This window comes from Haliotis asinina, chromosome 9, assembly GCF_037392515.1.
Source record: "Haliotis asinina isolate JCU_RB_2024 chromosome 9, JCU_Hal_asi_v2, whole genome shotgun sequence".
NCBI lineage: Eukaryota > Metazoa > Mollusca > Gastropoda > Lepetellida > Haliotidae > Haliotis > Haliotis asinina.
The window spans coordinates 1-117,355 of record NC_090288.1 but is presented as its reverse complement, the minus strand read 5'-3'; the positions used below and the strand labels follow the sequence as shown (position 1 = coordinate 117,355).

The 117,355-nt window shown below is 40.9% G+C and overlaps 2 protein-coding genes across 2 annotated transcripts; one reads left to right on the top strand and one right to left on the bottom strand.

The window, feature by feature from the left end:
- Positions 1 to 52,384: 52,384 nt before the first annotated feature.
- On the bottom strand, positions 52,385 to 54,381 carry LOC137296481 (periaxin-like). Its single transcript, XM_067828270.1, has 2 exons — positions 54,351 to 54,381; positions 52,385 to 53,136 (listed from the first exon to the last, which is right to left on the bottom strand). The coding sequence occupies exons 1-2, from the start codon at positions 54,379 to 54,381 to the stop codon at positions 52,385 to 52,387; spliced, it is 783 nt and encodes a 260-aa protein (XP_067684371.1).
- A 348-nt stretch (positions 54,382 to 54,729) lies between these two features.
- LOC137296527 (uncharacterized) lies at positions 54,730 to 109,950 on the top strand. Its single transcript, XM_067828328.1, has 7 exons — positions 54,730 to 55,139; positions 58,383 to 58,505; positions 60,293 to 60,453; positions 62,901 to 63,713; positions 77,211 to 78,704; positions 102,630 to 102,918; positions 105,055 to 109,950. Exons 1-7 carry the CDS (start codon positions 54,866 to 54,868, stop codon positions 106,179 to 106,181), a joined length of 4,281 nt encoding a protein of 1,426 aa, XP_067684429.1. The 5' UTR covers positions 54,730 to 54,865; the 3' UTR covers positions 106,182 to 109,950.
- Positions 109,951 to 117,355: the final 7,405 nt, after the last annotated feature.

The following is a 117,355-nucleotide window of genomic DNA, read 5'->3' as shown; positions in this document are numbered from 1 at the left end:
ATAAGTCCCATATTTTTCCATAGACCACGTCAGTCACAACACTATGAGGGCAGCCAGAAGATGATCGTAAGTCCCATATTTTACCATAGACTACGACAGTCACAACACTATGATGGCAGCCAGAAGATGATCGTAACCTCCATATTTTACCATAGACTACGACAGTCACAACACTATGATGCCAGCCAGAAGATGATCGTAACCTCCATATTTTACCATAGACTACGACAGTCACAACACTATGATGGCAGCCAGGAGATGATCGTAAGTCCCATATTTTACCATAGACCACGACAGTCACAACACTATGATGGCAGCCAGAAGATGATCGTAACCTCCATATTTTACCATAGACTACGACAGTCACAACACTATGATGGCAGCCAGAAGATGATCGTAAGTCCCATATTTTACCATCGACCACGACAGTCACAACACTATGATGGCAGCCAGAAGATGATCGTAAGTCCCATATTTTACCATAGACCACGACAGTCACAACACTATGATGGCAGCCAGAAGATGATCGTAACCTCCATATTTTACCATAGACCACGACAGTCACAACACTATGATGGCAGCCAGAAGATGATCGTAAGTCCCATATTTTACCATCGACTACGACAGTCACAACACTATGATGGCAGCCAGAAGATGATCGTAAGTCCCATATTTTACCATAGACCACGACAGTCACATCACTATGATGGCAGCCAGAAGATGATCGTAAGTCCCATATTTTACCATAGACCACGACAGTCACAACACTATGATGGCAGCCAGAAGATGATCGTAAGTCCCATATTTTACCATAGACTACGACAGTCACAACACTATGATGGCAGCCAGAAGATGATCGTAAGTCCCATATTTTACCATAGACCACGACAGTCACAACACTATGATGGCAGCCAGAAGATGATCGTAAGTCCCATATTTTACCATCGACCACGACAGTCACAACACTATGATGGCAGCCAGAAGATGATCGTAAGTCCCATATTTTACCATCGACTACGACAGTCACAACACTATGATGGCAGCCAGAAGATGATCATAAGTCCCATATTTTACCATAGACCACGACAGTCACAACACTATGATGGCAGCCAGAAGATGATCGCAACCTCCATATGTTACCATAGACCACGACAGTCACAACACAATGATGGCAGCCAGAAGATGATCGTAAGTCCCATATTTTACCATAGACTACGACAGTCACAACACTATGATGGCAGCCAGAAGATGATCGTAACCTCCATATTTTACCATAGACTACGACAGTCACAACACTATGATGGCAGCCAGAAGATGATCGTAAGTCCCATATTTTACCATAGACTACGACAGTCACAACACTATGATGGCAGCCAGAAGATGATCGTAAGTCCCATATTTTACCATAGACCACGACAGTCACAACACTATGATGGCAGCCAGAAGATGATCGTAAGTCCCATATTTTACCATAGACCACGACAGTCACAACACTATGATGTCAGCCAGAAGATGATCGTAAGTCCCATATTTTACCATAGACCACGACAGTCACAACACTATGATGGCAGCCAGAAGATGATCGTAACCTCCATATTTTACCATAGACTACGACAGTCACAACACTATGATGGCAGCCAGAAGATGATCGTAAGTCCCATATTTTACCATAGACCACGACAGTCACAACACTATGATGGCAGCCAGAAGATGATCGTAAGTCCCATATTTTACCATAGACCACGACAGTCACAACACTATGATGGCAGCCAGAAGATGATCGTAAGTCCCATATTTTACCATCGACCACGACAGTCACAACACTATGATGGCAGCCAGAAGATGATCATAAGTCCCATATTTTACCATAGACCACGACAGTCACAACACTATGATGGCAGCCAGAAGATGATCGTAACCTCCATATGTTACCATAGATCACGACAGTCACAACACTATGATGGCAGCCAGAAGATGATCGTAAGTTCCATATTTTACCATAGACTACGACAGTCACAACACTATGATGGCAGCCAGAAGATGATCATAAGTCCCATATTTTACCATAGACTACGACAGTCACAACACTATGATGGCAGCCAGAAGATGATCGTAAGTCCCATATTTTACCATAGACTACGACAGTCACAACACTATGATGGCAACCTGAAGATGATCGTAAGTGCCATATTTTACCATAGACCACGACAGTCACAGCACTATGATGGCAGCCAGAAGATGATCATAAGTCCCATATTTTACCATAGACCACGACAGTCACAACACTATGATGGCAGCCAGAAGATGATCGTAAGTCCCATATTTTACCATAGACTACGACAGTCACAACACTATGATGGCAGCCAGAAGATGATCGTAAGTCCCATATTTTACCATCGACTACGACAGTCACAACACTATGATGGCAGCCAGAAGGTGATCGTAAGTCCCATATTTTACCATAGACCACGACAGTCACAACACTATGATGGCAGCCAGAAGATGATCGTAAGTCCCATATTTTACCATAGACTACGACAGTCACAACACTATGATGGCAGCCAGAAGATGATCGTAAGTCCCATATTTTACCATAGAGCACGACAGTCACAACACTATGATGGCAGCCAGAAGATGATCATAAGTCCCATATTTTTCCATAGACCACGTCAGTCACAACACTATGAGGGCAGCCAGAAGATGATCGTAAGTCCCATATTTTACCATAGACTACGACAGTCACAACACTATGATGGCAGCCAGAAGATGATCGTAACCTCCATATTTTACCATAGACTACGACAGTCACAACACTATGATGCCAGCCAGAAGATGATCGTAACCTCCATATTTTACCATAGACTACGACAGTCACAACACTATGATGGCAGTCAGGAGATGATCGTAACCTCCATATTTTACCATAGACTACGACAGTCACAACACTATGATGGCAGCCAGAAGATGATCGTAAGTCCCATATTTTACCATCGACCACGACAGTCACAACACTATGATGGCAGCCAGAAGATGATCGTAAGTCCCATATTTTACCATAGACCACGACAGTCACAACACTATGATGGCAGCCAGGAGATGATCGTAACCTCCATATTTTACCATAGACCACGACAGTCACAACACTATGATGGCAGCCAGAAGATGATCGTAAGTCCCATATTTTACCATAGACTACGACAGTCACAACACTATGATGGCAGCCAGAAGATGATCGTAAGTCCCATATTTTACCATAGACCACGACAGTCACATCACTATGATGGCAGCCAGAAGATGATCGTAAGTCCCATATTTTACCATAGACCACGACAGTCACAACACTATGATGGCAGCCAGAAGATGATCGTAACCTCCATATTTTACCATAGAGTACGACAGTCACAACACTATGATGGCAGCCAGAAGATGATCGTAAGTCCCATATTTTACCATCGACCACGACAGTCACAACACTATGATGGCAGCCAGAAGATGATCGTAAGTGCCATATTTTACCATCGACCACGACAGTCACAACACTATGATGGCAGCCAGAAGATGATCGTAAGTCCCATATTTTACCATCGACTACGACAGTCACAACACTATGATGGCAGCCAGAAGATGATCATAAGTCCCATATTTTACCATAGACCACGACAGTCACAACACTATGATGGCAGCCAGAAGATGATCGCAACCTCCATATGTTACCATAGACCACGACAGTCACAACACAATGATGGCAGCCAGAAGATGATCGTAAGTCCCATATTTTACCATAGACTACGACAGTCACAACACTATGATGGCAGCCAGAAGATGATCGTAACCTCCATATTTTACCATAGACTACGACAGTCACAACACTATGATGGCAGCCAGAAGATGATCGTAAGTCCCATATTTTACCATAGACTACGACAGTCACAACACTATGATGGCAGCCAGAAGATGATCGTAAGTCCCATATTTTACCATAGACCACGACAGTCACAACACTATGATGGCAGCCAGAAGATGATCGTAAGTCCCATATTTTACCATAGACCACGACAGTCACAACACTATGATGGCAGCCAGAAGATGATCGTAAGTCCCATATTTTACCATCGACTACGACAGTCACAACACTATGATGGCAGCCAGAAGATGATCGTAAGTCCCATATTTTACCATAGACCACGACAGTCACAACACTATGATGGCAGCCAGAAGATGATCGTAAGTCCCATATTTTACCATAGACCACGACAGTCACAACACTATGATGGCAGCCAGAAGATGATCGTAAGTCCCATATTTTACCATAGACCACGACAGTCACAACACTATGATGGCAGCCAGAAGATGATCGTAAGTCCCATATTTTACCATCGACCACGACAGTCACAACACTATGATGGCAGCCAGAAGATGATCATAAGTCCCATATTTTACCATAGACCACGACAGTCACAACACTATGATGGCAGCCAGAAGATGATCGTAACCTCCATATGTTACCATAGACCACGACAGTCACAACACTATGATGGCAGCCAGAAGATGATCGTAAGTCCCATATTTTACCATAGACTACGACAGTCACAACACTATGATGGCAGCCAGAAGATGATCATAAGTCCCATATTTTACCATAGACTACGACAGTCACAACACTATGATGGCAGCCAGAAGATGATCGTAAGTCCCATATTTTACCATAGACCACGACAGTCACAACACTATGATGGCAGCCAGAAGATGATCGTAACCTCCATATTTTACCATAGACTACGACAGTCACAACACTATGATGGCAGCCAGAAGATGATCGTAAGTCCCATATTTTACCATAGACCACGACAGTCACAACACTATGATGGCAGCCAGAAGATGATCGTAAGTCCCATATTTTACCATCGACCACGACAGTCACAACACTATGATGGCAGCCAGAAGATGATCGTAAGTCCCATATTTTACCATAGACCACGACAGTCACAACACTATGATGGCAGCCAGAAGATGATCGTAAGTCCCATATTTTACCATAGACCACGACAGTCACAACACTATGATGGCAGCCAGAAGATGATCGTAAGTCCCATATTTTACCATAGACCACGACAGTCACAACACTATGATGGCAGCCAGAAGATGATCATAAGTCCCATATTTTACCATAGACCACGACAGTCACAACACTATGATGGCAGCCAGAAGATGATCATCAGTCCCATATTTTACCATAGACCACGACAGTCACAACACTATGATGGCAGCCAGAAGATGATCGTAAGTCCCATATTTTACCATAGACTACGACAGTCACAACACTATGATGGCAGCCAGAAGGTGATCGTAAGTCCGATATTTTACCATAGACTACGACAGTCACAACACTATGATGGCAGCCAGAAGATGATCGTAAGTCCCATATTTTACCATAGACTACGACAGTCACAACACTATGATGGCAGCCAGAAGATGATCGTAAGTCCCATATTTTACCATAGACCACGACAGTCACAACACTATGATGGCAGCCAGAAGATGATCGTAAGTCCCATATTTTACCATAGACCACGACAGTCACAGCACTATGATGGCAGCCAGAAGATGATCGTAAGTCCCATATTTTACCATAGACCACGACAGTCACAACACTATGATGGCAGCCAGAAGATGATCATCAGTCCCATATTTTACCATAGACCACGACAGTCACAACACTATGATGGCAGCCAGAAGATGATCGTAAGTCCCATATTTTACCATAGACTACGACAGTCACAACACTATGATGGCAGCCAGAAGATGATCGTAAGTCCCATATTTTACCATAGACCACGACAGTCACAACACTATGATGGCAGCCAGAAGATGATCGTAACCTCCCTATTTTACCATAGACCACGACAGTCACAACACTATGATGGCAGCCAGAAGATGATCGTAAGTCCCATATTTTACCATAGACTACGACAGTCACAACACTATGATGGCAGCCAGAAGATGATCGTAAGTCCCATATTTTACCATAGACCACGACAGTCACAACACTATGATGGCATCCAGGAGATGATCGTAAGTCCCATATTTTACCATAGACCACGACAGTCACAACACTATGATGGCAGCCAGAAGATGATCGTAACCTCCATATTTTACCATAGACTACGACAGTCACAACACTATGATGGCAGCCAGAAGATGATCGTAAGTCCCATATTTTACCATAGACCACGACAGTCACAACACTATGATGGCAGCCAGAAGATGATCGTAAGTCCCATATTTTACCATCGACCACGACAGTCACAACACTATGATGGCAGCCAGAAGATGATCGTAAGTCCCATATTTTACCATCGACTACGACAGTCACAACACTATGATGGCAGCCAGAAGATGATCACAAGTCCCATATTTTACCATAGACCACGACAGTCACAACACTATGATGGCAGCCAGAAGATGATCGTAAGTCCCATATTTTACCATAGACTACGACAGTCACAACACTATGATGGCAGCCAGAAGATGATCGTAAGTCCCATATTTTACCATAGACCACGACAGTCACAACACTATGATGGCAGCCAGAAGATGATCATAAGTCCCATATTTTACCATAGACCACGACAGTCACAACACTATGATGGCAGCCAGAAGATGATCATCAGTCCCATATTTTACCATAGACCACGACAGTCACAACACTATGATGGCAGCCAGAAGATGATCGTAAGTCCCATATTTTACCATAGACTACGACAGTCACAACACTATGATGGCAGCCAGAAGATGATCGTAAGTCCCATATTTTACCATAGACTACGACAGTCACAACACTATGATGGCAGCCAGAAGATGATCGTAAGTCCCATATTTTACCATAGACTACGACAGTCACAACACTATGATGGCAGCCAGAAGATGATCGTAAGTCCCATATTTTACCATAGACCACGACAGTCACAACACTATGATGGCAGCCAGAAGATGATCGTAAGTCCCATATTTTACCATAGACCACGACAGTCACAACACTATGATGGCAGCCAGAAGATGATCGTAAGTCCCATATTTTACCATCGACCACGACAGTCACAACACTATGATGGCAGCCAGAAGATGATCATAAGTCCCATATTTTACCATAGACCACGACAGTCACAACACTATGATGGCAGCCAGAAGATGATCGTAACCTCCATATGTTACCATAGATCACGACAGTCACAACACTATGATGGCAGCCAGAAGATGATCGTAAGTTCCATATTTTACCATAGACTACGACAGTCACAACACTATGATGGCAGCCAGAAGATGATCATAAGTCCCATATTTTACCATAGACTACGACAGTCACAACACTATGATGGCAGCCAGAAGATGATCGTAAGTCCCATATTTTACCATAGACTACGACAGTCACAACACTATGATGGCAACCTGAAGATGATCGTAAGTGCCATATTTTACCATAGACCACGACAGTCACAGCACTATGATGGCAGCCAGAAGATGATCGTAAGTCCTATATTTTACCATAGACCACGACAGTCACAACACTATGATGGCAGCCAGAAGATGATCGTAAGTCCCATATTTTACCATAGACTACGACAGTCACAACACTATGATGGCAGCCAGAAGATGATCGTAAGTCCCATATTTTACCATCGACTACGACAGTCACAACACTATGATGGCAGCCAGAAGGTGATCATAAGTCCCATATTTTACCATAGACCACGACAGTCACAACACTATGATGGCAGCCAGAAGATGATCGTAAGTCCCATATTTTACCATAGACTACGACAGTCACAACACTATGATGGCAGCCAGAAGATGATCGTAAGTCCCATATTTTACCATAGAGCACGACAGTCACAACACTATGATGGCAGCCAGAAGATGATCATAAGTCCCATATTTTTCCATAGACCACGTCAGTCACAACACTATGAGGGCAGCCAGAAGATGATCGTAAGTCCCATATTTTACCATAGACTACGACAGTCACAACACTATGATGGCAGCCAGAAGATGATCGTAACCTCCATATTTTACCATAGACTACGACAGTCACAACACTATGATGCCAGCCAGAAGATGATCGTAACCTCCATATTTTACCATAGACTACGACAGTCACAACACTATGATGGCAGTCAGGAGATGATCGTAACCTCCATATTTTACCATAGACTACGACAGTCACAACACTATGATGGCAGCCAGAAGATGATCGTAAGTCCCATATTTTACCATCGACCACGACAGTCACAACACTATGATGGCAGCCAGAAGATGATCGTAAGTCCCATATTTTACCATAGACCACGACAGTCACAACACTATGATGGCAGCCAGGAGATGATCGTAACCTCCATATTTTACCATAGACCACGACAGTCACAACACTATGATGGCAGCCAGAAGATGATCGTAAGTCCCATATTTTACCATAGACTACGACAGTCACAACACTATGATGGCAGCCAGAAGATGATCGTAAGTCCCATATTTTACCATAGACCACGACAGTCACATCACTATGATGGCAGCCAGAAGATGATCGTAAGTCCCATATTTTACCATAGACCACGACAGTCACAACACTATGATGGCAGCCAGAAGATGATCGTAACCTCCATATTTTACCATAGAGTACGACAGTCACAACACTATGATGGCAGCCAGAAGATGATCGTAAGTCCCATATTTTACCATCGACCACGACAGTCACAACACTATGATGGCAGCCAGAAGATGATCGTAAGTGCCATATTTTACCATCGACCACGACAGTCACAACACTATGATGGCAGCCAGAAGATGATCGTAAGTCCCATATTTTACCATCGACTACGACAGTCACAACACTATGATGGCAGCCAGAAGATGATCATAAGTCCCATATTTTACCATAGACCACGACAGTCACAACACTATGATGGCAGCCAGAAGATGATCGCAACCTCCATATGTTACCATAGACCACGACAGTCACAACACAATGATGGCAGCCAGAAGATGATCGTAAGTCCCATATTTTACCATAGACTACGACAGTCACAACACTATGATGGCAGCCAGAAGATGATCGTAACCTCCATATTTTACCATAGACTACGACAGTCACAACACTATGATGGCAGCCAGAAGATGATCGTAAGTCCCATATTTTACCATAGACTACGACAGTCACAACACTATGATGGCAGCCAGAAGATGATCGTAAGTCCCATATTTTACCATAGACCACGACAGTCACAACACTATGATGGCAGCCAGAAGATGATCGTAAGTCCCATATTTTACCATAGACCACGACAGTCACAACACTATGATGGCAGCCAGAAGATGATCGTAAGTCCCATATTTTACCATCGACTACGACAGTCACAACACTATGATGGCAGCCAGAAGATGATCGTAAGTCCCATATTTTACCATAGACCACGACAGTCACAACACTATGATGGCAGCCAGAAGATGATCGTAAGTCCCATATTTTACCATAGACCACGACAGTCACAACACTATGATGGCAGCCAGAAGATGATCGTAAGTCCCATATTTTACCATAGACCACGACAGTCACAACACTATGATGGCAGCCAGAAGATGATCGTAAGTCCCATATTTTACCATCGACCACGACAGTCACAACACTATGATGGCAGCCAGAAGATGATCATAAGTCCCATATTTTACCATAGACCACGACAGTCACAACACTATGATGGCAGCCAGAAGATGATCGTAACCTCCATATGTTACCATAGACCACGACAGTCACAACACTATGATGGCAGCCATAAGATGATCGTAAGTCCCATATTTTACCATAGACTACGACAGTCACAACACTATGATGGCAGCCAGAAGATGATCATAAGTCCCATATTTTACCATAGACTACGACAGTCACAACACTATGATGGCAGCCAGAAGATGATCGTAAGTCCCATATTTTACCATAGACCACGACAGTCACAACACTATGATGGCAGCCAGAAGATGATCGTAACCTCCATATTTTACCATAGACTACGACAGTCACAACACTATGATGGCAGCCAGAAGATGATCGTAAGTCCCATATTTTACCATAGACCACGACAGTCACAACACTATGATGGCAGCCAGAAGATGATCGTAAGTCCCATATTTTACCATCGACCACGACAGTCACAACACTATGATGGCAGCCAGAAGATGATCGTAAGTCCCATATTTTACCATAGACTACGACAGTCACAACACTATGATGGCAGCCAGAAGATGATCGTAAGTCCCATATTTTACCATAGACCACGACAGTCACAACACTATGATGGCAGCCAGAAGATGATCGTAAGTCCCATATTTTACCATAGACCACGACAGTCACAACACTATGATGGCAGCCAGAAGATGATCATAAGTCCCATATTTTACCATAGACCACGACAGTCACAACACTATGATGGCAGCCAGAAGATGATCATCAGTCCCATATTTTACCATAGACCACGACAGTCACAACACTATGATGGCAGCCAGAAGATGATCGTAACCTCCATATTTTACCATAGACTACGACAGTCACAACACTATGATGGCAGCCAGAAGATGATCGTAAGTCCCATATTTTACCATAGACTACGACAGTCACAACACTATGATGGCAGCCAGAAGATGATCGTAAGTCCCATATTTTACCATAGACTACGACAGTCACAACACTATGATGGCAGCCAGAAGATGATCGTAAGTCCCATATTTTACCATAGACCACGACAGTCACAACACTATGATGGCAGCCAGAAGATGATCGTAAGTCCCATATTTTACCATAGACTACGACAGTCACAACACTATGATGGCAGCCAGAAGATGATCGTAAGTCCCATATTTTACCATAGACCACGACAGTCACAACACTATGATGGCAGCCAGAAGATGATCATCAGTCCCATATTTTACCATAGACCACGACAGTCACAACACTATGATGGCAGCCAGAAGATGATCGTAAGTCCCATATTTTACCATAGACTACGACAGTCACAACACTATGATGGCAGCCAGAAGATGATCGTAAGTCCCATATTTTACCATAGACCACGACAGTCACAACACTATGATGGCAGCCAGAAGATGATCGTAACCTCCCTATTTTACCATAGACCACGACAGTCACAACACTATGATGGCAGCCAGAAGATGATCGTAAGTCCCATATTTTACCATAGACTACGACAGTCACAACACTATGATGGCAGCCAGAAGATGATCGTAAGTCCCATATTTTACCATAGACCACGACAGTCACAACACTATGATGGCATCCAGGAGATGATCGTAAGTCCCATATTTTACCATAGACCACGACAGTCACAACACTATGATGGCAGCCAGAAGATGATCGTAACCTCCATATTTTACCATAGACTACGACAGTCACAACACTATGATGGCAGCCAGAAGATGATCGTAAGTCCCATATTTTACCATAGACCACGACAGTCACAACACTATGATGGCAGCCAGAAGATGATCGTAAGTCCCATATTTTACCATCGACCACGACAGTCACAACACTATGATGGCAGCCAGAAGATGATCGTAAGTCCCATATTTTACCATCGACTACGACAGTCACAACACTATGATGGCAGCCAGAAGATGATCACAAGTCCCATATTTTACCATAGACCACGACAGTCACAACACTATGATGGCAGCCAGAAGATGATCGTAAGTCCCATATTTTACCATAGACTACGACAGTCACAACACTATGATGGCAGCCAGAAGATGATCGTAAGTCCCATATTTTACCATAGACCACGACAGTCACAACACTATGATGGCAGCCAGAAGATGATCATAAGTCCCATATTTTACCATAGACCACGACAGTCACAACACTATGATGGCAGCCAGAAGATGATCATCAGTCCCATATTTTACCATAGACCACGACAGTCACAACACTATGATGGCAGCCAGAAGATGATCGTAAGTCCCATATTTTACCATAGACTACGACAGTCACAACACTATGATGGCAGCCAGAAGATGATCGTAAGTCCCATATTTTACCATAGACTACGACAGTCACAACACTATGATGGCAGCCAGAAGATGATCGTAAGTCCCATATTTTACCATAGACTACGACAGTCACAACACTATGATGGCAGCCAGAAGATGATCGTAAGTCCCATATTTTACCATAGACCACGACAGTCACAACACTATGATGGCAGCCAGAAGATGATCGTAAGTCCCATATTTTACCATAGACCACGACAGTCACAACACTATGATGGCAGCCAGAAGATGATCGTCAGTCCCATATTTTACCATAGACCACGACAGTCACAACACTATGATGGCAGCCAGAAGATGATCATCAGTCCCATATTTTACCATAGACCACGACAGTCACAACACTATGATGGCAGCCAGAAGATGATCGTAAGTCCCATATTTTACCATAGACTACGACAGTCACAACACTATGATGGCAGCCAGAAGATGATCGTAAGTCCCATATTTTACCATAGACCACGACAGTCACAACACTATGATGGCAGCCAGAAGATGATCGTAACCTCCCTATTTTACCATAGACCACGACAGTCACAACACTATGATGGCAGCCAGAAGATGATCGTAAGTCCCATATTTTACCATAGACTACGACAGTCACAACACTATGATGGCAGCCAGAAGATGATCGTAAGTCCCATATTTTACCATAGACCACGACAGTCACAACACTATGATGGCATCCAGGAGATGATCGTAAGTCCCATATTTTACCATAGACCACGACAGTCACAACACTATGATGGCAGCCAGAAGATGATCGAAACCTCCATATTTTACCATAGACTACGACAGTCACAACACTATGATGGCAGCCAGAAGATGATCGTAAGTCCCATATTTTACCATAGACCACGACAGTCACAACACTATGATGGCAGCCAGAAGATGATCGTAAGTCCCATATTTTACCATCGACCACGACAGTCACAACACTATGATGGCAGCCAGAAGATGATCGTAAGTCCCATATTTTACCATCGACTACGACAGTCACAACACTATGATGGCAGCCAGAAGATGATCACAAGTCCCATATTTTACCATAGACCACGACAGTCACAACACTATGATGGCAGCCAGAAGATGATCGTAAGTCCCATATTTTACCATAGACTACGACAGTCACAACACTATGATGGCAGCCAGAAGATGATCGTAAGTCCCATATTTTACCATAGACCACGACAGTCACAACACTATGATGGCAGCCAGGAGATGATCGTAAGTCCCATATTTTACCATAGACCACGACAGTCACAACACTATGATGGCAGCCAGAAGATGATCGTAAGTCCCATATTTTACCATAGACTACGACAGTCACAACACTATGATGGCAGCCAGAAGATGATCGTAAGTCCCATATTTTACCATAGACCACGACAGTCACAACACTATGATGGCAGCCAGGAGATGATCGTAAGTCCCATATTTTACCATAGACCACGACAGTCACAACACTATGATGGCAGCCAGAAGATGATCATAAGTCCCATATTTTACCATAGACCACGACAGTCACAACACTATGAGGGCAGCCAGAAGATGATCGTAAGTCCCATATTTTACCATAGACTACGACAGTCACAACACTATGATGGCAGCCAGAAGATGATCGTAACCTCCATATTTTACCATAGACTACGACAGTCACAACACTATGATGGCAGCCAGAAGATGATCGTAAGTCCCATATTTTACCATAGACTACGACAGTCACAACACTATGATGGCAGCCAGAAGATGATCGTAAGTCCCATATTTTACCATAGACTACGACAGTCACAACACTATGATGGCAGCCAGAAGATGATCGTAAGTCCCATATTTTACCATAGACTACGACAGTCACAACACTATGATGGCAGCCAGAAGATGATCGTAAGTCCCATATTTTACCATAGACCACGACAGTCACAACACTATGATGGCAGCCAGAAGATGATCGTAAGTCCCATATTTTACCATAGACTACGACAGTCACAACACTATGATGGCAGCCAGAAGATGATCGTAAGTCCCATATTTTACCATAGACCACGACAGTCACAACACTATGATGGCAGCCAGAAGATGATCGTAAGTCCCATATTTTACCATCGACCACGACAGTCACAACACTATGATGGCAGCCAGAAGATGATCGTAAGTCCCATATTTTACCATAGACCACGACAGTCACAACACTATGATGGCAGCCAGAAGATGATCGTAACCTCCATATTTTACCATAGACTACGACAGTCACAACACTATGATGGCAGCCAGAAGATGATCGTAACCTCCATATTTTACCATAGACTACGACAGTCACAACACTATGATGGCAGCCAGAAGATGATCGTAAGTCCCATATTTTACCATAGACTACGACAGTCACAACACTATGATGGCAGCCAGAAGATGATCGTAAGTCCCATATTTTACCATAGACCACGACAGTCACAACACTATGATGGCAGCCAGAAGATGATCGTAAGTCCCATATTTTACCATAGACTACGACAGTCACAACACTATGATGGCAGCCAGAAGATGATCGTAAGTCCCATATTTTACCATAGACCACGACAGTCACAACACTATGATGGCAGCGAGGAGATGATCGTAAGTCCCATATTTCACCATAGACCACGACAGTCACAACACTATGATGGCAGCCAGAAGATGATCGTAACCTCCATATTTTACCATAGACTACGACAGTCACAACACTATGATGGCAGCCAGAAGATGATCGTAAGTCCCATATTTTACCATAGACCACGACAGTCACAACACTATGATGGCAGCCAGAAGATGATCGTAAGTCCCATATTTTACCATCGACCACGACAGTCACAACACTATGATGGCAGCCAGAAGATGATCGTAAGTCCCATATTTTACCATAGACCACGACAGTCACAACACTATGATGGCAGCCAGAAGATGATCGTAAGTCCCATATTTTACCATAGACTACGACAGTCACAACACTATGATGGCAGCCAGAAGATGATCGTAAGTCCCATATTTTACCATAGACTACGACAGTCACAACACTATGATGGCAGCCAGAAGATGATCGTAAGTCCCATATTTTACCATAGACCACGACAGTCACAACACTATGATGGCAGCCAGAAGATGATCGTAAGTCCCATATTTTACCATAGACCACGACAGTCACAACACTATGATGGCAGCCAGAAGATGATCGTAAGTCCCATATTTTACCATAGACCACGACAGTCACAACACTATGATGGCAGCCAGAAGATGATCATAAGTCCCATATTTTACCATAGACCACGACAGTCACAACACTATGATGGCAGCCAGAAGATGATCATCAGTCCCATATTTTACCATAGACCACGACAGTCACAACACTATGATGGCAGCCAGAAGATGATCGTAAGTCCCATATTTTACCATAGACTACGACAGTCACAACACTATGATGGCAGCCAGAAGATGATCGTAAGTCCCATATTTTACCATAGACCACGACAGTCACAACACTATGATGGCAGCCAGAAGATGATCGTAACCTCCCTATTTTACCATAGACTACGACAGTCACAACACTATGATGGCAGCCAGAAGATGATCGTAAGTCCCATATTTTACCATAGACCACGACAGTCACAACACTATGATGGCATCCAGGAGATGATCGTAAGTCCCATATTTTACCATAGACCACGACAGTCACAACACTATGATGGCAGCCAGAAGATGATCGTAACCTCCATATTTTACCATAGACTACGACAGTCACAACACTATGATGGCAGCCAGAAGATGATCGTAAGTCCCATATTTTACCATAGACCACGACAGTCACAACACTATGATGGCAGCCAGAAGATGATCGTAAGTCCCATATTTTACCATCGACCACGACAGTCACAACACTATGATGGCAGCCAGAAGATGATCGTAAGTCCCATATTTTACCATAGACCACGACAGTCACAACACTATGATGGCAGCCAGAAGATGATCGTAACCTCCATATTTTACCATAGACTACGACAGTCACAACACTATGATGGCAGCCAGAAGATGATCGTAAGTCCCATATTTTACCATAGACCACGACAGTCACAACACTATGATGGCAGCCAGAAGATGATCGTAAGTCCCATATTTTACCATCGACCACGACAGTCACAACACTATGATGGCAGCCAGAAGATGATCGTAAGTCCCATATTTTACCATAGACTACGACAGTCACAACACTATGATGGCAGCCAGAAGATGATCGTAAGTCCCATATTTTACCATAGACCACGACAGTCACAACACTATGATGGCAGCCAGAAGATGATCGTAAGTCCCATATTTTACCATAGACTACGACAGTCACAACACTATGATGGCAGCCAGAAGATGATCGTAAGTCCCATATTTTACCATAGACCACGACAGTCACAACACTATGATGGCATCCAGGAGATGATCGTAAGTCCCATATTTTACCATAGACCACGACAGTCACAACACTATGATGGCAGCCAGAAGATGATCGTAACCTCCATATTTTACCATAGACTACGACAGTCACAACACTATGATGGCAGCCAGAAGATGATCGTAAGTCCCATATTTTACCATAGACCACGACAGTCACAACACTATGATGGCAGCCAGAAGATGATCGTAAGTCCCATATTTTACCATCGACCACGACAGTCACAACACTATGATGGCAGCCAGAAGATGATCGTAAGTCCCATATTTTACCATCGACTACGACAGTCACAACACTATGATGGCAGCCAGAAGATGATCACAAGTCCCATATTTTACCATAGACCACGACAGTCACAACACTATGATGGCAGCCAGAAGATGATCGTAAGTCCCATATTTTACCATAGACTACGACAGTCACAACACTATGATGGCAGCCAGAAGATGATCGTAAGTCCCATATTTTACCATAGACTACGACAGTCACAACACTATGATGGCAGCCAGAAGATGATCGTAAGTCCCATATTTTACCATAGACCACGACAGTCACAACACTATGATGGCAGCCAGAAGATGATCGTAAGTCCCATATTTTACCATAGACCACGACAGTCACAACACTATGATGGCAGCCAGAAGATGATCCTAAGTCCCATATTTTACCATAGACCACGACAGTCACAACACTATGATGGCAGCCAGAAGATGATCATCAGTCCCATATTTTACCATAGACCACGACAGTCACAACACTATGATGGCAGCCAGAAGATGATCGTAAGTCCCATATTTTACCATAGACTACGACAGTCACAACACTATGATGGCAGCCAGAAGATGATCGTAAGTCCCATATTTTACCATAGACCACGACAGTCACAACACTATGATGGCAGCCAGAAGATGATCGTAACCTCCCTATTTTACCATAGACTACGACAGTCACAACACTATGATGGCAGCCAGAAGATGATCGTAAGTCCCATATTTTACCATAGACCACGACAGTCACAACACTATGATGGCATCCAGGAGATGATCGTAAGTCCCATATTTTACCATAGACCACGACAGTCACAACACTATGATGGCAGCCAGAAGATGATCGTAACCTCCATATTTTACCATAGACTACGACAGTCACAACACTATGATGGCAGCCAGAAGATGATCGTAAGTCCCATATTTTACCATAGACCACGACAGTCACAACACTATGATGGCAGCCAGAAGATGATCGTAAGTCCCATATTTTACCATCGACCACGACAGTCACAACACTATGATGGCAGCCAGAAGATGATCGTAAGTCCCATATTTTACCATAGACCACGACAGTCACAACACTATGATGGCAGCCAGAAGATGATCGTAACCTCCATATTTTACCATAGACTACGACAGTCACAACACTATGATGGCAGCCAGAAGATGATCGTAAGTCCCATATTTTACCATAGACCACGACAGTCACAACACTATGATGGCAGCCAGAAGATGATCGTAAGTCCCATATTTTACCATCGACCACGACAGTCACAACACTATGATGGCAGCCAGAAGATGATCGTAAGTCCCATATTTTACCATAGACTACGACAGTCACAACACTATGATGGCAGCCAGAAGATGATCGTAAGTCCCATATTTTACCATAGACCACGACAGTCACAACACTATGATGGCAGCCAGAAGATGATCGTAAGTCCCATATTTTACCATAGACTACGACAGTCACAACACTATGATGGCAGCCAGAAGATGATCGTAAGTCCCATATTTCACCATAGACCACGACAGTCACAACACTATGATGGCATCCAGGAGATGATCGTAAGTCCCATATTTTACCATAGACCACGACAGTCACAACACTATGATGGCAGCCAGAAGATGATCGTAACCTCCATATTTTACCATAGACTACGACAGTCACAACACTATGATGGCAGCCAGAAGATGATCGTAAGTCCCATATTTTACCATAGACCACGACAGTCACAACACTATGATGGCAGCCAGAAGATGATCGTAAGTCCCATATTTTACCATCGACCACGACAGTCACAACACTATGATGGCAGCCAGAAGATGATCGTAAGTCCCATATTTTACCATCGACTACGACAGTCACAACACTATGATGGCAGCCAGAAGATGATCACAAGTCCCATATTTTACCATAGACCACGACAGTCACAACACTATGATGGCAGCCAGAAGATGATCGTAAGTCCCATATTTTACCATAGACTACGACAGTCACAACACTATGATGGCAGCCAGAAGATGATCGTAAGTCCCATATTTTACCATAGACCACGACAGTCACAACACTATGATGGCAGCCAGGAGATGATCGTAAGTCCCATATTTTACCATAGACTACGACAGTCACAACACTATGATGGCAGCCAGAAGATGATCGTAAGTCCCATATTTTACCATAGACCACGACAGTCACAACACTATGATGGCAGCCAGGAGATGATCGTAAGTCCCATATTTTACCATAGACCACGACAGTCACAACACTATGATGGCAGCCAGAAGATGATCGTAACCTCCATGTTTTACCATAGACTACGACAGTCACAACACTATGATGGCAGCCAGAAGATGATCGTAAGTCCCATATTTTACCATAGACCACGACAGTCACAACACTATGATGGCAGCCAGAAGATGATCGTAAGTCCCATATTTTACCATAGACCACGACAGTCACAACACTATGATGGCAGCCAGAAGATGATCGTAAGTCCCATATTTTACCATAGACTACGACAGTCACAACACTATGATGGCAGCCAGAAGATGATCGTAAGTCCCATATTTTACCATAGACCACGACAGTCACAACACTATGATGGCATCCAGGAGATGATCGTAAGTCCCATATTTTACCATAGACCACGACAGTCACAACACTATGATGGCAGCCAGAAGATGATCGTAACCTCCATATTTTACCATAGACTACGACAGTCACAACACTATGATGGCAGCCAGAAGATGATCGTAAGTCCCATATTTTACCATAGACCACGACAGTCACAACACTATGATGGCAGCCAGAAGATGATCGTAAGTCCCATATTTTACCATCGACCACGACAGTCACAACACTATGATGGCAGCCAGAAGATGATCGTAAGTCCCATATTTTACCATCGACTACGACAGTCACAACACTATGATGGCAGCCAGAAGATGATCACAAGTCCCATATTTTACCATAGACCACGACAGTCACAACACTATGATGGCAGCCAGAAGATGATCGTAAGTCCCATATTTTACCATAGACTACGACAGTCACAACACTATGATGGCAGCCAGAAGATGATCGTAAGTCCCATATTTTACCATAGACCACGACAGTCACAACACTATGATGGCAGCCAGGAGATGATCGTAAGTCCCATATTTTACCATAGACTACGACAGTCACAACACTATGATGGCAGCCAGAAGATGATCGTAAGTCCCATATTTTACCATAGACCACGACAGTCACAACACTATGATGGCAGCCAGGAGATGATCGTAAGTCCCATATTTTACCATAGACCACGACAGTCACAACACTATGATGGCAGCCAGAAGATGATCGTAACCTCCATGTTTTACCATAGACTACGACAGTCACAACACTATGATGGCAGCCAGAAGATGATCGTAAGTCCCATATTTTACCATAGACCACGACAGTCACAACACTATGATGGCAGCCAGAAGATGATCGTAAGTCCCATATTTTACCATAGACCACGACAGTCACAACACTATGATGGCAGCCAGAAGATGATCGTAAGTCCCATATTTTACCATCGACTACGACAGTCACAACACTATGATGGCAGCCAGAAGATGATCATAAGTCCCATATTTTACCATAGACCACGACAGTCACAACACTATGATGGCAGCCAGAAGATGATCGTAAGTCCCATATTTTACCATACACTACGACAGTCACAACACTATGATGGCAGCCAGAAGATGATCGTAAGTCCCATATTTTACCATAGACTACGACAGTCACAACACTATGATGGCAGCCAGAAGATGATGGTAAGTCCCATATTTTACCATAGACTACGACAGTCACAACACTATGATGGCAGCCAGAAGATGATCGTAAGTCCCATATTTTACCATAGACCACGACAGTCACAACACTATGATGGCAGCCAGAAGATGATCGTAAGTCCCATATTTTACCATAGACCACGACAGTCACAACACTATGATGGCAGCCAGAAGATGATCATAAGTCCCATATTTTACCATAGACCACGACAGTCACAACACTATGATGGCAGCCAGAAGATGATCATAAGTCCCATATTTTACCATAGACCACGACAGTCACAACACTATGATGGCAGCCAGAAGATGATCGTAAGTCCCATATTTTACCATAGACTACGACAGTCACAACACTATGATGGCAGCCAGAAGATGATCGTAAGTCCCATATTTTACCATAGACCACGACAGTCACAACACTATGATGGCAGCCAGAAGATGATCGTAACCTCCCTATTTTACCATAGACCACGACAGTCACAACACTATGATGGCAGCCAGAAGATGATCGTAAGTCCCATATTTTACCATAGACTACGACAGTCACAACACTATGATGGCAGCCAGAAGATGATCGTAACCTCCATGTTTTACCATAGACTACGACAGTCACAACACTATGATGGCAGCCAGAAGATGATCGTAAGTCCCATATTTTACCATAGACCACGACAGTCACAACACTATGATGGCAGCCAGAAGATGATCGTAAGTCCCATATTTTACCATAGACCACGACAGTCACAACACTATGATGGCAGCCAGAAGATGATCGTAAGTCCCATATTTTACCATCGACTACGACAGTCACAACACTATGATGGCAGCCAGAAGATGATCATAAGTCCCATATTTTACCATAGACCACGACAGTCACAACACTATGATGGCAGCCAGAAGATGATCGTAAGTCCCATATTTTACCATAGACTACGACAGTCACAACACTATGATGGCAGCCAGAAGATGATCGTAAGTCCCATATTTTACCATAGACTACGACAGTCACAACACTATGATGGCAGCCAGAAGATGATCGTAAGTCCCATATTTTACCATAGACTACGACAGTCACAACACTATGATGGCAGCCAGAAGATGATCGTAAGTCCCATATTTTACCATAGACCACGACAGTCACAACACTATGATGGCAGCCAGAAGATGATCGTAAGTCCCATATTTTACCATAGACCACGACAGTCACAACACTATGATGGCAGCCAGAAGATGATCATAAGTCCCATATTTTACCATAGACCACGACAGTCACAACACTATGATGGCAGCCAGAAGATGATCATAAGTCCCATATTTTACCATAGACCACGACAGTCACAACACTATGATGGCAGCCAGAAGATGATCGTAAGTCCCATATTTTACCATAGACTACGACAGTCACAACACTATGATGGCAGCCAGAAGATGATCGTAAGTCCCATATTTTACCATAGACCACGACAGTCACAACACTATGATGGCAGCCAGAAGATGATCGTAACCTCCCTATTTTACCACAGACCACGACAGTCACAACACTATGATGGCAGCCAGAAGATGATCGTAAGTCCCATATTTTACCATAGACTACGACAGTCACAACACTATGATGTCAGGCAGAAGATGATCGTAAGTCCCATATTTTACCATAGACCACGACAGTCACAACACTATGATGGCAGCCAGGAGATGATCGTAAGTCCCATATTTTACCATAGACCACGACAGTCACAACACCATGATGGCAGCCAGAAGATGATCGTAACCTCCATATTTTACCATAGACTACGACAGTCACAACACTATGATGGCAGCCAGAAGATGATCGTAAGTCCCATATTTTACCATAGACCACGACAGTCACAACACTATGATGGCAGCCAGAAGATGATCGTAAGTCCCATATTTTACCATCGACCACGACAGTCACAACACTATGATGGCAGCCAGAAGATGATCGTAAGTCCCATATTTTACTATCGACTACGACAGTCACAACACTATGATGGCAGCCAGAAGATGATCATAAGTCCCATATTTTACCATAGACCACGACAGTCACAACACTATGATGGCAGCCAGAAGATGATCGTAAGTCCCATATTTTACCATAGACTACGACAGTCACAACACTATGATGGCAGCCAGAAGATGATCGTAAGTCCCATATTTTACCATAGACTACGACAGTCACAACACTATGATGGCAGCCAGAAGATGATCGTAAGTCCCATATTTTACCATAGACTACGACAGTCACAACACTATGATGGCAGCCAGAAGATGATCGTAAGTCCCATATTTTACCATAGACCACGACAGTCACAACACTATGATGGCAGCCAGAAGATGATCGTAAGTCCCATATTTTACCATAGACCACGACAGTCACAACACTATGATGGCAGCCAGAAGATGATCGTAAGTCCCATATTTTACCATAGACCACGACAGTCACAACACTATGATGGCAGCCAGAAGATGATCATAAGTCCCATATTTTACCATAGACCACGACAGTCACAACACTATGATGGCAGCCAGAAGATGATCGTAAGTCCCATATTTTACCATAGACTACGACAGTCACAACACTATGATGGCAGCCAGAAGATGATCGTAAGTCCCATATTTTACCATAGACCACGACAGTCACAACACTATGATGGCAGCCAGAAGATGATCGTAACCTCCCTATTTTACCATCGACCACGACAGTCACAACACTATGATGGCAGCCAGAAGATGATCGTAAGTCCCATATTTTACCATAGACTACGACAGTCACAACACTATGATGGCAGCCAGAAGATGATCGTAAGTCCCATATTTTACCATAGACCACGACAGTCACAACACTATGATGGCAGCCAGGAGATGATCGTAAGTCCCATATTTTACCATAGACCACGACAGTCACAACACTATGATGGCAGCCAGAAGATGATCGTAACCTCCATATTTTACCATAGACTACGACAGTCACAACACTATGATGGCAGCCAGAAGATGATCGTAAGTCCCATATTTTACCATAGACCACGACAGTCACAACACTATGATGGCAGCCAGAAGATGATCGTAAGTCCCATATTTTACCATCGACCACGACAGTCACAACACTATGATGGCAGCCAGAAGATGATCGTAAGTCCCATATTTTACCATCGACTACGACAGTCACAACACTATGATGGCAGCCAGAAGATGATCATAAGTCCCATATTTTACCATAGACCACGACAGTCACAACACTATGATGGCAGCCAGAAGATGATCGTAAGTCCCATATTTTACCATAGACTACGACAGTCACAACACTATGATGGCAGCCAGAAGATGATCGTAAGTCCCATATTTTACCATGGACCACGACAGTCACAACACTATGATGGCAGCCAGGAGATGATCGTAAGTCCCATATTTTACCATAGACCACGACAGTCACAACACTATGATGGCAGCCAGAAGATGATCGTAAGTCCCATATTTTACCATAGACTACGACAGTCACAACACTATGATGGCAGCCAGGAGATGATCGTAAGTCCCATATTTTACCATAGACCACGACAGTCACAACACTATGATGGCAGCCAGAAGATGATCGTAAGTCCCATATTTTACCATAGACCACGACAGTCACAACACTATGATGGCAGCCAGGAGATGATCGTAAGTCCCATATTTTACCATAGACCACGACAGTCACAACACTATGATGGCAGCCAGAAGATGATCGTAAGTCCCATATTTTACCATAGACCACGACAGTCACAACACTATGATGGCAGCCAGGAGATGATCGTAAGTCCCATATTTTACCATAGACCACGACAGTCACAACACTATGATGGCAGCCAGAAGATGATCGTAACCTCCATATTTTACCATAGACTACGACAGTCACAACACTATGATGGCAGCCAGAAGATGATCGTAAGTCCCATATTTTACCATAGACCACGACAGTCACAACACTATGATGGCAGCCAGAAGATGATCGTAAGTCCCATATTTTACCATAGACCACGACAGTCACAACACTATGATGGCAGCCAGGAGATGATCGTAAGTCCCATATTTTACCATAGACCACGACAGTCACAACACTATGATGGCAGCCAGAAGATGATCGTAACCTCCATATTTTACCATAGACCACGACAGTCACAACACTATGATGGCAGGCAGAAGATGATCGTAAGTCCCATATTTTACCATAGACCACGACAGTCACAACACTATGATGGCAGCCAGAAGATGATCGTAAGTCCCATATTTTACCATCGACTACGACAGTCACAACACTATGATGGCAGCCAGAAGATGATCATAAGTCCCATATTTTACCATAGACCACGACAGTCACAACACTATGATGGCAGCCAGAAGATGATCGTAAGTCCCATATTTTACCATAGACTACGACAGTCACAACACTATGATGGCAGCCAGAAGATGATCGTAAGTCCCATATTTTACCATAGACTACGACAGTCACAACACTATGATGGCAGCCAGAAGATGATCGTAAGTCCCATATTTTACCATAGACTACGACAGTCACAACACTATGATGGCAGCCAGAAGATGATCGTAAGTCCCATATTTTACCATAGACTACGACAGTCACAACACTATGATGGCAGCCAGAAGATGATCGTAAGTCCCATATTTTACCATAGACCACGACAGTCACAACACTATGATGGCAGCCAGAAGATGATCGTAAGTCCCATATTTTACCATAGACCACGACAGTCACAACACTATGATGGCAGCCAGAAGATGATCATAAGTCCCATATTTTACCATAGACCACGACAGTCACAACACTATGATGGCAGCCAGAAGATGATCATAAGTCCCATATTTTACCATAGACCACGACAGTCACAACACTATGATGGCAGCCAGAAGATGATCGTAAGTCCCATATTTTACCATCGACTACGACAGTCACAACACTATGATGGCAGCCAGAAGATGATCGTAAGTCCCATATTTTACCATAGACCACGACAGTCACAACACTATGATGGCAGCCAGAAGATGATCGTAACCTCCCTATTTTACCATAGACCACGACAGTCACAACACTATGATGGCAGCCAGAAGATGATCGTAAGTCCCATATTTTACCATAGACTACGACAGTCACAACACTATGATGTCAGGCAGAAGATGATCGTAAGTCCCATATTTTACCATAGACCACGACAGTCACAACACTATGATGGCAGCCAGGAGATGATCGTAAGTCCCATATTTTACCATAGACCACGACAGTCACAACACTATGATGGCAGCCAGAAGATGATCGTAACCTCCATATTTTACCATAGACTACGACAGTCACAACACTATGATGGCAGCCAGAAGATGATCGTAAGTCCCATATTTTACCATAGACCACGACAGTCACAACACTATGATGGCAGCCAGAAGATGATCGTAAGTCCCATATTTTACCATCGACCACGACAGTCACAACACTATGATGGCAGCCAGAAGATGATCGTAAGTCCCATATTTTACTATCGACTACGACAGTCACAACACTATGATGGCAGCCAGAAGATGATCATAAGTCCCATATTTTACCATAGACCACGACAGTCACAACACTATGATGGCAGCCAGAAGATGATCGTAAGTCCCATATTTTACCATAGACTACGACAGTCACAACACTATGATGGCAGCCAGAAGATGATCGTAAGTCCCATATTTTACCATAGACTACGACAGTCACAACACTATGATGGCAGCCAGAAGATGATCGTAAGTCCCATATTTTACCATAGACTACGACAGTCACAACACTATGATGGCAGCCAGAAGATGATCGTAAGTCCCATATTTTACCATAGACCACGACAGTCACAACACTATGATGGCAGCCAGAAGATGATCGTAAGTCCCATATTTTACCATAGACCACGACAGTCACAACACTATGATGGCAGCCAGAAGATGATCGTAAGTCCCATATTTTACCATAGACCACGACAGTCACAACACTATGATGGCAGCCAGAAGATGATCATAAGTCCCATATTTTACCATAGACCACGACAGTCACAACACTATGATGGCAGCCAGAAGATGATCGTAAGTCCCATATTTTACCATAGACTACGACAGTCACAACACTATGATGGCAGCCAGAAGATGATCGTAAGTCCCATATTTTACCATAGACCACGACAGTCACAACACTATGATGGCAGCCAGAAGATGATCGTAACCTCCCTATTTTACCATCGACCACGACAGTCACAACACTATGATGGCAGCCAGAAGATGATCGTAAGTCCCATATTTTACCATAGACTACGACAGTCACAACACTATGATGGCAGCCAGAAGATGATCGTAAGTCCCATATTTTACCATAGACCACGACAGTCACAACACTATGATGGCAGCCAGGAGATGATCGTAAGTCCCATATTTTACCATAGACCACGACAGTCACAACACTATGATGGCAGCCAGAAGATGATCGTAACCTCCATATTTTACCATAGACTACGACAGTCACAACACTATGATGGCAGCCAGAAGATGATCGTAAGTCCCATATTTTACCATAGACCACGACAGTCACAACACTATGATGGCAGCCAGAAGATGATCGTAAGTCCCATATTTTACCATCGACCACGACAGTCACAACACTATGATGGCAGCCAGAAGATGATCGTAAGTCCCATATTTTACCATCGACTACGACAGTCACAACACTATGATGGCAGCCAGAAGATGATCGTAAGTCCCATATTTTACCATAGACCACGACAGTCACAACACTATGATGGCAGCCAGAAGATGATCGTAAGTCCCATATTTTACCATAGACCACGACAGTCACAACACTATGATGGCAGCCAGGAGATGATCGTAAGTCCCATATTTTACCATCGACCACGACAGTCACAACACTATGATGGCAGCCAGAAGATGATCGTAAGTCCCATATTTTACCATAGACTACGACAGTCACAACACTATGATGGCAGCCAGAAGATGATCATAAGTCCCATATTTTACCATAGACCACGACAGTCACAACACTATGATGGCAGCCAGAAGATGATCGTAAGTCCCATATTTTACCATAGACTACGACAGTCACAACACTATGATGGCAGCCAGAAGATGATCGTAAGTCCCATATTTTACCATAGACCACGACAGTCACAACACTATGATGGCAGCCAGAAGATGATCGTAACCTCCCTATTTTACCATAGACCACGACAGTCACAACACTATGATGGCAGCCAGAAGATGATCGTAAGTCCCATATTTTACCATAGACTACGACAGTCACAACACTATGATGGCAGCCAGAAGATGATCGTAAGTCCCATATTTTACCATAGACCACGACAGTCACAACACTATGATGGCAGCCAGGAGATGATCGTAAGTCCCATATTTTACCATAGACCACGACAGTCACAACACTATGATGGCAGCCAGAAGATGATCGTAACCTCCATATTTTACCATAGACTACGACAGTCACAACACTATGATGGCAGCCAGAAGATGATCGTAAGTCCCATATTTTACCACAGACCACGACAGTCACAACACTATGATGGCAGCCAGAAGATGATCGTAAGTCCCATATTTTACCATCGACCACGACAGTCACAACACTATGATGGCAGCCAGAAGATGATCGTAAGTCCCATATTTTACCATCGACTACGATAGTCACAACACTATGATGGCAGCCAGAAGATGATCATAAGTCCCATATTTTACCATAGACCACGACAGTCACAACACTATGATGGCAGCCAGAAGATGATCGTAAGTCCCATATTTTACCATAGACTACGACAGTCACAACACTATGATGGCAGCCAGAAGATGATCGTAAGTCCCATATTTTACCATCGACTACGACAGTCACAACACTATGATGGCAGCCAGAAGATGATCGTAAGTCCCATATTTTACCATAGACTACGACAGTCACAACACTATGATGGCAGCCAGAAGATGATCGTAAGTCCCATATTTTACCATAGACCACGACAGTCACAACACTATGATGGCAGCCAGAAGATGATCGTAAGTCCCATATTTTACCATAGACCACGACAGTCACAACACTATGATGGCAGCCAGAAGATGATCATAAGTCCCATATTTTACCATAGACCACGACAGTCACAACACTATGATGGCAGCCAGAAGATGATCATAAGTCCCATATTTTACCATAGACCACGACAGTCACAACACTATGATGGCAGCCAGAAGATGATCGTAAGTCCCATATTTTACCATAGACCACGACAGTCACAACACTATGATGGCAGCCAGAAGATGATCGTAAGTCCCATATTTTACCATAGACCACGACAGTCACAACACTATGATGGCAGCCAGAAGATGATCGTAACCTCCCTATTTTACCATAGACCACGACAGTCACAACACTATGATGGCAGCCAGAAGATGATCGTAAGTCCCATATTTTACCATAGACTACGACAGTCACAACACTATGATGGCAGCCAGAAGATGATCGTAAGTCCCATATTTTACCATAGACCACGACAGTCACAACACTATGATGGCAGCCAGGAGATGATCGTAAGTCCCATATTTTACCATAGACCACGACAGTCACAACACTATGATGGCAGCCAGAAGATGATCGTAACCTCCATATTTTACCATAGACTACGACAGTCACAACACTATGATGGCAGCCAGAAGATGATCGTAAGTCCCATATTTTACCATAGACCACGACAGTCACAACACTATGATGGCAGCCAGAAGATGATCGTAAGTCCCATATTTTACCATCGACCACGACAGTCACAACACTATGATGGCAGCCAGAAGATGATCGTAAGTCCCATATTTTACCATCGACTACGACAGTCACAACACTATGATGGCAGCCAGAAGATGATCATAAGTCCCATATTTTACCATAGACCACGACAGTCACAACACTATGATGGCAGCCAGAAGATGATCGTAACCTCCATATGTTACCATAGACCACGACAGTCACAACACTATGATGGCAGCCAGAAGATGATCGTAAGTCCCATATTTTACCATAGACTACGACAGTCACAACACTATGATGGCAGCCAGAAGATGATCGTAAGTCCCATATTTTACCATAGACTACGACAGTCACAACACTATGATGGCAGCCAGAAGATGATCGTAAGTCCCATATTTTACCATAGACTACGACAGTCACAACACTATGATGGCAGCCAGAAGATGATCGTAAGTCCCATATTTTACCATAGACCACGACAGTCACAACACTATGATGGCAGCCAGAAGATGATCGTAAGTCCCATATTTTACCATAGACCACGACAGTCACAACACTATGATGGCAGCCAGAAGATGATCGTAAGTCCCATATTTTACCATAGACCACGACAGTCACAACACTATGATGGCAGCCAGAAGATGATCATAAGTCCCATATTTTACCATAGACCACGACAGTCACAACACTATGAGGGCAGCCAGAAGATGATCGTAAGTCCCATATTTTACCATAGACTACGACAGTCACAACACTATGATGGCAGCCAGAAGATGATCGTAACCTCCATATTTTACCATAGACTACGACAGTCACAACACTATGATGGCAGCCAGAAGATGATCGTAAGTCCCATATTTTACCATAGACTACGACAGTCACAACACTATGATGGCAGCCAGAAGATGATCGTAAGTCCCATATTTTACCATAGACCACGACAGTCACAACACTATGATGGCAGCCAGAAGATGATCGTAAGTCCCATATTTAACCATAGACCACGACAGTCACAACACTATGATGGCAGCCAGAAGATGATCGTAACCTCCATATTTTACCATAGACCACGACAGTCACAACACTATGATGGCAGCCAGAAGATGATCGTAAGTCCCATATTTTACCATAGACCACGACAGTCACAACACTATGATGGCAGCCAGAAGATGATCGTAACCTCCATATTTTACCATAGACTACGACAGTCACAACACTATGATGGCAGCCAGAAGATGATCGTAAGTCCCATACTTTTTTATCACTTCATTTGTTTCTGAAAGGTACAAGGTATTACAAGATCATAGACACAGTCAAGTGAATAGTTTGAAATACATGTACATATAATATAATATTTTATATATTTTCATTTGTACATGTGGCGAACATCGAATACAAAAATGAACATTTAGAAGGTTCTTTAAGGTTAAGGAGATGTTTAATTGCATGCCGGTTACACTGTCAATCCAGGTTGTTAACTGTTAACTGTTTGCACTCATTTAATATATGAGTAATCCTCTCTGATTCCATAAGGAAGAACATAATGGGTGTGATATAATATTATAGTTCAATAGGTCTATATTTGTTGTCAGAATTCTCTGGATAATTTCAAATTGTAGCCATGGAAGTTGTATATTAAGTGTTGCCCTAAAAGGTATGTAGTTATAAATCCCATACTTTTACATAGACTCACGACAATCAAATCAGTAGTCAAGTCAAGTTTACTGTATTCAAAGTCTCCGGCCCATTTACAAGTCATTGCATACATATACAAAACTATAACACATAACTCGACCTGAGGACATTTTATCATTTCAATCACAACGTTGTCAGGTCCGGCTGCCCCACCATTTTCTAGATGATTGATGACAGTTTTAATTTCAGCATCAGAAATTGTGTTTCTAAAATCAATGTATCCATACGTTCATATTCCATATTAAGACTGAGATCACGAACATCATCATCAAAAACAATGTTATCGTTCATGAAGAACAGAATCATTTGTGGACACTTTCTTAAGATGAATCCTCCAGTCAGGTCCACAAATATTTGTTTTGGTATTTGTTCGGTTTCTAAAGGAGCGTACATATTTCCAAAATTTAGTGGGATTATGGGCACACTCATTAAGTTTCTAAGATTTTGATTATGCAGTGTACTTTTGTGCATTTCACATGAAGTTTTGTATCTGTTTCCCATTTTACAAAAATGTTTTCTGCTATTCTCTCAGTACGTCTATACCGAAAACGTCTCCCTGCTTTGCGAACAACTCGTCTAGCAGTCTTGCAATCTTTATCTAATGCTGGCTTACTGCTGTTTGTTTGACTTATATGTTTTCTTCATACATTCTGCTGATTCTACTGAAAAAAAGAGAAAGCGTGGACAAATTCTTCTAAAGCACCATTCAGATCAAAATCAAGTTTTGACAGGAGATGCCGGTAATAAGATGCGATATTACTATAAACTGTTTAAATATGTTTTACAAAAAGACTCTTCCAGCTATATCTTACTTTGGGACACACATCTTGACAACCGTCACTCTTATTTATCATATATGGTAGTCAGTTCCAGCGGTAAATGATCAAAGTCCGCCGTTTCACCAGCATTTAACACATGTGAAAATGGGGGAAAATCAGGTGAGCAAACAAAATAATCTTTGACCCTGCACCCCCTGTGACCACTGTATGTATATCCACCTTCTTCGTCTCTGTATACTGTACCATTCACTGTGAACAGTTTGATGGCATAACATACGTTTGAGCCCTTAAACCCCGACAGGTCTTACCACTACCGTTAACAACATTGCCAGGGAACTACGATCTTCCATAGAGTAGTCATCATCATTAACATCTTGGAATGCATCATGCACATCATCGTCGTCATCATCATCATCATCATCATCATCATCGTCGTCGTCGTCATCATCATCATCATCATCATCGTCGTCGTCGTCGTCGTCATCATCATCACCATCATCATCGTCGTCATCATCATCATCATCATCGTCGTCGTCGTCGTCATCATCATCATCATCATCGTCGTCATCATCATCATCATCGTCGTCGTCGTCATCATCATCATCACCATCATCATCGTCGTCGTCGTCGTCGTCGTCATCATCATCATCATCGTCGTCGTCGTCGTCATCATCATCATCATCATCGTCGTCGTCATCATCATCATCGTCGTCGTCGTCATCATCATCGTCGTCGTCGTCGTCATCATCATCATCATCATCGTCGTCGTCTTCGTCGTCGTCGTCATCATCTTCGTCATCATCACTAGACAAAGTCAAATTATTTTCTTTGCCCGTACGTGCGTTGAAGAAATAAGAGCATGACACTCATTCATGCCTTGAAGATTGTCTACAAGATACAGCTCTAATTGTTCAGTTCAGTGATAAGACTTATGTTTATAGTAAGTTGATCCTGTAGGAGGGATGTATGTAAATATCAGGCTGACATCTTTATCGAGAGAAAACAATTCTTTAGCAAGTTTGAGATATATCAGTTGCTTTTTGTATATTTTGGTAAAACTGCGCAGGGATGTTATAAAATCGATATCATCAACCTTTTCTCTAAGGCTATTAATCTTCCAACTCAGAAATGTGAGTTTCCCATTGTCAATGCTAGCCCGTGCATGACGATTATGTTTACTGCCGATGTCAGTCGAACAGTGAATGATAAATGTTCCTGGCCTCGGTCGGGTCCATGCAACGGCGTTGTTTGACGGCGCATGTGGGATATCCTGATTAGTGTGAGTTGCGGAAATTGACCTGGAGTGCGCGGGATGTAACAGCGCATGGACGTTTAAATGGATATCGTTGCAAGTTTTCCATTCTTCAAATAACCAAACTGGCTAGCTCCCGTAAGAGCTTGCAGCTGCTGACCTTGACTTGTGGTCAATCACTGGATATACCATAACCCTTTCCTTCAAAATAGGTCAGGCTATGATTGGGCGTGGTTTGGCAGAATCTGAACGCTTACGTCCAAGCCGGTGGACACAGACAAAGTCAGACTGTTTGAGTTGTAAACGTCAAATGGGTGGAGAACAAAGAGAAAATAGTTTCCTTGCATGTCACAGGTTTCTCCCCTTCTGCTTCCGGAGCGCCATGACTAAAAAAATTGATTCACCATTCACCATTGCCAGACATTCATCAATGACGTCAACTCTCTCCACGACGTCATCAACACCATCGTGTATGATATCACAATGTTGATTTGTTCTGTTGATATCTGGTTTAACCTTAGTCACAGATTTTTCTACTTGGTCACATCTGGAACCGATTGTTCTCACTTCAAGGCACCAATTATAGCAGACAAATCCGACTTGACGTCACGAATTTCCGCTAAAACAGCATCTCTCACTTGCTCAAGAGAAACATGTTCAGGGTTAGTTTTGTATGTAACATTTTTAGAATGTTTGTACACACTAAAACAACACCCACGGGAGGCACGTCACCATCGAGAAAACACATCCGACCTGCAAACGGAGCATGGTGCATGTGCATAGACAAAACTGCAGTGATGTCACATGTTTGACACATATTGATATTCTCTTTGGACAAAAAAATATTCAAGGTTAGTATCTTCTAGCCAACCGATCACGGCGTATGATGAAGTCAGATATATGGACATGAGATGTGAACAAATAAGTATCCTGGAGAGGACATCTGAGCCTGATACGAGTACTGCTGGGAGAAACTCCCGATAAACATCAATCGACACCTTATTGTCCCCCGAACGTGTTCACTGTTTCACTGTTTCAGTGTTCACTGTTCACTGTTCACTGTTTCACTGTTCACTGTTCAATGTTCACTATGAACTTGTACAACTAACGACGTTAATGTCAACCTCGCGAGTAAGTCTTGCCGCGGCTTACAGAAAATCTCGGCGCCGGGGTATGCTACCGACTGCAATAGTCTAAATTTAAGTAAACAGACATCTTGGTGTCCATCGAAACACGATCTCATCTTTATGAAGATGTTTTCGACAATACTTGCCACGGACCGGCCGCACATGCGTGGCGTCGAGAAGACAACACATTCTGCTGACCCATCTAAAAAATCAATTCCAGAGTTTTATGACTGCTCGGACCATTCCTGGCTCACGTCCAGTCAGCCACGTCACCGTTATGGTATGGGGCATATAGCGATATTCCTTTGATAGAGCATGATTTGATAAAGCGAATTCATTCCATATAGGTACCTATGTATGTACGTTGGCATTTGGGCATTAACAAAACATCGTGCACTACCAATGTCGTACACAGAAAATATAGCCGGATTGCCCAATCATCAGTTCGACATTTCAACGAATTCCCGACTCTAGGTCCGAGTCAGTAGGAAGCTTTTGCATATTCCTTTAGTCTGGGTATGTCTTGTTTCTCTGTGTACGCAGGTGTCTGTATCACGAACATCGCTGCTTCTTCACACTTCATGGGTATGTCTTGATATCACACGTCATGGCATTTCTTCTTGTCATCACACTTTACAGCCTACTTCTTGTCATCACATTCATAGCACTGCTTCTTGTCATCACACGTCATAGCATTTCTTCTTGTCATCACACTTTACAGCCTACTTCTTGTCATCACATTCATAGCACTGCTTCTTGTCATCACACGTCATAGCATTTCTTCTTGTCATCACACTTTACAGCACTACTTCTTGTCATTACACTTCATAGCACTTCTTCTTGTCATTACACTTTACAGCACTGCTTCTTGTCATCACACTTCATAGCACTTCTTCTTGTCATTACACTTTACAGCACTGCTTCTTGTCATCACACTTCATAGCACTTCTTCTTGTCATTACACTTTACAGCACTACTTCTTGTCTTCACACTTCATTGCACTACGTCTTGTCATTACACGTCATAGCTAATTCTTGTCATCACCTTTTATCGCTACTTCTTGCTATCACCCTTCATTGCTACGTCTAATTATCACACTTCATTGCTACTTCTGATTGTCCAAGAAATGTAGAAACTGATAACAGTATAGTATGACGAATCTAATGTTATGCCACATGTTGTGTAAATTGTATACCGCAGTAATATGACAAATCGAATGTTACAGCACATGTTGTGTAAACCTTATACCATAGTAATATGACTAATCTAGTGGTATACTACATGTTGTGTAATCTGTATACCAAAGTAATATGACTAATTTAATGTCACACCACATGTTGTGCAACCTGTATACCGCAGTAATGTGACTAATCTAATGTTACAGCACATGTTGTGTAAACTTAATACCTCGGTAATATGACTAATCTAGTGGTATACTACATGTTGTGTAAACTGTATACCACAGTAATATGACTAATTTAATGTTACACCACATGTTGTGCAACCTGTATATCGCAGTAATATGACTAATCTAATGTTACAGCACATGTTGTGCAACCTGTATACCAGAGTAATATGACTAATCTAGTAGTATACTACATGTTGTGTAAACTTTATACCACAGTAATATAACTCATTGAGTGGTATACTACATGTTGCGTAAACCTTATACCATAGTAATATGACCAATCTAATGGTATACTACATGTTGTGTAAACAGTATACCGCAGTAATATGACTAATCCAACGTTGCACCACATGCTGTGCAAACCTTATACCATAGTAACATGACTAATCTAGTGGTATACTACATGTTGTGTAATCTGTATACCACAGTAATATGACTAATTTAATGTCACACCACATGTTGTGCAACCTGTATACCGCAGTAATGTGACTAATCTAATGTTACAGCACATGTTGTGTAAACTTAATACCTCGGTAATATGACTAATCTAGTGGTATACTACATGTTGTGTAAACTGTACACCACAGTAATATGACTAATCTAATGTTACAGCACATGTTGTGCAACCTGTATACCAGAGTAATATGACTAATCTAGTGGTATACTACATGTTGTGCAAACTGTATACCGCAGTAATATGACTAATCTAGTGGTATGCTACATGTTGTGCAACCTGTATACCAGAGTAACATGACTCATTTAATGTTAGACCACATCTTGTGCAACCCGTATATCGCAGTAATATGACTAACCCAGACTTTACACTACATGTTGTGTAAACCTTGTACCATAGTAATATGACTAATCTAGTGGTACACTACATGTTGTGGAAACTGTATGCCGCAGTAATATGACTCATCTAGTCGTATGCTACATGTTGTGTAAACTGTATACCACAGTAATATGACTAATCTAATCTTACACCACATGTTGTGCAACCTGTATACCACAGTAACATGACTAATTTAATGTTAGACCACATGTTGTGCAAGCTGTATACCACAGTAATATGACTAATCTAGTGGTATACTACATGTTGTGTAAACTTTATACCATAGTAATATGACTAATCTAGTGGTATACTACATGTTGTGTAAACTTTATACCGCAGTAATATGACTAATCTAGTGGTATACTACATGTTGTGTAAACCATATACCATAGTAATATGACTGATCTCGAGGTATACTTTATACCTCTGTATACCGCAGTAATATGAGTAATCTAGTGGTAGAGTGTATGTTGTGTAAACCTTATACCATAGTAATGTGACTAATCTAGTGGTATACTACATGTTGTGTAATCTGTATAAAACAGTAATATCACTAATTTAATGATACACCACATGTTGTGCAACCTGTATACCGCAGTAATGTGACTAATCTAATGTTACAGCACATGTTGTGTAAACTTAATACCGCGGTAATATGACTAATCTAGTTGTATACTACATGTTGTGTAAATTGTATATCGCAGTAATATAAATAACCTAATGTTATACCACATGTTGTGTAAACCTTATACCATAGTAATATGACCAATCTAATGGTATACTACATGTTATGTAAACCTTATACCATAGTAATATGACTAATCTAGTGGTATACTACATGTTGTGTAAACTGTATACCACAGTAATATGACTAATCTAGTGGTATACTACATGTTGTGTAAACTGTATACCACAGTAGTATGACTAATTTAATGTTGCACCACATGCTGTGCTACCTGTACATCGCAGTAATATGACTAATCTAATGTTACAGCACATGTTGTGCAACCTGTATACCACAGTAATATGACTAATCTAGTAGTATACTACATGTTGTGTAAACCTTATACCATAGTAATATGACCCATCTAATGGTATAATACATGTTGTGTAAACTGTATGCCGCAATAACATGTCTAATGTAACGTTAAACCACATGTTGTGTAAACCTTATACCATAGTTATATGACTAATCTAGTGGAATACTACATGGTTTGTAAACTGTATACCGCAATAATATGACTAATTTACTGGTACGCTACATGTTGTGTAAACTGTATACCACAGTAGCATGACTGATTTAATGTTACAGCACATGTTGTGGAAACTGTATACCACACCATAATGACTAATTTAATGTTACACCACATGTTGTGCAACCTGTATATCGCAGTAATATGACTAATCTAATGTTACAGCACGTGTTGTGCAACCTGTATACCAGAGTAAAATGGCTAATCTAGTGGTATACTACATGTTGTGTAAACTTTATACCACAGTAATATGACTCATCTAGTTGTATACTACACGTTCCGTGAACCTTATATCATAGTAATATGACCAATCTAATGGTATACTACATGTTGTGTAAACAGTATACCGCAGTAATATGACTAATCTAACGTTACACCACATGCTGTGTAAACCTTGTACCATAGTAATATGACTAATCTAGTGGTATACTACATGTTGTGTAATCTGTATACCAAAGTAATATGACTAATTTAATGTCACACCACATGTTGTGCAACCTGTATACCGCAATGATGTGACTAAACTAATGTTACAGCACATGTTGTGTAAACTTAATACCTCGGTAATATGACTAATCTAGTGGTATACTACATGTTGTGTAAACTGTATACCACAGTAATATGACTAATTTAATGTTACACCACATGTTGTGCAACCTGTATATCGCAGTAATATGACTAATCTAATGTTACAGCAGATGTTGTGCAACCTGTATACCAGAGTAACATGACTCATTTAATGTTAGACCACATGTTGTGCAACCCGTATATCGCAGTAATAGGACTAATCTAACGTTACACCACATGTTGTGTAAACTTTATACCATAGCAATGTGACTAATCTAGTGGTATACTACATGTTGTGTAAACTGTATACCGCAGTAATATGACTAATCTAGTGGTATACTACATGTTGTGTAAACTGTATACCACAGTAATATGACTCATCTAGTCGTATGCTACATGTTGTGTAAACTGTATACCACAGTAATATGACTAATTTAATGTTACACCACATGTCGTGGAACCTGTATATCGCAGTAATATGACTAACCCAGACTTTACACTACATGTTGTGTAAACCTTGTACCATAGTAATATGACTAATCTAGTGGTATACTACATGTTGTGGAAACTGTATGCCGCAGTAATATGACTCATCTAGTCGTATGCTACATGTTGTGTAAACTGTATACCACAGTAATATGACTAATCTAATCTTACACCAGATGTTGTGCAACCTGTATACCACAGTAACATGACTAATTTAATGTTAGACCACATGTTGTGCAACCTGTATACCACAGTAACATGACTAATTTAATGTTAGACCACATGTTGTGTAAACTGTATACCGCAGTAATATGACTAATCTAGTGGTATACTACATGTTGTGTAAACCTTATACCATAGTAATATGACTAATCTAGTGGTATACTACATGTTGTGTAATCTGTATAAAACAGTAATATGACTAATTTAATGTTACACCACATGTTGTGCAACCTGTATACCGCAGTAATATGACTAATCTAATGTTACAGCACATGTTGTGTAAACTTAATACCGCGGTAATATGACTAATCTATGGGTATACTACATGTTGTGTAAATTGTATATCGCAGTAATATGACTAACCTAATGTTATACCACATGTTGTGTAAACCTTACACCATAGTAATATGACCAATCTAGTGGTGTACTACATGTTGTGTAAACTGTATTACACAGTAACATGACTAATTTAATGTTACAGCCCATGTTCTGCAACCTGTATACCACAGGAATATGACTAATCTAGTGGTTTACTACATGTTGTGTAAAAATTATACCATTGTAATATGACCAATCTAATGGTATACTACATGTTGTGTAAATTGTATATCGCAGTAATATGACTAACCTAATGTTATACCATATGTTGTGGAAACCTTACACCATAGAAATATGACTAATCTAGTGGCATACTACATGTTGTGTAATCTATATACCGCAGGAATATGACTAATCTAGTGGTATGCTACATGTTTTGTAAACTGTATACAACAGTAACATGACTAGTTCAATGTTACATCACATGTTGTGCAACCTGTATACCACAGTAGCATGACTAATCTGGTGGTATACTACATGTTGTGTAAAGTGTATACCTCAGTAATATGACTAATCTAGTAGTATGCTACATGTTGTGTAAACTGTATACCACAGTAATATAGATAATATATTGTTATACCATATGTTGTGTAAACCTTATAGTATAGTAATATGACTAATCTAATGGCATACTACATGTTGTGGAAACTGTATACCGCAGTAATATGTCTAATCTAACGTTACACCACATGTTGTGTAAGCCTGATGCCATAGTAACATGACTAATCTAGTGGTATACTACATGTTGTGTAAACTGTATACCGCAGTAATATGACTAATCTAGTGGTATACTACATGTTGTGTAAACTGTATACCACATTAATATGACTCATCTAGTCGTATGCTACATGTTGTGTAAACTGTATACCACAGTAATATGACTAATTTAATGTTACACCACATGTTGTGGAACCTGTATATCGCAGTAATATGACTAACCCAGACTTTACACTACATGTTGTGTAAACCTTGTACCATAGTAATATGACTAATCTAGTGGTATACTACATGTTGTGGAAACTGTATGCCGCAGCAATATGACTCATCTAGTCGTATGCTACATGTTGTGTAAACTGTATACCACAGTAATATGACTAATCTAATCTTACACCACATGTTGTGCAACCTGTGTACCACAGTAACATGACTAATTTAATGTTAGACCACATGTTGTGCAATCTGGATACCACAGTAACATGACTAATCTAGTGGTATACTACATGTTGTGTAAACCTTATACCATAGTAATATGACTAATCTAGTGGTATACTACATGTTGTGTAATCTGTATAAAACAGTAATGTGACTAATTCAATGTTACACCACATGTTGTGCAACGTGTATACCGCAGTAATATGACTAATCTAATGTTACAGCACATGTTGTGTAAACTTAATACCGCGGTAATATGACTAATCTAGTTGTATACTACATGTTGTGTAAATTGTATATCGCAGTAATATAAATAACCTAATGTTATACCACATGTTGTGTAAACCTTATACCATAGTAATATGACCAATCTAATGGTATACTACATGTTATGTAAATCTTATACCATAGTAATATGACTAAACTAGTGGTATACTACATGTTGTGTAAACTGTATACCACAGTAATATGACTAATCTAGTGGTATACTACATGTTGTGTAAACTGTATACCACAGTAGTATGACTAATTTAATGTTGCACCACATGCTGTGCTACCTGTACATCGCAGTAATATGACTAATCTAATGTTACAGCACATGTTGTGCAACCTGTATACCACAGTAATATGACTAATCTAGTAGTATACTAAATGTTGTGTAAACCTTATACCATAGTAATATGACCAATCTAATGGTATAATACATGTTGTGTAAACTGTATGACGCAATAACATGTCTAATGTAACGTTAAACCACATGTTGTGTAAACCTTATACCATAGTAATATGACTAATCTAATGGAATACTACATGGTTTGTAAACTGGCTACCGCAATAATATGACTAATTTACTGGTATGCTACATGTTGTGTAAACTGTATACCACAGTAATATGACTGATTTAATGTTAGAGCACATGTTCTGTGAACCTTAGACCATAGTAATATGACTAATCTAGGGGTATACTACATGTTGTGTGACCTGTATACCACAGTAATATGACTAATCTAGTGGTATACTAAATGTTGTGTAAATTGCATATCAGAGTAATACGACAAAAAATGTGCAATACCACATGTTGTGTAAACCTTTTAAGTTAGTAATATGACCAATCTAGTGGTGTACTAAATGTATACCACAGTAATATGACTAATTTAATGTTACAGCACATGTTGTGTAAACACTATACCATAGTAATATGACCAATCTAATGGTATACTACATGTTGTGTAAACTGTATACGACAGTGATATGACTAATCTATCGTGACACCACATGTTGTGTAAACCTTATACCATAGTAATATGACTAATGCAGTGCTACAGCACATGTTGTGCAACCTGTATATGGCAGTGATAAGACTTATCTAGTGTTACACCACATGTTGTGTAAACCTTATGACATAGTAATATGTCTAATCTAGTGGTATACTACATGTTGTGTATACTTTATACCGCAGTAATATGACTAATCTAGTGGTATACTACATATTGTGTAAACTGTACACTGCAGTAATATGACTAATTTAATGTTACACCACATGTTGTGCAACCTGTTTGTCGCAGTAATATGGCTCATCTAGTGTTACAGCAAATATTGTGGAACCTGTATACCACAGTAATATGACTAATCTAGTAGTATACTACATGTTGTGTAAACTGTGTTCCACAGTAATATGACTAATGTTACACCACATGTTGTGTAACCTGTATATCGCAGTAATAGGACTAATCTAATGCAACAGCAAATATTGTGCAACCTGTATACCACAAAGTAATCTAACTTTACACTACATGTTGTGTGAACCTTTTACCATAGTTATATGACTAATTTAGTGGTATACTACATGTTGTGGAAACTGTATACCGCAGTAATATGACTCATCTAGTCGTATGCTACATGTTGTGTAAACTGTATACCACAGTAATATGACTAATCTAATCTTACACCACATGTTGTGCAACCTGTATACCACAGTAACATGACTAGTTTAATGTTAGACCACATGTTGTGCAAGCTGTATACCACAGTAATATGACTAATCTAGTGGTATACTACATGTTGTGTAAACTTTATACCATAGTAATATGACTAATCTAGTGGTATACTACATGTTGTGTAAACTTTATACCACAGTAATATGAGTAATCTAGTGGTAGAGTGTATGTTGTGTAAACCTTATACCATAGTAATGTGACTAATCTAGTGGTATACTACATGTTGTGTAATCTGTATAAAACAGTAATATCACTAATTTAATGTTACACCACATGTTGTGCAACCTGTATACCGCAGTAATGTGACTAATCTAATGTTACAGCACATGTTGTGTAAACTTAATACCGCGGTAATATGACTAATCTAGTTGTATACTACATGTTGTGTAAATTGTATATCGCAGTAATATAAATAACCTAATGTTATACCACATGTTGTGTAAACCTTATACCATAGTAATATGACCACTCTAATGGTATACTACATGTTATGTAAACCTTATACCATAGTAATATGACTAATCTAGTGGTATACTACATGTTGTGTAAACTGTATACCATAGTAATATGACTAATCTAGTGGTATACTACATGTTGTGTAAACTGTATACCACAGTAGTATGACTAATTTAATGTTGCACCACATGCTGTGCTACCTGTACATCGCAGTAATATGACTAATCTAATGTTACAGCACATGTTGTGCAACCTGTATACCACAGTAATATGACTAATCTAGTAGTATACTACATGTTGTGTAAACCTTATACCATAGTAATATGACCCATCTAATGGTATAATACATGTTGTGTAAACTGTATGCCGCAATAACATGTCTAATGTAACGTTAAACCACATGTTGTGTAAACCTTATACCATAGTAATATGACTAATCTAGTGGAATACTACATGGTTTGTAAACTGTATACCGCAATAATATGACTAATTTACTGGTACGCTACATGTTGTGTAAACTGTATACCACACCATAATGACTGATTTAATGTTACACCACATGTTGTGCAACCTGTATATCGCAGTAATATGACTAATCTAATGTTACAGCACGTGTTGTGCAACCTGTATACCAGAGTAATATGGCTAATCTAGTGGTATACTACATGTTGTGTAAACTTTATACCACAGTAATATGACTCATCTAGTTGTATACTACACGTTCCGTGAACCTTATATCATAGTAATATGACCAATCTAATGGTATACTACATGTTGTGTAAACAGTATACCGCAGTAATATGACTAATCTAACGTTACACCACATGCTGTGCAAACCTTGTACCATAGTAATATGACTAATCTAGTGGTATGCTACATGTTGTGTAATCTGCATACCAAAGTATTATGACTAATTTAATGTCACACCACATGTTGTGCAACCTGTATACCGCAATAATGTGACTAAACTAATGTTACAGCACATGTTGTGTAAACTTAATACCTCGGTAATATGACTAATCTAGTGGTATACTACATGTTGTGTAAACTGTATACCACAGTAATATGACTAATTTAATGTTACACCACATGTTGTGCAACCTGTATATCGCAGTAATATGACTAATCTAATGTTACAGCAGATGTTGTGCAACCTGTATACCAGAGTAACATGACTCATTTAATGTTAGACCACATGTTGTGCAACCCGTATATCGCAGTAATAGGACTAATCTAACGTTACACCACATGTTGTGTAAACTTTATACCATAGCAATGTGACTAATCTAGTGGTATACTACATGTTGTGTAAACTGTATACCGCAGTAATATGACTAATCTAGTGGTATACTACATGTTGTGTAAACTGTATACCACAGTAATATGACTCATCTAGTCGTATGCTACATGTTGTGTAAACTGTATACCACAGTAATATGACTAATTTAATGTTACACCACATGTTGTGGAACCTGTATATCGCAGTAATATGACTAACCCAGACTTTACACTACATGTTGTGTAAACCTTGTACCATAGTAATATGACTAATCTAGTGGTATACTACATGTTGTGGAAACTGTATGCCGCAGTAATATGACTCATCTAGTCGTATGCTACATGTTGTGTAAACTGTATACCACAGTAATATGACTAATCTAATCTTACACCACATGTTGTGCAACCTCTATACCACAGTAACATGACTAATTTAATGTTAGACCACATGTTGTGCAATCTGGATACCACAGTAACATGACTAATCTAGTGGTATACTACATGTTGTGTAAACTTTATACCATAGTAATATGACTAATCTAGTGGTATACTACATGTTGTGTAAACCATATACCATAGTAATATGACTGATCTCGAGGCATACTTTATCTTGTGTAAACTGTATACCGCAGTAATATGAGTAATCTAGTGGTAGAGTGTATGTTGTGTAAACCTTATACCATAGTAATATGACTAATCTAGTGGTATACTACATGTTGTGTAATCTGTATAAAACAGTAATATGACTAATTTAATGTTACACCACATGTTGTGCAACCTGTATACCGCAGTAATATGACTAATCTAATGTTACAGCACATGTTGTGTAAACTTAATACTGCGGTAATATGACTAATCTATGGGTATACTACATGTTGTGTAAATTGTATATCGCAGTAATATGACTAACCTAATGTTATACCACATGTTGTGTAAACCTTATACCATAGTAATATGACCAATCTAGTGGTGTACTACATGTTGTGTAAACTGTATTACACAGTAACATGACTAATTTAATGTTACAGCCCATGTTCTGCAACCTGTATACCACAGGAATATGACTAATCTAGTGGTTTACTACATGTTGTGTAAAAATTATACCATTGTAATATGACCAATCTAATGGTATACTACATGTTGTGTAAATTGTATATCGCAGTAATATGACTAACCTAATGTTATACCATATGTTGTGGAAACCTTACACCATAGAAATATGACTAATCTAGTGGCATACTACATGTTGTGTAATCTATATACCGCAGGAATATGACTAATCTAGTGGTATGCTACATGTTTTGTAAACTGTATACAACAGTAACATGACTAGTTCAATGTTACATCACATGTTGTGCAACCTGTATACCACAGTAGCATGACTAATCTGGTGGTATACTACATGTTGTGTAAAGTGTATACCTCAGTAATATGACTAATCTAGTAGTATGCTACATGTTGTGTAAACTGTATACCACAGTAATATAGATAATATATTGTTATACCACATGTTGTGTAAACCTTATAGTATAGTAATATGACTAATCTAATGGCATACTACATGTTGTGGAAACTGTATACCGCAGTAATATGTCTAATCTAACGTTACACCACATGTTGTGTAAGCCTGATGCCATAGTAACATGACTAATCTAGTGGTATACTACATGTTGTGTAAACTGTATACCGCAGTAATATGACTAATCTAGTGGTATACTACATGTTGTGTAAACTGTATACCACAGTAATATGACTAATCTAGTGGTATACTAAATGTTGTGGAAACTGTATTCCACAGTAATATGACTAATTTAATGTTACACCACATGTTGTGTAACCTGTATTTCGCAGTAATAGGACTAATCTAATGTAACAGCAAATATTGTGCAACCTGTATACCACAGTAATTTGACTAATCTAGTGGTATGCTACATGTTGTGTAAACTGTATACTGCAGTAACATGACTAATTTAATGTTACACCACATGTTGTGCAACCTGTATATCGCAGTAATAAGACCAATCTAATATTACAGAAGATGTTGTGTAAACCCTATACCATAGTAATATGTCTAATCTAGTGGTATACTACATGTTGTGTAAACTGTATACCGCAGTAATATGACTAATTTAATGTTTCACCACATGTTGTGTAACCTGTGTATCACAGTAATATGACTAGTCTAGTAGTATACTACATGTTGTGTAAACATTTTTACCGCAGTAATATGACTAATCTAGTGGTATACTACATGTTGTGTGTACTGTATACCACAGTAATATGACTAATCTAATGTTGCACCACATGTTGTGCAACCTGTATATAGCAGTAGTATGACTAATTTAATGTTACAGCAAACATTGTGCAACCTGAATACCACAGTAATATGACTAATCTGGTGGTATACTACATGTTGTGTAAACTGTATGCCACAGTAATATGACTAATCTAATGTTACACCACATGTTGTGCAACCTGTATGTCACAGTAATAAGACTAATCCAATGTTACAGAAGATGTTGTGTAAACCTTATACCATAGTAATATGTCTAATCTAGTGGTATACTACATGTTGTGTAAACTGTATATCACAGTAATATGACTAATCTATTGTTACAGCACATGTTGTGCAACCTGGATACCACAGTAATATGACTAATCTAGTGGTATACTACATGTTGTGTAAACATTTTTACCGCAGTAATATGACTAATCTAGTGGTATACTACATGTTGTGTAAACTTTATGCCACAGTAATATGACTAATTTAATGTTTCACCACATGTTGTGCAACCTGTATATCGCAGTAATATGACTAATCTAATGTTACAGCACATATTGTGGAAGCTGTATACCACAGTAATATGACTAATCTAGTGGTATACTACATGTTGTGTAAACATTTTTACCGCAGTAATATGACTAATCTAGTGGTATACTACATGTTGTGTACACTCAATGATGCGTTAATAAATTGGTTATTTGGTCGGAGTTTCGGAGTATTATTTCTCGAACTGAACATTGTTTGTCATCGTAGCATGGCTATTCCAGTAATAAGTAAGGAAATGACGAGACAGTGTGTAGTATCAGTAACAGGTGCGTCTTTTTCGAAGGCGAATACCCTTACCCTGACCACATAGCACCAATGAAGGAAGCCAGGGAAACACTCCCATCCAGGTATATGCTTAGGGTTAGGGTTAGGGTTAGGGTTAACCTAACCTAACCCTAACCCTAACCCTAACCCTGACCACATAGCACCAATGAAGGAAGCCAGGGAAACACTCACATTCAGGTATATGCTTACACATTCAGACTGCTCAAAATTTTTACTTTTTCAGCGGTACAATCGACTAAAATTTAGGAAGACAAAACCTCTATTTGATCAATATAACATGTCAACATCCAAAGTCTCAAGTGAGCGGTGATGGTTTTACTTCGCTTTATGTAATACTCCAACAATATGACCTCAAATAGTTTTTCACCCATTGTACTCATGTATTGAATCGGACCTGGGTATTCGGAGAGAGGTTTGTTTGAGAACACAAGTGAGCTATATGAGAAACGGAGTATTATGTACCTTGACATTAGGTGAACAAGAACCACAGGTACGGACCTCTGAATTCGTGTACCTTGACATTAAGGCTAGGATAAACAAGAACAACAAACGTTGATCTCTGACTTCAGGTACCTAAGACCAAGGTGAAAAGGATTCTGTACTTTAGCGAGCGTAAGATCAAGGTGAACTGTAAGGAAAGAACCTACTGTTAACATATTCAGGGAAGGGGTTTGCTAGATAGAACATCGTCCTGACAGTGTGCAGGGAAGGTGGATGCTAGTTAGAACCTACACACGATAGAGTGCAGGGAAGGTGGATGCTAGATAGAACATAGTCCTGACAGTGTGTGGGGAAGGTGGGTACTAGATAGAACATAGTCCTGACAGTGTGCAGAGAAGGTGGATGCTAGATAGAACCTACTCCTGACAGTGTGCAGGGAAGGTGGATTCTAGATAGAACATAGTCCTGACAGTGTGTGGAGAAGGTGTGTGCTAGATAGAACACAATCCTGACAGTGTGCAGGGAAGGTGGATGCTAGATAGAACATAGTTCTGACAGTGTGTGGAGAAGGTGGGTACTAGACAGAACACAATCCTGACAGTGTGCAGGGAAGGTGGATGCTAGATAGAACATACTCACGACAGTGAGCAGGGAAGGTGGATGCTAAATAGAAAATAGTCCTGACAGTGTGCAGGGAAGGTGGATGCTAGATAGAACATACTCACGACAGTGTGCAGGGGAGGTGGATGCTAGACAGAACCTACTCACGACAGTGTGCAGGGGAGGTGGATGCTAGACAGAACATGGTCCTGAAAATGTGCAGGGAAGGTGGATGCTAGACAGAGCCTACTCACGATAGTGTGCAGGGAAGGTGGATTCTAGATAGAACATAGTCCTGACAGTGTGCAGGGAAGGTGGATGCTAGATAGAACATAGTCCTGACAGTGTGCAGGGAAAATGTATGCTAGATAGAACATAGTCCTGAAAATGTGCAGGGAAGGTGGATGCTAGATAGAACATAGTCCTGATGTAACAGAGGTGTTTCTCAACAGTATAAAATGGCGAACACTTGTAAGGGGTTTCCAGGGATTTATTTTGGAGCTGGTGTTTGGGATGTGGAGATCTCCAGTTGGCCGTCAGTCCAGGTAACGAACTAACAAAAAAGGCCCTGAATGATAAAATATACATAAATAAATGCATGTCTTTCATATATACAATACATGTCATGTTATGCATTCAGTATGATGAACACCGTACTATTGTTATATCTGATAAATGTTAATTAATCATGCAGATTTAAAACATGTACTTTGATATTTACTCACATAAATGATAATTATAATTACAAATATATACAATTGCAGTCTAAAAACAATACCTCATCTCGTCTCAGGGACGGAGGCAGACTAGGCCAACAGCTTAATAGTGTATCTCAGTGAACCCCGTAATGTGCTGGTGTTGTGCTGTGCTCATACAGAGAAAAATGTGGACTGACACAGGTGAAAGGCAGTACAAAGCTTTAGATATAACAAGAGGGTGAAATCTATCAAACAATAGAAACCTTGTCAACAGGCCAATGCAGAGATTGGACCTGACACAAATTACTTAACAATAGACCCCAAGCTACCTGCTGCAACTAGCTTACCAGTGAGTCAATGAATCACTGAAATGTTAGTGTTAACACAGACCCCAAGCTACCTGCTGCAACTAGCTTACCAGTGAGTCAATGAATCATTGAAATGTTAATGTTAACACATACCTCTTTAGAAATGATAAAGTTGGTTTATACCTTATAATTAGTTTAAAATGATACAGTTTAACATATTAAAATGACATTTATTTACACACTGCTACACTGACAGTGTGCAGGGAAGGCGGATGCTAGATGGAACCTACTCACGACAGTGTGCAGGGAAGGTGGATGCTAGACAGAACATAGTCCTGACAGTGTGCACACACAGGGAAGGCGTATGCAAGATAGAATGTAGTCCTGAGAGTGTGAACTATACACTGAGGTGGATATCATTTCTGGGGCGTAGATTCACTCCTTGGTAATGTTGATTTACTGAGTCTGTTTTTTTTCTGTTTGAACAGTCAGTTCTCGTAAACGGTGTGAATATAACTAGATTCAACAAAAGAGCCTCGAATGGCTTCATCTTCCTTGTGGGCAAGGTCATACTACAGGGATCAGGACTGCCGAATAAACACAACAAAACATGGCCAGGACATCACCGCCCTCAAGCGTTTGCTTTGTGTGGTAAAGGCATTTGGGGTAGAAATTGTACCTTCCACGGCAACAGTACCCATGGAAACTTCACATTCAACAGCAACAATGTCAATCACACAGTCGTGCATGCCAAAGGTATATTCGGCGTCAACGGAACCTGGGGTAGAAACTGACCTTCCATCAAGATTGACAAACTTTATGGATAACAACTTCTTTACTACGGTAACGGGGCGTTTCGGTACAAACTCTTGCACCGTTGTCAAGCAGGAATGAAACATACAGTGGTGGTAAAGTACTCCCCAACTTCTAAAATGCCACTCTAAGAAGTGTACCTTCTATCGCAGCAGTACACATGGTAACGGCACATTTTATCCCAGTGGAACCTGGGTTGTCAACTGCACTTACTACAGCAATTGCACACATGGCAACGGTACTCATGGTAACAGCACATTTTGCCCTGACGGAATCTGGGGTGTCAACTGTACATAGCATGGCAACCCAACACATGGCAAGGGTACCCATGGCAACGTGACGTGTGGCAGTATCGAGCCTGGGCGATGGCCAGTTCAGCACTTTGATAACGGACTTGATGAAAATCGAGCGAAAGGAAAAGTCTTACTTCTTGCAAACATTTTGCCTCTTTTGAGACATGTTTATCATGTTTAGCTGTACTGAATAATGATGTAACCGGTACCTACACTAATCTATCATATTCTGATAGAGCAGACACACCAACTTTAATCTGACTGTGAAAAAGAGCTTTGACGCAGGCCTTTCTGTGTCAGGACAAAGACAATCACGTGTTGCTGGATATATCTCTTCCGTGAATACATAATGTATGATATCTCTTCCGTGGATACATAATGTATGATATCTCTTCCGTGGATACATAATGTATGATATCTCTTCCGTGAATGCATAATGTATGATATCGCTTCCGTGAATACATAATGTATGATATCTCTTCCGTGAATACATAATGTATGATATCTCTTCCGTGGATACATAATGTATGATATCTCTTCCGTGAATACATAATGTATGACATCTCTTCCGTGAATACATAATGTATGATATCTCTTCCGTGAATACATAATGTATGATATCTCTTCCGTGAATACATAATGTATGATATCTCTTCTGGCAGGATCTCAAGTGACCCTTCTCGCTCCGACCAATACAGCGTTTAGCAAGCTCCCGATGGCATACCGGAACAACCTTGACAACCACGTCAATTTTCTGAAGAGTGCGTACATCTCTTTGTTGGTATTACGCACAATATTTCCGCACAACTGAATACTAAGTGAATGTTTCTTCAACTTGTATTTACCCACGCAAAGGTTCATCTGTATGAAAAGACAAATGGCTAAATGAAACACATTCTTGATGGTATTTTCAGATACAAGGATGTACCATATCCTGAATGGCATCCATGTTCCTAAGTCCCTTCACCGGAACATGGATGTCCTGTTCTAATTGGACAAAACAGGACATCCAGAGTCTGGCCCGCCTGGCCAGAAGGATCATGTGTGACAACAGAGCCCACCAAACTCATTCCTATCTTAATCTTAAACATACCAGTCAGTGTAGCAACTAATTGGACAAAACAGGACATCCAGAGTCTTGACCGCCTGGCCAGAAGGATCATGTGTGACAACAGAGCCCACCAAACTCATTCCTATCTTAATCTTAAACATACCAGTCAGTGTAGCAACTAATTGGACAAAACAGGACATCCAGAGTCTTGACCGCCTGGCCAGAAGGATCATGTGTGACAACAGAGCCCACCAAACTCATTCCTATCTTCATCTTGAACATACCAGTCAGTGTAGCAACTAATTGGACAAAACAGGACATCCAGAGTCTGGCCCGCCTGGCCAGAAGGATCATGTGTGACAACAGAGCCCACCAAACTCGTTCCTATCTTAATCTTAAACATACCAGTCAGTTCGGGGGCTCGGTTTTGATTAATGTGGTGACTCTACATGACAGAATTTAATTGTGTACTTTTTGCGCAATTTTATTTATCACTTATTTTTTTCGGGTAATCCTTTGGTGATGCATGTTAAGACTCATGACGAATAGTATCCTCTTCTACATACAACGCACACATCAGCTTTACCTTCTATCGTTTCTTACCACACATGCATCAGCACTGAACTCTTCTACATTAACGTACAACATACACATGTACATTGGTCCCTTCAGGCACATAAAGTAGCAACTTCAGGAACATTACATAGTGACACCGGTGACACAAGAGCTTCAGGAACATTACATAGTGACACATGAACTTCAGGAGCATTACGTAGTGACACAAGGAATTCAGGAACATTACGTAGTGACACAAGCGCTTCAGGAGCATTACATAGTGGCACATGAGCTTCAGGAGCATTACGTAGTGACACAAGGAATTCAGGAACATTACGTAGTGACACAAAAACATCAGGAACATTAAATAGTGACACAGGTGACACAAGAGCTTCAGGAACATTACATAGTGACACATGAGCTTCAGGAGCATTACATAGTGACACATGAGCTTCAGGAGCATTACGTAGTGACACAAGGAATTCAGGAACATTACGTAGTGACACAAGCGCTTCAGGAGCATTACATAGTGGCACATGAACTTCAGGAGCATTACGTAGTGACACAAGGAATTCAGGAACATTACGTAGTGACACAAGGAATTCAGGAGCATTACATAGTGGCACATGAGCTTCAGGAGCATTACGTAGTGACACAAGGAATTCAGGAACATTACGTAGTGACACAAGCGCTTCAGGAGCATTACATAGTGGCACATGAACTTCAGGAGCATTACGTAGTGACACAAGGAATTCAGGAACATTACGTAGTGACACAAGCGCTTCAGGAGCATTACATAGTGGCACATGAGCTTCAGGAGCATTACGTAGTGACACAAGGAATTCAGGAACATTACGTAGTGACACTGGTGACACAAGAACTTTAGGCCATTATGTAGTGACACTGCTGACACTAGAACGTCAGGCCATTATGGAGGAACGCCGGTGATACAAGAACTTCCGGAACCTTACATAGTGACACAGGTGACACAAGAAGTTCAGGAACATTATATAGTGGCACAATAAGTTCGGGGACATTACATAGCATGGCGGGTGACACAAGAAGTTCAGGAACATTATATATTGACACGGGTGACACAAGAACTTTAGGAACATTACATGGTGACACGGGTGACACGATAAGTTCAGGAACATTACATGGTGACACGGGTGACACAAGAAGTTCAGGAACATTACATAATGACACGGGTGACTCGAGAAGTTCAGGAACATTACATAGTGACACGGGTGACACAAGAACGTCAGGCCATTATGTAGTGACACCGCAGACACAAGAAGTCCAGGCCATTATGTAGGCACACGGGTGACACAAGAACTTCTGAAACATTACATAGTAAGGATATAGATATGGCACGTTGGGCTGTTGTTGAAACTGTTCAATCATGGTGCACAGCACACAAAGTCAGCCGCCTAGCCCGCTCAGCCACTGCGACTTCCACAGCAGGTGCCTGACTCTGAGGGTGCGAGTTCGAATCCCGGATGGGACTAAACCAAAAACAAGTAATAGAATTTGTACTTTACTAAGGAAGTGAAATCCGAAATATGACATGCGTTGCATTTGACCACTTTCTAAATGGCATCGTGTAATCCAAGTAGTACACATGGCAACCCGACGTTTTATATATAACTGCAAACTTAGCAAGCAAAAGTCACTAATTGTTTCATTTCTTATCAATCGGTAAAAAAAAAAACAAATGAAAAAAACCTGAACAACTCACACAATACGTTTTTCGAAGTTATGATATGAACATATATAATATATATATACATATATATATACATACACACATATATATACATATATATATACATACATTGTTAGATTTTAATCCGAGTATGCGGAGCATAAAAACTGTATCTAGAATGTATGAATTGGTTTCGTAGACGTTAACCCATCTATACGGATTGTATTATAAGACCTAACACGAATCTATTAACTGCATTATAAGAATATTTCGACAATATGATTTGCATTGTTAGGTCATGATCCGACTATACAGATTGTTATACAAGGCTGTATACCTACATACTGTACCCGAAGCAGTCCGTCACAGCAAACTGAAGGCACTGTCCTGTGTCACTTTATCCATCGGGAAAATGAAGCCCATTCTAAATTGAGTAGAATAAATATGGCACACTTGTTTATGCAACTTGTCTTACCTATACTACATATCTAGTATGAGTTAATCGATCTTCTCATTCTAGCTCCAGAACACCACACTTGTGACTCATAGGCGGTGTCTGCTCAAAGATATTTCATATATCACGGTATATTTGGGATAACCCCGAAATCGGTGACAGAAATTCAAATAAATGCCATGAAAACCGTGTTGATGTCTGTATGTATACAGACAAGTTCAAGACGCGCTTCACTGACTCCACCAGCTGAATCTGCATTGTTGCAATACCTGGCCGCTAGAGGGCTCTTTATATCTAGGTCACCTCAGGTAGATGTTTACCTGATTATATTGGACGCGAAACACGGGTGCGGAGTTGTGAAAATGAGTGTTTTGGTCGAGAAAGAAGCAGGTCCAACGACACTGCCCTGAATTGGAGATTTTTACAATTACCAACATGAAAGGGATGATGTTGGAAGGTGTGTCGGGTGTGTTCGCTGGGGTGATGTGTTGCATGGTGTCGCTGACATACAGCGCGGACTACTGCTATGTGCAAGCTCCGTCCTGGACATCCAACATATCCCAGGTGAGACTATCCCTCTTCATCAGCCTGAGGGAGAGCCAGAATGGAATGTGTGGAGACATATCACGACACGCTCTGCAGACATACGTGGCAGTCGGCTGGGTCATCGACAAACTCAACAAGGGATTTATTCCTGGAATCAGGTTTGGTAAGCTGCCATTGTTACTTGTGAGCACCAGAAACTATTGTAACAAGGGTTAGTCATGTACGATACAACTCGAAATGTACACATGTTGACGTGCTGAGGGAGGTATTTGTGTTGTCATTAGGAAGTCAAAACCGGCGAGCAGTCATGCATGTCACGCATAGACAACAACACGAGCCATACCACGATGTGATCTGTCTCAAATAACACCAGGCTTCGTTGTGACTCAGGTAACGACCACTCCTTCTAACGCCACCCACCGACATTAAGTCTCTCTGGCCATAGAGACAAGGCAGGTGGAAGGCAGCTCCTGGGGGCGTCCATATACCTTGTTAAGTAGCAGGAAGTTGCCTCAGTTATCACAGATAGCGGGAAGAAGACAACCCTTAGGTCGAGGTGACTCGCTGAAGAGACCACGAGATCAAATTAGAGTATCTGTACAATGGTAACCTGAGGATCAGTAACCATGGCCGTGCCTGGAATTGATGTGATCATACATTCACGCATTCTTTGATCCTACATTGGAAGACAGGTAGCACTCAGTGTTGTACACATAATGGCAAACATGCATCCCGCATCGGACATTCAACATACTTTTAATATTACAGTATACAGGTATCACACGCCCTTAATGTTACAATATACCAGTATAACATATTCTACATTCCACTAACATTACCATGTGCAAGAAACGGACAATCTACAAATCTACATGCATACAACATACAACAAACACGGGTTCTTCATTCTATATGCCTTGACCATTACAATATCTATGCATCACATAATATTCTACACGCTCTTAACATTACACAATGCATGTATCACACAACCTCCATTCCCTTAACAATGCTTTAACGATGTTAAATTACAATATACATACATTACACATTCTTCATGCCTGTAAAATTACGATAAAGAGGTATCTGGTCTTAACGTTATAGCATTCATACATCACGCATTCAACATGCTCTAACACGACAAAATACAGGTATCATGCATTCAACATGCTCTTAATATCACAATATACAGGTATTACACATTGTATATGTCTTTAACATTTCAACATTGAGGAATTAAACAGTCTACATGCATTTAACTTTACAGTATACAGAAATCACACATTCTCCATTCCTTGAGTGTTCAAATATCAGTGTATCACAAACTCTTCATGCTTTTAATATTACAGTATTCATACATCACACACTCTTCATGCCTTTAACATTACAGTATTCATATGTCACGCACTCTTCATGCCTGTAACATTAAAATGTATGCAGGCATCACACACTCTTCATGCTTTTAACATTAAACTGTACACAGACATCACACACTATTCATGCCTTTAAAATCAAACTGTATATAGGCATTACACACTCTTCATTCCTTTAACATTACTGTATTTATATACCACACACTCTTCATGCCTTTAACATTACATCACAACGGCACATCGTATTTTCAATATCAGCTCAATGGGGACCATACAACTCTTGCAGCCCACTAGGCGCACCGTTAATGTGGATTTCCCATCCTTACGAGGTACCCATTCACACCTGGGTGGATTGGGACACTTAATGACAGTGCTTTGTCCGTGTTTACAGCACGTTGCTGTACCCGCAACTAGGCGTTTGCATATATTCCTGAGGCTACCATCTGGTCATATACCAACGGATCCGTGGGTTCTTTTAAGTGCACAGGGTTGTGGACTGCACACTAGGGCTTTCAAAACACCGAAAGACTCTACCCACAAAGTTGACTCCAGGGTTGTTTACACCCGGTCACAGATTCCCGACACCTTCAGGCCGTTAACATTACAATATTCAGTTCAGGAGAGGGCGTTCCTAAGCTGGATAATTTGTGCCCAATCCAATTCATTTTCGAGTAAAATATGATTAAAGCAAACAATATCATGCATTCAAAATGCTTTTAACATTACAATATTCATAGACACTTTAACATGTATACATGCAGAGTTTGGGATTGTGCTTTGCCAGTACTGTGTGTGTTTGTGTAAATATGTGTAGTGTTGGATTTTCTTTATTTGTGTAGTGTTGGATTGTGTTTATCTGTATAGTGTGTATTTGTCTTTGCTTGTGTAGTGTGTGTTTGTGTTTATCTGCGTAGTATGTGTTTATCTGTGCAGTGCTTGTGCCTCATGTGTGTAGTGTTGGATAGTGTTTATCTGTGTAGTGTGTGATTTTGCTTATCTGTGTAGTGTGTGTTTGTGCTTATATGTGTAGTGTTGGATTGTGTTTATCTGTGTAATGTGTGATTATCTGTGTTGTATGTGTTCATCTGTCTAGCTTGTTTGTGCTCATATGTGTAGTGTTGGATTGTGTTTATCTGTGTAGTGTGTTTGTGTTAATATGTTTATGTTTTTCTGTGTAGTGTGAATGTGTTAATGTGTGTAGTGCATGTTTGTGTTTATCTGTGTAGTGTGTTTGTGTTAATATGTGAAGTGTGTGTTTGTGGTTTGTGTTTACCTGTGTAGTGTGTGTTTGTAGTGTTGTTTTGTTTATATGTGTAGTTTTGGACTTTATCTGTGCAGTGTGTTTGTATTTATCCGTGTAGTGTAGGTACATGTTTATCTGTGTAGTGCGTGTTTGTGTTCATCTGTGTAATATGTTTGGGGTCATCTGTGTAGTGTTGGATTGTGTTAACTGTGTACTGTTATATATTGCTGGTTTTTTTCGGAGTAGTATTGAATTTTGTTTTGTACGTATAGTGTGTTGTCGCGGTTAGTATGCATGTTTTCCCTTAGCTGCGTTAAATATGTACCTATAGGATTGTGTTTTGTCACGCTAATGAGGGTTTGTGAATTTGTTTGTACATGCTTGAGATGGTCACTACTGAATGCAGTAGGAAATGTTTCATTGAAGGCGATAGATCTAAAATGAATGCTTCATATATTCTACTATGTTTGTGAGTATGTATTTACCACTTCAGACCAGTCATTCTGTCTGACTGTCTGTCTCTCTCTCTCTTTCACACACACACACACACACACACACACACACACACACACACACACACACACACACACACACACACATGTGCAATATGCCAAACAATGAGTAATTTCTTGCTGCATAGTGGGGCGGCTTGTCAAAGATACGTCTACAAGATTAGTCAAGGCTTTCAGATTTGGTTTAGCTCAAACAGTTTCTGTCAACAAATGCAAAATCCGTGCCTCAGAATTTACATGAAGACGATTTCATTGCAACTATGATTCATCACTTCCAGACGTGAAGCTCTACGACGACTGCCAGAACCCACTATATGTGGTCCAGAACGCTCTGGATGTTGTCAGCCCATCGCTCTCGGGTATTATCAACTGTACCAAGGACGATCCATCTATCCACCTAGGTAAATCTTCTGCTACTTCCAATTCCGATTTGAAGTTAGTCCATACTTAATGACGCTGAAACTGCAGATGTGAAACCAAGCAATAAACTAATGCGATATAATTAACTCTGGCATTCTAGTTTTCAGTATGTATACAAACCACCACAAAAGAATTGCAATACCAAAACTGTCCTCCCTCATCTCCCACTGTTTCCTCACGTCATTCACTATCCTCCTAATCTTTGACTGTTCTCTCAAACATCTCACTACTCTCTTACATCTGTCACTGTTCTCTCACATCTCTCACTATCCCCTTCCACCAGGCACTGCTCTCTCACTATCCCCTTCCATCAGTAAATGCTCTCTCACTATCCCCTTCCATCAGTCACTGCTCTCTCACTATCCCCTTCCATCAGTAACTGCTCTCTCACTATCCCCTTCCATCAGTAACTGCTCTCTCACTATCCCCTTCCATTAGTCACTGCTCTCTCACTATCCCCTTCCATTAGTCACTGCTCTCTCACTATCCCCTTCCATCAGTAACTGCTCTCTCACTATCCCCTTCCATCAGTAAATGCTCTCTCACTATCCCCTTCCATCAGTAAATGCTCTCTCATTATCCCCTTCCATCAGTCACTGCTCTCTCACTATCCTCTTCCATCAGTAACTGCTCTCTCACTATCCCCTTCCATCAGTAACTGCTCTCTCACTATCTTCTTCCATTAGTCACTGCTCTCTCACTATCCCCTTCCATCAGTCACTGCTCTCTCACTATCCCCTTCCATCAGTAACTGCTCTCTCACTATCTTCTTCCATTAGTCACTGCTCTCTCACTATCCCCTTCCACCAGGCACTGCTCTCTCACTATCCCCTTCCATCAGTGAATGCTCTCTCACTATCCCCTTCCATCAGTCACTGCTCTCTCACTATCCACTTCCATCAGTAACTGCTCTCTCACTATCCCCTTCCATCAATAACTGCTCTCTCACTATCTTCTTCCATTAGTCACTGCTCTCTCACTATCCCCTTCCATCAGTCACTGCTCTCTCACTATCCTTTTCAATCAGTGAATGTTCTGTCACATCTCTCACTATTCTCTTACACTCTTCAGTGTTCTCTCACATCTCTCATTATCCTCTTGCATCCTTCACTGTTCCACCCTCTCACACCTCCTACTATCATCTCACATCTCCTACCATCATCTCACATCTCCTACCATCATCTCACATCTCCTACCATCATCTCACATCTCTTACCATCATCTCACATCTCTTACTATCATCTCACATGTCCTACCATCACCTCATATCTCCTACCATCATCTCACATCTCCTACCATTATCTCACATCTCCTACCATCATCTCTTACTATCATGTCACATCTCCTACCAGAGATCGTCACAGTATGGCTGAAATATTGCCGATGTGACTATAGATTATACCTCACTCACTCACTCACCACGTACCCTCCCACATCAATCAAATGCCTTTTACTGCCCTCTTCATAACATCGCCATAAAACTGCCGAAACGGCAGTCATAGCCTCCTCCCCTTTAGATAACATCGTCCACTCATACACATTTCTTTAGGACCATTTTATAAAGAGGTGTGAAAGAAAGCACCTCGCCATATGTTGACAACCGACGTGAAAGAGTTACTAATTTTACGGTGAATATACACCATAGTGTTCTTGGAAAGTAATTTTGCATAAAGTGTGATGGAGGAAATAATACCTGATGCCTTAAGAAGTCCCGTGTCTCTCGCTGCTTATTACCATCTCGCTTCCAAATCGTATTGTATTATGGCAGGAATTATCGGACCCTCTCGAAGTGTTACGGCACTGGCAGCAGCCAAAATTCTCAGTGCTTCCGGAATACCAATGATCAGTCCGTCGGCAACAGCGGCTGATCTCACTCTCAACTACACCAACTTCTACCGTACAGCACTACCGGACACAGTGCAGATCAGGGTGAGTACATCACATCCTGACACCACGTAAAACAAGGTGAGGACAACACAAGCAGATAGTGTAGATCAGAGCGATGACAACACAAGCAGATACAGTGTAGATCAGAGTGAGGACAACAGAAGCAGATACAGTGTAGATCAGAGTGAGGACAACACAAGCAGATACAGTGTAGATCAAAGTGAGGACAACACAATCAGATACAGTGTAGATCAGAGTGAGGACAACACAATCAAATGCAGTGTAGATCAGAGCGATGACAACACAAGCAGATACAGTGTAGATCAGAGTGAGGACAACAGAAGCAGATACAGTGTAGATCAGAGTGAGGACAACACAAGCAGATACAGTGTAGATCAGAGCGATGACAACACAATCAGATACAGTGTAGATCAGAGTGAGGACAACACAATCAAATGCAGTGTAGATCAGAGCGATGACAACACAAGCAGATACAGTGTAGATCAGAGTGAGGACAACACAAGCAGATACAGTGTAGATCAGAGCGATGACAACACAATCAGATACAGTGTAGATCAGAGTGAGGACAACACAATCAAATGCAGTGTAGATCAGAGCGATGACAACACAAGCAGATACAGTGTAGATCAGATTGAGGACAACACAAGCAGATACAGTGTAGATCAAAGTGAGGACAACACAATCAGATACAGTGTAGATCAGAGTGAGGACAACACAATCAAATGCAGTGTAGATCAGAGCGATGACAACACAAGCAGATACAGTGTAGATCAGAGTGAGGACAACACAAGCAGATACAGTGTAGATCAGAGTGAGGACAACAGAAGCAGATACAGTGTAGATCAGAGCGATGACAACACAAGCAGATACAGTGTAGATCAGAGCGATGACAACACATTCAGATACAGTGTAGATCAGATTGAGGACAACAGAAGCAGATACAGTGTAGATCAGATTGAGGACAACAGAAGCAGATACAGTGTAGATCAGAGTGAGGACAACACAAGCAGATAGTGTAGATCAGAGTGATGACAACACAAGCAGATACAGTGAGGATCAGAGTGAGGACAACAGAAGCAGATACAGTGTAGATCAGAGCGATGACAACACAAGCAGATACAGTGTAGATCAGAGCGATGACATCACCAGCAGTTACAGTATAGATGAGAGTGAAAACAACACAAGCAGATACAGTATAGATCAGTTATCAATTATCAATCACTTTATTGTATGAAGGCCAGTGGCCCATATACAAAATATATATGTATAGTATGTAAAACATATACAACATATGACACACGTTACAGTGAATCTCTTTTCAATATGAGCGCATGGTGAAGAAATAGAGCTGTCTCATGTTGTAATAGGAATGCTTTACTTGAAAGTATTGAATAAAGTTTTGTAGCATTCTTGTGTGATCGTAGCCATGACGGGAAATACATCTGCCTTAAATCATTATATACAGGACAAATAAATTAAAAGTGAAATTCATTCTCAACAGTGTTACAGAATGGACAGGGCCTTTGTGATTCTATAATAGGTGAACGTCTTCCTTGATTGATACCTAACTCATTTAGACCAAGTCTCAAGCGTATGAAAGCATTACGAAGGTTTGTATTACGTAGGTTGTACAGATACGACTCAGGTTCATGTAGAGATTTAAACTCACGATAACAGTCATATCTTGAACTTTCATATAGTGATGAATGCCGGTCCTGACTGAAGATATCGATAGCGAGGGTACGAAAAAGTTTGATAAATGCATTGACATCGCCCAGGGTTTGGGATAACTAGACAAATCCAAAGCAGCATCTAAACAAAAGACTACGAATACGGGTTGCCCAAGTGTTTTTACCAATATTATCAAGATGAACAATCATATTGTAGACTTTTTGGAGCAGACGATGTTGTCGCATATTAATTATTTTGCACCTTCCACTTCAAACAGCGAGAGTAAGAAATCATGTACAAAGGGAATCTCCCACATTCAACGTACACCATACTCTTAGGGGTAGACATGCCAACATTTAGATCACAGTGAGGACAACACAAGCAGATAGTGTAGATCAGAGTGAGGACAACACAAGCAGATAGTGTAGATCAGAGTGAGGACAACACACCAGATAGTATAGATCAGAGTAAGGACAGCACAAGCAGATAGTGTAGATGTGTATGTCAGATCAATACCTAACCAGACACAGTTTATGTCAGACTGATACTCACACAACCAGGCACGGATAAGAAATGACTTTATCTACGAAACTACCTGTGTGCTCAACTATTAGATAGAACAAACTTTGTGGATAATGACTTCTTCTATTTGTGAGAGCGACGTTTCGGTACAGATTCTTGTATTGGAAAAGTCACACGAATAAAAGAAGTTATTATCCATAAAGTTTGTTCTAAATTGTACTTTCCAACTTCTAAACTGCCAGCTATTGCTTCAATGATTTTTCTTTTGTTGTCAGCCCATACTGGACATACTCAAAAAGCTTGACTGGACTTACGTGGCTTTGGTGCACAGTAGCGACATTTATGGTCGGTCGGCTGCTTCTTTATTGAAAGAGGAGGGAAGAAAGAATGGGGTTTGTTTCATTAAGTCTGTGGAGGTGTCCGATACTGTGGACAGGCCGGATCTGTTTGCCGAGCTGCGGCAAGTCAAGGAGGCAACAGAAGACAAGCATCTGGCTGTTGTGTACTTCGGCTTGCGAGATGTGGCCAAGGACATCATGACGTACTATGCCGAGTCCAAGATGACAGGTTTCTACTGGCTGATGTCAGATTCTGTGGGAAGAGTGTATGACATTTTTAACGGCAACGATAGAGTGGCATTAGGGACGCTAACACTGTCGCCATCACCTGTTGAATTCAGCGAGTTAAACGTTTTCTGGTCCAACATTAAAGATTCTACACCTCTGTTCAGGGAGTACGGGCGCCAAGCAAACAGCGGCGATTTATTTGCGACCCAGTCAGACTATGTGGCTGCCACAGTCGATGCTACTTACGCATATGCCGTTGCTTTGAAGAATGCCATTTCTCATCTCTGTCAAGGCACCTCTGAGCCTTTGTGTGCCTCAGTAGTAGAGGTAGTCAGGGAAAATCGGTTTGGGAATTTTTTGAAAAAGGTAGATGTCAACTTCACAGTCTTGCCAGACTCTTTTGTCCCGTCCGAGTATGTATCTCAGCGACGTCACTTTTCCTTCAAGAAAGAAACTGGGGACATCCTCCGAGGACCCGAGACTGTGCTATATCACGTTAATGCCGTCACGGCAGGCAATGAGGTAACATGCTCTCATTTTACTCAATATGTCACGCATCAACATGTGTACATATGTAGTCGCCAAGCATCAGCATGCTTACGTATGTACTAAGTATCAACATGATTACGTATATACTCGCCAAGTATCAACATTCGTACATCTGTACTCGCCAAGTATCAACATTACTCATCAAGTATCAATATGCTTACATCTGTACTCACCAAGTATCAAAATGCTTACGTATGTAGTCGCCAAGTATCAATATGTTTATGTATGTAGTCGCCAAGTATCAACACGCTTACATCTGTACTTGCCAAGTATCAACATGCTCACATCTGTACTCACCAAGTGTCAACATGCTTACGTATGCTGTCGCCAAAGCATCAACATCCTTGCGTATGCACTCACCAAGTATCAATATGGTTACATGTGTACTTGCCAAGCATCAAAATGCTTACATATGACGTATCAACATGCTTACATATGAAATCACCAAGTATCAAAATGCGTACATATGAAGTAGCCAAGTATCAACATGCTACGTATGTAGTCACAAAGTATCAACATGCTTACGTATGTAGTCACAAAGTATCAACATGCTTACGTATGTAGTCGCCAAGTATCAACATGCTTACGTATGTAGTCGCCAAGTATCAACATGTTTACGTATGTAGTCGCCAAGTATCAACATTCTTACATGTGTACTCACAAAGTATCAACATTCTTACATGTGTACTCACAAAGTATCAACATGCTTACGTATGTAGTCACAAAGTATTCAACATGCTTACATATGAAATCACCAAGTATCAAAATGCGTACATATGAAGTAGCCAAGTATCAACATGTTTACGTATGTAGTCACAAAGTATCAACATGTTTACGTATGTAGTCGCCAAGTATCAACATGTTTACGTATGTAGTCGCCAAGTATCAACATGTTTACGTATGTAGTCGCCAAGTATCAACATGTTTACGTATGTAGTCGCCAAGTATCAACATGTTTACGTATGTAGTCGCCAAGTATCAACATGTTTACGTATGTAGTCGCCAAGTATCAACATGTTTACGTATGTAGTCGCCAAGTATCAACATGTTTACGTATGTAGTCGCCAAGTATCAACATGCTTACGTATGTAGTCGCCAAGTATCAACATGCTTACGTATGTAGTCGCCAAGTATCAACATGTTTACGTATGTAGTCGCCAAGTATCAACATGTTTACGTATGTAGTCGCCAAGTATCAACATGTTTACGTATGTAGTCGCCAAGTATCAACATGCTTACGTATGTAGTCGCCAAGTATCAACATGTTTACGTATGTAGTCGCCAAGTATCAACATGTTTACGTATGTAGTCGCCAAGTATCAACATGTTTACGTATGTAGTCGCCAAGTATCAACATGTTTACGTATGTAGTCACAAAGTATCAACATGCTTACGTATGTAGTCACAAAGTATCAACATGCTTACGTATGTAGTCGCCAAGTATCAACATGCTTACGTATGTAGTCGCCAAGTATCAACATGCTTACGTATGTAGTCGCCAAGTATCAACATGTTTACGTATGTAGTCGCCAAGTATCAACATGTTTACGTATGTAGTCGCCAAGTATCAACATGTTTACGTATGTAGTCGCCAAGTATCAACATGCTTACGTATGTAGTCGCCAAGTATCAACATGTTTACGTATGTAGTCGCCAAGTATCAACATGTTTACGTATGTAGTCGCCAAGTATCAACATGTTTACGTATGTAGTCGCCAAGTATCAACATGTTTACGTATGTAGTCACAAAGTATCAACATGCTTACGTATGTAGTCACAAAGTATCAACATGCTTACGTATGTAGTCGCCAAGTATCAACATGCTTACGTATGTAGTCGCCAAGTATCAACATGCTTACGTATGTAGTCGCCAAGTATCAACATGTTTACGTATGTAGTCGCCAAGTATCAACATGTTTACGTATGTAGTCGCCAAGTATCAACATGTTTACGTATGTAGTCGCCAAGTATCAACATGCTTACGTATGTAGTCGCCAAGTATCAACATGTTTACGTATGTAGTCGCCAAGTATCAACATGTTTACGTATGTAGTCGCCAAGTATCAACATGTTTACGTATGTAGTCGCCAAGTATCAACATGTTTACGTATGTAGTCGCCAAGTATCAACATGTTTACGTATGTAGTCGCCAAGTATCAACATGTTTACGTATGTAGTCGCCAAGTATCAACATGCTTACGTATGTAGTCGCCAAGTATCAACATGTTTACGTATGTAGTCGCCAAGTATCAACATGTTTACGTATGTAGTCACAAAGTATCAACATGCTTACGTATGTAGTCGCCAAGTATCAACATGTTTACGTATGTAGTCGCAAAGTATCAACATGCTTACGTATGTAGTCGCCAAGTATCAACATGTTTACGTATGTAGTCACCAAGTATCAACATGCGTACGTATGTAGTCGCCAAGTATCAACATGTTTACGTATGTAGTCGCCAAGTATCAACATGTTTACGTATGTAGTCGCCAAGTATCAACATGCTTACGTATGTAGTCGCCAAGTATCAACATGTTTACGTATGTAGTCGCCAAGTATCAACATGTTTACGTATGTAGTCACAAAGTATCAACATGCTTACGTATGTAGTCGCCAAGTATCAACATGCTTACGTATGTAGTCGCCAAGTATCAACATGTTTACGTATGTAGTCACCAAGTATCAACATGCTAACATCTGTACTTGCCAAGTATCAACATGGTAACATCTGTACTTGCCAAGTATCAACATGCTCACATCTGTACTCACCAAGTATCAACATGTGTACGTATGCAGTCACCAAGTATCAACATGCTTACATACGTAGTCACCAAGTATCAACATGCTTACATGTGTACTCACAAAGTATCAGCATGTTAACGTATGTAGTCGCCAAGTATCAACATGTTTACGTATATACTCGCCAAGTATCAACATTCTTACATCTGTACTCGCCAGGTATCAACATGCTTACGTATGTAGTCGCCAAGTATCAACATGTTTACGTATGTAGTCACCAAGTATCAACATGCTAACATCTGTACTTGCCAAGTATCAACATGGTAACATCTGTACTTGCCAAGTATCAACATGCTCACATCTGTACTCACCAAGTATCAACATGTGTACGTATGCAGTCACCAAGTATCAACATGCTTACATACGTAGTCACCAAGTATCAACATGCTTACATGTGTACTCACAAAGTATCAGCATGTTAACGTATGTAGTCGCCAAGTATCAACATGTTTACGTATATACTCGCCAAGTATCAACATTCTTACATCTGTACTCGCCAGGTATCAACATGCACACGTCTGTAGTCACAAAGTATCAACATGTTTACGTGCGTAGTCGCCAAGTCTCAAAATGTTTACGTATGTAGTCACCAAGTATCAACATGTTTACGTATGTAGTCACCAAGTATCAACATGTTTACGTGTGTAGTCACCAAGTATCAACATGTTTACGTATGTAGTCACAAAGTATCAATATGTTTACGTATCTAGTCACCAAATATCAATATGCCTACGTATGTAGTCACCAAGTATCAACATCCTTACATGCCTACTTACAAAGTATCAGCATGTGTACGTATGTAGTCACCAAGTATCAACATGCTTACATGTGTACTCACAAAGTACCAACATGTTTACATATGTAGTCGCCAAGTCTCAAAATGTTTACGTATGTAGTCACCAAGTATCAACATGTTTACGTATGTAGTCGCCAAGTATCAACATGTTTACGTGTGTAGTCACCAAGTATCAACATGTTTACGTATGTAGTCACCAAGTATCAACATGTTTACGTATGTAGTCACCAAGTATCAACATGTTTACGTATGTAGTCGCCAAGTATCAACATGTTTACGTATGTAGTCACAAAGTATCAACATGTTTACGTATGTAGTCACCAAGTATCAACATGTTTACGTGTGTAGTCACAAAGTATCAACATGTTTACGTATGTAGTCACAAAGTATCAACATGTTTACGTGTGTAGTCACCAAGTATCAACATGTGTACGTATGTAGTCACAAAGTATCAATATGTTTACGTATCTAGTCACCAAATATCAATATGCCTACGTATGTAGTCACCAAGTATCAACATGCTTACATGCGTACTCACAGAGTATCAGCATGTGTACGTATGTAGTCACCAAGTATAAACATATTTACGTATGTAGTCACCAAGTATCAACATGCTTACATGTGTACTCACAAAGTATCAGCATGTGTACGTATGTAGTCACCAAGTATCAACATATTTACGTATGTACTCACCAAGTATCAACATATTTACGTATGTACTCACCAAGTATAAACATATTTACGTATGTACTCACCAAGTATAAACATATTTACGTATGTAGTCACCAAGTATCAACATGCTTACATGTGTACTCACAAAGTATCAGCATGTTTACGTATGTAGTCACCAAGTATAAACATATTTACGTATGTACTCACCAAGTATAAACATATTTACATGTGCTCACCAACTATTAACATGCTTAGATACATAGTCGCCAAGTATCAACATGCTTACTCATGTACTCATCAAATATGAAAAAGGTTACATATGTGGTCGTCTTGACACCATTACACATGTGCCCATCTAGGGTCGAGCAAGAGAGAGGCCACTGTGTGAATTAAATCCCCGTCTTAACTTCCCTATTGTAACCATTGTGTGTATATTGTCTTTATATTAACCACTCACTGTATCTGAATGTAACAAAAGTGTAGTTCCTGTATGCGTATTGTACTTTTATATTCCACTTATAGAGTTATCTAACACTATTAAGATCCCTGTAAATGTAATGCTTTATATGCCCCACTTACTGTTCCTGCATCGAGAAAAGTGTAACCCCTGTATATATGGTCTTTCATCATACACGATTGTAACATGCCTCTGGTTGTGCATTGTGACAAAGGCACTGTGTTTTGAAATAAGGGCACTATGGCGGTGTTGTAATATAGACATTATAAAGGTTTTGTAAGATATAGTTCAGAGTGGTGTTGTGATCTAGGCATTATAGTGGTGCTGTGATGTAGGCTTCATAGTGGTATTGTAATATAGGCTTCATAGTGGTGTTGTAATACAGGCTTCATAGTGGTGTTGTAATACAGACTTCATAGTGGTATTGTAAGATAGGCTTCATAGTGGTGTTGTAATACAGTCTTCATAGTGGTATCGTAATATAGGCTTCATAGTAGTGTTGTAATACAGACTTCATAGTGGTATTGTAAAATAGGCTTCATAGCAGTGTTGTAATACAGGCTTCATAGTGGTATTGTAATATAGGCTTCATAGTGGTGTTGAAATACATACTTCATACTGGTATTGTAATGTAGGCTTCATAGTGGTGTTGTAATATAGGCTTCATAGTGGTGTTGTAATACAGGCTTCATAGTGGTGGTGTAATACATACTTCATAGTGGTATTGTAATATAGGCTTCATAGTGGTGTTGTAATACAGCCTTCATACTGCTGTTGTAATACAGACTTCATAGTGGTATTGTAATATAGGCTTCATAGTGGTATTGTAATACAGACTTCAAAGTGGTATTGTAATACAGGCTTAATAGTGGTATTGTAATACAGACTTCATAGTGGTATTGTAATATAGGCTTCATAGTGGTGGTGTAATACAGGCTTGATAGTGGTATTGTAATATAGGCTTCACAGTAGTGTTGTAATACAGGATTCATAGTGGTGGTGTAATACAGACTTCATAGTGGTATTGTAATATAGGCGTCATAGTGGTGTTGTTCCTGCATCGAGAAAAGTGTAACCCCTGTATATATGGTCTTTCATCATACACGATTGTAACATGCCTCTGGTTGTGCATTGTGACAAAGGCACTGTGTTTTGAAATAAGGGCACTATGGCGGTGTTGTAATATAGACATTATAAAGGTTTTGTAAGATATAGTTCAGAGTGGTGTTGTGATCTAGGCATTATAGTGGTGCTGTGATGTAGGCTTCATAGTGGTATTGTAATATAGGCTTCATAGTGGTGTTGTAATACAGGCTTCATAGTGGTGTTGTAATACAGACTTCATAGTGGTATTGTAAGATAGGCTTCATAGTGGTGTTGTAATACAGTCTTCATAGTGGTATCGTAATATAGGCTTCATAGTAGTGTTGTAATACAGACTTCATAGTGGTATTGTAAAATAGGCTTCATAGCAGTGTTGTAATACAGGCTTCATAGTGGTATTGTAATATAGGCTTCATAGTGGTGTTGAAATACATACTTCATACTGGTATTGTAATGTAGGCTTCATAGTGGTGTTGTAATATAGGCTTCATAGTGGTGTTGTAATACAGGCTTCATAGTGGTGGTGTAATACATACTTCATAGTGGTATTGTAATATAGGCTTCATAGTGGTGTTGTAATACAGCCTTCATACTGCTGTTGTAATACAGACTTCATAGTGGTATTGTAATATAGGCTTCATAGTGGTATTGTAATACAGACTTCAAAGTGGTATTGTAATACAGGCTTAATAGTGGTATTGTAATACAGACTTCATAGTGGTATTGTAATATAGGCTTCATAGTGGTGGTGTAATACAGGCTTGATAGTGGTATTGTAATATAGGCTTCACAGTAGTGTTGTAATACAGGATTCATAGTGGTGGTGTAATACAGACTTCATAGTGGTATTGTAATATAGGCGTCATAGTGGTGTTGCAATATTGGCTTCATAGTTGTGGTGTAATACAGACTTCATAGTGGTATTGTAATATAGGCGTCATAGTGGTGTTGTAATATAGACTTCATAGTGGTATTGTAATACAGGCTTCATAGTGGTATTGTAATGTAGGCTTCATAGTGGTGTTGAAATACATACTTCATACTGGTATTGTAATATAGGCTTCATAGTGGTGGTGTAATACAGGCTTCATAGTGGTATTGTAATATAGGCTTCATAGTGGTGGAGTAATACAGACTTAATAGTGGTATTGTAATATAGGCTTCATAGTGGTGTTGTAATACAGACTTCATAGTGGTGTTGTAATACAGGCTTCATAGTGGTGTTGTAATACAGACTTCATAGTGGTATTGTAATATAGGCTTCATAGTGGTATTGTAATATAGGCTTCACAGTGGTTCATTAATATGGGCTTCACAGTGGTGGTGTAATACAGACTTCATAGTGGTATTGTAACATATGCTTCATAGTGGTATTGTAATACATGCTTCATAATGGTATTGTAGCATAGGACGCATAGTGGTGTTGTAATACAGGCTTCATAGTGGTATTGTAACATAGGCTTCATAGTAGTATTGCAATACAGACTTCATAGTGGTATTGTAACATAGGCTTCATAGTAGTGTTGTAATACAGGCTTCATAGTGGTATTGTAATATAGGCCTCATAGTGGTGTTGTAATACAGGCTTTATAGTGGTATTGTAATATAGGCTTCATAGTGGTGGTGTAATACAGACTTCATAATGGTATTGTAATATAGGTTACATAGTGATGTTGTAATACAGGCTTCATAGTGGTAATGTAATATAGGCTTCATAGTAGTGTTGTAATACAGACTTCATAGTGGTATTGTAATACAGGCTTGGTAGTAGTGTTGTAATACAGACTTGATAGTGGTATTGTAATAAAGGCTTCATAGTGGTGGAGTAATACAGACTACATAGTGGTTTTGTAATACAGGCTTCATAGTGGTGGTGTAATACAGTCTTGATAGTGGTATTGTAATATAGGCTTCATAGTGGTGGAGTAATACAGGCTTCATAGTGGTGTTGTAGTATGGGCTTCATAGTGGTGTTGTCATACAGATTTCATAGTGGTATTGTAATATAGGCTTCATAGTGGTGTTGTAATATAGGCTTTATAGTGATGTTGTAATATAGGCTTCAAAGTGGTGTTGTAATGCAAGCTTCATAGTGGCATTGTAATACAGGCTTCATAGTGGTGGTGTAATACAGGATTCATAGTGGTGTTGTGATGTAGGCTTCATAGTGGTATTGTAATACATTCTTCATAGTGGTATTGTAATGTAGGCTTCATAGTGGTGTTGTAATACAGACTTCATAGTGGTATTGTAATATAGGCTTCATAGTTGTGGTGTAATACAGACTTCATAGTGGTATTGTAATATAGGCGTCATAGTGGTGTTGTAATATAGACTTCATAGTGGTTTTGTAATACAGGTTTCATAGTGGTATTGTAATATAGGCTTCATAGTGGTGTTGTGATACAGACTTCATAGTGGTATTGTAATATAGCCTTGATAGTGGTATTGTAATATAGGCTTCATAGTGGTATATTAATATGGGCTTCACAGTGGTGGTGTAATACAGACATCATAGTGGTATTGTAACATATGCTTCATAGTGATATTGTAATACATGCTTAATAATTTTATTGTAATATAGGTTACATAGTGGTGTTGTAATACAGGCTTCATAGTGGTATTGTAATATAGGCGTCATAGTGGTGGTGTAATACAGACTTCATAGTGGTATTGTAGTACAGGCTTTTTAGTGGTATTGTAATACAGGCTTCATAGTGGTATTGTAATATAGGCTTCATAGTGGTGGTGTAATGCAGACTTCATAGTGGTATTGTAATATAGGCTTCATAGTGGTATTGTAATACAGACTTCATAGTGGTATTGTAATATAGGCTTCATAGTGGTACTGTAATACAGGCTTGATAGTGGTATTTTAATATAGGCGTCATAGTGGTGTTGTAATACAGACTTGATAGTGGTATTGTAACACAGGCTTCATAGTGGTGTTGTATTGCATGCTTCATAGTGGCATTGTGATACAGGCTTCATAGTGGTTGTGTAATACAGGCTTGATAGTGGTATTGTATTATAGGCTTCATAGTGGTGTTGTAATGCAGGCTTCATAGTGGTATTGTAATGCAGGCTTCATAGTGGTGGTGTAATACAGGCTTCAAAGTGGTGGAGTAATACAGACTTCATAGTGGTATTGTAACATATGCTTCATAGTGGTATTGTAATACATGCTTCATAATGGTTTTGTAATATAGGTTACATAGTGATGTTGTAATATGGGCTTCATAGTGGTAATGTAATATAGGCTTCATAGTAGTGTTGTAATACAGACTTCATAGTGGTATTGTAATACAGGCTTGATAGTAGTGTTGTAATACAGACTTGATAGTGGTATTGTAATAAAGGCTTCATAGTAGTGTTGTAATACAGACTTCATAGTGGCATTGTAATACAGGCTTCAAAGTGGTGGTGTAATACAGGCTTGATAGTGGTATTGTAATATAGGCTTCATAGTGGTGGAGTAATACAGGCTTCATAGTGGTGTTGTAATATGGGCTTCATAGTGGTGTTGTCATACAGATTTCATAGTGGTATTGTAATATAGGCTTCATAGTGGTGTTGTAATATAGGCTTTATAGTGGTGTTGTAATGTAGGCTTCAAAGTGGTGTTGTAATGCAAGCTTCATAGTGGCATTGTAATACAGGCTTCATAGTGGTGGTGTAATACAGGATTCATAGTGGTGTTGTGATGTAGGCTTCATGGTGTTATTGTAATACATTCTTCATAGTGGTATTGTAATGTAGGCTTCATAGTGGTGTTGTAATACAGACTTCATAGTGGTATTGTAATATAGGCTTCATAGTGGTGGTGTAACACAGACTTCATAGTGGTATTGTAATATAGGCGTCATAGTGGTGTTGTAATATAGACTTCATAGTGGTTTTGTAATACAGGTTTCATAGTGGTATTGTAATATAGGCTTCATAGTGGTGTTGTGATACAGACTTCATAGTGGTATTGTAATATAGCCTTGATAGTGGTATTGTAATATAGGCTTCATAGTGGTATATTAATATGGGCTTCACAGTGGTGGTGTAATACAGACATCATAGTGGTATTGTAACATATGCTTCATAGTGATATTGTAATACATGCTTAATAATTTTATTGTAATATAGGTTACATAGTGGTGTTGTAATACAGGCTTCATAGTGGTATTGTAATATAGGCGTCATAGTGGTGGTGTAATACAGACTTCATAGTGGTATTGTAATACAGGCTTCATAGTGGTATTGTAATACAGGCTTCATAGTGGTATTGTAATATAGGCTTCATAGTGGTGGTGTAATGCAGACTTCATAGTGGTATTGTAATACAGGCTTCATAGTGGTATTGTAATACAGACTTCATAGTGGTATTGTAATATAGGCTTCATAGTGGTGCTGTAATACAGGCTTGATAGTGGTATTTTAATATAGGCGTCATAGTGGTGTTGTAATATAGACTTCATAGTGGTTTTGTAATACAGGCTTCATAGTGGTGTTGTAATGTAGGCTTCATAGTGGTGTTGTAATACAGACTTCATAGTGGCATTGTAATACAGGCTTCATAGTGGTATTGTAATATAGGCTTAATAGTGGTGGAGTAATACAGACTTCATAGTGGTTTTGTAATACAGACTTGATAGTGGTATTGTAACACAGGCTTGATAGTGGTGTTGTATTGCAAGCTTCATAGTGGCATTGTGATACAGGCTTCATAGTGGTTGTGTAATAGAGGCTTGATAGTGGTATTGTAATATAGGCTTCATAGTGGTGGAGTAATACAGAGTTCATAGTGGTATTGTAATATAGGCTTCATAGTGGTGGTGTAATACAGACTTCATATTGGTATTGTAAAATAGGCTTCATCGTGGTGTTGTAATACAGACTTCATAGTGGTATTGTAATATAGGCTTCATAGTGGTATTGTAATATAGGCTTTATAGTGGTATTGTAATATGGGCTTCATAGTGGTGTTGTAATGCAAGCTTCATAGTGGCATTGTAATACAGGCTTCATAGTGGTGGTGTAATACAGACTTCATAGTGGTGTTGTAATATAGGCTTCATAGTGGTATTGTAATACAGACTTCATAGTGGTTTTGTAATACAGGCTTGATAATGGTGTTGTATAGGCTTGATAGTGGTGTTGTATTGCAAGCTTCATAGTGGCATTGTATTACAGGCTTCATAGTGGTTGTGTAATACAGGCTTGATAGTGGTATTGTAATATAGGCTTCATAGTGGTGGTGTAATACAGACTTCATAGTGGTATTGTAATATAGGCGTCATAGTGGTGTTGTAATATAGGCTTCATAGTGGTCTTGTAATACAGGCTTCATAGTGGTGGTGTAATGTAGGCTTCATAGTGGTATTGTAATATAGGCTTCATAGTGGTGTTGTAATACAAGCTTCATAGTGGTATTGTAACACTGGCTTCATAGTGGTGTTGTAATGCAAGCTTCATAGTGGCATTGTAATACAGGCTTCATAGTGGTGGTGTAATACAGACTTCATAGTGGTGTTGTAATATAGGCTTCATAGTGGTATTGTTATACAGACTTCATAGTGGTTTTGTAATACAGGCTTGATAATGGTATTGTATAGGCTTGATAGTGGTGTTGTATTGCAAGCTTCATAGTGGCATTGTATTACAGGCTTCATAGTGGTTGTGTAATACAGGCTTGATAGTGGTATTGTAATATAGGCTTCATAGTGGTGGTGTAATACAGAGTTCATAGTGGTATTGTAATATAGGCGTCATAGTGGTGTTGTAATATAGACTTCATAGTGGTTTTGTAATACAGGCTTCATAGTGGTGGTGTAACACAGGCTTGATAGTGGTATTGTAATATAGGCTTCATAGTGGTGTTGTAATGCAAGCTTCATAGTGGTATTGTAATGCAGGCTTCATAGTGGCGGTGTAATACAGGCTTGATAGTGGTATTGTAATATAGGCTTCATAGTGGTGGAGTAATACAGACTTCATAGTGGTATTGTAACATATGCTTCATAGTGGTATTGTAATACATGCTTCATAATGGTTTTGTAATATAGGTTACATAGTGGTGTTGTAATACAGGCTTCATAGTGGTATTGCAAAATAGACTTCATAGTGGTGGTGTAACACAGGGTTGATAGTGGTATTGTAATATCAGCTTCAGAGTGGTGTTGTAATGCAAGCTTCATAGTGGCATTGTAATACAGGCTTCATAGTGGTGGTGTAATACAGACTTCATAGTGGTATTGTAATATAGGCTTAATAGTGGTATTGTAATACAGACTTCATAGTGGTATTGTAATATAGGTTTCATAGTGGTGTTGTAATACAAGCTTCATAGTGGTATTGTAATATAGGCTTCATAGTGGTATTGTAATATAGGCTTTATAGTGGTATTGTAATATAGGCTTCATAGTGGTGTTGTAATATAGGCTTTATAGTGGTATTGTAATATAGGCTTCATAGTGGTGTTGTAATGTAGGCTTCATAGTGGTTTTGTAATACAGGCTTCATAGTGGTTTTGTAATACAGGCTTCATAGTGGTGTTGTAGTGTAGGCTTCATCGTGGTATTGTAATATAGGCTTCATAGTGTTGTTGTAATACAGACTTCATTGAGGTATTGTAATATAGTCTTCATAGTGGTGGAGTTATATAGACTTCATAGTGGTATTGTAATATAGGCTTCATGGTGGTGGTGTAATACAGGCTTCATAGTGGTATTGTAATATAGGCTTCATAGTGGTGTTGTAATACAGACTTCATAGTGGTATTGTAATATGGGCTTAATAGTGGTGCTGTAATACAGGCTTCATAGTGGTATTGTAATATAGGCTTCATAGTGGTGTTGTAATATAGGCTTCATAGTGGTATTGTAATATAGGCTTCATAGTGGTGGAGTTATACAGACGTCATAGTTGTATTGTAATATAGGCTTGATAGTGGTGGTGTAATGCAGGCTTCATAGTGGTGTTGTAATAAAGGCTTCATAGTGGTATTGTAACATAGGCTTCATAGTGGTGTTGTAATACAAGCTTCATAGTTGTAACTTAGGCATTACAGTGGTGTTGATAGAGTGTCATAACACTGTGTTGGTAAATATGTGGATAAGCTTCATATTCGTGCTGTAAGGTATGGTCGATAGCGGCGCTGTAGCACTGTATTTTAATCTTAAAGCATTTCTGGCAATATACACGTGAGAGTGTAATATTGGTGCTGTCGCAATGACTAAATAGTGGTGCTGTGGTAAAGGTTTAATAGTGGTGCTGTGGTGAAGGTTTAATAGTGGTGCTGTGGTAAAGATGTAATAGTGGTGCTGTGGTGAAGGTGTAATAGTGGTGCTGTGGTGAAGGTTTAGTAGTGGTGCTGTGGTGAAGGTTTAATAGTAGTGCTGTGGGAAAGGTGTAATAGTGGTGCTGTGGTAAAGGTTTAATAGTGGTGCTGTGGTAAAGGTGTAATAGTGATGCTGTGGGAAAGGTGTAATAGTGGTGCTGTGGTAAAGGTTTAATAGTGGTGCTCTGGTGAAGGTGTAATAGTGGCGTTTTAACATAAAATTCCCAGTGGCATAATAATATCAGTCCTATTTCTATACTACACACTATTGTTGTGACATAAATGTACTAATATCTTCATGGTTGTGATTTCAGTTTGTAAACGTCGGGACCTATTCTTCCAGAGGTTTGGAATTGAACCTCACATCTGTTGTAATGAAAGACGGAGATAAAATTATGTCCGGCTCCTCTCTGCCGAGATCAATATGCAAAGGATACTGCAAAGAATGTGTGGAATTTGGGACCATGCCTATGGTGTTTGTGAAGGGAGACGTGTATTTGGTGGGGATATTCTCCATTCATAGTTCCGACCAAGATAACCCCTTCAACTGTGATAAGTTCCGGAGTGTCTCCAGTGATACAATTGCCCTGGAGGCGTTCCTTTATTCTGTTGAGGAGATGAGGAAAACAACAGGCCTCAAATTTGGTGCAGTTGCCTTTGATGACTGTTACAGTTCTGTTAGGCTGACCAGCATCATATCTGAGTACTTCTCCTCCATTGGTGGACCGTCACAGAGATTCGGGCATCTCGTTCCACTGAACCAGACGGTGGCTGTCATAGGTTCCTTGTCCAGTGACTCAACTATTCCTCTAGCTAGATTCTTCAATGGACTAAATATCCCAGTCTTGTCATATGCAGCCTCCAGTCCCGATTTGGACGACAGGGTCAACTTCCCCAACTTCCTGCGGACAGTTCCTAGTGATGTTGAACAAGCTAAGGCCATGGTACAGATCATTATTGAGATGGGCTGGGAGTATGTCAGTTTGCTGTACGTCAGCAATAACTATGGCACAAAAGGAATGTTGGCGTTCCAGCAACACGCTCACGCTGCAGGAATATGCGTCTCCCACCCTAAGAATATCAGTGAGAGTTCAAGTAACGGGGTTGATCGTGAACTTTTAGACGTGCTTGAGGAGCTCTTAATTGAGGACGCCCAGGTTGTTGTGTTCTTTGGTATTGACACTCGTTTCAAGGACTTCATGAAAGCAGTCAACGACCAAGAACAATACGGAAAGTTTGTTGTCGTTGCCAGCGAAGACTGGGGAAACAAACAGTACATCCTGGAAAGTGGTCAGAGAGCGACAAGGGGAGCAATCACGCTGAAGATACAACAGATGCTGGAACCTCCTTTCCCTGGTTTCTCTCAATCTTTGCTGTCTAAAACCCCCGGGAACAACCGCCGAAACCCTTGGTTCAAGGAATTCTGGCAAAGTCAGTTCAGTTGCAACATTCGTGGTGGCTTCAACAACATCAAAGAAAGAGAGTGTTCAGACAGTCATAGTCTTACCAGTGACAATATGAAAAATCATCTCGACAACCAGCGCGTAAAACACGTGCAGTATGCTACATATGCGGCGGGGATAGGTGTGAACAAGGTGAAGGCCACCCTGTGTCGGGATTTCGGGGACGTGTTTCCATGTCGTTTCTACTATGATTCGCTATACAGATCCAGAGTTTGGGAGACAATCCGAGAAGTGAAAAATCCACAGTCACAACTGCAGCCGTTGTTTGACAAGGACGGGAATGGAGCGATTGGGTTCACCATCTACAATGTACAAGCGGAAGTCAGTGGACAGACATATGTTGAGGTAGATAAAGTCAGGAAGCCCAATGCCTTAATATGTTGCAGTTTTAGGCTGTTTTCTAGCTGCGAGCGTAACCTGGATACCCGGGACGGGTGGGTAATGAGTTTGACACGGTTCCCGTCTCAATGCCCAGACCCGTTAGAGTCATGTGGGAGCGGTGGGGGTAGCCATGTGGTTGAAGCGTTGGTTCGTTACGCCGAGAACCTGGATTCGATTTCCTACACGGATACAATGTGTAAAGTCCAATTCTGGTCTCCCTCGACGAGATTTTGATGGACGACTGTTGAAAGCGACGTAAAACCATTCTCACTCACTATGATCACGTGACTAAGAGATTAAAGTGGATAATATGATTCTATCATGGTTCAAATGTTGTATTGTGTTTGAGGATTTCGACAAAATTTACAGTCACTTCTTTTGAATATATTACATGGAAAAGATATTAAAAATCTCGACATTTTAGCCTCCCAGCTGAAGAATATACATATATTGGCATTTCTTCCAATTTGATGTCAGGAATGTACGTAATGCGTGATCATTTCATTATAAGTAAGGGTGGGATACCCCGGTAGAAAATTGTGGACCCGTCCCAGCCCTAACTGTTTGATATATCATAATTCTGCAGTGTAAAATAATGCTCGAATTATATCATATTCTTATGTATTATTGAGTGGTAGTCAGAATTTTGTAGTCAAGACTGTAACTAGACCAGTCCCTCATTTGTATGGCACGGTTCTACTTTCGTTTAATTTACAAGGGGAAATGAAACATTTCAATAGTTGAGCTTTTGCTAGAAAAATTAAAAGCTATACGTAGAAACTGCATAAAGCTGGATGGAGGAAGGATATTTAAAACGGCGGATTCCTGTCTGGCAGTTAGAGTGAGATTTATATCTGGCCCTATACCACTACTGTCATATTGTTATGACGATCATCTGAAACCTAATGAGGCAATGTATCTTGTATGTCTATGTGAGTTGTTTTCTATAATTTCAGGGTTAGGGTTACCCTAACCCTAACCCTAAACATCTGAAACCTAATGAGGCAATGTATCTTGTATGTCTATGTGGGTTGTTTTCTATAATTTCACTGGTCATAATGAATGTATACTCCGTGTAGGTTGTGTGATATAACGTGAGTATACTGGCCAGCTCCGTGTAGGTTGTGTGATGTATTGTGAGTATACTGGCCAGCTCTGTGTAGGTTGTGTGATATATTGTGAGCATACTGGCCAGCTCTGTGCAACTTCATACAATGTGAGTATACTGGTCAGCTCTTTGTAGGTTGTGTGATACAATGTGAGTATACTGGTCAGCTCCGTGTAGGTTGTGTGATATAACGTGAGTATACTGGCCAGCTCTGTGCAACTTCATACAATGTGAGTATACTGGTCAGCTCTTTGTAGGTTGTGTGATATATTGTGAGCATACTGGCCAGCTCTGTGCAACTTCATACAATGTGAGTATACTGGTCAGCTCTTTGTAGGTTGTGTGATACAATGTGAGTATACTGGTCAGCTCCGTGTAGGTTGTGTGATATAACGTGAGTATACTGGCCAGCTCTGTGCAACTTCATACAATGTGAGTATACTGGTCAGCTCTTTGTAGGTTGTGTGATATAATGTGAGCATACTGGTCAGCTGTATGTCGATTGTGTGAGATAACGTGAGTATATTGGTCAGCTCTATGTCGATTGTGTGATATAATGTGTGTATACTGGTCAGCTCTTTGTCGATTGCTTGTGATATAACGTGAGTATACTGGCCAGCTCCGTGTAGGTTGTGTGATGTATTGTGAGTATACTGGCCAGCTCTGTGTAGGTTGTGTGATATATTGTGAGTATACTGGCCAGCTCTGTGCAACTTCATACAATGTGAGTATACTGGTCAGCTCTTTGTAGGTTGTGTGATACAATGTGAGTATACTGGTCAGCTCCGTGTAGGTTGTGTGATATAACGTGAGTATACTGGCCAGCTCTGTGCAACTTCATACAATGTGAGTATACTGGTCAGCTCTTTGTAGGTTGTGTGATATAATGTGAGTATACTGGTCAGCTCCGTGTAGGTTGTGTGATATAACGTGAGTATACTGGCCAGCTCTGTGCAACTTCATACAATGTGAGTATACTGGTCAGCTCTTTGTAGGTTGTGTGATACAAAGTGAGTATACTGGCCAGCTCCGTGTAGGTTGTGTGATATAACGTGAGTATACTGGCCAGCTCTGTGCAACTTCATACAATGTGAGTATACTGGTCAGCTCTTTGTAGGTTGTGTGATACAATGTGAGTATACTGGTCAGCTCTTTGTAGGTTGTGTGATATAATGTGAGCATACTGGTCAGCTGTATGTCGATTGTGTGAGATAACGTGAGTATATTGGTCAGCTCTATGTCGATTGTGTGATATAATGTGTGTATACTGGTCAGCTCTTTGTGGATTGCTTGTGATATAACGTGAGTATACTAGTGAGCTCTATGTCGATTGTGTGATATAATGTGAGTATACTGGTCAGCTCTTTGTCGATTGTGTGATATAATGTGTGTATACTGGTGAGTTCTACGTCGATTGTGTGATATAATGTGAGTATACTGGTCAGCTCTTTGTCGATTGTTTGTGAGATAACGTGAGTATACTAGTGAGCTCTATGTCGATTGTGTGATATAATGTGTGTATACTAGTGAGCTGCATGTCGATTGTGTGATACAATGTGAGTATACTGGTGAGCTGTATGTCGATTGTGTGATATAACGGGAGTATACTGGTCAGCTCTATGTCGATTGTGCGATATAACGTGAGTATACTGGCCAGCTCTGTGCAACTTCATACAATGTGAGTATACTGGTCAGCTCTTTGTAGGTTGTGTGATACAATGTGAGTATACTGGTCAGCTCCGTGTAGGTTGTGTGATATATTGTGAGTATACTGGCCAGCTCTGTGCAACTTCATACAATGTGAGTATACTGGTCAGCTCTTTGTAGGTTGTGTGATATAATGTGAGTATACTGGTCAGCTCCGTGTAGGTTGTGTGATATAACGTGAGTATACTGGCCAGCTCTGTGCAACTTCATACAATGTGAGTATACTGGTCAGCTCTTTGTAGGTTGTGTGATACAAAGTGAGTATACTGGTCAGCTCCGTGTAGGTTGTGTGATATAACGTGAGTATACTGGTCAGCTCTGTGCAACTTCATACAATGTGAGTATACTGGTCAGCTCTTTGTAGGTTGTGTGATATAATGTGAGTATACTGGTCAGCTCCGTGTAGGTTGTGTGATATAACGTGAGTATACTGGCCAGCTCTGTGCAACTTCATACAATGTGAGTATACTGGTCAGCTCTTTGTAGGTTGTGTGATACAATGTGAGTATACTGGTCAGCTCCGTGTAGGTTGTGTGATATAACGTGAGTATACTGGCCAGCTCTGTGCAACTTCATACAATGTGAGTATACTGGTCAGCTCTTTGTAGGTTGTGTGATATAATGTGAGCATACTGGTCAGCTGTATGTCGATTGTGTGAGATAACGTGAGTATATTGGTCAGCTCTATGTCGATTGTGTGATATAATGTGTGTATACTGGTCAGCTCTTTGTCGATTGCTTGTGATATAACGTGAGTATACTGGCCAGCTCCGTGTAGGTTGTGTGATGTATTGTGAGTATACTGGCCAGCTCTGTGTAGGTTGTGTGATATATTGTGAGTATACTGGCCAGCTCTGTGCAACTTCATACAATGTGAGTATACTGGTCAGCTCTTTGTAGGTTGTGTGATACAATGTGAGTATACTGGTCAGCTCCGTGTAGGTTGTGTGATATAACGTGAGTATACTGGCCAGCTCTGTGCAACTTCATACAATGTGAGTATACTGGTCAGCTCTTTGTAGGTTGTGTGATATAATGTGAGTATACTGGTCAGCTCCGTGTAGGTTGTGTGATATAACGTGAGTATACTGGCCAGCTCTGTGCAACTTCATACAATGTGAGTATACTGGTCAGCTCTTTGTAGGTTGTGTGATACAAAGTGAGTATACTGGTCAGCTCCGTGTAGGTTGTGTGATATAACGTGAGTATACTGGCCAGCTCTGTGCAACTTCATACAATGTGAGTATACTGGTCAGCTCTTTGTAGGTTGTGTGATACAATGTGAGTATACTGGTCAGCTCCGTGTAGGTTGTGTGATATAACGTGAGTATACTGGCCAGCTCTGTGCAACTTCATACAATGTGAGTATACTGGTCAGCTCTTTGTAGGTTGTGTGATACAAAGTGAGTATACTGGTCAGCTCCGTGTAGGTTGTGTGATATAACGTGAGTATACTGGCCAGCTCTGTGCAACTTCATACAATGTGAGTATACTGGTCAGCTCTTTGTAGGTTGTGTGATACAATGTGAGTATACTGGTCAGCTCCGTGTAGGTTGTGTGATATAACGTGAGTATACTGACCAGCTCTGTGCAACTTCATACAATGTGAGTATACTGGTCAGCTCTTTGTAGGTTGTGTGATATAATGTGAGCATACTGGTCAGCTGTATGTCGATTGTGTGAGATAACGTGAGTATATTGGTCAGCTCTATGTCGATTGTGTGATATAATGTGTGTATACTGGTCAGCTCTTTGTGGATTGCTTGTGAGATAACGTGAGTATACTAGTGAGCTCTATGTCGATTGTGTGATATAATGTGTGTATACTGGTCAGCTCTTTGTCGATTGTGTGATATAATGTGTGTATACTGGTGAGTTCTACGTCGATTGTGTGATATAATGTGAGTATACTGGTCAGCTCTTTGTCGATTGTTTGTGAGATAGCGTGAGTATACTAGTGAGCTCTATGTCGATTGTGTGATATAATGTGTGTATACTAGTGAGCTGCATGTCGATTGTGTGATACAATGTGAGTATACTGGTGAGCTGTATGTCGATTGTGTGATATAACGGGAGTATACTGGTCAGCTCTATGTCGATTGTGCGATATAACGTGAGTATACTAGTGAGCTCTATGTCGATTGTTTGTGAGAAAACGTGAGTATACTAGTGAGCTCTATGTCGACTGTGTGATATAATGTGTGTATACTAGTGAGCTGTATGTCGATTGTGTGATATAATTTGTCTATACTGGTCAGCTGTATGTCGATTGTGTGATATAACGTGAGTATATTGGTCAGCTGTATGTCGATTGTGTGATATAACGTGGGTATACTAGTGAGCTGTATGTCGATTGTTTGTGAGATAACGTGAGTATGCTGGTGAGCTGTTTGTCGATTGTGTGATATAACGTGAGTATACTGGTCATCTCTCTGTCGATTGTTTGTGAGATAACGTGAGTATATTAGTGAGCTGTATGTCGATTGTGTGATATAAAGTGTGTGTACTGGTGAGCTCTATGTCGATTGTGTGATATAATGTGTGTATACTAGTGAGCTGCATGTCGATTGTGTGATACAATGTGTGTATACTGGTCAGCTCTATGTCGATTGTGCGATATAACGTGAGTATACTAGTGGGCTCTATGTCGATTGTTTGTGAGAAAACGTGAGTAAACTAGTGAGCTCTATGTCGACTGTGTGATATAATGTGTGTATACTAGTGAGCTGTATGTCGATTGTGTGATATAACGTGGGTATACTAGTGAGCTGTATGTCGATTGTTTGTGAGATAACGGGAATATGCTGGTGAGCTGTATGTCGATTGTGTGATACAACGTGAGTATATTAGTGAGCTGTATGTCGATTGTGTGATATAAAGTGTGTATACTGGTGAGCTGTATGTCGATTGTGTGATATAATGTGTGTATACGGGTGAGCTCTATGTCGATTGTGTGATATAATGTGTGTATACTGGTGACCTCTATGTGGATTGCATGATATAATGTGAGTATACTGGTCAGTTCTATGTCGATTGTGTGAGATAACGTGAGTATACTAGTGAGTTGTATGTCAATTGTGTAATATAACGTGTGCATACTGGTCAGCTGTATGTCGATTGTGTGATATAACGTGAGGATACTGGTCAGCTCTATGTCGATTGTGTGATTTCATGTGCGTATACTGGTGAGCTGTATGTCGATTGTTTGTGAGATAACGTGAGTATACTAGTGAGCTCTATGTCGATTGTGTGATATAATGTGTGTATACTAGTGAGCTGTATGTCGATTTTTTGTGATATAATGTGTGTATACTTGTCAGTTCTATGTCGATTGTGTGATACAAAGTGAGTATACTGGTCAGCTCCGTGTAGGTTGTGTGATACAACGTGAGTATACTGGTGAGGTCTATGTCGACTGTGTGATGTAACGTGAGTATACTGGTGAGCTCTATGTCAATTGTGTGATATAATGTGTGTATACTGGTCAGCTGTATGTCGATTGTGTGATACAACGTGAGTACACTAGTGAGATCTATGTCGATTGTTTGTCAGATAACGTGAGTATACTAGTGAGCTCTAAGTCTATTGTGTGATATAATGTGAGTATACTGGTCAGCTGTATGTCGATTGTGTGATATAACGTGAGTATACTAGTGAGCTCTATGTCCATTGAGTGACATAATGTGTGTATACTAGTGAGCTGTATGTCGATTGTGTGATATAACGTGAGTATACTGGTCAGCTCTATGTCGATTGTATGATATAACGTGAGTATACTGGTCAGCTGTATGTCGATTGTGTGATTTCATGTGTGTATACTGGTGAGCTCTATGTCGATTGTGTGATATAACGTAAGTATACTAGTGAGCTCTATGTCTATTGTGTGATATAATGTGTGTATACTAGTGAGCTGCATGTCGATTGTGTGATACAATGTGAGTATACTGGTGAGCTGTATGTCGATTGTGTGATATAACGGGAGTATACTGGTCAGCTCTATGTCGATTGTGCGATATAACGTGAGTATACTAGTGAGCTCTATGTCGATTGTTTGTGAGATAACGTGAGTATACTGGTGAGCTCTATGTCGATTGTGTGATATAATGTGTGTATACTAGTGAGCTGTATGTCGATTGTGTGATACAGCGTGAGTATACTGGTGAGCCCTATGTCGATTGTGTGATATAATGTGTGTATACTGGTTATCTCTATGTCGATTGTGTGATACAATGTGATTATACTGGTCAGCCCTATGTCGATTGTGTGATATAATGTGAGTATACTGGTGAGCTGTATGTCGATTGTGTGATATAATGTGTGTATACTGGTCAGCTGTATGTCGATTGTGTGATATAACGTGAGTATACTGGTCAGCTCTATGTCTGTTGTGTGATATAATGTGTGTATACTAGTGAGCTCTATGTCTATTGTGTGATATAATGTGTCTATAGTAGTGAGCTGTATGTCGATTGTGTGATATAATGTGAGTATACTGGGGAGCTGTATGTCGTTTGTGTGATATAATGTGAGTATACTGGTCAGCTGTATGTCGATTGTGTGATATAACGTGAGTATACTGGTCAGCTCCGTGTAGGTTGTGTGATGTATTGTGAGTATACTGGCCAGCTCTTTGTAGATTGTGTGATAGAACGTGAGTATACTGGCCAGCTCTGTGCAACTTCATACAATGTGAGTATACTGGTCAGCTCTTTGTAGGTTGTGTGATACAATGTGAGTATACTGGTCAGCTCCGTGTAGGTTGTGTGATATAACGTGAGTATACTGGCCAGCTCTGTGCAACTTCATACAATGTGAGTATACTGGTCAGCTCTTTGTAGGTTGTGTGATATAATGTGAGTATACTGGTCAGCTCCGTGTAGGTTGTGTGATATAACGTGAGTATACTGGCCAGCTCTGTGCAACTTCATACAATGTGAGTATACTGGTCAGCTCTTTGTAGGTTGTGTGATACAAAGTGAGTATACTGGTCAGCTCCGTGTAGGTTGTGTGATATAACGTGAGTATACTGGCCAGCTCTGTGCAACTTCATACAATGTGAGTATACTGGTCAGCTCTTTGTAGGTTGTGTGATACAATGTGAGTATACTGGTCAGCTCCGTGTAGGTTGTGTGATATAACGTGAGTATACTGGCCAGCTCTGTGCAACTTCATACAATGTGAGTATACTGGTCAGCTCTTTGTAGGTTGTGTGATATAATGTGAGCATACTGGTCAGCTGTATGTCGATTGTGTGAGATAACGTGAGTATATTGGTCAGCTCTATGTCGATTGTGTGATATAATGTGTGTATACTGGTCAGCTCTTTGTGGATTGCTTGTGATATAACGTGAGTATACTAGTGAGCTCTATGTCGATTGTGTGCTACAATGTGTGTATACTAGTGAGCTGCATGTCGATTGTGTGATACAATGTCAGTATACTGGTGAGCTGTATGTCGATTGTGTGATATAACGGGAGTATACTGGTCAGCTCTATGTCGATTGTGCGATATAACGTGAGTATACTAGTGAGCTCTATGTCGATTGTTTGTGAGAAAACGTGAGTATACTAGTGAGCTCTATGTCGACTGTGTGACATAATGTGTGTATACTAGTGAGCTTTATGTCGATTGTGTGATATAATTTGTCTATACTGGTCAGCTCTATGTCGATTGTGTGATATAACGTGAGTATATTGGTCAGCTGTATGTGGATTGTGTGATATAACGTGGGTATACTAGTGAGCTGTATGTCGATTGTTTGTGAGACAACGTGAGTATGCTGGTCAGCTGTATGTCGATTGTGTGATATAACGTGAGTATACTGGTCATCTCTCTGTCGATTGTTTGTGAGATAACGTGAGTATATTAGTGAGCTGTATGTCGATTGTGTGATATAAAGTGTGTATACTGGTGAGCTGTATGTCGATTGTGTGATATAATGTGTGTATACGGGTGAGCTCTATGTCGATTGTGTGATATAATGTGTGTATACTGGTGACCTCTATGTCGATTGCATGATGTAATGTGAGTATACTGGTCAGTTCTATGTCGATTGTGTGAGAAAACGTGAGTATGCTAGTGGGTTGTATGTCAATTGTGTAATATAACGTGAGCATACTGGTCAGCTGTATGTCGATTGTGTGATATAACGTGAGTATACTGGTCAGCTCTATGTCGATTGTGTGATTTCATGTGCATATACTGGTGAGCTGTATGTCGATTGTTTGTGAGATAACGTGAGTATACTAGTGAGCTCTATGTCGATTGTGTGATATAATGTTTGTATACTAGTGAGCTGTATGTCGATTTTTTGTGATATAATGTGTGTATACTTGTCAGTTCTATGTCGATTGTGTGATACAAAGTGAGTATACTGGTCAGCTCCGTGTAGGTTGTGTGATATAACGTGAGTATACTGGTGAGGTCTATGTCGACTGTGTGATGTAACGTGAGTATACTGGTGAGCTCTATGTCAATTGTGTGATATAATGTGTGTATACTGGTCAGCTGTATGTCGATTGTGTGATACAACGTGAGTACACTAGTGAGATCTATGTCGATTGTTTGTCAGATAACGTGAGTATACTAGTGAGCTCTAAGTCTATTGTGTGATATAATGTGAGTATACTGGTCAGCTGTATGTCGATTGTGTGATATAATGTGTGTATACTAGTGAGCTGCATGTCGATTGTGTGATACAATGTGAGTATACTGGTGAGCTGTATGTCGATTGTGTGATATAACGGGAGTATACTGGTCAGCTCTATGTCGATTGTGCGATATAACGTGAGTATACTAGTGAGCTCTATGTCGATTGTTTGTGAGATAACGTGAGTATACTAGTGAGCTCTATGTCCATTGTGTGATATAATGTGTGTATACTAGTGAGCTGTATGTCGATTGTGTGATATAATGTGAGTATACTGGTGAGCTGTATGTCGATTGTGTGATACAGCGTGAGTATACTGGTGAGCCCTATGTCGATTGTGTGATATAATGTGTGTATACTGGTTATCTCTATGTCGATTGTGTGATACAATGTGATTATACTGGTCAGCCCTATGTCGATTGTGTGATATAATGTGAGTATACTGGTGAGCTGTATGTCGTTTGTGTGATATAATGTGTGTATACTGGTCAGCTGTATGTCGATTGTGTGATATAACGTGAGTATACTGGTCAGCTCTATGTCTGTTGTGTGATATAATGTGAGTATACTAGTGAGCTCTATGTCGTTTGTGTGATATAATGTGTGTATAGTAGTGAGCTGTATGTCGATTGTGTGACATAATGTGAGTATACTGGTGAGCTGTATGTCGTTTGTGTGATATAATGTGAGTATACTGGTCAGCTGTATGTCGATTGTGTGATATAACGTCAGTATACTGGTCAGCTCTATGTCGATTGTGTGATATAACGTGAGTATACTGGTCAGCCCTATGTCGATTGTGAGATATAATGTGAGTATACTGGTCAGCTGTATGTCGATTGTGTGATATAATGTGAGTATCCTGGTGAGCTGTATGTCGATTGTGTGATACAGCGTGAGTATACTGGTGAGGCCTATGTCGATTGTGTGATATAATGTGTGTATACTGGTTATCTCTATGTCGATTGTGTGATACAATGTGATTATACTGGTCAGCCCTATGTCGATTGTGTGATATAATGTGAGTATACTGGTGAGTTGTATGTCGTTTGTGTGATATAATGTGAGTATACTGGTGAGCTGTATGCGGTTTGTGTGATATAACGTGAGTATACTGGTCAGCTGTATGTCGATTGTGTGATATAATGTGTGTATACTAGTGAGCTCTATGTCGATTGAGTGATATAATGTGTGTATACAGGTGAGCTGTATGTCGACTGTGTGATATAACGTGAGTATACTGGTCAGCTCTATGTCGATTGTATGATATAACGTGAGTATACTGGTCAGCTGTATGTCGATTGTGTGATTTCATGTGTTTACTGGTGAGCTCTTTGTCGATTGTGTGATATAACGTAAGTATACTAGTGAGCTCTATGTCTATTGTGTGATGTAATGTGTGTATACTAATGAGCTGCATGTCGATTGTGTGATACAATGTGAGTATACTGGTGAGCTGTATGTCGATTGTGTGATATAACGTGAGTATACTGGTCAGCTCTATGTCGATTGTTTGTGAGACAACGTGAGTATACTAGTGAGCTCTATGTAGATTGTGTGATACAATGTGTGTATACTAGTGAGCTCTATGTCGATTGTGTGATACAATGTTTGTATACTAGTGAGCTGTATGTCGATTGTGTGATATAATGTGAGTATACTGGTGAGCTGTATGTCGATTGTGTGATACAGCGTGAGTATACTGGTGAGCCCTATGTCGATTGTGTGATATAATGTTTGTATACTGGTTATCTCTATGTCGATTGTGTGATACAATGTGATTATACTGGTCAGCTCTATGTCGATTGTGTGTTATAATGTGAGTATACTGGTGAGCTGTATGTCGTTTGTGTGATATAATGTGTGTATACTGGTCAGCTGTATGTCGATTGTGTGATATAACGTGAGTATACTGGTCAGCTGTATGTCTGCTGTGTGATATAATGTGTGTATACTAGTGAGCTCTATGTCGATTGTGTGATACAACGTGAGTATACTAGTGAGCTGCATGTCGATTGTGTGATATAATGTGAGTATTCTGGTGAGCTGTATGTCGTTTGTGTGATATAATGTGAGTATACTGGTCAGCTGTATGTCGATTGTGTGATATAACGTGAGTATACTGGTCAGCTCTATGTCGATTGTGTGATATAACGTGAGTATACTGGTCAGCCCTATGTCGATTGTGTGATATAATGTGAGTATACTGGTCAGCTGTATGTCGATTGTGTGATATAATGTGAGTATACTGGTGAGCCCTATGTCGATTGTGTGATATAATGTGTGTATACTGGTTATCTCTATGTCGATTGTGTGATACAATGTGATTATACTGGTCAGCCCTATGTCGATTGTGTGATATAATGTGAGTATACGGGTGAGCTGTATGTCGTTTGTGTGATATAATGTGAGTATACTGGTGAGCTGTATGTGGTTTGTGTGATATAACGTGAGTATACTGGTCAGCTGTATGTCGATTGTGTGATACAATGTGTGTATACTGGTCAGCTGTAAGTCGATTGTTTGTGAGAAAACGTGAGTATACTAGTGAGCTGTATGTCGATTGTGTGATATAATGTGTGTATACTAGTGAGCTCTATGTCGATTGAGTGATATAATGTGTGTATACAGGTGAGCTGTATGTCGATTGTGTGATACAACGTGAGTATACTGGTCAGCTCTTTGTCGATTGTGTGATACAATGTGATTATACTGGTCAGCCCTACGTCGATTGTGTGATACAATGTGAGTATACTGGTCAGCCCTATGTCGATTGTGGGATATAACGTGTGTATAATAGTCAGCTCTATGTCGATTGTGTGAGATAATGTGTGTATACTGGTCAGCTGTATGTCGATTGTGTGATATAACGTGAGTATTCTGGTGAGCTGTATGTCGATTGTGTGATATAACGTGAGTATACTGGTCAGTTCTATGTCTATTGTGTGATATAATGTATGTATACTAGTGAGCTCTATGTCGATTGTGTGATATAATGTGTGTATACTAGTGAGCTGTATGTCGATTGTGTGATATAATGTGAGTATGCTGGTGAGCTGTATGTCTATTGTGTGATATAACGTGAGTATACTGGTCAGCTGTATGTCGGTTGTGTGATATAACGTGAGTATACTGGTCAGCTCTATGTGGATTGTGTGATACAACGTGAGTATACTAGTGAGCTTTATGTCTATTGTGTGATATAATGTGTGTATACTGGTGACCTCTATGTCGATTGCATGATATAATGTGAGTATACTGGTCAGTTCTATGTCGATTGTGTGAGACAACGTGAGTATACAAGTGAGTTGTATGTCAATTGTGTAATATAACGTGAGCATAGTGGTCAGCTGTATGTCGATTGTGTGATATAACGTGATTATACTGGTCAGCTCTATGTCGATTGTGTGATTTCATGTGCGTATACTGGTGAGCTGTATGTCGATTGTTTGTGAGATAACGTGAGTATACTAGTGAGCTCTATGTCGATTGTGTGATATAATGTGTGTATACTAGTGAGCTGTATGTCGATTTTTTGTGATATAATGTGTGTATACTTGTCAATTCTATGTCGATTGTGTGATACAAAGTGAGTATACTGGTCAGCTCCGTGTAGGTTGTGTGATATAACGTGAGTATACTGGTGAGGTCTATGTCGACTGTGTGATGTAACGTGAGTATACTGGTGAGCTCTATGTCAATTGTGTGATATAGTGTGTGTATACTGGTCAGCTGTATGTCGATTGTGTGATACAACGTGAGTACACTAGTGAGATCTATGTCGATTGTTTGTCAGATAACGTGAGTATACTAGTGAGCTCTAAGTCTATTGTGTGATATAATGTGAGTATACTGGTCAGCCGTATGTCGATTGTGTGATATAACGTGAGTATACTAGTGAGCTCTATGTCCATTGTGTGATATAATGTGTGTATACTAGTGAGCTGTATGTCGATTGTGTGATATAACGTGAGTATACTGGTCAGCTCTATGTCGATTGTATGATATAACGTGAGTATACTGGTCAGCTGTATGTCGATTGTGTGATTTCATGTGTGTATACTGGTGAGCTCTATGTCGATTGTGTGATATAACGTAAGTATACTAGTGAGCTCTATGTCTATTGTGTGATATAATGTGTGTATACTAGTGAGCTGCATGTCGATTGTGTGATACAATGTGAGTATACTGGTGAGCTGTATGTCGATTGTGTGATATAACGGGAGTATACTGGTCAGCTCTATGTCGATTGTGCAATATAACGTGAGTATACTAGTGAGCTCTATGTCGATTGTTTGTGAGATAACGTGAGTATACTAGTGAGCTCTATGTCCATTGTGTGATATAATGTGTGTATACTAGTGAGCTGTATGTCGATTGTGTGATATAATGTGAGTATACTGGTGAGCTGTATGTCGATTGTGTGATACAGCGTGAGTATACTGGTGAGGCCTATGTCGATTGTGTGATATAATGTGTGTATACTGGTTATCTCTATGTCGATTGTGTGATACAATGTGATTATACTGGTCAGCCCTATGTCGATTGTGTGATATAATGTGAGTATACTGGTGAGTTGTATGTCGTTTGTGTGATATAATGTGAGTATACTGGTGACCTGTATGCGGTTTGTGTGATATAACGTGAGTATACTGGTCAGCTGTATGTCGATTGTGTGATATAATGTGTGTATACTAGTGAGCTCTATGTCGATTGAGTGATATAATGTGTGTATACAGGTGAGCTGTATGTCGACTGTGTGATATAACGTGAGTATACTGGTCAGCTCTATGTCGATTGTATGATATAACGTGAGTATACTGGTCAGCTGTATGTCGATTGTGTGATTTCATGTGTTTACTGGTGAGCTCTATGTCGATTGTGTGATATAACGTTAGTATACTAGTGAGCTCTATGTCTATTGTGTGATGTAATGTGTGTATACTAATGAGCTGCATGTCGATTGTGTGATACAATGTGAATATACTGGTGAGCTGTATGTCGATTGTGTGATATAACGTGAGTATACTGGTGAGCTCTATGTCGATTGTGTGATATAACGTAAGTATACTAGTGAGCTCTATGTCTATTGTGTGATATAATGTGTGTATACTAGTGAGCTGCATGTCGATTGTGTGATACAATGTGAGTATACTGGTGAGCTGTATGTCGATTGTGTGATATAACGGGAGTATACTGGTCAGCTCTATGTCGATTGTGCAATATAACGTGAGTATACTAGTGAGCTCTATGTCGATTGTTTGTGAGATAACGTGAGTATACTAGTGAGCTCTATGTCCATTGTGTGATATAATGTGTGTATACTAGTGAGCTGTATGTCGATTGTGTGATATAATGTGAGTATACTGGTGAGCTGTATGTCGATTGTGTGATACAGCGTGAGTATACTGGTGAGGCCTATGTCGATTGTGTGATATAATGTGTGTATACTGGTTATCTCTATGTCGATTGTGTGATACAATGTGATTATACTGGTCAGCCCTATGTCGATTGTGTGATATAATGTGAGTATACTGGTGAGTTGTATGTCGTTTGTGTGATATAATGTGAGTATACTGGTGACCTGTATGCGGTTTGTGTGATATAACGTGAGTATACTGGTCAGCTGTATGTCGATTGTGTGATATAATGTGTGTATACTAGTGAGCTCTATGTCGATTGAGTGATATAATGTGTGTATACAGGTGAGCTGTATGTCGACTGTGTGATATAACGTGAGTATACTGGTCAGCTCTATGTCGATTGTATGATATAACGTGAGTATACTGGTCAGCTGTATGTCGATTGTGTGATTTCATGTGTTTACTGGTGAGCTCCATGTCGATTGTGTGATATAACGTAAGTATACTAGTGAGCTCTATGTCTATTGTGTGATGTAATGTGTGTATACTAATGAGCTGCATGTCGATTGTGTGATACAATGTGAGTATACTGGTGAGCTGTATGTCGATTGTGTGATATAACGTGAGTATACTGGTCAGCTCTATGTCGATTGTTTGTGAGACAACGTGAGTATACTAGTGAGCTCTATGTAGATTGTGTGATACAATGTGTGTATACTAGTGAGCTCTATGTCGATTGTGTGATACAATGTTTGTATACTAGTGAGCTGTATGTCGATTGTGTGATATAATGTGAGTATACTGGTGAGCTGTATGTCGATTGTGTGATACAGCGTGAGTATACTGGTGAGCCCTATGTCGATTGTGTGATATAATGTGTGTATACTGGTTATCTCTATGTCGATTGTGTGATACAATGTGATTATACTGGTCAGCTCTATGTCGATTGTGTGTTATAATGTGAGTATACTGGTGAGCTGTATGTCGTTTGTGTGATATAATGTGTGTATACTGGTCAGCTGTATGTCGATTGTGTGATATAACGTGAGTATACTGGTCAGCTGTATGTCTGCTGTGTGATATAATGTGTGTATACTAGTGAGCTCTATGTCGATTGTGTGATATAATGTGTGTATAGTAGTGAGCTGCATGTCGATTGTGTGATATAATGTGAGTATTCTGGTGAGCTGTATGTCGTTTGTGTGATATAATGTGAGTATACTGGTCAGCTGTATGTCGATTGTGTGATATAACGTGAGTATACTGGTCAGCTCTATGTCGATTGTGTGATATAACGTGAGTATACTGGTCAGCCCTATGTCGATTGTGTGATATAATGTGAGTATACTGGTCAGCTGTATGTCGATTGTGTGATATAATGTGAGTATACTGGTGAGCCCTATGTCGATTGTGTGATATAATGTGTGTATACTGGTTATCTCTATGTCGATTGTGTGATACAATGTGATTATACTGGTCAGCCCTATGTCGATTGTGTGATATAATGTGAGTATACGGGTGAGCTGTATGTCGTTTGTGTGATATAATGTGAGTATACTGGTGAGCTGTATGTGGTTTGTGTGATATAACGTGAGTATACTGGTCAGCTGTATGTCGATTGTGTGATACAATGTGTGTATACTGGTCAGCTGTAAGTCGATTGTTTGTGAGAAAACGTGAGTATACTAGTGAGCTGTATGTCGATTGTGTGATATAATGTGTGTATACTAGTGAGCTCTATGTCGATTGAGTGATATAATGTGTGTATACAGGTGAGCTGTATGTCGATTGTGTGATACAACGTGAGTATACTGGTCAGCTCTTTGTCGATTGTGTGATACAATGTGATTATACTGGTCAGCCCTACGTCGATTGTGTGATACAATGTGAGTATACTGGTCAGCCCTATGTCGATTGTGGGATATAACGTGTGTATAATAGTCAGCTCTATGTCGATTGTGTGAGATAATGTGTGTATACTGGTCAGCTGTATGTCGATTGTGTGATATAACGTGAGTATTCTGGTGAGCTGTATGTCGATTGTGTGATATAACGTGAGTATACTGGTCAGTTCTATGTCTATTGTGTGATATAATGTATGTATACTAGTGAGCTCTATGTCGATTGTGTGATATAATGTGTGTATACTAGTGAGCTGTATGTCGATTGTGTGATATAATTTGAGTATGCTGGTGAGCTGTATGTCTATTGTGTGATATAACGTGAGTATACTGGTCAGCTGTATGTCGGTTGTGTGATATAACGTGAGTATACTGGTCAGCTCTATGTGGATTGTGTGATACAACGTGAGTATACTAGTGAGCTTTATGTCTATTGTGTGATATAATGTGTGTATACTGGTGACCTCTATGTCGATTGCATGATATAATGTGAGTATACTGGTCAGTTCTATGTCGATTGTGTGAGATAACGTGAGTATACAAGTGAGTTGTATGTCAATTGTGTAATATAACGTGAGCATAGTGGTCAGCTGTATGTCGATTGTGTGATATAACGTGATTATACTGGTCAGCTCTATGTCGATTGTGTGATTTCATGTGCGTATACTGGTGAGCTGTATGTCGATTGTTTGTGAGATAACGTGAGTATACTAGTGAGCTCTATGTCGATTGTGTGATATAATGTGTGTATACTAGTGAGCTGTATGTCGATTTTTTGTGATATAATGTGTGTATACTTGTCAATTCTATGTCGATTGTGTGATACAAAGTGAGTATACTGGTCAGCTCCGTGTAGGTTGTGTGATATAACGTGAGTATACTGGTGAGGTCTATGTCGACTGTGTGATGTAACGTGAGTATACTGGTGAGCTCTATGTCAATTGTGTGATATAGTGTGTGTATACTGGTCAGCTGTATGTCGATTGTGTGATACAACGTGAGTACACTAGTGAGATCTATGTCGATTGTTTGTCAGATAACGTGAGTATACTAGTGAGCTCTAAGTCTATTGTGTGATATAATGTGAGTATACTGGTCAGCCGTATGTCGATTGTGTGATATAACGTGAGTATACTAGTGAGCTCTATGTCCATTGTGTGATATAATGTGTGTATACTAGTGAGCTGTATGTCGATTGTGTGATATAACGTGAGTATACTGGTCAGCTCTATGTCGATTGTATGATATAACGTGAGTATACTGGTCAGCTGTATGTCGATTGTGTGATTTCATGTGTGTATACTGGTGAGCTCTATGTCGATTGTGTGATATAACGTAAGTATACTAGTGAGCTCTATGTCTATTGTGTGATATAATGTGTGTATACTAGTGAGCTGCATGTCGATTGTGTGATACAATGTGAGTATACTGGTGAGCTGTATGTCGATTGTGTGATATAACGGGAGTATACTGGTCAGCTCTATGTCGATTGTGCAATATAACGTGAGTATACTAGTGAGCTCTATGTCGATTGTTTGTGAGATAACGTGAGTATACTAGTGAGCTCTATGTCCATTGTGTGATATAATGTGTGTATACTAGTGAGCTGTATGTCGATTGTGTGATATAATGTGAGTATACTGGTGAGCTGTATGTCGATTGTGTGATACAGCGTGAGTATACTGGTGAGGCCTATGTCGATTGTGTGATATAATGTGTGTATACTGGTTATCTCTATGTCGATTGTGTGATACAATGTGATTATACTGGTCAGCCCTATGTCGATTGTGTGATATAATGTGAGTATACTGGTGAGTTGTATGTCGTTTGTGTGATATAATGTGAGTATACTGGTGACCTGTATGCGGTTTGTGTGATATAACGTGAGTATACTGGTCAGCTGTATGTCGATTGTGTGATATAATGTGTGTATACTAGTGAGCTCTATGTCGATTGAGTGATATAATGTGTGTATACAGGTGAGCTGTATGTCGACTGTGTGATATAACGTGAGTATACTGGTCAGCTCTATGTCGATTGTATGATATAACGTGAGTATACTGGTCAGCTGTATGTCGATTGTGTGATTTCATGTGTTTACTGGTGAGCTCTATGTCGATTGTGTGATATAACGTAAGTATACTAGTGAGCTCTATGTCTATTGTGTGATGTAATGTGTGTATACTAATGAGCTGCATGTCGATTGTGTGATACAATGTGAATATACTGGTGAGCTGTATGTCGATTGTGTGATATAACGTGAGTATACTGGTGAGCTCTATGTCGATTGTGTGATATAACGTAAGTATACTAGTGAGCTCTATGTCTATTGTGTGATATAATGTGTGTATACTAGTGAGCTGCATGTCGATTGTGTGATACAATGTGAGTATACTGGTGAGCTGTATGTCGATTGTGTGATATAACGGGAGTATACTGGTCAGCTCTATGTCGATTGTGCAATATAACGTGAGTATACTAGTGAGCTCTATGTCGATTGTTTGTGAGATAACGTGAGTATACTAGTGAGCTCTATGTCCATTGTGTGATATAATGTGTGTATACTAGTGAGCTGTATGTCGATTGTGTGATATAATGTGAGTATACTGGTGAGCTGTATGTCGATTGTGTGATACAGCGTGAGTATACTGGTGAGGCCTATGTCGATTGTGTGATATAATGTGTGTATACTGGTTATCTCTATGTCGATTGTGTGATACAATGTGATTATACTGGTCAGCCCTATGTCGATTGTGTGATATAATGTGAGTATACTGGTGAGTTGTATGTCGTTTGTGTGATATAATGTGAGTATACTGGTGACCTGTATGCGGTTTGTGTGATATAACGTGAGTATACTGGTCAGCTGTATGTCGATTGTGTGATATAATGTGTGTATACTAGTGAGCTCTATGTCGATTGAGTGATATAATGTGTGTATACAGGTGAGCTGTATGTCGACTGTGTGATATAACGTGAGTATACTGGTCAGCTCTATGTCGATTGTATGATATAACGTGAGTATACTGGTCAGCTGTATGTCGATTGTGTGATTTCATGTGTTTACTGGTGAGCTCCATGTCGATTGTGTGATATAACGTAAGTATACTAGTGAGCTCTATGTCTATTGTGTGATGTAATGTGTGTATACTAATGAGCTGCATGTCGATTGTGTGATACAATGTGAGTATACTGGTGAGCTGTATGTCGATTGTGTGATATAACGTGAGTATACTGGTCAGCTCTATGTCGATTGTTTGTGAGACAACGTGAGTATACTAGTGAGCTCTATGTAGATTGTGTGATACAATGTGTGTATACTAGTGAGCTCTATGTCGATTGTGTGATACAATGTTTGTATACTAGTGAGCTGTATGTCGATTGTGTGATATAATGTGAGTATACTGGTGAGCTGTATGTCGATTGTGTGATACAGCGTGAGTATACTGGTGAGCCCTATGTCGATTGTGTGATATAATGTGTGTATACTGGTTATCTCTATGTCGATTGTGTGATACAATGTGATTATACTGGTCAGCTCTATGTCGATTGTGTGTTATAATGTGAGTATACTGGTGAGCTGTATGTCGTTTGTGTGATATAATGTGTGTATACTGGTCAGCTGTATGTCGATTGTGTGATATAACGTGAGTATACTGGTCAGCTGTATGTCTGCTGTGTGATATAATGTGTGTATACTAGTGAGCTCTATGTCGATTGTGTGATATAATGTGTGTATAGTAGTGAGCTGCATGTCGATTGTGTGATATAATGTGAGTATTCTGGTGAGCTGTATGTCGTTTGTGTGATATAATGTGAGTATACTGGTCAGCTGTATGTCGATTGTGTGATATAACGTGAGTATACTGGTCAGCTCTATGTCGATTGTGTGATATAACGTGAGTATACTGGTCAGCCCTATGTCGATTGTGTGATATAATGTGAGTATACTGGTCAGCTGTATGTCGATTGTGTGATATAATGTGAGTATACTGGTGAGCCCTATGTCGATTGTGTGATATAATGTGTGTATACTGGTTATCTCTATGTCGATTGTGTGATACAATGTGATTATACTGGTCAGCCCTATGTCGATTGTGTGATATAATGTGAGTATACGGGTGAGCTGTATGTCGTTTGTGTGATATAATGTGAGTATACTGGTGAGCTGTATGTGGTTTGTGTGATATAACGTGAGTATACTGGTCAGCTGTATGTCGATTGTGTGATACAATGTGTGTATACTGGTCAGCTGTAAGTCGATTGTTTGTGAGAAAACGTGAGTATACTAGTGAGCTTTATGTCGATTGTGTGATATAATGTGTGTATACTAGTGAGCTCTATGTCGATTGAGTGATATAATGTGTGTATACAGGTGAGCTGTATGTCGATTGTGTGATACAACGTGAGTATACTGGTCAGCTCTTTGTCGATTGTGTGATACAATGTGATTATACTGGTCAGCCCTACGTCGATTGTGTGATACAATGTGAGTATACTGGTCAGCCCTATGTCGATTGTGGGATATAACGTGTGTATAATAGTCAGCTCTATGTCGATTGTGTGAGATAATGTGTGTATACTGGTCAGCTGTATGTCGATTGTGTGATATAACGTGAGTATACTGGTGAGCTGTATGTCGATTGTGTGATATAACGTGAGTATACTGGTCAGCTCTATGTCTATTGTGTGATATAATGTATGTATACTAGTGAGCTCTATGTCGATTGTGTGATATAATGTGTGTATACTAGTGAGCTGTATGTCGATTGTGTGATACAATGTGATTATACTGGTCAGCCCTATGTCGATTGTGTGATATAATGTGAGTATACTGGTGAGTTGTATGTCGTTTGTGTGATATAATGTGAGTATACTGGTGAGCTGTATGCGGTTTGTGTGATATGACGTGAGTATACTGGTCAGCTGTATGTCGATTGTGTGATATAATGTGTGTATACTAGTGAGCTCTATGTCGATTGAGTGATATAATGTGTGTATACAGGTGAGCTATATGTCGATTGTGTGATACAACGTGAGTATACTGGTCAGCTCTTTGTCGATTGTGTGATACAATGTGATTATACTGGTCAGCCCTAAGTCGATTGTGTGATACAATGTGAGTATACTGGTCAGCCCTATGTCGATTGTGGGATATAACGTGTGTATAATAGTCAGCTCTATGTCGATTGTGTGAGATAATGTGTGTATACTGGTCAGCTGTATGTCGATTGTGTGATATAACGTGAGTATACTGGTCAGCTGTATGTCGATTGTGTGAGATATTGTGTGTATACTGGTGAGCTGTATGTCGATTGTGTGATATAACGTGAGTATCCTGGTCAGCTCTATGTCTATTGTGTGATATAATGTATGTATACTTGTGAGCTCTATGTCGATTGTGTGATATAATGTGTGTATACTAGTGAGCTGTATGTCGATTGTGTGATATAATGTGAGTATGCTGGTGAGCTGTATGTCGTTTGTGTGATATAATGTGAGTATACTGGTCAGCTGTATGTCGGTTGTGTGATATAACGTGAGTATACTGGTCAGCTCTATGTGGATTGTGTGATACAACGTGAGTATACTAGTGAGCTCTATGTCTATTGTGTGATATAATGTTTGTATACTAGTGAGCTGTATGTCGATTGTGTGATATAATGTGAGTATACTGGTGAGCTGTATGTCGTTTGTGTGATATAATGTGAGTATACTGGTCAGCTGTATGTCGGTTGTGTGATATAACGTGAGTATACTGGTCAGCTCTATGTCGATTGTGTGATATAATGTGAGTATACTGGTGAGCTGTATGTCGTTTGTGTGATATAACGTGAGTATACTGGTCAGCTGTATGTCGATTGTGTGATACAGTGTGTGTATACTGGTCAGCTGTTAGTCGATTGTTTGTGAGATAACGTGAGTATACTAGTGAGCTGTATGTCGATTGTGTGATATAATGTGTGTATACTGGTGAGCTGTATGTCGATTGTGTGATATAATGTGTGTATACAGGTGAGCTGTATGTCGATTGTGTGATACAACGTGAGTATACTGGTCAGCTCTTTGTCGATTGTGTGATACAATGTGAGTTTACTGGTCAGCCCTATGTCGATTGTGTGATTCAATGTGAGTATACTGGTCAGCCCTATGTCGATTGTGGGATATAACGTGTGTATACTAGTCAGCTCTATGTCGATTGTGTGATATAATGTGTGTATACTGGTCAGCTGTATGTCGATTGTGTGATATAACGTGAGTATACTGGTCAGCTGTATGTCGATTGTGTGATATAATGTGTGTATACTGGTGAGCTGTATGTCGATTGTGTGATATAACGTGAGTAATCTGGTCAGTTGTATGTCGATTGTGTGATACAATGTGTGTATACTGGTCAGCTGTAAGTCGATTGTTTGTGAGATAACGTGAGTATACTAGTGAGCTGTATGTCTATTGTGTGATATAATGTGTGTATACTAGTGAGCTGTATGTCGATTGTGTGATATAATGTGTGTATACAGGTGAGCTCTATGTCGATTGTGTGAGATAATGTGTGTATACTAGTGAGCTGTATGTCGATTGTGTGATATAACGTGAGTATACTGGTCAGTTGTATGTCGATTGTGTGAGATAATGTGTGTATACTGGTGAGCTGTATGTCGATTGTGTGATATGACGTGAGTATACTGGTCAGCTCTTTGTCGATTGTGTGATACAATGTGAGTATACTGGTCAGCCCTATGTCGATTGTGGGATATAACGTGTGTATACTAGTCAGCTCTATGTCGATTGTGTGAGATAATGTGTGTATACTGGTGAGCTGTATGTCGATTGTGTGATATAATTTGTGTATACTGGTCAGCTGTATGTCGATTGTGTGATATAACGTGAGTATATTGGTCAGCTGCATGTCGATTGTGTGATATAACGTGGGTATACTAGTGAGCTGTATGTCGATTGTTTGTGAGATAACGTCAGTATGCTGGTGAGCTGTATGTCGATTGTTTGATATAACGTGAGTATACTGGTCATCTCTCTGTCGATTGTGTGATATAATGTGAGTATAGTTGTCAGCTGTATGTAAATTTGTTTGAAATAATGTGTGGAAAATCACATTTGTTACATTTGACATTGCGATAACAAAGTTTGATACTCACCAGGTCGGGTCTTACGGAGGGACTGGGCTGCGCCTCGAAAAAGACAAGATAAAGTTCTACGACCACCTGGGTTATCCCACAGTCGTCAGTGCTAAGTGTAGTGGAAGTCTGTGTTCAGCTTGTATGCGGCCGACAACTGCTGGGCCAACACTCGTACCCCAATCACAAAGTGGTCCAGACACGACTTTCAGGGTGGCTGACATAATCATCGTTGTCATTTTTGCGTTGTTTCTAATCCTCCTCGTGATTGCCCTGCTGATTGCCTACAGATACCTCAGGATAAAGGTGACAGGTGAATATTTCCAATCAGTATCACAGATATCACTAGGTGTGAATGTATCAAATAATTTCATAGCCTACATGTGTCTCACTGATACATCAGGACCAATGTTATAGGTAAATACTTGCTATTAGCGTCAGAGAGTTCCTTCATGATGAAAGCAGCACATCTGATTGTGAAAAGTTCTTACAGCACGACGCTGGCAGGGTGATGACTTTTTCTTGAATGTAATGACAAAATATGTTGCATAGGTTGCTCTTATAATTTAAAATATCTACATGTTTACATTATACAACGACAACCAGCACTCTCAGAAACTGTATACAATAACATCACATAATGTAGGTGAAGGAACCAAATTAAAACTGACATTACCCGATAATGGATTGCAGTTGTTAATATGAGTATTTATCCTTCCAGTTGGGACCTGTAAGCAACAGTGTCCACTTTCATAAAAGTACCGATGCACGCCCTCAGAGAGCACCTGCTAATCACTAATGTTACACCATATATAATAAATATGGTGATGATTTATGTATGGAATTGCATGGTTTATCCAGGCGTGAAAATATTAATCTGGACACATTTTAGTTTTAGTTCACTGTTCAGAATTTTGACGATTTGAAATAAGGTTAAAGTAAACTTGTTCTATCTAGCACTATTGAGCTCCAGAGCTGACAACTGAGGTTGACTGAAAAGGCCAATGTGCTCACAGACAAAGAATGTTATGTGTGCCTCAAAACCTTAATCACAATCGGCGATTGTAAATCTGATCACCTCTGACACAAATCATATTTTGGCAAAGTGAACCACCTCACTTCCTTATTATGTAAACATTCCAGTAGGGACACAGCTTAGGTGTACATTTGCCATAGAAATAATACACTGTCAAGCACTCACACCTTTATCTTATTACAAACATCTACAGATATCAATAAAGCACCCTTGAATCATGGTTGTAACCATTCAGGAAGGTATCGCCAATATGTGTCACTGACCCTAAACTGAGAATACGGATTACAAGTATTATTATCAATATTTGCCTACCTATTCCACATAGGTCTCACGTGATCAATATGACAACTAAATATTGCCTACCTGTTCCACACAGGTGCAGCATAACCATGATCACTGGGAAGTGTTACCCACCTGTCTCACACAGGTCTCACGTGATCAATATGACAAGTAAATATTATTATCAATATTTGCCTACCTATTCCACACAGGTCTCACGTGATCAATATGACAAGTAGATATTGTGTACGTGTCCCAAACAGGGACCATGTGATTAATGTTTCAACAATGCCTTGCCAAGATGTGTCATGATCCACACTCCAGGTTCCAGGTTATACTCTTTTTAACATTGTTACACATTCACTGAAACCACCACATAACTAGATCTTCAAATAAATCTGATACATGGCTTCTATCCGGCTGTGAAGCACCTGTCTCTGTAAAAAATATCACTGTGTGACACGGGACTGGGCTACTCTTTGTGGAGACAACAGATGTACTGACTGAGACAATGTCTATGAATTCGCGTTCACGTATAAGATGATGTGTTGTATGTGATGTGTGTCTTTACTCTAAGATCCGATATAATGTGGATCTCCCTGATGTGTTCTAAATGAAGCATGTCTTTACTCCTGTATCCCATATGGTGTGCATCTCACTGATGTGTTCTATGTGATGTGTGTCTTTACTCTAATATCCAGTATAGTGTGAATCTCACTGATGTGTTCTATGTGATGTGTGCCTTTGCTCTAATATCCAGTATAGTGTGAATCTCACTGATGTGTTCTATGTGATGTGTGTTTTTACGTATTGTGTACATCTTTACTCCTGTAATGCGTGGGTCGTAACAAGGGGACCCTCGTGTTCTAATTCAGATTACGTATTGACCCTCGTGTTCTATTTTAGATTTTGTATTGACCCATGTGTGCTATTTCACATTGCGTATTGATTCATGTGTTCTATTTCAGGTTATGCGTTGATTCATTTGTTTTAATTCAGGGTATTCATTGACTGATGTGTTTTATTTCAGGGTATTAATTGACTGATGTCTTTTATTTCAGGGTATTCATTGACTGATGTGTTTTGTATAATAACGCCCTCTCGTGCTTTATAAGTGTCTATCTATGTTGCCAGGCTTGAGCAAAGATATACAGAGATATGCAGCGGTGAACAACGAACATGTCTACCAGACGGTTTCCGAGAGAAGAGTGTACCAGAACCCAGCCGCAAGTCCACATCGCAGGACACCAACAACTCCCAACCATATTTATTTCGTGAATGGCAGCCATGACAGTCTGAATGAGCCTGGAGGACAAGTGAACCAAGCGTTTCGAGCAGATGATACCTTATCCCAACGAAATGCCAGCGGAGGAACCTCCACAAGCGCCGGGATAATGAATTCTACGGCCAGTTCTAGCCAGTCACGAGCAGGTGAAACGCCAGATACTCGTCAGAGGAGCACTTCTTTGTCCCCGTCTCACTGTGATCAGGTCGAGATGAAGGATATGCTAAACGGAATCATATCAGGTGTACATGGAGTGCACGCAAACGGACGTGTTTCCAGAGGAGTTGTACCAAAGGTACTGCAAAATCGACCTTCAACATTACAGTTTCATCAGAATCCCAGATTCACTGACACTCAAAGAGAAATGACTGATAACGGACAGACTTCAAATGTGCCTCCACACAGTATGAGTCCCAGTCTGAATCGAGCAGATGTACACCATCTGCCTGAAACTTGCATGGGTTCACCTTTGTCATCAGTGTCTCCAGTGAATGATTCGGTCATTGACACAAACGTGTCCATTTCACAGGGGCCGCTCAGTCAACACACTTCGCCTGTACTGACGTCCAATCCATCCATTTTGCAAAGTCTTGCCACCCAGCAAGCTCTAATTGAACAGCAAGCAGCACTTACCGCTCTTGAAGTGCAGAGACTACACCTCCTTCAGCAACACACTGCTCAGCCTCCCTCCAACACCTACATTCAGCTGTCAGCTGCCGAAACAAGACCTCCTCTACCACCTTTGCCAGATCAAGAACATTTAAGTCCTGAGGACCAGCCGAGAGACAGACCCCGTCCACCTAGAACCAACCCCCAACACATGGCTCCAATTTCTAGCAGATCGCATCATGGAAGTGTGGACTCCTTGAGATCAAGTGGACAATCCCGCCACCAGGTGTCGCCCATACGTAGTGCTGTTGGCGAGGACTTTCAGATGCAGCCCCTTGCACATGATTCGAGAATATCTCGTGTCTGATTGACAAAGAGGTTTGCAAACTGTTGTCAGTACAAAAGTGTGTTTAATTGTGACAGCACCTCTGCAGCTTAACGTGCGTAGGCACAAAACCCTGAAAGACCGGAATCCATACTCCGGAAATACTGCAGGCTGCATCCGATGATGATTGCAAGAGTAACCATCAATCCATAGTGTATTTTGCTTTTAATACTCATTGGTTTATCAACATATTATTCTAGGAGGATGTTCAGTGTTGAACAAGAAATAACTTCAATAATCTGATATAGACAAGTCCAGAAATGCTATTATTTTTCTTTGTGACAGAAGCACTGTGAACTGATGTTTGCTAATTTTTTATCTATGTTGTGATATACTCTGTGTATTTTACAATGCGTTCACGCCTTCCTTATTAACTAACAATATTTTTTTGTTTGTGGTTTAATGATGTCGTTGGTGTTTTTCTCCACATGAAACAAATCTACGTCCACACTTTGAGTTATGTGTTTCAGCGGGGCAAGACCTTTTGTGTCATCCATTTGTCCACCCAACGGTATGCTGTGCCATCCTGACACTTCTTTCAGGTACCTTGTCATCATGACATCTGTGTTATGTATGCTGAGTCATCATGACATCTGTGCCAGGTATGTTAAGTCTTCATGACATCTGTCCTATGTATGTTGAGTCAGCATGACACATGTGCTAGGTATGCTGAGTCATCATGACATCTGTGCCCGGTATGTTGAGTTATCATGACATCTGTGCTATGTATGTTGAATCATCATGACATCTGCACCAGCTTTATTGAGTCCTCATGACATCTGTGCTAGGTATGTTGAATCATCATGACATCTGCACCAGCTTTATTGAGTCCTCATGACATCTGTGCTAGGTATGTTGAATCATCATGACATCTGCACCAGCTTTATTGAGTCCTCATGACATCTGTGCTAGGTATGTTGAATCATCATGACATCTGCACCAGCTTTATTGAGTCCTCATGACATCTGTGCTATGTATGTTGAATCATCATGATACCTCTTGTAGGTATGTTGGAAATACACGCCATATTGACAGTATATGTCGTATTCACGGTACATGGCATATTGACAGCACATTGCATAATGACACTAGACATCACATTGACAGTAGACTTCATATCGATAGTACACAGCATATGGAATGTACATGCTATTTTGATAATACACGGCATGTTGGAAAGACCCCCCAGCATATTGACAGTACACAGCATATTGACAATACACAGCACATTGACAATACAAAGCATATGGAAAATACACGACATATTGACGGAACACTGCATATTGACAATACACAGCGTATTGGTGGAACACTACATATTGTCAATACACAGCGTATTGGTGGAACACTTCCTATTGACAATACAAAGCATATTGACAATACATGACATATTGTCAATACAAAGCATATTGACAATACACGACATATTGACGGAACAGTGCATATTGACAATACACAGCGTATTGGTGGAACACTACATATTGACAATACACAGCGTATTGGTGGAACCCTGCATATTGACAATACAAAGCATATTGAAAATACACGACATATTGACAATACAAAGCCTATGGACAATACACGACATATTGACGGAACAGTGGATATCGACAATACACAGCGTATTGGTGGAACACTACATATTGACAATACACAGCGTATTGGTGGAACACTGCATAATGACAATACAAAGCATATTGACAATACACGACATATTGGCAATACAAAGCATATTGACAATACATGACATATTGACTTAACACTGCATATTGACAATACACAGCATATTGACAGTACACAGCATATTGACGGAACACTGCATATTGACAATACACGGCATAATGACGGAACCCTGCATACAGACAGCACTCACATGTTGATAGTACACAACATAGTGACCATACGTGGCGTATTGTCAAAACATTGCATATTGACAGCACACACATGTTGACATTACCCATACTGAACTTATAGGTATGAAACTGTTATTAAATATAGCACCTTGTTTTGTTTAAGATACCAGCATGTCAGTAATATGGACCTAAGTGACTGCCAATTCTTAGCAACTAAACTACTGGGCAAAAGACTTGACCGATGAAATGGAAACAAGTATGTATGTGGGTTTAATCAGAGCTCTTTTATAAACTGAAATATCCTCCTAATAAAGTGTCATGCTGATTCTGCATGTACTGCAATTCATAATGAATTTGTGAAGGTGTCAAAAGTCAAAATGACACAAATGAGAGTTCACTGTAATGGTGCCAAAAAAGGTGACTTCAGGAGACAGGATACAGGAGCAGCTGTAGTGAGTATATTCTATTTCCTGTCAGTTTGCTTGAGGTGATACACGTTGTCTGTGCTGACAGTCAAGATGATCCTATAGATGTTCAATGAGCTTCGTGTCTGGATAAGGCGCTGGTCAAGGCAATACCTTGATGTTAATGCACAGGACTGGTATTCTTGAAGAATTGTAGGAATTGTGTTATCGTGCTGTGAAATAATTTGGCTGCACACTGAAAAAGATCTCCACACTGAAGGTTCGTATGAGAGCGATATCAAATCTTCAAAGGACTTTTCGTTTGCTAATGGCCTGTTGTGGTGATGTCGCTGTTTACGAAACTGTTCCGAAGGTGGACTGATGGACTTAATCATCGTATGGTGCCTTGACTCTTGGTCTTCCTGATCTTGGGCGATCTTGGACTGGTCTGGTCATTGTGCTGATGGTGGCCTTTCTATAACCTGGAAGGTTCTTGCCAGCTGACATTGTGAAGCCCTACAACAGCAACCACCCTGTCGGGAGCATGACAATTCTCACCTGGATAATTCCCACCTGGACAGAAGCCACCTGGACAATTCCCACCTAGAGCCATTCCCACCTGGGACAATTCCCACGATGTGTCCTGCATGAACACACACACGCGCCTGACCAGATTTTGTTAGAGCTGTGTTGTATTGTGTACTCACACGCTGAAGTGATGAAAAGAAATGAAATGAGTGAATGAAATGCACACATCTTCATGTAATTTAGATAGATGGAGGAAATAGTATCGCGACTGCTAGCAGCGCATGCAGTCAATCGCCACAGAGTACCCCTACAGACGGTGTATAGACTTCTTCCAAAGTGTTGCCCACAATATTAGAATGTAGAGAACTTGAGGTCACGCTACATGCAAACATGGCAATATCATGGCAAACATGGCAAACCTAATGTCAGTATGTGAAGAAGAAGGCAGTAGTTCATGTTTGTTTTGTATGGTACATATGTTGAAATAAATAATTCCTGAAAATGAAATATGTTCTTCATGCTACTTTTATTTCGGGGTGGGAACTGTCTGGATGGGAATTGTCCTAGGCGGGAAATGCCCTTGGTCGGAATTACCCTAGGTGGTAAATGTCCTGGTGGGAATTGTCCTAGAACCCACCCTGTGTCATCGACTGTCCTTATGTCTGGGCATGTTCTCATGTTTGCTCTGTCCAAGAACCACAAGTACAAAGATCATATGTCTGATTGGTACGAAGGTGTATCTGCTGTTGGGACAAGCCTGCTTGTCATCGTATGTTTTCTGCTTATGTGAAACTTTCTACCAGTGTGTATTGATGTTGTGTTGTCTCTTTATTTCAAATGTTATTCCTTTGCGCGTTAGTTATGTTTTTTTAGATATTTAACAGTATAATTGCTGATGTTTGGTTTTATGATTATGGAGATATTTTGAAATGTCACAATGTTGAATAAAGTCGTACTTTATATTGATCAGTGTATGTTGTGCTTCTTTGCTAAACCCTACATGCAAACCATAGTGACATATACTATGAAATAGTATAACCACACCTAGTATAAAATGCTGCACTTATTCGTTGATATTCACCATACTTATGCTTGATTGTATGAAGATCTTGACTACTCGTGCGCACCATGGAAAGATGTTGTAGTGGCATATCCGTGAACCAAATGTGAAGAACATGTGCTATACGCACACCATTATTCTGCAAAGTCGGTTGTCATCGATGGAAGTCTGTTGTTGTGGTTGGGGATAGGGAAGGGACTAAATAAAGCAATAAATCACCGTAGTAGGCTACGGGTACGGGTAGGCGATACGGGTGAGGGTACGGTTGAGGATAAGGGTGAGGTCACGTGTACGTGTACGTGCACGTGCACGGGCACGGGCACGGGCACGGGGACGGGTACGGGTACTGGTACGGTTACGGGTACGTGTACGTGTACGTGTACGTGTACGTGTACGTGTACGTGTACGTGTACGGGTACGGGTACGGGTACGGGTACGTGTACGTGTACGTGTACGGGTACGGGTACGGGTACGGGTACGGGTACGTGTACGTGTACGTGTACGTGTACGGGTACGGGTACGGGTACGGGTTCGGGTTCGGGTACGGGTTCGGGTTCGGGTTAGGTTAGGGTACGGGTACGGGTACGGGTACGGGTACGGGTACGGGTACGGGTACGGGTACGGGTACGGGTACGGGTACGGGTACGGGTACGGGTACGGGTACGGGTACGGGTACGGGTACGGGTTAGGGTACGGGTTAGGGTACGGGTTAGGGTACGGGTTAGGGTTAGGGTACGGGTTAGGGTACGGGTTAGGGTACGGGTTAGGGTACGGGTTAGGGTTAGGGTACGGGTTAGGGTACGGGTTAGGGTTAGGGTTAGGGTTAGGGTTAGGGTACGGGTTAGGGTACGGGTTAGGGTACGGGTTAGGGTACGGGTTAGGGTTAGGGTACGGGTACGGGTACGGGTACGGGTACGGGTACGGGTACGGGTACGGGTTAGGGTTAGGGTACGGGTTAGGGTTAGGGTTAGGGTTAGGTTAGGGTTAGGGTTAGGGTTAGGGGTTAGGGTTAGGGGTTAGGGTTAGGGTTAGGGTTAGGGTTAGGGTTAGGGTTAGGGTTAGGGTTAGGGTTAGGGTTAGGGTTAGGGTTAGGGTTAGGGTTAGGGTTAGGGTTAGGGTTAGGGTTAGGGTTAGGGTTAGGGTTAGGGTTAGGGTTAGGGTTAGGGTTAGGGTTAGGGTTAGGGTTAGGGTTAGGGTTAGGGTTAGGGTTAGGGTTAGGGTTAGGGTTAGGGTTAGGGTTAGGGTTAGGGTTAGGGTTAGGGTTAGGGTTAGGGTTAGGGTTAGGGTTAGGGTTAGGGTTAGGGTTAGGGTTAGGGTTAGGGTTAGGGTTAGGGTTAGGGTTAGGGTTAGGGTTAGGGTTAGGGTTAGGGTTAGGGTTAGGGTTAGGGTTAGGGTTAGGGTTAGGGTTAGGGTTAGGGTTAGGGTTAGGGTTAGGGTTAGGGTTAGGGTTAGGGTTAGGGTTAGGGTTAGGGTTAGGGTTAGGGTTAGGGTTAGGGTTAGGGTTAGGGTTAGGGTTAGGGTTAGGGTTAGGGTTAGGGTTAGGGTTAGGGTTAGGGTTAGGGTTAGGGTTAGGGTTAGGGTTAGGGTTAGGGTTAGGGTTAGGGTTAGGGTTAGGGTTAGGGTTAGGGTTAGGGTTAGGGTTAGGGTTAGGGTTAGGGTTAGGGTTAGGGTTAGGGTTAGGGTTAGGGTTAGGGTTAGGGTTAGGGTTAGGGTTAGGGTTAGGGTTAGGGTTAGGGTTAGGGTTAGGGTTAGGGTTAGGGTTAGGGTTAGGGTTAGGGTTAGGGTTAGGGTTAGGGTTAGGGTTAGGGTTAGGGTTAGGGTTAGGGTTAGGGTTAGGGTTAGGGTTAGGGTTAGGGTTAGGGTTAGGGTTAGGGTTAGGGTTAGGGTTAGGGTTAGGGTTAGGGTTAGGGTTAGGGTTAGGGTTAGGGTTAGGGTTAGGGTTAGGGTTAGGGTTAGGGTTAGGGTTAGGGTTAGGGTTAGGGTTAGGGTTAGGGTTAGGGTTAGGGTTAGGGTTAGGGTTAGGGTTAGGGTTAGGGTTAGGGTTAGGGTTAGGGTTAGGGTTAGGGTTAGGGTTAGGGTTAGGGTTAGGGTTAGGGTTAGGGTTAGGGTTAGGGTTAGGGTTAGGGTTAGGGTTAGGGTTAGGGTTAGGGTTAGGGTTAGGGTTAGGGTTAGGGTTAGGGTTAGGGTTAGGGTTAGGGTTAGGGTTAGGGTTAGGGTTAGGGTTAGGGTTAGGGTTAGGGTTAGGGTTAGGGTTAGGGTTAGGGTTAGGGTTAGGGTTAGGGTTAGGGTTAGGGTTAGGGTTAGGGTTAGGGTTAGGGTTAGGGTTAGGGTTAGGGTTAGGGTTAGGGTTAGGGTTAGGGTTAGGGTTAGGGTTAGGGTTAGGGTTAGGGTTAGGGTTAGGGTTAGGGTTAGGGTTAGGGTTAGGGTTAGGGTTAGGGTTAGGGTTAGGGTTAGGGTTAGGGTTAGGGTTAGGGTTAGGGTTAGGGTTAGGGTTAGGGTTAGGGTTAGGGTTAGGGTTAGGGTTAGGGTTAGGGTTAGGGTTAGGGTTAGGGTTAGGGTTAGGGTTAGGGTTAGGGTTAGGGTTAGGGTTAGGGTTAGGGTTAGGGTTAGGGTTAGGGTTAGGGTTAGGGTTAGGGTTAGGGTTAGGGTTAGGGTTAGGGTTAGGGTTAGGGTTAGGGTTAGGGTTAGGGTTAGGGTTAGGGTTAGGGTTAGGGTTAGGGTTAGGGTTAGGGTTAGGGTTAGGGTTAGGGTTAGGGTTAGGGTTAGGGTTAGGGTTAGGGTTAGGGTTAGGGTTAGGGTTAGGGTTAGGGTTAGGGTTAGGGTTAGGGTTAGGGTTAGGGTTAGGGTTAGGGTTAGGGTTAGGGTTAGGGTTAGGGTTAGGGTTAGGGTTAGGGTTAGGGTTAGGGTTAGGGTTAGGGTTAGGGTTAGGGTTAGGGTTAGGGTTAGGGTTAGGGTTAGGGTTAGGGTTAGGGTTAGGGTTAGGGTTAGGGTTAGGGTTAGGGTTAGGGTTAGGGTTAGGGTTAGGGTTAGGGTTAGGGTTAGGGTTAGGGTTAGGGTTAGGGTTAGGGTTAGGGTTAGGGTTAGGGTTAGGGTTAGGGTTAGGGTTAGGGTTAGGGTTAGGGTTAGGGTTAGGGTTAGGGTTAGGGTTAGGGTTAGGGTTAGGGTTAGGGTTAGGGTTAGGGTTAGGGTTAGGGTTAGGGTTAGGGTTAGGGTTAGGGTTAGGGTTAGGGTTAGGGTTAGGGTTAGGGTTAGGGTTAGGGTTAGGGTTAGGGTTAGGGTTAGGGTTAGGGTTAGGGTTAGGGTTAGGGTTAGGGTTAGGGTTAGGGTTAGGGTTAGGGTTAGGGTTAGGGTTAGGGTTAGGGTTAGGGTTAGGGTTAGGGTTAGGGTTAGGGTTAGGGTTAGGGTTAGGGTTAGGGTTAGGGTTAGGGTTAGGGTTAGGGTTAGGGTTAGGGTTAGGGTTAGGGTTAGGGTTAGGGTTAGGGTTAGGGTTAGGGTTAGGGTTAGGGTTAGGGTTAGGGTTAGGGTTAGGGTTAGGGTTAGGGTTAGGGTTAGGGTTAGGGTTAGGGTTAGGGTTAGGGTTAGGGTTAGGGTTAGGGTTAGGGTTAGGGTTAGGGTTAGGGTTAGGGTTAGGGTTAGGGTTAGGGTTAGGGTTAGGGTTAGGGTTAGGGTTAGGGTTAGGGTTAGGGTTAGGGTTAGGGTTAGGGTTAGGGTTAGGGTTAGGGTTAGGGTTAGGGTTAGGGTTAGGGTTAGGGTTAGGGTTAGGGTTAGGGTTAGGGTTAGGGTTAGGGTTAGGGTTAGGGTTAGGGTTAGGGTTAGGGTTAGGGTTAGGGTTAGGGTTAGGGTTAGGGTTAGGGTTAGGGTTAGGGTTAGGGTTAGGGTTAGGGTTAGGGTTAGGGTTAGGGTTAGGGTTAGGGTTAGGGTTAGGGTTAGGGTTAGGGTTAGGGTTAGGGTTAGGGTTAGGGTTAGGGTTAGGGTTAGGGTTAGGGTTAGGGTTAGGGTTAGGGTTAGGGTTAGGGTTAGGGTTAGGGTTAGGGTTAGGGTTAGGGTTAGGGTTAGGGTTAGGGTTAGGGTTAGGGTTAGGGTTAGGGTTAGGGTTAGGGTTAGGGTTAGGGTTAGGGTTAGGGTTAGGGTTAGGGTTAGGGTTAGGGTTAGGGTTAGGGTTAGGGTTAGGGTTAGGGTTAGGGTTAGGGTTAGGGTTAGGGTTAGGGTTAGGGTTAGGGTTAGGGTTAGGGTTAGGGTTAGGGTTAGGGTTAGGGTTAGGGTTAGGGTTAGGGTTAGGGTTAGGGTTAGGGTTAGGGTTAGGGTTAGGGTTAGGGTTAGGGTTAGGGTTAGGGTTAGGGTTAGGGTTAGGGTTAGGGTTAGGGTTAGGGTTAGGGTTAGGGTTAGGGTTAGGGTTAGGGTTAGGGTTAGGGTTAGGGTTAGGGTTAGGGTTAGGGTTAGGGTTAGGGTTAGGGTTAGGGTTAGGGTTAGGGTTAGGGTTAGGGTTAGGGTTAGGGTTAGGGTTAGGGTTAGGGTTAGGGTTAGGGTTAGGGTTAGGGTTAGGGTTAGGGTTAGGGTTAGGGTTAGGGTTAGGGTTAGGGTTAGGGTTAGGGTTAGGGTTAGGGTTAGGGTTAGGGTTAGGGTTAGGGTTAGGGTTAGGGTTAGGGTTAGGGTTAGGGTTAGGGTTAGGGTTAGGGTTAGGGTTAGGGTTAGGGTTAGGGTTAGGGTTAGGGTTAGGGTTAGGGTTAGGGTTAGGGTTAGGGTTAGGGTTAGGGTTAGGGTTAGGGTTAGGGTTAGGGTTAGGGTTAGGGTTAGGGTTAGGGTTAGGGTTAGGGTTAGGGTTAGGGTTAGGGTTAGGGTTAGGGTTAGGGTTAGGGTTAGGGTTAGGGTTAGGGTTAGGGTTAGGGTTAGGGTTAGGGTTAGGGTTAGGGTTAGGGTTAGGGTTAGGGTTAGGGTTAGGGTTAGGGTTAGGGTTAGGGTTAGGGTTAGGGTTAGGGTTAGGGTTAGGGTTAGGGTTAGGGTTAGGGTTAGGGTTAGGGTTAGGGTTAGGGTTAGGGTTAGGGTTAGGGTTAGGGTTAGGGTTAGGGTTAGGGTTAGGGTTAGGGTTAGGGTTAGGGTTAGGGTTAGGGTTAGGGTTAGGGTTAGGGTTAGGGTTAGGGTTAGGGTTAGGGTTAGGGTTAGGGTTAGGGTTAGGGTTAGGGTTAGGGTTAGGGTTAGGGTTAGGGTTAGGGTTAGGGTTAGGGTTAGGGTTAGGGTTAGGGTTAGGGTTAGGGTTAGGGTTAGGGTTAGGGTTAGGGTTAGGGTTAGGGTTAGGGTTAGGGTTAGGGTTAGGGTTAGGGTTAGGGTTAGGGTTAGGGTTAGGGTTAGGGTTAGGGTTAGGGTTAGGGTTAGGGTTAGGGTTAGGGTTAGGGTTAGGGTTAGGGTTAGGGTTAGGGTTAGGGTTAGGGTTAGGGTTAGGGTTAGGGTTAGGGTTAGGGTTAGGGTTAGGGTTAGGGTTAGGGTTAGGGTTAGGGTTAGGGTTAGGGTTAGGGTTAGGGTTAGGGTTAGGGTTAGGGTTAGGGTTAGGGTTAGGGTTAGGGTTAGGGTTAGGGTTAGGGTTAGGGTTAGGGTTAGGGTTAGGGTTAGGGTTAGGGTTAGGGTTAGGGTTAGGGTTAGGGTTAGGGTTAGGGTTAGGGTTAGGGTTAGGGTTAGGGTTAGGGTTAGGGTTAGGGTTAGGGTTAGGGTTAGGGTTAGGGTTAGGGTTAGGGTTAGGGTTAGGGTTAGGGTTAGGGTTAGGGTTAGGGTTAGGGTTAGGGTTAGGGTTAGGGTTAGGGTTAGGGTTAGGGTTAGGGTTAGGGTTAGGGTTAGGGTTAGGGTTAGGGTTAGGGTTAGGGTTAGGGTTAGGGTTAGGGTTAGGGTTAGGGTTAGGGTTAGGGTTAGGGTTAGGGTTAGGGTTAGGGTTAGGGTTAGGGTTAGGGTTAGGGTTAGGGTTAGGGTTAGGGTTAGGGTTAGGGTTAGGGTTAGGGTTAGGGTTAGGGTTAGGGTTAGGGTTAGGGTTAGGGTTAGGGTTAGGGTTAGGGTTAGGGTTAGGGTTAGGGTTAGGGTTAGGGTTAGGGTTAGGGTTAGGGTTAGGGTTAGGGTTAGGGTTAGGGTTAGGGTTAGGGTTAGGGTTAGGGTTAGGGTTAGGGTTAGGGTTAGGGTTAGGGTTAGGGTTAGGGTTAGGGTTAGGGTTAGGGTTAGGGTTAGGGTTAGGGTTAGGGTTAGGGTTAGGGTTAGGGTTAGGGTTAGGGTTAGGGTTAGGGTTAGGGTTAGGGTTAGGGTTAGGGTTAGGGTTAGGGTTAGGGTTAGGGTTAGGGTTAGGGTTAGGGTTAGGGTTAGGGTTAGGGTTAGGGTTAGGGTTAGGGTTAGGGTTAGGGTTAGGGTTAGGGTTAGGGTTAGGGTTAGGGTTAGGGTTAGGGTTAGGGTTAGGGTTAGGGTTAGGGTTAGGGTTAGGGTTAGGGTTAGGGTTAGGGTTAGGGTTAGGGTTAGGGTTAGGGTTAGGGTTAGGGTTAGGGTTAGGGTTAGGGTTAGGGTTAGGGTTAGGGTTAGGGTTAGGGTTAGGGTTAGGGTTAGGGTTAGGGTTAGGGTTAGGGTTAGGGTTAGGGTTAGGGTTAGGGTTAGGGTTAGGGTTAGGGTTAGGGTTAGGGTTAGGGTTAGGGTTAGGGTTAGGGTTAGGGTTAGGGTTAGGGTTAGGGTTAGGGTTAGGGTTAGGGTTAGGGTTAGGGTTAGGGTTAGGGTTAGGGTTAGGGTTAGGGTTAGGGTTAGGGTTAGGGTTAGGGTTAGGGTTAGGGTTAGGGTTAGGGTTAGGGTTAGGGTTAGGGTTAGGGTTAGGGTTAGGGTTAGGGTTAGGGTTAGGGTTAGGGTTAGGGTTAGGGTTAGGGTTAGGGTTAGGGTTAGGGTTAGGGTTAGGGTTAGGGTTAGGGTTAGGGTTAGGGTTAGGGTTAGGGTTAGGGTTAGGGTTAGGGTTAGGGTTAGGGTTAGGGTTAGGGTTAGGGTTAGGGTTAGGGTTAGGGTTAGGGTTAGGGTTAGGGTTAGGGTTAGGGTTAGGGTTAGGGTTAGGGTTAGGGTTAGGGTTAGGGTTAGGGTTAGGGTTAGGTTAGGGTTAGGGTTAGGGTTAGGGTTAGGGTTAGGGTTAGGGTTAGGGTTAGGGTTAGGGTTAGGGTTAGGGTTAGGGTTAGGGTTAGGGTTAGGGTTAGGGTTAGGGTTAGGGTTAGGGTTAGGGTTAGGGTTAGGGTTAGGGTTAGGGTTAGGGTTAGGTTAGGGTTAGGGTTAGGTTAGGGTTAGGGTTAGGGTTAGGGTTAGGGTTAGGGTTAG

Excerpts from the sequence above, each read along its gene's own strand:
- LOC137296481 (XM_067828270.1), bottom strand. The coding sequence starts at position 54,381 with ATGGATAAAGTGACACAGGACAGTGCCTTCA. Across the intron at positions 53,137-54,350 it reads GACACAGGACAGTGCCTTCA|TGTCACTACGTAATGTTCCT; the intron begins GTTTGCTGTGAC and ends TTGTGTCACCAG.
- LOC137296527 (XM_067828328.1), top strand. The coding sequence starts at position 54,866 with ATGAAAGGGATGATGTTGGAAGGTGTGTCGGGTGTGTTCGCTGGGGTG. Across the intron at positions 63,714-77,210 it reads CCGTCACGGCAGGCAATGAG|TTTGTAAACGTCGGGACCTA; the intron begins GTAACATGCTCT and ends TTGTGATTTCAG. Across the intron at positions 102,919-105,054 it reads CCTCAGGATAAAGGTGACAG|GCTTGAGCAAAGATATACAG; the intron begins GTGAATATTTCC and ends CTATGTTGCCAG.